Source organism: Agelaius phoeniceus, chromosome 13 (genome assembly GCF_051311805.1).
Source record: "Agelaius phoeniceus isolate bAgePho1 chromosome 13, bAgePho1.hap1, whole genome shotgun sequence".
NCBI classification, from domain to species: Eukaryota; Metazoa; Chordata; class Aves; order Passeriformes; family Icteridae; genus Agelaius; species Agelaius phoeniceus.
Window position 1 is genome coordinate 6,442,934 of NC_135277.1, and position 104,858 is coordinate 6,547,791.

General features: G+C 44.7%; 1 protein-coding gene across 3 annotated transcripts; it reads right to left on the minus strand.

Annotated features, from left to right (window-relative positions):
* Window positions 1-18,246: 18,246 nt before the first annotated feature.
* Window positions 18,247-84,181, minus strand: SV2B (synaptic vesicle glycoprotein 2B). Of its 3 annotated transcripts, none has more exons than XM_077185297.1 (13): window positions 83,916-84,181; window positions 48,548-49,391; window positions 38,345-38,525; window positions 37,583-37,734; window positions 35,634-35,767; window positions 34,802-34,891; window positions 32,575-32,685; window positions 31,412-31,500; window positions 30,528-30,692; window positions 27,995-28,128; window positions 27,032-27,232; window positions 24,319-24,478; window positions 18,247-23,287 (listed from the first exon to the last, which is right to left on the minus strand). In XM_077185297.1, the coding sequence occupies exons 2-13, from the start codon at window positions 49,029-49,031 to the stop codon at window positions 23,104-23,106; spliced, it is 2,085 nt and encodes a 694-aa protein (XP_077041412.1). In that variant the 5' UTR covers window positions 49,032-49,391; window positions 83,916-84,181; the 3' UTR covers window positions 18,247-23,103. The 3 variants fall into 3 exon arrangements, with proteins under 3 accessions (XP_077041412.1, XP_077041413.1, XP_077041411.1); XM_077185298.1 differs by having other exon boundaries at window positions 83,842-84,181; XM_077185296.1 differs by lacking the exon at window positions 83,916-84,181 and adding an exon at window positions 78,184-78,444.
* Window positions 84,182-104,858: the final 20,677 nt, after the last annotated feature.

Below are 104,858 nucleotides of genomic sequence, written 5' to 3' on the forward strand. Positions count from 1 at the left end.
CTATGAAGACAAAAATTTGGTCTTTCCTGCACTCAAAAATACTCAAACAAAGAAACTCTGAATTCAACCCTCTGCAGGAACTTTGGGATTTCCTCCCTTCCCAGCCTGGGAAAGCTCTTGCAGGCATGGTAGAGATTATCAGTAGTAGTTACAACAGTATTTATGCATTGTATTTTAAAACATTTTGCTTGAAGCATTCTGCAAAGAACCAATATTATGATAATAAGCAACAATTTAGAAATGATCATCAAAGTGGAAAACCAAGATAGATACAGCATAAAGAGCCAAAGGGCATCATTAGAAGGAGGGGGAGGCTTCCCTTTGGAATGCAGCCATGATGCAGAAAATGCCTATTCAGAGCTAACTTTCACCTGATCCTTCCTCCCTTGGAGAAAAATGTGCATTAGAATTTAATGCTGCAATTTCTGTGTTGGAATTCAGAAAGCAAACACAGCCATGAGCTTCTGCTTGTTCTGAGATCTGGTTAGCCCTGCTTTTCTCCTCTTAGTCCTTATTCATCTTTAACAGGTTGTAAAGGAAAACACAGCTCTCTTGACTGCACCAGGGGTCAATAATGTTTTCTGCTCTTGCTTAAGTGAAAGATCAGGATTTTCATGGACTTGGGCCACAGCTGTGCTGTGTATGACCACACAGTCCAATAGCAGTGCCACAGGCAGAGAAGAGGAATAGCTCCAAAGTATTATATTCACTATGCTTCTTATGGTACTGTGACTGTGCAGATTCTTACAGCAATCAACACTTTTCATTAAAGCCCATTTTTAAGAGAACATTCATTTTCACTGGAGGGAAAAATGTCAAAGACATATCTGTTTTCCTTAAAGTCTGGGCATATTATAAAAAATAGTTGGAGTCCTAAAGGAGAACATTTTAATTTTCAGCTGGAAAATACTGACCAAAGTGTGAAAATCTTAGCTTCATACAGAATAGGAAAAAAAAAATGTTTGGTGAAGTCTTTTCCTCTTCCTCTGGGTCATCTTTACCCGGTCACTGCTACAAGCTACATTCCTTTTCTTCTCTTCCTTGACTCCTCTAGGACATCCCTTCCCAATTCTGCTCTTTCCCTGGAATTTCCCATCTCTGCAGTTTTATATCCACTGTCCCGTGATGCAGCAGGAGCCTGGCAAAGCCCCAGAGGCTGCTGCTTTGGGGCAGCAGCTCTGTTGTGCTGTCAGCTGAGAGTCCTCCCATCAGTGCTGATCTCTAAGGCAGCTTTTATACCAGTTTGTAGTGAAGGTGTCCTTCACTCTGCTATTTACAGAGTGCAAAGATAAAACATTTAATATTCTCATCAAATTTCTCATTTCAAACTTCTCTAAGCTTCATCCACTTAAGCTGAACTGGGCATACGAAGTATTCAGCTTATGTGAAACTTCTGATAGAACATACTGGGGTTTTTTTAAAGAACATGGAAGATGGGACAACCATGACACTAATTATTATTATAAGAATGCTACTTAAGCATTCTTCCTGCTTAAATGTTTTTGTCTTGCATTCAAATTGATTTTTTTTAGTATTTTGACATTTATTTTAAAGTATTTTCCCCAGAACCACACACAAAACCATATGTATTGTAAATCTTCTTTTTGCTTCTAATATATTTTGAAATTTCTGAGTTCTGACAGATGTGGTTCTCCCCTTTTGATTCTCACAGAAGTTTTTCACCATTCTTGATGGGATGATTGATCACACCTCTTATTTTTCACATGAACCACTGTGTATGTATATGTAATGTGCATATATACATTCTACATGTTTATTTTGGGCAGCTGGCTGCCCTTAGCCAAGGGTTGGGTGGTGGCTGTGGCCTCATCTACTTGAGACAGCAGGAGCTCCTCAATTTTAGGTCCCTATTTACCTCTGCTGAACTGTGCCTAGTACTTCTGGTGATTGTGCTGGTCATTGAGTAAATGCTGCAGATAATTTCAAAATATCTTCTGGAGGCACCAAGACCGATCCTTTGTGAGGCAGCAAAGGCATCTGTGAGTGCATCAAGGACTCTTTCCTCCTGATCCAAGTGGCTGAGCACATCTCTACCTTTAAGAGCTCCATGTGGGAGGCAGCTGGGCTGGCAGGCAGAGCCAGCCCTGTCACAGGGGCTGGAGAAGGCTGACCAAGAAGCCACAGCTTCCACACTGTCAAAAGCAATGTTCCCATTTAGTCACTCGCACTCACTGTCTTTCAAGCCTCATTGAACTCCAGCAGGGGTAAAAAAGCCTCTGTGACGAATGTGATCCTCCTCTGCAGGACAGAGACGTTTAGAGGATGTCACTGCCATCACTCTGGCTGGGGGTAAGGCTGAAATAACTCCTGTCAAGCCCACGACGAGAACAGGACCGAGGAGTGCTGCGAACAACAGGCAGCCGTCAACACTCCCAAAGCTCTGCTCTGAAATGAGGCCACTGGGCTGCTTCTAAATCCTGCTAAGGGTGGGTGTGTGTGGTGCTGTGAGTGCAGGGCTCTGGGTAGCAGGGGCTGTCTGGAGCAGTGAGGGGCCCTGCAGCTGTGCTGCCCAGCTCCACTGCTCCTGCTCACAGCCACGGCCGCCTCGGCTCCGCTCGGTTTATGTGTGACATAATTTCCCCATAAAGGAGGGGCTGATTGTAAACCCAGATGGAAATGGATTTGCATGAAATGCACTTTAATTAATTAGCTAAATGTTTGCAAAGTGCTTTGAAGATGTAAAACTCCATACAAGTGTTCAAGGGTTCTAATAATAAAATAACAATAATTAATTTCCCCAGGAAGCGTGTGTACAGCATGTGCTCAGAATATTCCTATCCAAGAACATAAAAAAAAATAACCCCACTTTACCTCTGACATTTTATTGAGGACTGAGTACTGCAATAAAATAAATTAATTCATTTATTCATCCATGGAGACTTCAGTTTGGCTCTAGTTTAAAAAAGAAAATAGCAGCCATAATGCCCATTAGTCAATGTGACAGAAGTATAATTTACAGCAGTTAAGCAAGACAGGGCTGTTTAGTAAGGAGGCATCTGATAAGGGGACCAAGTATCTCTACTTTCAGTTTTCCCTAAAAGCAGTAGGGCCCTGCAATGAGGTGGCCTGCAGTGACTCAGAATCTGGATGTTGTTCTGAGTACATCAACTATGAAGAAGCAGCAGAAACCTGGGCTGTTACAGATGATTTTACACATTGCTCCTGGATGGGGTCTGGGAAATTCTGCTCCCTTCCCTTGGAAGAAGTGTTTATTTTGGTGCTTGCATTCCTTTGGATTTGATTTCTGCAAACATTTGGTCAGATTTCTGCATGCAAGAAATTAGTGAGATAAAAAAGCCATTGCAAAAGCTCATGCAAATATGCATTTACCAGAGGATTTGCATCTCCAGCCAAGGCTTCCAGCATTTCAAGGTCTTTACAGCAAACCTTCAGCTCAAGAGTCAACCTTCAACAACCTTCTGCTGCACCACCAGGATTGTACTCAGAGCATTAGGGATTTTAAAGCTGAGGAGGTAATGTGACAAATGAAAAAAAATTATGTGAATTAGCAGAAAACTGACTTTCCCCCTTGATATTAATTCATTTCTATGGCAAGGGTGCACTTTCAGAGTGCAATCAAATTCATGAAGAGGTTTTGATGGATATGGAGAGACAGGAAAACACCATTTATCACTTGGAAAAGCCTCACAAAGCACGAGAAGGGCCCCTTTATGGAGTCATAACTGCAGGAGATGTCATCTGTCAGGGAGCTGCACCATGGCCCTCCCTCCCCAAGTGGGGATGGGCAGATTGCAAGTGAGGCTTTAAACTTCCCTCCAGAGCCTGAGTTCAGGAGTTTGTTTTAGTGTATTTTAGAAATAAAATCAGAGAACAAAAGTGGAAGAGTTGGGCTGCTTTCTACAGAGGGACTCTGCCATCCAATTGAGAAAGGAATTGTGTGAGATTCACCTGATTCATCTGTCTCGGAGCAGAATTTTATGACAAAAACCATCTGGTTTGTTCCCTGTAGTTATTATTATACAACAAGAATCACTAAATGAGACACTCAAACAAAAACAAACCTGTGCTTTATCTCCATGCATTTAAGCAGATTGAGTGAGAGCAAATGATTTTAGATGTATCTCTAACCTCCTTACCAAAGCACAGGATATATTCATTCTCCACCAGAAGTAACAAGAAGCATTCAGAAGAATAGCTGAGGCCAGCTATTTTCCCCAAATAGTTAACTCTTTGCCAGAACCTGGAAGATTATTTGACAGTCATCAGCATGAATTTTCTTGAAGAGGATGCCTAGAGTAAGCAGAAAGACCTGAAGGTTTTGAGCATGCAAAACTGATGTAACTTTATCCTGACTCTGAATTCATCCTGCTTCTGGAGAGAAGCAATGGGGAACTTGTAATCTCCATACAATCTCAACACCCTGACTGAATAAAAAGAACACTACTGACCTGCTGCATTTGCCCATTATGTTATTGAAAAATTCCCACCTATGAACTAAGGGATTTAGCCCTTGGAAAACCTACTTGTGTTTGCAGAGCTGTTTCCTGACCTTTTCTCTAAGCCAACATAGTCATGAGCAGTAAGATCAAAGGCCTAATGAATGTCTGATGTGAAGAGAAAAGAAAAGGCTTCAGGCTCTTTCCCTTAGAGACTGATGAACACTCATTTCCAGTTAATTTAATAGGGTATATGCTGAAAAAGGGACTCCTGTATACAGTACATTGAACACAATCTCTTATATTTTCTCTGCTTAAGTGGATGCTCTGTTCTAGTGAGCCTCTGTCTTAGCAGACACTAAATATTATGTTTGTCAGATGAATGTACCTCTTCAGGAGCTCAGTTTGCAGGCACTGAGTGCACTTCAGAGGGCAGATGTTGATTCAGAATGCATACAGAAACCCTGTCTGATTTGGGACAAATGGGAGAGGTGACCTGAGCCTCCAGTGAGTTAAACCAGCCAAATTTAGCTGATTTTGGTGCAGCAGCAGTGACTGTGGTCCCTGATGATCTAAGCTGGATGCTCCAGACCAGCTGACTGTGGAGCAATTAAAGAAAGGGAAGAAGAAGCAACAGGTTTGAAGGCAGCAACACCAGCATCAGGCTTTAAGCTGACAACTGAAATTTAATAATGCATTTCATGACATGTGAGCATTTTGTAGCATAATTTCTCTTGCAGCAGCAAATAAAGAATCAAATGGTGATTGGAGCCATCAACTTTGTCATCTGTGTCCCTGCTTCTTCTGTCAGGTTCCTTTGTGAAGCTCAAGTTTGTGTCAATCTCTCCCTTAAATCCACTGAGCAGAGTCAGGGCCACAAAGCAGACTGTTCTCTGTTCTTTTTGGAGCCTAAATGAGGTTGGAAGAAAAATAGAATGTCCTGCATTGGAAGGGATCCACAAGGAGCATTGTTAATCTATTTCATTGTAGCTGGGGTGGTCAGGGCTGTAAAATGGTTCAGTGCTTAAATGCACTTTTATAACCCTGTGCAGGAGACAGAGTGATGCCAGAAAGCCTCTGCATTTACCACTGCAGAGGAGGAGGAAGGAGACAGGCTCCTAAAAGTGCAGTTTACCAGGGGAAGCTGCAGCAGCTGCATCTATGCTAACACCAAACTCTTCCCTCAAGTTCAGCCTAGGATTCGCCCTCCCTTTTTCCTGAAACTCAGACAATTCCACATTGGATCAAACACATGTGAGATGCTACCAGGCTGGTCTCTGACAGCTGGAACAGCTCCAAGGATACTACAGACTGCTTTAATCCTAGCAGATCTGAATTGCATGAGGAGGAACTGAGAGCTTGCCATCATTACCCTCTGCAAATCAGGACTGCAGATGTCCCTGCCTGTCCTGTTCACTGCTATCACTTCAATATTTACTTATCCTCCATTCTGTTTTCTTTTGATTTAGTCTCCAGTCATGAGCATATTCTTCCACCTTTCTTCTCCCTGGATCAGGGTAGAGTGTGGCCCCTGGCTTTCAGCAGGCACCCTACCCTGCAGGATACCTGCTGTGCCTCACAGGCACTGTCCCCGTTATCCAGCTGGGACAGAACTTTGCTTCCAGCCTGGAAAATGGAGGTGCCAGCAAAATGAGGAGCTGCAGTTCTTCTTCTCTCTAAATCCCATTCTTGGTCTCAGTGGTAATAAATCAGTGTTTAAAACATTTTAGCTTTTCATCATCCATTAGAGTAAACATCCGCTGCTCATCTGTTTTCCTTCTGCAGTATCATTGTCTTCACCATCGGAATTAATTGATTTCTTTGTGTTGGGTTGGGTTTCATAAGAAGACTAAATATTCCCAAGAGATGAAAACATGAACTGAGTTGTGTGTGTCTGTGTGTACAAAATACATTTCCATCTAGATAAGGTCAAAGTGAGAGTTCAATACAGAGCTACTGTTATAGTCCTGGAGACACAGGAAAACCACAAAATTGCCCTATGTGCAACATGGGAACAGGTTGCTCAGAGAAGCTGTGGCTGCCTGACCTTTGGAATTGTTCAAAGTCAGGCTGGATGTCCCTGCTTATGGCAGAAGGTTTGGACTAGATAATCACAGAATGTCCCCTCCAACCCAAACCAGTCTGGGATTATATGTGGCCTCTTAAATAGGTACAGAAATATCTATTTTATAAATAAAATAGAAATCCATGATGGAGATTAAATTGTTTGAGAGAGATCAGACAATAGACAACATAAACCTTAAGAAAATTGAGGAATTCTGGATGTCACTCATGCTCTCCCTTCTGAACCGTGTTATCATCTGAATGTGTAAGAAAACAAACTCTACAATAAAATAAGCTTCAATCATAAGTCAGTGAAGCTGAGGGGTCAGCAGGTCTCCCAGTTCCTCTCATAATCAAAACCCAAAAAGACAAGGAAAGTTCCATTTCTGTCCAGTAAAATGCCATTATTGTGTCTGACAATGACAGGTTTTGCATACACAGACACACCATGTACATGCACATGCATACAAAGCTGTTCCATAATAACAGGTTTCCTGGCTTGGTCTCAAAGCTGACATAAATGAGAAGACCAGGAGCTTCTCTCCTGCTGTTTTATGGACTGTGAATAAAATTGCACTTGTCCTGATGATCCTTCCATTTGGCCATCATTCCTAACCATCAGACAGAGTGCCCCTCACAAAGAAAGGACACGTCCATACCCAGGAGTCTGTCAGATAGAGTCAACACATCACTCTAAACATACCCACAGGGAACCAACACATATTTTTCTCCCTTGTTTAATTTAGAATAGTTTTTCTCTTTCCCTTCCATTTTCACCTGCTCCCTGGATGGAAATTGCACTGCTGGGAAGGCAGGGACACCAGCTGCTCTGTAGCTCTCCCCATTCATCTCTCTTAGGTCCTGAATCACTCAGGTGCTTTTGTGATGCTTTTTTGTGATAAGCACCTGCTTAAATCCATCCTTGTTCAGTGAAACATTTAAAACTCATTGTAAGCCTCACTGACACCAAGCAGAGTTAAACACAGTTAATGCCATACTTAAAATTCAGCCCAGTTGTGTAGTGCTCTGCCAAATCATTATTTGGCACTGGATAGCAATGCAGGCCTAAGTGACCTCCAAAAGGCTGTTCATTATAGCTGTTTATAGCAGTTAGAGGCAAATGCTTTAAGGTGCAGTTAAGGAAATGTACCCAGCTCCAGGTCTTTGTCACTCACAAGCAAAAGTTCAAGGAAGCTGAGAGGAGAAGGTTCATTTTGTTCTCCAAATGTGACATAAACTCTGAGGAATAAATGCACAGAAATGCTGCTTTTAAAATTTTGAGGTTAGCAATCACTCCCAGCTGCCATAAAAGCCAGAAAATTTCCATATGCTTCATTTTAGCTGCCTAAAGACTAAATTCACATGTTACAAAACCCGAAGGTGACTTAGGGAAGTTTGCTTGCAGCTGCCTACCTCCAATTCCCAGCACTCGAAGATTCATCATCTAATAAAATGATTTGAGGGGAAACCATTCAGTGTCTCAGTTATGTTCCTGACTTTTCATGACCAACTGAGAGAACTCATCACTAACACAAACAGGGCATGTGCACATCAGCACCAGCAGAAACAGCCCCCTGGAGGGTGTGCAGTGGGCTGGTGATGAGAATATTTATGCCAGGGAGCGAGGAGTCCAAAGCTGTACCTACAGCACCCATGTCCTCAAGAGCACAGGGGCACTGAAACTGCCTGACTCTGCTCTACAGAAAATCTGTCTGAGCCATCTGCTCCCCAAGAGTTTGTTGACCAGTGCACAACTGGAGTGGCAATGCCTAATGGGAGGTGTCTAATGGGCAGATGAAGAGAGCAAGCTGAACAGCTCAGTCTCTGACTATTAAAAACTGGCTTTGGTTGGGCTGCCTGGCTGAATTGCCAAAGGTTCAGCTATTAGAGGGCTCAAGATGCTTATCTAAAAATAGGTTTAGGGCTTTTTGTCAAATTTCAACACTTTGGTTCTTTTTAACCCGCTATAAAATCTGCCTGATCTTTGGATCTGCCTGGAGCTCTGTGAAGATCAAACTAAGGCAATGAGAGCCACAGAAAAACAATAGACTTAGTGGTGGGAAGTATTCAAGCCTATCTTTTATTTTCTCTTAGATGCAGCCCCTGGTAGTGATCTCACCAGAAGCATCCAGAAGTTCTTTCAAAGTGCAAGGAATCTCTCAGGTCAGGTGTTCATTGGAAGAAGCAAGACCTCAGCACAAGCCGTGCTGTCTGCAGGCAGAACCCCTCAGGTCCCACTTCTTCCTGCTCTTGAAGGGGTTCATGCCTTGCAAGAGCTCCAGGGGAGCACAGCTCCTCTGCCTAGCAGTACTCTCACCATGAGCTCAGCAGAGGTGACTCTGCACCCTTTCCCTTGTTCTAAATATCTGCTGAGATGTTTATATTTGGCTCTGCCCGTGTGTGAAACCTCTCCTCAGCCAGGACCCTGTGAAGAGCTTTGCTGCAAAGCATCGGTGGAGCTCCAAACTGGTGAGATGAGTGGTGAGACAGGAGGCACAACCTCCACAGGAGGGAAATCATGACAACACAGCTTGTGAAGAGCAGCAGACGCCACCCTGCTCACCCAGGGCTTGCCAAAGAGCTGGTTTGTTTGAGTTCCCTCCATTGCCTTTTTCCACGTACGTGATTGCTCATGCACACAAAGCCAGTGAGTGACTGCACAGATAAACACACACATGCTCAAACCCAACCACACTCTGCTCCTCCTGCCAGCTGGAAAAGGAGGGCTGGAGCGTTTCTTGTTTTCCCTGTTTCTTACCCCCACAGAAAAGTCTGGGATACCAAACAACAACCTGTACAGAGAAGATAGAGTGGTTTAAAATGGGCACAAATACCTGAAACAATCTCATTGCTTTGCCCAGGAGGAGCTGCTATTTCACTTGGATGCCTGCTGAAGCTGTGGATGTCTCCCTTAGTCTCAGCAGTGATTTTCGTTCCTTAATTAATCAATTACACATGTAACTGTGGTCCATTAGCAAGGCAGATGACTGTCTTCAGATGCTGATTACTGGTTTTGGAAGAGCCCAAAAATATTTCAGTAGGATGAATAAATTTCCTCTATGAGGTTTTAATGAGACCATTTAGCTTTTTTTCTTTTTTTAAAAAACAAAAACTGAAATGGGTGTAATAAACCAACTCCACCTACATGATGCACAGGGGAAAAACAACAGGCCCCAGTTTTAGACCCTGTCTGCACTTAATTGTACTTGGAAGAGTATATAATGGAGGACTAATGGTACCTATGTGTTTAGCTCACTTAGCAGTGCAGAGGGGATGATTTCCTATACACAGTGTAGCACTTTGATTGGCTGTTTTATAAGATAATGATCAGGACACATACATTAGTAATAGACTGCTGTGGCTAGTATGTCCTGAGTTATAAACCCCAGCTGGTCATGGTCATAATTATTAATAATAACAGTAATCTGCATTTCTAAATCATATCTGACCCCAGGAGCTACTGGAATCTGTTTATATAATATACACATTGCAGTAAGTCGAAGTTCATCTTTGTATAAATATGGGGTATTTTTTCAGTATGGGGACACATTTTCAAAGAAGCAAGAATTCAGTTCTTAGAGCAACTCAGTCACACAAAAATACAGCCAGGATTTCAGTACTTAATTTTCTGACATCTTCCCATAGTATGCACATTGTGTCTGTTCATTTCATTAATCCGTTATTGACAAGAAGAGCTCAGGACTTTGATTTTAAATCTCATCTGAGAGTCTGAAAGCCTCTCCTCTCCAGCAGCTGCTTGCCCCTGGGTCACTGCTACTATTATATGATGATTTATATTTACATATTCTGCTTGGAGGTTGCATTGTATTTGCTTGCTCCTGTTTTTCTTCCTGACACTGAGGATAAGACCAGCAAGGGCTCACAGCTGGCCCCATCCCCATTACCTTCAGCCTTTCCTAATGTTTCACTGATTATTTTCCAAAATGAGAGGCTTAAGCTGTGAAATTCCTGAAAAATTAGTTCTGAGCTCAAGCGCTAAAAATACACATTTCATGTAATGCTGGAAAGGAGACAGGGTGATCCCCACTCTGTGTTTGCCAAAGCATCTCTGAAATCCAAATAAATTAAACTTCTTATTCAATCAGTGTTGCCAAGTGGATGGGTACAAGCAGCTCCAGTAGTGAGCAAGTAAATTGGCTGTATTCTGGGATTTATTCTGGTAGGCTTTTTACTTGTAAGGAAGGCATCACAGTCTTTAATTCCTGCTGAGCCAGTGTCCTACATCCCCCCTGGACACATCTCCAGAACTCCTGGTGCTGTCCAAACCTTTGGAGTCAACTGGGCTTGGACTCCTCTTTCCTTTAAGGATATTTAGATTTGACTCAGGAGTCAGAAGTCAGGAATACATGGATAAAACATCCCTAAAGCTGGGATAAAGGCAGTAAGAAGCAATTTGCATTGTAAAGAAGTTTTATAAGTATGCAGCCTATTAATAACTGCCTCCACTTGTGACAAATGTCACTGGGCTGATTTGAGCTGCTTTGGAGGCAGCACAGATACAATTATCTATCGCCCTGGAAGATACTCTCCAGAAATTATTCACATTTGAAGGGTGTTGGGATGGTGATTTCTTTTGTTTTGTTTACCTGATGAGCAATTTCAACCCAAAGGTCCTGCTTTTTAAAGGCTTCAGACTCAGGGTCACTTCTGCAGGGCATTTACATCTCCCCAACCTATCAGCTCTGCTGTGCTTTGTGTTGCACAATCTTGAAAGCAAAACATGAAAAGAATTAGAAATCAGTGGAGAAGATCTGTGCATTTACATAGCCTCAGAGCTGTGATGGCCAAGGAAAAGGTTGCTGTGGCACCTGGGAAGACAGGAGTCTGTGAGCCTTCTTCAGAGAAAAGTTTTGCAACTACCTGGCCCTCATCATAGTTTGACACTTCTGAGCTATGTTCTACAGAAGAAGTGCTCTTACTGAACCCAAGGCATTTGGAGGAGAAAACAAACTCCCACACAGGCAGAAAAATGGCTGTAATTCACCTGGTGAAGTCACTCTCAGCAAAAAGCCCATGAAACAGATCCCATTACCCTGTCCTTTGCTGGGAACACGGGGAACAGAATTGGTCACATCTCTGGCTGTGACTGTATGTGGGAGCTGTCAGTCCTCCAGACTGCATGAATCATGAAAGCCAGGCAGCAAAGTCAACAGAGAACATTTCAGCTCCCTCCATCTGTCCCTGCAGATGCCCTGGAGAGCCCCATCTCCTGCCACCTCCCAGGGGCTGACTCTGCCACCCCCAGTCCTATCCTGCAGCAAGCTGGGGTCCTGCTGAAATCAATGAACGTGGTTCTTTGCAGGACTTGGCTTCCAAACAAGGTGCTGTGACAGGTGACCCCACACCCATCCCAGTCCAAGCAGGACTGGCTGCAGCCTTGGGCCAGGGGAATGGTTTTGTGCCCAGTGACAAAGGCACCAGTTCCTCACTGTCACCCAGCCCTCCACACCTCTCAGGCAGTTTAAGAGACAGTAATGGCACAGTCACCATCACCTTCACATTTTCTGTTTTGTTACCTCCAGTACAAATATCAATTACACTGTCTGACAAGGAGAAAATGGAATTGCAAAGTGTTAGGCTGCAGGTATTTAGTCCAATGATTGGGGCTGTCTTTAAAACACTGTAATGACACCATCCTGGATGGATAAGAGAGAGATGGGGTATTGTGTGCATTCCTACACTTTGAATTTAAATTAAAATTTGCTGTGATTTAAGATGTTATCTCCTTTGAAGGTCTATACTTTCCTTGGAGAGAATAATTATTCTCAGCTAATAATGTGAGTTGCTAGGCTAGTGATTAGTATATTTGCAACAGGGTAAATTTCCTTCTTATTGATGAAGACTCAGGTGTGTTATTTACTGTCTGATAATTTCAATCTGGAATTAATCTTTGGCTTGAAAGGACACCTATTCTTTAAAGCTCATCATCCCCTTGCCCTGCTTTTGCTTATGTCTTCAGTTTTGAAGGTACATTTTTCTTCATGATTTGCAGAAGTCATTACCAAATGCTTGGAAGTCCACCAGGCAGGTTACCTTGATAATTTCTTTTATGAATAGTAATAACAACAATGTCAATAAATAAAGCTAAATCATGCCCAGAGGAAAACAAAGTAGTCACTTGTGAGTTGTGCTTGCAAAGATTGGTAGTAAGAAGGTAGCAAGGACATAAAATAAGCAGGCAGCATTATCCCCCATGTCTCATTTTGAGACCAAATTAATCAGGCCACCACCCAAGGACTTTGCTCATAAATGTAATGTCACACAACACATTCTTGCTACAGAGTCAAAGGGGAACACAAGAACTAATAACTAGGGCTATGACCACTGAGTAGTTCAGGACAGAAAATTTTAGTGCTTTATTCCTCAGTCAGCACAAGGGCAGACATCAAACTAGACCAGGATCCCTATATGGCAAACAGAAAGATGGAGATTGTCCTCCACACTGGCTTTAATGCCTTGTGCACTTATTCAAGAGGCCAATTGAGAGCAGGGTCCTGCACTGAAATTCTCTGTGGGACAAACATTTCACCTTGTGCTCATTCCTTGTTGTGCAGGAGGAAGCCCTGGCTGAGGTGATCAGCTCAGCCCTCACTCATCCCTGCCATTATCTCACAGACTGGGGAACTCATTCCCAATGATTCTGTTGCTGATAAGGGAATTCCCAGGACTACAGTGGCTGAACATATTGAATTTACATAATCTTGCTTAAAAATCAGCATTTCATTTGCATCATATCACCAGATTCCAACTGCATCAAGCAAGGGAGGGGGCTTGGGGAAGTCATACCTGAAGAGAAAAAAGAAAACCAAGAGAGAAAAGGAGACAGAAGGTGATTCTCCCAGATTTTGCTGTGCTGTGAGACACTTCAGAGATCTAGTTCAGAAAGTCTCCTCCTCCTAAAGTGAGAAGGAACTGTCAGCTCTCCAGTGAGCCACACCACCACCCCAATTTTCATTCAGAGATCTTGCCACCCACCCCCACGAGCCTGGGGCTTGCACACACAGCAGAGATCTGGGCTGAGGCCTCTGCCTTTGCACCCTGAGCAGTGTGGTACTGGGAGAGGGCTGCATGGGGCTTTAAACAACCTACTCTAATGGGAGTTTAATGTGAGATAATGGGCAGAAAAGGGTTTGGGTTTGAATTTGGGGCATTTTTTTGGGCTGGATTTTAGCATTCCCCTGCTTAGTTTTCCCATCTAGATTTCCTCTTTATGAGATCCTGTCTCTAAAGCCTATCAAGGCAATATTTCACCCCCAACTGCAAGGTTGCAATAAGCATGTTCATGATTTAGGGATACACTTAACTTCAGCCTTGAACTCTTCTGTGGTTGATGTGGCCTTCACCCAGGGTTACATCTTTTTTTTTTCTCTTTAAGGAGATTTTCTTCCCACAAGTTTTATACTGAACCTTGCCCTGAGGAGACAGGGAAACTGGTTATTTGGGAGTAAATGTGTAACATGTACAAGAAAAAGCTGCTGTAACTGAGCTGGACAAAGGGCATTCTGCAATACCAGAGATAAATGTCAGCAAGGACACAGGACAATAATGGCACTCAACCCCAAAACCTCAGAAAATCTGCCTGAGAAGGTCTCTCAAGCCCCTAAAGTTGGGGTCATCCCACACAGAGCAAAGGATCTGTCCCAGAGACCAGCACAAAGGTGACACAATTCCTGTCCTCTTCCAGCTGGGATGCAAAAGGGACAGAGTAACTGAGCAGGGTCCCACAGCTGTGCCAAGCCAGGGCTGCTCAGAGCTCTGTGGCCTCTTTGGATATGGTCAGAAGAGGGCTGTAAATAGTTGTTCTGAAATATTTCTAGGCCTAAGGGCTCAGTACAAGGCTGGTTTCTTCAGAGCAGTTTGTTGTTCAGGGGTCTAAGGGAAGGAACAGGGTTCCTGGGAAGATTTCAAAGCTCTTATCCTAAATAAGAAAGGATGAAAGAGCTGAGTTTATCATTCAAAGATGTGTTTTGAAGGGCTGAGTACAATATTCTTTTCCCATTCTGAAGCAGACGATTTCAAGGCTAAGAAAGGGCTCCCTCTGGAGAAATCTTCCCAACTTCTTCTGAAACCCCAGGACAGGAGTGGATCCTGCTCCTGTGCTGCCCATGGCTCTCCAGTGCTGGACAGGCTGCAGCCCTGGGAGTCACATCCTCCCTGGAGTGTCCCTTTGCTTTGCAGGGTGACAAAAGCAAGGAGTGAAACCACTTGAGATCTGGCTTTGGTTTCCTTGCTGTCAGCTCTGTTTGTATTTAATGAGCAGCTCTTTTTTTTTTGTTGTTTTTTCTATAACAAAGGAAAAACTTTGCAGGGAATTCTAAACTTGTGGTTCTCAGAGAGAAAACATCAGCACCAAATCCATGGTGGACCTCAGCTGTGTCCAGGTGTGGTGGGAGTGAGCTCCCAAGGCTGGGGTAAAGCCCTGCTTAAGAGGATCACAAGCCTCAGGCTGGGCTCTGTGGGTTCTGGAGGCTGTGGGCAGGACAGCTGCAATGTTGATTTTAGTTGGTTAATTCACAGCAGGATCAGAATTCTGATCTGAGTCATCCATGTAGGGAAAGCATCAAGAGTTTGTAGCCTCAGGTTGTTTTGAGGTGATAAGCAAAGCACTTAGAAATACCTGTGTTGTCCCCTGCCTTAAATTCCTCATACAGAGATATGGGAGAAGGTTCACCAAACCACTCTGTGCTGAGAATTCTCCTTTAATTGCCCAAATTTTAACTGCAGAAGGTTCTGCCTCCTGGAGAAGGAGGAACTTAGGAGACAGTGTTGGTGACACCTTGTCATGATTAGCTGGGCTGGAGACCTTGTGGACAAAGCCCATCCCTGCAGCATCTCAGCAGGCTGCCCCAGGAGCCTCCACTGCTGCAGCCCTGCAGGGAAGGCACTGCCAGACCACAGCTTTTCTCCTCTACCTGCAGTCTCTCCACATTGTTACAGTGAATCTACATCTCCCCTTGAGAACACTCAGGATGTGCAGGCTGAGAAAGCCTGAAAACCATTGCACTGGCCCACTGAAGCAGAAATCCTTATTTTCTCCCCCATAATTACATTTGCTTTGCTTCAGCTTCGCACAACTTGCATTCCAAAGAGCTTTGGCATTAGTCAGAGCTGTTTGTTCCCTAAACTTTTGAGTCACTGCTTTTTTTTGGTTACCTCCTTTTCCCTGATTTCGCTGAGGGTCAGAGCCCTGTGAGCTGTATCTGATGGCAGCACCTTGTCTGTCTGATGGGGGTCCTGGGCACAGCCTCCAGCAGTCACTGGTGAGCAGAGACCAGTCAATGTCGTGGGCAACTGCTGCCATCTCCTGGTCTTTCAATCCCCCAAAAAGTTCGGGCCTCATCAGTAAGGTCAAGTGCAATAATTTAGTTTTACATATAAGTGCATATGTGTGCATACATGTGCATATATGTATATATACACACATATTTTTGTAGGTGAAAAAATAAGTGCCAACAATAAATTTAAATCTGACTTTTAGTATTTTCAAATAGTACTATGTGGGTTAGTACAGTAATAACTCCGTACACTTAAAATGTTAAAAATTGTATATAATCCCCTTACTGTTTGCATTGGCCATGGTAGCTGAAAGTTCTTCAGCTAATTCTCCTTGCTCACTGAGAATGGTGAAAAAAATATTTTGATAGTTTTTTTTCTGGTTTATAATCACCTGCTCACCAAAACCTTGTCTGAGAAGGACAGACTCACTCAGTACCAGCCCCAAAATCCGACCATGCTTTGTGCATTGTCAGGGTGCTCAGTCTCTGGATATTTCTGCCCCAAGCTGGCAAAAACAGGGCTCCATTTCCTATCCACAAGGACCTGGCCAAGTTTTGCCCTTCCTTTGTCTTCTCAACAAATGTGAACTCAGATTGCCAAGTTTGGTCTCTATTTTTAAAGTCCCCAAATTAGGATGTGAGATACAGGAGCACTGGTAAAATGATTTGCCATCTTACCACAACTTGAATCAAATCATATTTCTAATATGAAGTCACTTCACAATTCAGAAGCATCACTATTGCTGGATTAATTTTGTGGCTGCTAGGAATGCCATCATCCCCAGCCTTCTTCCTCCACCAGGTAACCTTCTGTGACAGCTTGGATGAACTTGCACATCCAGGGAATCTGGGTCATTTATTAGTAGCAACGAGAATCTGTGCCAGAGAATCCACATGATGATGGTCAGGGCAGGAACATCAATATGGAAAAGCAGGAACACAGATTTGCAAAGGTTTTCTTACCAACCAGTCCATCCTATGTGATCTCAGGCAGATGTGTCATGTAATTCTGCTTTTAAATTCCCTGTGCCCTACTTTAAAACTAGTCAGGGGTTTTTCTGCACTGTTTTTGTCAGCAACCCTCTCTGAACATTCAAATATGGGATTTTTCTGCTTACTGAGACTTCAGCCTTATGCAGAATGTCAACTAGCCTGGAGTAAGAACGACTCAAAAACACCTGCAAGGCTTTCAGTGCAAATCTCTGACCTTTATCTAAGAACTCACTTTGTAGAAAATGATTTCTGATGCTGTTTGCTGATGCAGGTTTTCCTACAGGCTGAACACACAGAAGGGCTTAGGGAGGGTTGACTCCACAGCTCTGCACTCTGCAGTTGGACAGGAGCATTGCAAAATTCACAGCTGGCAGCTCCCACCTGAAACCAGTCCTTTCCTGTTCCCACCTGAAACCAGCCCTTACTGATTCCACCTGAAACCAGCCCTTACTGATTCCACCTGAAACCAGCCCTTACTGATTCCCACCTGATTCCAGCCCTTACTGATTCCCACCTGAGACCAGCCCTTACTGATTCCCACCTGAGACCAGCCCTTACTGATTCCCACCTGGTGCCAGCCCTTACCAACCCCAGGCTGCTGCTGGGTCTGATTCACCCAGTGAAACCCCAGCCCAGACAGGTCCTATCAGCTGAACCCAAGCTGAGGGAAAATGCTGGTTTAGTCCCCTGACGATGGAAATACCTTCAGGGTTTCTTTATTACATTTCCAATCTCTCTGGCTCTTTATCTCCCATTTTAATATTACCTTTAGCATGTTGCAGTGGATGTGATGTGTAATCAATGATTTACCCAACAGCTTTTCAGCACTTGAATTTCTTAACAACAAGCCAGAGCTGACTCAAATCAAAACCCTTCAGTGGGCCTAGGACAAGGGAGATTACTGCATTTAATGTTTTACATAAAGAAACTCTTACATAAGCCCCACGGTCTGGCAGCCAGCCTCCACTGCTTGTGCCATGGGCTCTTTTCCTGTGCAGTTGCTGCTGTCTGTATCATTGCTCTGAAAGCATGGCCTGGGCAGTTAAATGTATACAAAGAGCTGCAAATAGAGAGAAAGAGCTCTCATCCCCAGAAATGCATCTGAGAAGGGAGTGTGCTGTGGTCAAAGGGTGTGCCAAGCCTCAAAAACATTGCTTCTTTGGGGAGGCATTCCTGTTACAAAGCAGAGTTTAGCTTTTTGGTCTTGCACAGCATTTGAAGATATTTTGTACTTCCTCCTACCAGAAAATGTCTCAGGGTAAAGATTTTCTTGTGTCCTGTGTTTGGTAGTCCATGGTATGAAAGGATTGTGATAGAAGGCAGACTTAATTGAGTTGGGATTGTATGAAAGGAGGAGGATGAACAAGTAGCAAACATCAAAGAAAGCCCCTGCAGTGTCAGGGTACAAAGTTACCCAGTAGAGCCCTTGTGAAAAGGCTCAAAGTGTTCATTAAACACAAACACTACAAGAGCCATTCTTTTTCTTCCAGCCTTTTAATGTGACAGAGAGAACAAAAACAAATCCATTGGAACAGCTGCAATTTCCAGTGACGACCAGACACAGATCAAATAAAAAAATAAAAGATGGTTTAAAATGAAGAAAAGGAACCAAGGGACTGGAATTGGCTATTTCACACACAGAGTTGACAGAATATCTAAATGAAACTTTCCATTAAAGCACGACACCAGGTGTTATTTACAGTGGAACTTGCAGTGTGTGTACATTTATACAGCACTAGCATCACATACAGCAAAGAAATTAATTTCATTTTGTTTCCTTCACAGTTCCCAGGCTTGATTCTTCCTAAAAGCAGCATTTGCTAATAATATAAGGGTGAGAAACTGAGGGAGAAACTTAATGCAAAATAAAATACATAGGGCTCAAATCTACATAAACCTAAAAATATCCTCTCAGGTTTTGTGACTCCTTTGGAAAGTCAAAGGACATGAGCAGGGAATATAAAAGGACTCCTTAAGAGCATCAGAGCATACTCTGCTGTTGGAGGTCTCAAAGCAGGAGCTGGAAGGGACCTGGAATCTGCAGAAAGCTCAGCTCCATGCAGTCCTGCTCTGTGCCCTTGTGTGAAGGCAGCCTTGGGGCTGGGCCACTCCCAGGCTCGGGGTCATCCCTCAGTGCCTCTCCAGCATCACTGAAGGACATCAGGATGCCTGAGCACTTCCCAGTGTGCAGAACTTCTGCCAGTGCATGTGGGTTTTCCAAGACTGACCCTCCTCATAGTCCAAAAGATCCAATGCACCACCATTTGTCAGTCCCAGAGCATTTCAAGGAATTTCAAAGAGTGATGTTGATATGGGCAAGGAGGGGCTCACCCCACCCAGCACAAGCTGCAGCCACCACCTCTAGGATGTAGCAGAGCCAAAGGCAGCAACAGGAGCTGTCCTGCACAAGTGGAGTAAATAAATCACAATACCACAACCTGTTAAATCAACAGGAGGCAGAACTCTTACTGTAACACCACTGGTCTTTAACAATAGTATCAACAGTGCTTGGTGTTCCTATAAAAGCCTGTGTTCGTGTGCTCAGAAATTCAGCAATGGACCTCTCCCACTTCAGTGCTGTAGAGCTGAAATCACAAAGCCACAGCAGGCCAGTTTGGGTTCCCTAAATTCACCTTCCCCATGCCACAATGTCCCTGGCTGAGTGGCTGTCCTGCTGTGCCACACGTGTGTGAGGAGATCCAGCTGTCCTCTAGAGGAGATCTTTGGGATTTAAGGCAAGTCCCCTGCCCTGGTCCTTCCTCTGTGTCCCTGTTGCAGTGAAGTTCACAAATCCATGGGGATGGTGCTGTGCAGAGACCAGCAGGGGAGCTGTGGTCAGCAGGTTTCTCTGTGGATGGTCCAGTGTATCCCAGACAGAGACAGAAACCAGGGCAGATGTGGGCAGGGGAGCTGAGGGAGGAGATGTGTTTGCTCTTGAACAGCATGGGCAATGCTGGTTTTACAGCAAAACCCAAGCTGAGCCATCAGAGAAGGTGCCTGAGGAGAAATCTTCCCTTGCTTGAGCTTCAAGGATCTGTGACTGAGGCTAAGCCTAGCAGGTGGCCAAGGCTTGAAACTGAGCCCAAAACAAACCCCAGCCAATGAAGAGGGGGCTGCACCCAGCTGCTGTTTTGCTCTGGAGAGCAGCAGTGTGACGCCTACACTGATTTACACCATGGCAAGGACAGCAAATACACACTTTGGGAATATTGACTAAGCCTGTCCCCACTGAGTTGAGATGCCAGCCCAGGTGTCACAAATGCAATGCCTGAGCTGGAGCTGCTGCCCTGGATCTCTGTGTCCCTGAAGAAGCAGGACTGTCCAGGACAAGCCATCTCCAGCTCAGCACAGGGCCTGGCCAGGGTCCCCCTGTTCCCTCTGCCTTTCAGATGAGAATAATGGCAATCCATTCAGATCAACCCTAGGTGTGTCTCAGCTGGGTATGGGAGCTCTCCTCAGCTTTTCCTTCCTTCCTTCTCTGCTCTCTTGTCCTTTATCTCAGGCTCTCACATGCCAGCTGTGCTGTGTGTTTGCTCTCTCCTGTTGGTCACAAACTCCCTGGTCAAGTCAGGGGTAGGAGCCTTGTCCCAACACATCCAATATCCCTTAGTCCTTAAGTGACTCACCCATGGATTTTAGGGGTGCAAAGAATTTCCAGGTGACATTGACAGTGAGATCCCATTACTCTTTACCTTGTCCCAGCTGGTCTGTGAGGTGAAGTTTAGCAGCCTGTGAAAGAGCCATTTTTTAAGGAAGAAAGGTTTCTAATATTGGATAATATTTCCTAATATTACCTTGCCATTTCTATCTCCTCATGATTTCAATTTCTTCCTTCTCTGGAAATTAACAGGGAAGTTTTGCAAAATAAATGATGTCATTAATGTCACTGCAAAATGTCAATGGAGGACACAAACAGGTTTGCTGTGAGCATTGGGTGACATGTAAATAGGAATGCTATGCAAAATAAATATTTAGACAAATAGGTTCTAGCTCCTCAGAGCTGCACAAATGAATAGTCCAGAAAACGAAACAAAATTTCTCCCCCTCTGTCCATTTGCAATGTGGTAATTGGCAAGCACAGCCCAACAAAGTGGATGAAGCCTAAAGGTCATGGTGACCTTTTGTGTTAAAATACATATTTAAACTGTTTCTCATCATGCAAAAGGACCAGATATTCTTAGAGAAAAAAACTCACATTCTAGTCTGTAATTCTGAACAGAAGCTGTGAACTGCTGCCAAAGGACATAATTACATTCACTCCTACCTTAGAGAAGGAACCTTGCTGTTTTGAAGACAAATAAAATAAATAATAATAAAAAAAAGCCTAAGCTACCCATAAAATCAAGAAATTATGCATAATAAGCTCAGCTATTATAGCAGCTTGTGATTTCATCAATTTCATAAACCTCAGAATAAAGGTCAAAAATCTCAAACAGCCCATTGTAGCCTAGATGATCCATGAGTGTTTATCCCTGATTGACACAATGATAAAAGTGATGCTCATTAGAGGCTTTTGCCTCATTGGCAAGGATTTGCTGCTCGTGATCTAACCCTGCTGTGTCCCTGTGCAGCCTGGGCTGGCCCTGGGGCCTAAGTGCAAGGGGCTGTGCCTGTGCAGCCAAAGGCAGGGGTGTGAGACATCACTCCTGCAGCATCCAAGCCTAGCTTTGCTTGGTTTTCTTAAAAAAAAAAAAAAAGTCACCAAAAAAACCAAAACCAAAAACTGACAAAGGAGATCCAAGAAAAGGTAAATGAGAAGATCACCAGGAAAAGTACAAAAGAACTTTTTTATGTCACAGAATATCCTGGTTTGACAAATGAGCTGCACTATGTGGTGGTTTCAGATCAATTCTGGTCTGTTGCTGAGTTGTTGAAAGGGTGTAATTAGTGTTATCTCATCCATTGTGAGCACTGGTGTGTTATTGAGCAGGGTGCTTTTCCTTCTGGTTTCCCAAGAAAACACACCCTAAAATACACAACTCACTTTGCCTCTAGGTGCAACAGGACTTAACTGGTATGATAAAAAGGGCACACGAATTTGAGAAATGTTCTCCACAGGATATCAAGCTAAACTGTGCCACTTAATGGGGAATTTAATGTTCTGTACAGTGAAAGCTTGCTGTGTGCATTCCCTGTGTAACAAGTTAAATGGCTTTAAGTAACTGTGCTTACAGTGTTTCAATGAGACCCAAGTATATTAGAAAATCAAGCATCATATTCTTCAAATAATATGGCTAAAATGCTGGTAAATTCACAGTTACCATTCTCTAGGTATTAGGCAAAAATCCCCTATTTACACTGGATAATATGTACACATTTGGTTTGTGGAATGCTCCAATATCATATCAATTTCTCCTCTGTGAAAGCTGTAAGGAAAAAACCCTCTTAATCATTATAGAAATATATATTCCCAGCCAATAATACATTTAAATATTTGGTATCTGGATGTAAAGAGCAAAGTGTCACTAAATTGGTCATGACTTCTGATAATCTTGAATTATTGGGATTTTAGTGTCACTCTTAAAATCCTCTTAAGGGTGCAGAAATTAAAAGTCCTAATTTTAATAGCTGATCACTTCAATGGGTGTATGTAAGTTTGCAAGTAGGTGTAAATACACATACATATATATATATATATATAATTATTTAGATATTTCTCTTCCACAGCAAGAAAGTGTCTAGTAATTCCCTGTGCCCAAGTGAAGACAGTAAAGGGCTTTGAAGCTCTGAGTCTTCTGAGATAGCTGAGCACCCACCCTCAAATCCTCGATGAATCAGGACTCTCACTCTTCCAGGTGGGTGGAGTGGTAATCCCAAAATCAAGACAGCTGGGGCCAGTGGCCACATCTGCAACTGTTAGCCCTATTGCTGGAGCTCACCTCGAGCAGGTTTGTCACCTGCCCTCCCTGGATGCTCTGTGTGTCTGAGCACAGCTGGATGGCTGGGCAGGGCAGGGTCTCCAGCTGGGCAGGGCAGGAGGGTCGGGTCTGTCCTCCTGTCTGTCCTCCACGCGGGCACAGAGCTGCTGTCTGCCTCTGGTGTCCTTGCAGGGGGATGGACAGGGACAGGGGCACAGGCAGGGTGGAACCCAAGCTCTGCAAGGGGTGTGTGGGGGCTGCATGCACCAGTCGTGGCTGTAATAAGGTCAGGAACGATGGTTTTGTTGAAATCCCTGCGGGTTGTTCTTTGTTCTTCTTCCCCTCTGCCGTCTCGCTTTGAGGTACCGACAGAACAGCGCAGGATGAATGTTTTGGGTTTTCCAGACATGGCTGGTTTTTGTTCTTCTTCTACATCTGCCCCCACCCCCCACAAGCCCCCACGGCCTCTGTTGCTCACATCAGGACCTGTTCTCGAGTCTCTGGCAGGCGCAGAGCCAGCAGGCCACCCCCAACCAGAGCAGAGGAGGCCAGAAGGATGGGAACCACCTTGGTTATCCCTACGAAGGAGGAGAAGATGGAGTTCCCCAGGATGGCACCAAACTTGCAAAGCCCATTGAGGATGCCAAAGGCTGTTGCCCTGTGGGGAGGAAAAGCAGAAAGCAATGGTTGGGAGGCGGGTTCTGGCACAGCTACACAAGGTTTTGGATGGGTAATTTTGTGAATGCTCCTATGTTGCCCAGGCTACGCTTGCAGCAAGTAAAACTGGGTGGAATAAATAAGTAGATAAATAGATGCAGCCGTTTTTTGTGTCTGTGTGAATGAGGAGAATGTCTGTGTTCACCCATTTCTTCTCATCTCACCTTCTTCCTAGAGTGACCCACTCTAGGGGCCTTGAGTGGCCCATTCTGTCAGCCTCTGCCCTCCCTAAAGACAGCAGGACAAAATCTGCTCTAGATCTCCTCAAAGCCCTTCCAAGGGCCGCCTGGACTGGATTGTCACCAGAGAAGCAACCACAGCTCTCCTCTAAATTCTGTTTCACCCAGCAGCTAAAAGCCTACTATTTTTAATGTACAGTCTCTCTCCTTCATTTCTGACTTGCCCCAAGAGTCTGAAAAAGGCAAAAAGGATCTTATAATGATGTAAGGAAAGACTTAATCTGCAGGACATTGTCCCGAAGTCTCCTGCTCTTCCCCATGTCCCAAATCACTCTGTGTACATGGCTTTCTCCAGGTTTTGGGTGGGAGGGCTGCCCCAGTGATGAGTCATGACAAGAGGATGGGGATGCAGTGTGAGAGGCCAAATTTCCATGCACATCCATGGAAATGACAGAGTGCTTCTTTCATTTGGAGGTTTAGAACTAGTTGATCTTTAAGGTCCCTTCCAACTCAAACCATTCTGTGATATCATGGTTCTATGATTCTTTGATTTATCAGCCCATAACTTCCATATATCCACACGATCCCTGAGTTCAACCTGCCACGCATGCAGAATTATGCTTGCAAATGTCTGTTCTGAGCCAGCATTACACAGCTCTGACGGACTGGTGAAAGTGAAATAAATAAAAGTATACAGCTCCCCCACCTAATGTCTCTAGGGCAGCTTTTTTTTTGCTGGGAACCAAGAGGACTAGGCAGAGGGTGTGGATTAAGGGAGACATGTTCTGAGCACCTTTTGTCGGTGGGGTAGAGCTCCACGGTGATGACATCCAGGGCGTTCCAGGCGGCGATGCTGGCCCCGCAGAAGAGGCACTGCCAGCCGATCATCGCCGACTCGCTGTTCCCGAAGAACAGGAAGAAGCAGCACACGGCTGAGATCAGCATCGAGCCGCCTGCAGGGGGGGAAACCAACAGAAAAACACTGCCACAGCTTGTTGCCTGGCTGTGCTCTTCCCCTGTCCACAGCTTGTGGAAATCACCCCGAGTTTTTAAGATTTTCTAAGCCTTCTGATGTTTGCGTTCTTGCAGCAAACTTTCTCGCACGCTTTCTGTAAATAGCTTATTGTTTTGCATTCTTTTATTCTCTTCAAATTTGATAGACTGTTGGTTTGTCCAGTGTCACTGGAGAGGTGGTACTTTCACCCTCCAATCCACTGTCACTTTTAGAAAACTATAAATGTTAAAGTCAGAAAATAAACTTCCCTTTTCTTCACCTTGAGAGTAGCCGTGTGTGCGCTCGTACTGTTTCGTGTCCTATAGCGACAACAGCTGAGCAAATACATTTGTTAAAGATGGCTTTCAAGTGATGGCATTTCATCCCAATAAGTATTAAATCTGTGAGGATCCAAAAACACCTTGATGCCACCTATCTGCCATTCTCTGATGCTGGAAGCCAGCCAGGAAAAGTTCTCAATGTCCACCTGATCTCGCTGATAGTTCTGCTCTACAAAGACTGTGAAGACAGGCTTTTCCAGGCAGGCTTCCAGCATCTCAGACTTCCAGATGGACCCAGGAAGAGCAGAGGCAAGTAAACATGAAAGTCAATGAGGAGCAAGCATCATTGTGAAGGTTTTTCAACTTGAGCTTCAAGTGATAAGCTTGTGCATTTCATATCGTATCACTTGACACATTTCTAGTCCCAATTAGGATAATTTACAGTCACTTGTATGAAGCACTTGAGGTCTCTTTTAATTATAAGAACATCATTAGATTTCATGGCACATTTGCACAGGAGCCATAATTTTATGAACATCACCGAGGGAGAAAGTGAGAGCATTCATGCTCAGTTAGGCACAGTTCAGATTCAGAAATATTAATAGCTACATCACTGCTTTCTACCCCATTGGGAATTTTCAACTGAAAGATAAAATTTGGGAAAAATTAAACTATTTTTCACCAGAATGTTCTGTTATCACTGAAAAATCTCCATTTATTACCAGGAAAGCAAACAATTTTCCCTGTTGTTTGGTGTTTTTGGAGTCAATTTAGCGCCATACAAAATAATTTGGATGCTGAAGTGTAACTAAAGTGCTTCAATTTGGACGTTTTGTTGCATCATGCAGTGGCCTGCCTATGAAAAGCTGCTGTGCAGGACTCCTTTTCCACTTCTCCTCCATGGTACAAGGCCAGACCACATCCCCACAGTGTGGTGTGGATATTCCCCCTGCTGCAAAAGCCCAGCCCAGCACTGGTGAGGGCACCAAGAGATCTGCTGTTTTGTACAAGATAAAGTTTGGCAGGACATGATAAAAATGAATTGAAGCCCCAGCAAGGCACATAACACAAAGGAGAAATTCAGTTTTCCTGTTAGGCTGACCAGAAATAATATGTTCCTCAGAGTGATACAGGTGGGATGCCAGAAGGCTCTTTCAATTGGAAATTCCATAGTGAAGCATTTCAGCATGTCATTGCTAATTTTTGTCCCGTTCTCTTCTTTTTGCAGGAGAAATAAGCATTTAGGGCTCCAGCTGTCATCTCAATTCCAGATGAAAATGCTGAAATGCTGACATGTTTGCAGGATGGACAATCTGATTCTCATTCAGCTTTCTCTGGTTTATTTCTCACAGACCCTCTGGTTTGTTTGTGCCTTTTTCAAATTCACCACATGAATGCTCATTTTCCCTCAGTGTAAATTCCTGAGACACTCATCTTGCTCTACTTTAACCTGTCTGAAGGTGAGGCTGAGCTAAACCTTCCCTCTGTTCTCAGAGGAGAGAGAAGAGCTCAAGAGAGTGATTCATCCCTTTCCCCTGAGCCACATCCCTGATTTTATTACCTTCCTGTGGCTGTCCCTCAGGGCATGATTCCCATATCATGGGATGAGAGCAAGCTCTGAACCCTGGAGGCTGCAGCACCAGCAATTCCCAAAGTATTCATGAAGCTGATAAGGTGATAACTTGATAACTTATTTTCATGATGCTAAAGTGGGCTCCTTTCTTGGCTGTGACATGGTCAGTTAATTTACCATATGGTCTCTGAAGCTGCTTGTGCAATCATTTGAAAATCAGATAAAAAACCAAAAGAGGAAACTCCTAGGCTGTCAAGCTGCCACATCAAATAACCTTTGTGAATATTCATTGCTACAAGCAACATGTTCATTTATTTATACAGAGGCTTTGGACTTCAGCAGCAACTCAACAGGACCAAGAGCTCCTTTTTTAGCTCTGACCCTGATTTGCTGAACACTGCAAAAACATGCAGGATTTGACACAAAAGGCAAAATAAATTTTAAAAAAATGTTACAGACACACAGAAAAGCAGGGTGAGGAGGCGGGGAGTTGGTCACTTGCTGCCATGGATCACCTGCCTGACCCTCTAGTCTTCATCCTTCTGCTCCTTTTGTTTTGGGGATGGCTCATTCCCAGTAGAGCCAGGCCAGTGTGCAGACACACTGAGCAGGGCTGAGCTCCACCCTGTCCTTCCCCATCACCACCATCCCCACTCACCAATCATCTTTATCCTCCCGACTTTGTCCATGAGCAGAGCAGAGATGATGTTGCCTGGCAGCACAGACAGGCTGCCCAGGAAGCTGACCAGGTAGATCAGGAAATCATTGTCCTCCTCAAAGTCGATGTGGCAGCCTTCCTTCTCCTTCATGAAGGTGCTGTTGATGAGCCTGCAGTTGATGAATTTGTGCTCGTAGAGATCTGTGAGGGAAAGAGGCAAAGGCTTGACCCTGCTTGGCTGAACTCCCATACAACAGCAAGGACCAAACCAAAGACCCCAGAGAAGTTTCTCATCCAATGGAAATGGCCAGGGAGCATTTATTTCAGTGGAAATTTATTAGAGTGGCAAACTCTAGCCGAGTCTTTGGCTTCTGGCAGATGCAAGCTCTTACACTCCTTTTATTTTTGGAGTCACCTGAACCAGCATCCCCATGCCACAAGGACAGGGCAATGCAGGCTTTGGTTCTCATAGCATTACCATTTGTTCTTTATTAGAGTAGAAGTTAACAGCTTTTTTTTTGTATAAATTAGTGACTTTTTAAAGTGAATTTTATTAGTGACTTTTGATATAAATTAGTGACTTATTTTACTGATGATGATCTTCAACTGCCAGTGGCTTGAAATTATATTTTAAGCCAGTTTTACTGAGTAGAGCTGTAAAGTGCTGAGAATTTTGCCATCACTTTAACCTGCCTGAGCAAAGAATTTTGCATTTCCCATACAGCACCCAGAGACACCAGAAGCCATGGGACCAAAATCTCTGATGGAGCCACCTGAGGTCACCTTCCAAATGCATCACACTCTTTTCCTCCAGCATCACTCTCATTATCCAGCACGCACTCAAACATGCAGATCCCTACCATCCTTTCTCCCAGAAAGCAGATAAAATAGTTCTAATAAAATAGTTTTCTGATAAAAAAGTTCCTAGTTACAGAGGTGACACCACAGCAGGAATCCCATTACCGGTGTTATAAAAGACAGTAGAGATGATGGTGCAGTTTTCAAAGAAGGTCTCACTGGATCTCACATCTTCAAAGTAGCAATCCTCAAATAATGAATCCTCAAATCTCACTTCCTTGAATTTCATGCCAATAAATCTGTGGGGCAGGAAACAGAACTTCACTCTGTGCTTTAAGATATTTTCTACACTGCATAGTGTGCAGTGGCTGTTTCAAGAGACAGAGCACTAATTCTAATTTCTAGTGTCATTTACAGAAAAGGTGTTGCTTGAATGTATAACTCACTCCAGCTCCTTCTGTGTTTTACTAGGAGGGAAGGGTCTGAAGAGTATTTTTTTTGAGAAGAGACATGGATCTTTTAGGATTTGTGCAGTTTTTCTATTCCTCGAAATAATCACATCTGAGAAAATGCACTTCTAAAGCTGAGGGGACACAAATCCTCTCTTGTTCAGTCCTAATCTGTCTGAAGATGACAGAATTTCACTCAATGCAGGGTATTTCCTTCATGAGCTGACCTTGCTGCCTTCCTTAGTCTCCCCCTTCCTCCATCATAAATAAAACCAGACATTATCAGGAGCCTATTGAGCCATTTGGTGAAAGGTTTCTGACAGTTGTTTAAACTCAAAGTGATTTTTAAAGTGAAAATGCAGCAGGGATTCTGCAGAGAATGGGGAGATAATCTGAGTTCTGCTTGTAACCATCTCTGTTTGAGGTTTCTTACTTACCATGTAATGAAAACAGATTTCACTAAAAATAATAAACTGTGTCAGGTGATTGATTTCTCCTCTGATGGGAAGTGTGACATGTCTGACCTGGCTGCCTGAAGGATGACACAATATTGATTTACCTGTGAGGTTTTGCAGGAACACTGAGATGATGTATTAGGTAATGCACAGACATGTTTAGAGGCTGTAAAGAGCTATTAAGAACAAGCATTATTGCTCCAGTTAAAGAGGCCATGACTGTCACCAGATGAAGAAAAGCCTTCTAACATATACTCTGCAGCTTAATTGAGTTGAGCACTTTTAACACAGCGTAACATGATGGTTGTTTACACCTTTAAATGAGCACTGCAGGGCTTCTTGACTGAGCCTAATAACAGAAATTATTAATGCACAAAATACCATGAGAAGATTATTCAAGTGTTTTGCTCCATGTAGAGGGTCTCACAGGTTACAGCAAAACTTAAGCTGTTCTGCATTTTCTCAGTGATGTATTTACTTGTAATGTATTTACTCCTAAAGGCTGTTCAAACCCATTTTCCCTCCTGCAGTTTGCTTTCTTAACATCCAACTTTAAAAGCCTCACAGAGCAACATCCTGGTGATCCATGGAGTTCTAGCTCACAGCCAAGGGCTGCAGAGCAAACACAGCTGTAAACCATTCTGAGATAATTTCTGGGCATTACTGCAATTTAGCTTGATGAGGTTTTGAGTATTGGAAATGGAGAGGGCCAAGGTGGGAGAATAGTGATTTACATCACAGTTTTATGTCTTCATCCAGCCAGGTGCTGAGTATCCTTAATTCTCAATGAGGTTAGTGAAAATTCTGCACCTCCTGTAGGCATAAGAAAAATGTCCCCAATCCCTAAATTTGACCAACATACACTTCTAACCACTTTCTTTTGGGGAACAGGAATTGTGGGGCTAGGTTTGCATCATCAAGCTCAGCTCCTTGTTGCAGGGAAGGTGTATGGAAGGACATGAGGACACATGTTGGGGTCCCTCACCAAATATATAAAATATATAGCAAGAAAATGATTTCTGAGGGGATTGGAACAACCTGGCTGAACAATGGGATGTGGTTTCAGCTGTGAAGATTAAAACAATGAGTGTTTTGTGTAACATTGAACATGGGGAGGAGCTCCTTCCAGCAAGGCAGCTGGAGCAGCATCCTGTTAGGTCTGCCTGGGGCAATGAGATCACAGAAATTACAGAGGGATATTTTTCCTTTCTATTGGGATTTCCTTTTTATTGGGATTTTATTGGGATTTTGAATAGTAGTAATGGAATGACCAGGATTTACACTGCTGTGGAACATAGAGTGGTTGGGGTCCAGGCTGGATGCAGAAGAAAAAACAAGGCCAGCCCAAATAGGAGGAAAAAGGGAAGGAAAGCAATGGAAGAAACAGCTTTTTATTTTGGAACTACAGCAGCAAGTTCATTCCCAGTGGCTGCCCAAGCCCAGTAGATGTCAGTGTGGGCTAAGGAAAAAGAAGTCACCTCTGCATGCAGGGCTGCCCAGCACGGCCAGGTGGGCACTTGCTGCCCTGATCCCAACACAGGGCTGCTGGAAGCAGGATGACCCACAGGCATCCCCTGGGTTCTGCAGAAGCCAGTGACAGAGGCAAAGTAGGTGGAAAAAAAAGGATTAAAATTAAATTTTGTCTCTCAAAAACTGCCTCTGGGACTTGAGAGATTTAGATTGAGTGTCCAAAAGAACAACAGAGAAGTTCAAGCTGATGGAAAATGGAAAAGAAAGAGCTGTCTAGAAATTTATTTCAGTTTGAAAACATCAAAGCAAATTCTGTTCACTTACTTGTCATTCCTGTATTCTCCATTTCTATGGATCTGGTTTTCCAGGGTGAAATTAAAGGTGAAATGGGACACTTCTTCCTCATCAAAGATCTTCACCCGGGATTCATATGCCTCGTCTTGGAAATAGCGGATCATGTCAGGGAACCAGACAATAAGGCCATAGTAACTGCAGCAGGGTTGGGAGACACATCAGGACACAAGATTCTTCCAAAGACCCACTTCACAGCTTGTAAACTTGTTAAACCCCAAATGTGATGCACGTCTGACACAAATCCTTGCTCAGTTCTGACACAGGACTGAGCAAAGTGGTTTTGTGCTCTAAGCACCCTGCTGATCTCAGAAGAATGTTGGTCCATTCTCCTTCACTTGAAGCAGGACAATTCATTTCAGTTCCCCTTGGCTGGGGAATACAGAAGTGTGCAAACTGTGTTACCCATTAAATTAGCAGAGAATAAACAAACTGGGCTGATTTCTGTAAGTGTGCAATTCAAGTGAGAGTTAAACAAAATTTACTGGTAGTTTAGATTTAGACTCCCCTGAGTGGTTTTGATCTAGACTAAGGAACAGCTGAGAGTCTGGTAGGGTTGTGTCTTTTTTTGTGTGTATGTGGACAAGATCAAATAAAAGATCTAAAGGTGAGAAAGTCAATCTATTACTGTGCTACCAACCACTTCTCAAGTCCTGATTTGTTCAAAGCACCTTGTACTTCATATAAAGCAGTCAGATTGATCAATATTTGTAGGAGAGCAAGGCTTAGTTCACAAAGACTCTTTAAAATAAGACCAGGATTAATTTTGTAATAGTTTATTTACATGTGTAAATAACTATTCAGACTCTGAATAATGCTTTAGTTTCCTGAAAAATATAAAGAAATATCTTCCTTACCTTAAGGCCATTGTAAACCAAACCACAGCCAGCATCAGTGTGTTCATCCTGTACTGGGCTGTTAAACAATATAGCACATTGTCCCAGACCTACAAATCCACAAGAAGGAATTAGCTGCCAGGACATCCCAGCAGACACTTGACAGCTTAATTTCTGAGTGCATCATAAACTTCATGTCAGAAAAATGGGTTCATTAGAGGAAGGTCAGATGTGTGGCTTATATTCAGTGTTTTTTCAAAATTATATTTATTGAGTAAATGGCTCAAAAAAATCACTTATTCAGCTCAGTGCCAGAGTACTTGATCTGAGCCCTCTGTAATGAGCTGGAGTGCACGATCAGGGCTGGGTATGAGGCAGTGTCTCTCTTAGGTTATATCACCAAATGTGGATATGAGATTGTTCTCAGACCCTCTGACAACTTTATCTTTTCAAATATATGTATGGTGTCAGGAGTGCTTTCAAACTGAGATCAAAAGCTCTCTGAAGAGCAAAAGCCCAAACACAGCTGGCACTTTAGGAGGTATAAGATGAAATCGGGTAGGGACGAAGCCAAGCAGGAGGCAAACCAAGATCTGCTCTTGACTCATTGCAGAAAATGCTATCAAGAACATGAGGGGATGCAACTCCTCAAGCTCTTATCTTGACACATAAGTATAGTGATAGTGTAGCACCTGCATTGCTATTAAGAAGAACTTTCCTTTATTTTCAGCTCATCCTTCAAGACTAGAAGTTTTACAAGGTTTCCACAGTCCTACATGGGCATTAGGTGAGCAGTATAGCAGGTGTGAAAGGTTAAATTAACCCAGGAGACAATACAATATTCTTAGAAACTTGGTCTCAGCAGGAACAAAGAGCAAGCACTTTCTGCCTCCACTGCAGGTGGCAATTCCCCTTAAGGCTTGGGGAGAGAAAATCAATATTTATCTGCTCAGGAGGAGAGCCAAGTGCTTGGGGCTGTGGCTGCTCCTGGAAGCTCTGCACTGCTGGATGGCAGTGATGCTCACAGGGGCATTTTGGGGCCTGGCTGGCACCATGGCACTCAGATTAGAGCTCTTTGCAAAAACCAGAACATTTTCTGAGGTGGGAGTCAGGGTTTCAAGATACAACGACCTGAAGCAAGGAGGCACTGGAGCACTGTGTGAAGTTTTTTTTCTTCTCTTTACCTGTCTTAAAGTAGTTGTGATTCTGACCAGCCACCGCTGGTACCAGGTCCCCGTTGAGCTCTGGATTTCAATAAATTCATCTACTTGCTTTGGAGTTTTGATATAGGAAACCTGGAGAAAAAAAAAAAAGAGGAAAAAAATTGGACTGCAGTCTCTAGAATTGATCTTGGGTGGATTTAAATTCCACTGTTTTCTGGGCAATGTTTCCACCTAATAACCCATATTATTTTTTCCTTGAAAGTTAGCATTAGCAATTGAGCTCATTGATTTAATTACAGCAAGAGACTATTAACAGAAATAAGCCTTGCTTCCTTCTTTTCATCTATCCCTTCATCCCCTCTCTCTCTCTTCCTTCTTCCATGAAATATTTTAAATACATCATGTCCACTTCAATCTTTCATTTGCTAGCTAATGTTCCTGTATACTACCTTATTTCTCTATCTTCAGATTCCCACTACAAATCAGGACTCACAAAGTATAGTAAAAATTATCTCCAAGATCAGCCACTTGTACCCAAATTCTCTCCTCAGGATTTCATTCTTCTAAGACAACCAGCAGGAACATTTGTCATTCAACATCTTTTAAATACCACTGACAGAACTTCTATGACAAATGAATGTGTAGATGGGAATCTTTGCAGCTGAAAATGTATCCTGCCATCAAGTGAGCCCACACAATGCAGCCAGTTTGCTTCACCAAAAGAATCTGAATTTTCACTGCTGAATACCTGAACTGGACTGCTCAGTAAAACTTACAAATGGATCCCAGTAAATATTTGCTTAGTAAATTTAATTAAAGGACATATTCAAGGCAAACAGAACTGTTTGTAAACACACGGAGGAGGCGAAAATCTGCTGAATAAATTTCTGAGTGTGAACGAGCGCCTTGGCTCAGCTCTGGAGTCTCCACATTCCTCTTCCTGGCACCGATTAAATGTCAGATCTGGGAGCTGTCCCGTACAGGCTGACTCACCACAAACTGACAGCTTCTGGCCTGTCAGAAAAGCACAAACCCTGACAGTTTGTGGCACACCAGGAGCAGTGATCAGCCTCCTGTGCCAGCGGGTGTCAGTACATCTCGGCTCAGCCTCGAGGTGCGACACCCAGCTCAGCTCCTCCACTGCAGTCATGGCTCTGTGGCACGGAGTAACCAGCACCAATGGGGGCTGTACAGCAGCTCCTTCATTCTCCTACTCAGCTCAGACTCTCATAGTGCCCTACTTTGTGAGATATATATATATATTTATATATATTTATAGTTGAGCTTCATTTCCCAGCTCAGCGTTACAGCAAAGCCGGTGGTGGATTTGAAGAAAACCACTTCTCACCTTTGCCATCAGGGCTGGCATTACTCAAATGGTTGGTAGCCTAAAAATAACACATGCTCATTAAGATCCTACATGAACCTGCATGCAGTTGTCATGCTCAGATATGAAATTTTATTTTCCTTGAAGGATCACTCCCAAGGGGCACAGTCTCCTGACAACCCTTCTGAACATGGAGTGTTGTTTTCCTTCTTGATCAAAAATACATGTTTCACCCACAAGTGTATCTCCTTTTTTTCCATCCTTTAAAAGCATGTGTGCTCTCATCTTTAAAAGAATAAATCAAGAATTCTTCCCTGGCTGGCTCACCAGGATTTTAACACTGAATTATAGTAATTTGCAGCTAACCCCAGCATAAACCTTTCCTCTGATTTTACTGTTAATGACTCTGCTGGTGTGACCTTTTTCACAACAAGCAGCAGGCCAATGAGTAATAGCCACTCATCCCACTTTCCCTTGGAGAGATTAAAGACTGGATATGAGGCAGGTGGAGTTTGGAAAGCTCATTAGAAAGTACGTGAAGTTTAATCAGACTTTGATTAGAAGCCAGAATGGAGAAAGGAGTGACTCAGGTCTCCCACATGGCTAATATGTCTCTTATTTTGTTTTAATCTCTTAGAGCAAGCTAATTAAACACGTGCATAATTGAGAAATCACTGGTCTAAAGGATGTAGAGTAACATCAGGAATGAAGAGTACTTTCTGCAATTGACAGACTTGACTAATTCTTGGAAAAACAGACTGGCATCTAAGTTTAAGCCCACAAAATGTTTCTCACAGTCCTTTTTCTGGTTGCTGGGGGAGAGATTACATTGAAAGAGTCCCGAGGAGAAATAAAGTCATGCTGTCTGCACTAAGGAGGGTATGCCCAGCTTTTCTTAAGCAATGCCTTTGCTCAACTCACCGTAAACACCCTCTCTGGCTCGCCCTTGGCCCTCATGTTGGTGTCATGGACTTGCTTGAGAATCATCCAAGCTTCATCATGTTTACCAATCTGAAAACACCAAAGAGAAGGAAAGCAAGTGTTCAAGCTCCCAGCTCTGTAATTTATCAAAGCACAGAGAGAAAGCAATTCTAGGGGTCCAGCATAGTAGAGAAGCACACAGACAGCCTTGGCTGCATGAAACCTGAAGAGCTGAAGGCATGGTTGATACTCACAGAGTGCAGCATCTCTGTGCTTAAGAAAGGAATTGTCTTAAAACTGCCTGAGGTAGAAAAGGGGTCAGGGATAGAGCTTTAAAAACAGATGAAAGGAGAGGAGATGGATGAGGAGAACTGGACTCTCATCCCAACTCTGCTAAACACTTGCAGGCTTGAACTATGTACTACTACATTTCCCATCTGTGAAGTGGAGATATAGAAACTTGCTTAAGATTTCTGAGCTTTAAGTATTTTACTCGGTGAAATGTACTTTACCCTTTGCTCTACCACCAGGATTCAGCAGTTCCATGCCCAAACTCTGTGAGATGTTTTCAAAGTGCCTTTGTTGGACAGATAAAATTACAGATAAAAATACCTTCCTTCTGTACCCCACCTGGCAGTGACACACTAATCATCAGTGACTGACCCCACAGTCTGCAACCTTTGGGGTTCAAGCACTCTGTGGAGCTGGTTTAGACACACAGGAGTGGCTTTGCCTCTGAGCTTGTGCTCTGTGTGTTTGATGGGACAAAGCCAGACAGTGACACATTAGGGAGCTGCCATCCTCTGCAGATGTCAGAGATTAATCACCTTACCTCCAGCAAAAACCGCGGGCTCTCAGGCATGAATTTCAGCGCCACCAGGGAGGCGATACAGGGCAGAGCACACACCAGCACAAAGACTCTCCAGCTGTGGAAGTGGTACTTGGTTCCCATACTGAACCCCCAGCCTGGAAACAGCAAGAGCCAACAAGTGAAAATACTGACCAGGAGCTGTGAGTTTTTCTCTGCTCAGAACTTTGCAGCTCTGTATGACATGAGGACAGGTTGAAGGTTTGCTATTCTTAGTACTGGAGGCTGGTGCTCAGTGGATAGCAGCAAGTTCATTACAGAAATTGGAGCATGCTCAGGCTCTGCCTTTTAAAAACCTTCTTTTATCTTTGAGTTTAGAAATCACCCAGTGATAGGAACAGCTCAGAGCAGCTATAGGCAAGTAAGGCTGGAAAATGGTGCAGGAATAAGGGCCATAATTGATCACTTCTCAGTGAAGGTTTACAAAGGTTAAATCTCTGATCTGAGAGGCACTTTAGAGACAGCTTCTTTCCATCTCCTACATCACATATGTATTTCACATTTCATGGAAGTGAGCAAGAAAAGCAAGTTTATTTTTTTCCCAGACCTACAAAACCTGAGCTGGGGTTCAAACTTAAAAACATCAAAATCCTCATCCTGCATTTGAGATACCCCTTCTCCTGCTTCTTTCCTGGTGTTTGACCAAGTTAGGTATTCCCCTGCTAAGAACTGGAAAGTAAAGCCTCATTCTCTTACATTGCTCCATTCACTCTCCCTAGGCTCAAATCTAATAAGGAGTGCTAAAATAATTTTTTTCTATAATAATTTTATTCACATAATAAGGAAATCATCAAACAATGGGTTTTGTAGAAGTCTCATCTGAGCCTGTCATGGTGTTCTAATGATTTCACAAAGTTCCAAAAGAGTAGGTGGAATACTGGAAATCAAAAAAGAAGCTACAAAAACACAATATCAAAAAGTCATCTGAAAAACAACTGTAATGTAAATATCTAAGGGTTTTTAAAAGCAAATGTTGTTGCAGGTAATAGAATTATTTCCACCTGAAATCACTACAGTAAGTTTACCTATTTTTTCCAGCAGCCTCTGTCATGTCAATCAAAAGCATGAATATTTCTTTATACTGCATGTGCTTTAAATGTGCTAAAAATGAAATGATGGATAGGTAAATGTTAGTGGTTTCCTTTGGGGGTTTTGTGAACTGTCCTACTTTCCTCAAACAGGATTTTGGAAACAGCTGGTGTCACTGAATACTGGGGGAATTAATCTTTTCCAGTAGATATTTGCTTCTGGTGTTTTCCTAAGTTATATACACAAGTTACAAGGAATTCCATGCGATATGCAGACTTTTGCTTTTCAGAGCAAAAGTAAATTTCAGTTTACAGCCCTCTACTTTTTCATTCCCACTTCCAGCTGAGGGCAGGGAACCCATTCCACTCCTGCATCCATTTAGGTGAAGTCAGAAGTGACTTCAGCCCATTACATGCTGGGCAGATTTGTCACAGGTACACAGCCCTGACAGTGTGGACACTTGGCTAAGGGCAAGCACACGTGCTGTGCTCACTGCTGTCATTCACAGCATCCAGCAATTCCCTGATTAAAGTTGGTTATTTTTGATAACTGGATCAATTTTTGCAATATAATCACAGTCAATTTTTTTCCCCGAATGAGCTGACATTTAGATTAAGAGCTCAGGCTCCAGCAGTGTAATTCAAGGGATGTATTTGAGACTTTAGATGGAAAGCAACCCCATCCAGTCCTATCTACAGCCTCAGTATCCATCAGTCAATCGTGCAATCAATCTATGAGACCTTCTGTGAGCACTTCAGGTATCTATTATTTTCACTGCTATTTGTGCTGGGATGTGTAAGAACTGTCATTATCTGTGCAAGGGTTTGGGGTGGTGTAGTGGTGCAGGAATGTGGTGGTGTAGAAATTCAAAAGCAACAAATTACCGTAATGTGGGATGATGCTCCAAGCCATTGCTGAAGCATAAATGCCACCAATCATCCAGAACATGCAGAGCCAGCTCAGGTGTTCCCCCCTCTTCTCACGAGACAGGAATTCAGAGAAATAGGCAAACACGATGGGGAGGGTGCCCCCGATACTGAGGAGAAAAAACAGCACATGAGAAAAATGAGAGTCAGCTTCAATGTGTTTGTGGTTAGGATTGCATGTTTAATGAGGGAAGGTCACACTCACAGATGGGCTGCTCAGAAGTGAGACTTGGAGGAAAAATGCAAATCTCTCTTTGGCTGGACTGGCTTTAGACGTGAAAAAATGTACAAGATCCTTCTCATGCTCTAAAAGCTGAATTTTCTGTAGTTTGTACAAACCCAGATTAATACCCTGCTCTTTGCTTAAACATCTCCTCTTGTTATTTCATAATCACTCATTTTAGGGAGGCAAAATACTGGCAGCCAGTGGGAACTGCTGAGGATCTCATTGGAGGCCTTGCAGGTGGGCATTTTCCAATCTCACCCACATTTCTGCACAATTTGGGCAGTACCAGAAGAACATCAATGACCAAACTTTCCCACCATTACAGCTCCACTGGTCAAGAGTGAGGTAACACAGCCACACGTCCCAAATGGCAATGCCATCCTGGCTGGGCACCAGGGGTGCATCTCCTGAGCACCTTTCCTTGTCCCACCCCACACAGCCCCACTGCCCAGCTGTGCTGGGGCTGCCCCAGGCCAGATTCACCAGGTACCCACCCCAGGCCTGAGATAAGGCGGCAGAAGAGGAAGAATCCGTATCCCTGGACGAAGGAGGAGAGGAACGCAAAGGCAGCATTGATTGCGAGTGATATGATGAGGCATTGCTTTCTTCCCAGTTTGTCAGCGAGGCCACCCAGCAAGACAGCCCCCACCATCATTCCTAAGTAGACTATCAAGCCTGGAAGGGAGAGAGAGACAGTCAGCTTGTTAACAGGGTGGAAATAGTACACAGTGTAGAAGCAAATTTGAAAGTGCTCCTGTGGCAGCTGATGTCATCCTGGCATTCTGTGCAATACAGATACTCCTAACCACCCCAAATCTCAGGCACCAGAAACTCTGTCCATCAGCAGGACAGTAATTTTCCCATCTCGTGCCTGAGAGCTTGCATCACTTGAGGCAATATGGACATACCCTCATTTGACCAGCCCCACATCTTTCCTTCCCAACCTTGCTGCGCACATATCCCCTGCACGTAAGCAATGGCCAGGCATAAGCAGCTTAGGATGCACGTGTCCCAGCTATGTGCCACCAACAATACAACAGAAGTCTGATGTCTTAACTCCTCTGACCCCCTGAGTGCAGTGGGATGGAGGATGTGTAGGGAGAGGCTCTGTCAGGCTGCTGTTTATGCTCGGAAAGCTGTGAGAGCAGAGAGGCTGATGAAGCATGGCTAAATCTCTTCGCAGTGTTTCATCTCTTTCACTCTCTGCTTTTCCCAGCTGTGTCTGAAAGGATCAGTCTGTTACCCAGACTCACCTCGTGGAGCTCAGCTACTTCCTTCCTTACTGAGCCAAGAGCTGGTGTCTAACTAAAGGACAGCTTACTCAAGAGTGCAGTCTTGATCGGAAAATTTCAGGAGAAGGGAGAATCTAAGGCTTGTCTGGACAGTTTGCTCTATAGAGTTGTCTCTCTAATATTGTTAAGAAAGATGGATTCTTCTTTTTAACCTGACTTCGCTAGATTTTCTGCTATGAGGTCCTCAAAGACAGTCTCAATGGCTCACTTAGTGCCAGGCTGAATAGGAGAGAATGGGTTTCCACCCTGGGCATTCTCCCTGTATCCTGCTCAGTTTGTGCTTGCCACTCTCCTGGAGAACATGGCAGTTGTCCTTTGCTCTTCTACTGTCACTGCTGCAAAAGATCCACAGATTTTATTGCCGTTTTTTAATGCAGGTACCAGAGTAAATAACACTAGTTCATAATGCTCAAAGGTTCAGGAATATATTTTTCCATTTATTTTATCTACTTTCCAGATGTAGCTCAGAAGAAATTGGTTGCAACCACAGCTTTTCCTGGGGAGCACAGAGGTACAAGAGGCTGCTCCCAAGAATACCTCCTGCATCATATCAAACCCCATTGACAGGATTGTAGCCTGTGTCTATAGGCTGCACAGTCCTGCTGTGGAGATCCTGGTGGGGCCTGACCACCACTGGATGTGATCCAGATGGGCTGAGTTATTTCAGAATGGAGAACATCTGCTGGCTGGGAAGCAGAACTTTCTGCTTTCCCTGCAGTGCAGGGAGTTCTTGAAGGAAAGGGATGATGCTTGAGGATGTTTGGAGACTGGGGACATATCAGGTTCAGGACCCAGCTGAGCTCCCTGCATCCCCGGCCTCAAGTGAAGGCATTGGATGCTGAGCAAGTAAATACACTGCCTTAACAGGAAACATTCCTATCACTGATTGAAGAAATCCAGCTAAAAGAAACATTTTTCAGGCATGGTTGACTCTTTGCAGGTTCTTTCCTCACCTTGAACCAAGTTTGGCGTCTCTTGAGAGCCAATGCCTTCCCCAGGTTCTGTTCTGTCAAATACACTTGGAAAACAAGGTGGCAATGTACGTTTTTGTAATTTATTAATGTTTAAACAAAACAATCAGTCTGGTGGCTGAAGGCAGCTCTGTGCCATCCAGCAAAGCTAGCTAAGGGCTAATGCAGTTATCTGGCAGCTGATCCTGTCTTCCTTTTGATTGCAAATGCCTGCACTTGATTTAAAATGCATTACTAAATTAAAAGCTATGCAGCAGAGACCCATTGCAGCAGTTGAAGGACACTTGCGTCACATTGATCAGATGGGGAAAGGTTTGGATTTCTTAAATCTCCCTATTCCACAGTGGGGTCACCTGTCTGTGAGTGATTCTTTTCAAACCACATGATGTCTGACAGGCAGGATTTGTGTGTCAAAGGCAAAAAATCTGTTCTTGTCTATTAAAAGCCTTTGTACCAGAACTGTGGAGCTGGATTTGGCCAACTGTACCTCCACCATGAGCACACAGCTCTGTGCTACCCATCCTTGCACTCCCTGCCCTACCCTCCTGATCCAAGCTGTCCTGGTGAGGAGATCTGAAGGTGTGTAAAGGTTTCAGGTACTGATCTCAAGAGAAGATGCAAACACATCTCAGAGTCTGGAATCTCTATTTCTATTAACTTTGACCTCCAGCTTGTTCAATGAAGTGCAAATTGCAAGGGTGAGCCAAAGCAAAAACAGTTCCAGTCTGAAAACTTCCTGAAGGAAGGATCTTAACTTAATGCAGTGCTGGATGGCTTAATGCTTTTACCCTGGCTCTTGAGCCACATTTAATGGAGCAACTCTGTGGCAGCCAGAGGAAGGAAGTGATGATAAGCCCTGTATCTACTCACTGGTGCATCACAGCCACCCATCTGACAGTGAGCCCTGCCAGCACTGCCAGACCCTGGTGAGGAACAAAAAATGATCTGCCAAACTTTTTTTTTTCTCTTTTCTTTTTTTTTTTGTTCCGGAGAAAATCCCTGGATGGCAGATGTTCATCCAAATCCTCTTAGTAATGGAAAATGTCCCAGGTCAGGAGGAGGTGGAGGAGATTGTACTGTCTTCTAGCTGGTGTTTTACTGCAGTCACTGGTGAGGGACAGCCTGTTGTCTGGCCAGAAGAGTGGGCTCAGTGTGGGATGAGGCAGTGCTTGAAACTCAACATCAAGTGGAGCTGCTTTTGTAAGCAAACCCCTGCAGACTCTGACTAAGGGGCCCAAACTTGGGATGGAAAGGAAGATTGGATCTCTGCAACACAGCATCCATCACACAGCGAGCAGATAAATCACAGCAGAGCTGTTAATGTCACAAACTCATTTAGAGGATGTTGTTTTAATTAGTTATTGTATATGATAAACCAATTGATATGTGATCCCCCAGAAATTTAAAACAATAAAAATCTGTAGTGAAGAAAATATCAGGGACAACCAGAGACTGTCTACTTGGCCAGGTTTTGAGGGCAGGGTCCTGGTTATGGAAATATGTGCTTCAGGGTTGAAACAAAATCAACAGAACACTTCCTTATCATGGAGAGGTCTTTTTTTGGTGAAGACTGCATGTTCTGGCCAATGTAATTAAAATTTTGGGGTAGCTGCTATAGAACACTCTGTCAGCTGATGGATCTCAGGACCCAGGGTGCAGAACAAAGTCTGCTTTGCAGATTGCTGTGCCCTGGATTGACAACAAGGCGGCAGGGACCCAGGGAGGAGTGGAATAGTTACTCAAACAGCCTCTTTGCAGGGAGACAATCTTCCAGAGAGCACAGTGATGGCTGCTACCTCTGAAAAAGATCCAGCTCATGTCAAGGAAACTAAAATCTTAACGAGAGTTGGACCAAGAAAACAGATCACAAAATGATATTTATTTTGGGCTAGTTCTGTCCATCAAATATTCTACAGTACAACACTACAATGGTCTGCACCAGAACCTTGACTTCTAAACTTTGCTTCAAATCACATGGACAGACTGTGCTAGGAGGGATCAACTTCCCAATTGACACATAAGGTGCTCAGATGAAATGTTAAGGGCAACTCTGAATAAGCCATTATTTGCAGGCTATTCCACAAGTCCTGGAGTATAAAGAATGCCTGTGGGAAAGTCTGCAACAGCCTCCCATAAAAGTGGTGGAAAACCAAAGAGCTGAAATTCTATGAATAAATTTTGGGTTATGACTCATCCATTGCTGAAGTTATAAGGAAAATATGTGACCACTGACTGGGCTTATTCCCACTAGAAAAGGGGTAACATATTTAGCATTTTCACACTAAGAAATTTATTAGCCTTTACTGAAGTTGTGTGCTCTATATTAGACAGAAATTTGAAGTTAAAAGCTGAAGTTCTAGGAATAAGGAAAGGAATATACTGCAGATACAGTATATGGCTCTGGGTGTGCCATAAACTGTATTTTTACTGCTTCAATATAGTTAGAAGTAGATTTCTAAGGGTTTCAGAAAAAAAACCCCAAAATTCCAATGTTTACCTATATCTGCATCACAAGTGTGAATTTTTCCTATTGTTAGTTAATGGGATTAAAGTCCTTAAAGAAGAGGCACATCTAAAAATAATCCCTTTAGGGACAGGACAAAGACTTGTGGAATAAATAGAAAATTTGAGCTTTTTGAGCCAAAGAGCTCACTGAGAAGAATTGCTTCCAGAGTCCTTGGGGCTGTCAGGAAGGTAAGGAAGCTGCCTGGGCCCAGGGTTGTCTCTGGTTTGCATGGAGCCAGTAACCACAGGGATGGGAAAGCTCCCACCTTACTTCCAATCCCAGGCCAATACCACTGCAGCCCTATGGTAAAAAAAAAAAGGGGCTCTTGAAGAGGGAAAACATTTGAACAACAGTAAATTATTAGGACCTTATATTTCTTGTAGTTCAAATTGTAATAAAAACAAAATTAAAATACTGTTACTGGTGTAGAATCTGTTAGGGATACACCTTATAGACACAAATAGAACTTTATGAGCCAGGTGGACAATTTGGGAGATGGATGTGGCAAGGCAGAGGATCCAATTGTAAGTAATTAAAAGAGAGAAATAAAGCAGTGATGGTGCTGACTCTTGTACCATAGTGATGGGAGGGTCTTGACACAGGATGAGCTGAAGGCTGGTGGTCTTTTCTTCCATTCCTCCTGCAATTTTCAATCTGCTCTTCCTTTTAGGCTTATTAATGCTTTCCCCATGGTCACCTTGACCTTTTAAGTGGAACTCAAAGGAAAGGCTCATCCCATTGCACTCTCCTTGTTGGTTAATACAAGCAGTGAGACGCCCTCCACAGCCCGCGCCTCTTGCAGTGAGAAGGGACTCTCTCTCCCATGGGAAAGGCAGCACTCCATTTTGGGAGGTCTGAGTGTGGATATTGGGCATGTCTGGCTGCTGGGATGGAGGGGGCTGTGCAGCTGGAGCCCGTGGGGCCGTGGCACAGCACGGGTGAGGGGAGGCACAGCCGGGCTCGGCGCTGCCAGCGGGGCGTGGGTGCTGTTCACACTCAGCTGGCTTCACATCTCCCCATGGGACTCGTCCAGCACCACAGCATTCATGGGACCATCTGCTTCTCCCCCACCCAACCCTTCTGCTAAAGCAAAGATTTCAACAGAGGAGGCCAAACAAATCCTTTTCTATCCAACAAAAACCTCCTCACGCTGGAATGCATCAGATGAAATTCCCACAGTGATTACAGATGAGGATGCAGCCATTCATCCCCATATCAGACCTACACAAAATGGGGGTTGTTCTCAAATGACAAAAACAGAAACACCTTTATTTTTTCCTTACTGCTCATGGTGATGATGCTCCTTGGGCTGAGCATTTCCAACAAAAGAGCAAATTTGCAGCCAGGAATCTGTGCCTGACATGGGCAGGTCTCATCAGGGCCTGGTGGCCGCTGAGTTGGGGCTCCATGGCCATGGAGGAGCAAAAGAGGCAGCAAATGACCATGGCAGAGCAAAGGGGCCATGGCTGGGCATGTCTGTGCTCAGCCAGAGGAAAACAAAATGAAGTGGAGAAAAGCCATCGAGCTCTGCAGAGGGGATTAGGATTTACTGTCATATCAGGTGAATTCAGGGCAATGAGAAGCTGCGAGCAGATTTTATCTCAGCTGATAATAAAACATCCTTTTCACACAACTAAAAGCAGGCATGTTGTACACATTCTATTTAACCTGACTCACACAGCCAAGCTTGAGTTGCTACATAAAAGCATAATTACTTATAGGATCTTTTTTACTAGTTTTTTTTTAATCTGGCATTGGGAGTTTAAGAGTCTGTGATATAATATTCTCCTTAAAAAAATTATCAATAAATCATAAAAAGGAGAAGGGAGCCTGAAAAAGCAATTTTATTTTCAGCCTTGGTGTAGCTGTTTTACAGTTATGGGCAAAGCCCTTAAAAATTTCCTTGTCTCAGTTAAGTGAACTGTGAAATGATGATAACACAACTGCAGCTCTGGGATCTGGGAGGGCTGATGCTTTAACTGTGCCTTGAGATTTTTATATGCAGGATGTGAAGAAGTTTAAAACATTACTATGTCATTATCTTTTATACTTGTGTACTTATTGCTCTTGCAAACATAATATTTAGTCCTCTAAGAAGTGATTTATAGCATGTGAAGATATATATTTATAAGATATTTCGCCAAATAATGATACTACATGCTTTTCAGCAAATATAAAAATACAAATTTTATTACTCTTTTGATTATCCTTCGCATATTAAAAAGAAAATGTTTCCAATGGTCTGTATCATACTGAGAAGGAATATTCTGTCTCAGTAAGTTTAAGAATTAAATTATTATTTTGTCTACTGCTGATAAAAGCTCAGCAAGGCTAATCTCTCAAATAAATATGTAAAAATAAAGTTGTTACATGTTACCAAACTTATTCTTAACAACTTATAATATAAGTTGATTAAATCAAACTGTTAAAATGTACATACTGTTGTTTCTTTTTTTTTTTGTTGGGTTTTATTTTTGTAATACCCCTGAAATCATCTTTACAATAGCATTTCTCATAAAGGAAAAGCTCCAAATACGTATTTTGTCCCACTCAGGCTATTTAGGGCTAAAATAGCTGTTAATTTGCATCTGATGGTGAGATGTTTATTTTCAGAATGAAATGTAAACGTTTTCTAAGATGTGTCATATCCATTTCACACATTTCATGAAACACCGTGGGCATCTGTTTATTTGCAATTTTTGCATAATTTGGCCATAGTTTGCTTGATATTTTCCCATGACTGCTTTCCAAGGGAGAAAAAATATGCAATATGCAGAGTGTTTAATGCAAAATGTCCTTTTAACAGAAGCTGAACTTCACTAAATTGGTCTTTAGGAGGCATCTGCTTTATCACTCTTATTTGTCCCTTCCTATTTCTGCTGGAGTTTCATTATCCACCTGACTTATTTCCTTGTTTTTTCCCTCCTGGCCTCTCTTGTTATGGCTGAGCCCTTGTGTGTTTAAATGTTAGCAGCTGTCTGGAAGTGACCTTAACTGCTCCTGGAAAAACCTGGTTATGTTTCCTTAGCAAAAACTGGGGAGATAATCAGTTCCTTGGGAATAAACACGAGCTTATCTGTGGATGTTTATTGGCACAGGGAGATAAGGCAAGGGGCAGTAGCTTATGTGTGGATAATATCCCTGCTTCCCTAAAACCATGGGATAACTTGGGGGAAAGCTGTGCCTGCTCTAATCACCCCTCTGTTCATCCTGGGCAGACACTCTTGTGCACAGGATGAATATTAGAAACTGAGGTGAAGGCTCTTTGATTGCCACCAAATCAATCTCCAAGTGTAGTTGAACCCTGATCAGTGTGCACTGCCATGGACCACTAAGGGAATGGATTCACAGAGGGACATGAGCTTGTTTTGGACACTGAGCTTTGTGGGAGATACATTTTTTCCTAGCTGCAGGTGGATGGGAGCTGAAGCTATCCTAAGATTTTAATGATTTTGTTCTTGTCTCCACCAATAGCACCTCCTCAGCCTTCCCCTTGAGAAGCTGATATCTGCTGTCCTTATGCCCCAGCTGCTGAGAAAAGAGATGAAACCTCCTTGCAGGGCCAGTATTTGGGACATGAGGCTGTGCTGGAGGCAGGGCTGCACCCACGCCTCGTGTCCCTGCACTGCCCTGCTCCCTGTCAAACCTCCAACACCCCCTTCCCTGCTGCTGCCACCCCTCATTTGGCAGAAAGGTCCCCTTCCCCTCTCCAATCCCAGAGATCTGCACTGTTCCCTTCCTACACCCTCCAGCAGCCCCCTACCCACCCCAGGTTCATCACATTCTCTTTTCTTGATGCCCTGGGTACTCATTACACACATCAGAGCACTGCTGGGCAATGTGAGGCTTTCCAAGCCATGCTTAATTCATTTTCACGAAGCCATCTCACAAACCTCAGACCCAGCAGCAGAGAAATGTCCAGCAGACAAGAAAAGGTGTTTAACAAATAAACTGGACTGAATGGACTGAAACAGAGACCTGCCCCATGTACACAACCAGTCAATAACAACTGCATGCTGCCATAACCACCCACTCTCCTCCCTGCCCCAAACTAAGATGAGCCAGCTTTTATTGTTTTAAGAAAAATCCTTTTTTTTTTCCTCTCATAATGAAGTCATGAAATAGTTTGAATACAAGCAGATTGACAGCAGATCCCCCAAACAAACAAGCTAAGGACAGGAGAAATTGTTCTGCAAAATCAGGTTCTCACAGGCTGTGTTTGAAAGTGGGCAGAAAAGGCAGCAAGAGGAGCTCTCTTCCCCTCATTAGCAGTCCCAGATTAGCTCTGGTAGTGCGCAGGAGGCTGGAGCTGGGATTGGATACGGACCCAAATGTCTCCTTGCTTATTCAGAGCTTATCAGAACACCCTGAACTTTCAGCCTTGCAAATACTGAGCTGGAAAAAGCAGAACAGGCTCTCTGGGGAGATTTCGTGTTCATTTTTACCTGTGGTTGGGCCAGAAATACTTCAAAGATAGATTTCCTTGTGACATTTGAAGTTTTCTCATTCAGGAGCCTGCCAGAACTTGAGCTATACAAAGGTAGATATTTATGGGGTCAGAGTTTCAGAAAATCTCAGCTTTCATAGAGTCACCAAAATAAATGACCTGCTTTTCAAAAAAGGTCTCATCACTAAAAAGACACCAAGCCTTGTGTCCCACAGGGAGCTGGTGCATTCCAAAGCCCCTTTGAAATCAAGATCTAATTGTGAGAGGTTTGCTTTTAGATATCTGACCGGAGATATTTCAAGCTAGAAATTTTAATGGGTTTGTGAAGCAAAAAAAGTTGTTAAATTCTTTAAGGCACAAAAATCAGTACAGACCTGGCTAACTATAGAAAGAAACATCCCAATCCTCAAGTTCAAAGGAAAAAGGGAGAAACAGAAAAGTGAATATGACCTCAGTACACCAAGAGGAGAGGTTTATATAGGGATAATTTTCTATTGCCTTTGTCACACGAAAATAATGTCAATAGAATGAAGACACCGGCTGGGGTCTAGTCCCAAATCTGCATTTTCCTTGCATCAGACAGAGCTTCTGGGCCAGCATGTATGACCCAGAGTCCCTGATGATTCCCTGCAATGCCAGTACATGTCCATCAAGACACACTCTCTCCCTCTCCAAGCAGTTATTCCAAGAACTATTTTATTTCCCTTCCAGATGCTCTGTCCTATTGCGTGGCTGGCTCTCACTACAGACCCTGCTGGATCCTGTCCTGATTCTTGGAGATCTGGGAGGCTTTGCTGTTTTGGCTGCTGGAATTTGGCTTGCCTATTGTTCAAGGGGAAAAATTGTTCATCCAAACCTTTCCACCCAGTCTCAGTCCCAATAAATAACTAAGCTTTGTATTTCGACCTCAGGGAGATGTCAGTAGTGATGCAAAAGGGATGTTGCCAGTAGCCTCAGCTTTAATCTTCATGCTGCACTTTAATTGCATTCCACAGACCTAAAAAGGAACCTCCATTGACTACATTTGACCCAGGACAAATGAGCAAACTGAGAAGTTAGCAGGCAGAAGGAACTGACTGCACAGTTGATTTGCCTGTTGGGACTCTGGCCTGAAGAAAAGGGAAACCTGTGGTTCCTAACAGCTTTGAATTTTGAGTCACTAGATCCACCTTTAACTTTTCACTTATTTATCCTTGAACACCCCTTGGAGTTTTGCCCTGTGGACCTGCAGACTGTGAGCTGCCTTGCCCAGGTCACACACACTGACCAGATTGGCGCTGGGGCCAGAGCACATTCTGGTACAATTCTGCTGCTCATCAGCTTGTGAACCCCTCCTGAGTCAGATCCACCCAGGCATGACTATGCATGACATACAACACAAGAAGAAAGTCGTCAGAAGATTCTGAAATCAGCTGGTCACTAGAAAAGGTGTCCAGCTACTCCTAGCTGCATTAGAAGAGCAGTTTGCCAGTGGCACTTACCCAGCATCCCTTTGTTGGAACTGGACAAGCACATATCCTTCTCAGCACTGGGAAGAACAAATCCAACCACAAACACCTCCACCCCATCTGCCATCAGTGCCAACCCTAAAACAAAGAAGAGAGTCCACTGGAAGCGTCCGTGCCCACACTCCTCAATGATGTTCTCATACTGGTGGGCGAGCTGCTCCTCATCCTCCATCCTCTCGGCCATGAGGTCAGCACGGTCTCTGTACTCATCATCCACGGCAGGGGCTCGCTTCTTCTGCTTCTCTTTAATGTCATCTGGGTGTGGGATCCCTTGGTACTCCCCCTCATAGACCTCATCATCCTCATCGTGGCCTTCTGTGACATCACTCTGGGCATCCTCGTCCTGCGCGGGCTCATCCCCGCCCCGGTAGTAGCCATCGTTGGGTGTGTCATAGCTGCCATCCTGGTACCTGTAGTCATCTGAGACCTGGTTTGTGTTTCTATATCCATCATCCATTCTGAACAGAGAGTTCTAAATGCTGCAGGTCGCTGTGTAGATATTCTAAAATGGGTTTGTGCAGTTCCTGGTGTCGGTTACTTGAACATATCTTCTCTCCGCTCTTTGGAACTGATGGGATGCACAGCTTCCCAGGCTTGGAAGGAGAATTATATATAAAGGTTCTCTCTGACAGAGCCTCAAACAGCTTTTGGTAATGCTTCACTTTTCAGCTGTCATTTGTGACTTGCTGGCTCCTGTGCCTTGGGTGAGAAAAGCTGCTGTCTGGGGAACAGCGAGGGAAGAGCAAATTGCACAGCTGGGGAGCTAGGAGGACTTGACAGGTTTTTCCTGATTCATTGTGGTGCTGAAGGTCATGTCCTGAGAAAGAGGAAACAATAGCAATGAGACAGCAGTAAGCTTGCAAGCACACACGCACTGAGTTTAATGCCCGACATTTGGAATACGTGCTTTTCCTTTGAAAAAATATGGCAACAGAGGAATGCTTTTGCATCATCAAAAACCAAAGCCTCAGAAAAAAACAGAGCATTAAAATGTACCAAGTTCAGTGGAAACCCAAAGTAGAATGTAAAGTACCATGTGGTCCCAATTTCTGTCTTTCCTGGAAGTCCTGCCTCCCATATGTGGTCCTGCTTTCCATGGAGAGCAGAGCAGCACTGGGCTGGGTTGCTGGAACAGAGCTCTAAGATTGCTAAATATGTTTCCATCCATCTCCTCAGAATACAGTCATCCCTGGTCCCTACAACTGGCTAGCATCATAATGAGACAAAATATGATCTTGGTTTTCTTTTTCATCCAGATCCCCACATTAATTTCATTTATTGGCTTCTTCTTTTCCCTAGTGTCTCTCCATCTGTATCCCAGATGCACAACTGGCATAAAGAGTCTGCCAAGTCACCAAAAGTCACACCAAGCTCTGTTCTCCCCATATCTAAACATCAACAGGGGATGATTTTCACAGAGAGCAAAAAAACAAAGCTAATACAGAATCACTGCTGTCTGCAGGGAAAAACAAGAAAAGTCAAGACACATCTAAACACACACTCCTTCTGGACACCTGATTTCCATTATTTTCCAGGCAGTTCCCAGCCAGCTGGCTCTGCAGTGTTCCCCTGCCTCTCCCAGCTGCAGACACAGAGTTTGGAAGGAGGAGCACATGGGAAAGGGAGTGGAGTCACGCCAGAGCAGCCAGCACAGCGTAGGCATGCACAGAACGTGGACTTTGCTTCAAGCTTTGAGCTACTTGCCTAAATAAAGTGCAAATGAGGTATGGATTGACATGGGCAGGCACAAGCCTGAGGATGTGTGGGTGTTGTTACCTACACAGTCAGTTGACCTATAGAGGCGCACGCAAACGCACACACTGTAAATAACAGTGCTATATGCAGCTGACATGACTTCAGAGGAGAAATTCAGTAGCTCTCTCTATAATAAAATGCTCAGAGGGGCATCACTCCTGCTGCAAATGCTGTGATTTTCTGGCAGCCCAAATGCTCAGGGTAAGGAAGGAGCCAAGGCCTGACTTCTCTGCATGGATTAATGGCCATACCTTGCCTGTGCTGTTCATGGAACTGCCCCAAGGAACTTCCTAAAAGCTTCCTCTGCCCTTCTGTTTATCTACCTGTATATCTGTGGCCCATAATTACAACACAGCCTCTGCAGAACCTGCCAGAACTTCTTCCTCTTCTCTGCTGTTTGTCACTACATTCAATGCGTTTCCTCTTCCCTTTCTTTATGCTGAATCACACTGTACATTTTGCATCAAGTGAAAAAGGCAACATGGCATTCTTCCAGGGCTCAAAAAGAGTGATCAATAAAGCAATAGAAAAAAAAATTTAAAAATTCCAAATGCATTCTGATCAGGTTATAATGATCAGGAGTCCACAGTGCAGGGAGGGGTAAAGAGAAGTATTTGCATAGGCACCAGAGCTGTTAATGTGCAGGGGAGTTAATACATCTGACAGCCATCAGAAGCACTTAAGTGAGTTCTACAGCTCTTGTTTCAGTGCTGGAGTGTTACCTTTAATGGTTAAAAAAGTCCAAAATTGCTTTTGAGTCTCAGAACTCTCTCCCAGTCCTGAAGTAACTTTCTTGATTACACAAAGATTTGTGTCATGACTGAACATCGTGTTCTCCAAGGCGGTAAAATGTAGTTCCACAGAGACATATTTTCTTTGAAAAGTAGGGGAAGGAGCCTTTTATTTAAAGAGAAAAAACAAAAGAACAATATGTGCAAAAGAACATTAGGTCTTGCTTTGGAAGTCTTTAAGAATCATCTGCTGACAGGTCATGCTTCAAAGCAGCCTCAAATGTTGGAGCAGGAAGCGCAGTGACCTCACTGTGTTTGTCCCTTTCTGGTTGCCACAGAACTAAATTCAAAACTCCTTTTAGGAAGCGAAGTAACAATAACCCTAATGATCAATAGCAGAACTGATCAGACTCTGAGTCTCCACAAACCTTATCTCTCTTTTCAAAAGGTAAAAGTATGTTCTTAAGTGCTGGAAATCTTTTTGTTCTCTGTTTAAAAGCTGCTGAGGCTTAAAGCTGGGCTCTTTGCCTCCCACAACAACAGGACCAAAGATCACAAACTCAGAAAAGACCTATTGAAGCATCCATGCTTTTTCACTGACACACAAAGTCTGGCATTTACCAGATGGAATCACATCTTGGGCAGCCTAAGAAATAATGACATGAGCTGATGAGTCTCACAGACCAGTGAGAGTCACCTGTATGGGGAAGAACAAGTATTTCAAAGAAAAGGTCATGGCAAAAAATAGGGATTGGTTTCCCATTCAGTTTGTAGGATGGATATTTTCTGGGATCACCCCAGGAGAAGGGGCAGTGCAGAGAAGCAGGCTGTAACTTCAGAATGCTACACTTTCTATATTTCACACCACTTGTTTTCTTTCTTTACCACATATGCACAGGCTGATTCACTCCAGACCTGATTCTTTAACACCCTTTCACTCAAGCTGAGCTGCACTCACTCATTAACAGCCCCATTTAGCATTTAGATGCGAAATCATGATGTGTCATGAAGATGGCAGGCTTGGGTTGCTATAATTACCCTTCACAGTGATGCATGAGGCTTGAGACAAATTTACACATCTCACCAAGCCTATTGTAGCAGGGTGGGTGTCAGTCTCTTCTCCCGGATAACAGCACAACAGGAAACGGCCTCAACTTGTGCCAGGGAAGTTTCAGACAGGATATAAGGAAAATTGCATCATCAAAAGAGTTACCAAGCATTGGAACTCTCTGCCCAGGGCAGTGGTGGAGTCACTGGAGGTATTTAGCAGACATGTAGATGTGGCACTTGGGGACATGGTTTAGTGCTGGGCTTGGCACTGTTGGCTCAATGGCTGGACTTAATGATCTTACAGTTCTTTTCCAATCTAAATTATTCTAATTGCAACCCTTGGCCCTTCTAAACTGCCAGATCCCTTTGAGACACACAAGTGAGGTTTAAAGACATGACAAATGTCAGGCTCCATAAGGCAGAGTCTGCAGGGGCAGGAAGGCAGAGGAAAGGAAAGCCTTATTCTGGTTCTGCCCAAAAGAGCCCATTAAAATGAGTGTTGGACACAGAAACCTGGGATACATCAAAATTCAGATTCTTTCCTCATTTCTTTAAAATACACTGTGCACCATGCAGATTTCTTATAGTCTTTAGCTCTTTAGTTAGCTCAGATGTTGCATACTTAGCCAGGAATTCAGTCATTGGAGCTCTGCAACTTAAAATAGGAACCTAAAGTCTTGGATATCCTCATAATAGAAATGGTATCTAGTCTAGGAAAAGAGATATTTTAAAAAAGCAGATGAACACCAGCATTTGCCTCTCCGAGGGGGCATATGGGTAAGTCTGGTGTGCTGAGGTGATAAACTGGGGGCTGGAGGGCAGCAGAGCTTGGAGGGCATGCAGAGAAGGGGGATTTTCTTGTGCCTGGTACTAAATGAAGAGAGCCCAGGGCTTGTCAGAGAGCTGAGCTCTATCAGAGGGCAGAAATCATGTCAAATTAGTGACCAGGGTAGATATGAGAAGGGCTTTCCATGAAATATTGCACCTTGGGGCATGATGGAGTTTCTGGAAAAGCAAAGAGAGTGAGGATGTTGCTTTGTGGGAGCATGAGCCGTGGGTGCACACATGTAAATGCAATATGAATGCACATCCATGGTGAGCATCCAGCAGGGACACAGGGAGCCAAGGCTGGGAGCTGCCTCCCAGGGCCTTTCTGCATGCTCAGAAGGGCAGAACACTCAAAACCAACAGCAGGAGGGAGAGGTTACTTGAGCACTAAGGAGAAGGAGCATGACAGGGATACCATAAAAATGCTTTCAAGGGATTTTTAGCATTCACCAGAATAATCCCTGTAAAACAGATGGCAGAGCAGTTTAATATTCTGCCTGAAGGACGACTCCTCCTGCAGAACATCCTCACCCCCAGAGCTGCTTTCTGCTGACAGCAATGGGAAGGTGCCCAGATCCTACAGTGACCATAAGGACATTCTGCAGTCACAGAGCTGACTGTAAAAAAAATCCTGAGAAGAAATTTTCCTCACTGAAAAGAGAAAGATGGTTATGTAGGTAGGATTCTGTGGAGTTCCAATCTCACATTCTTAGTGAGGCTGCAGTTAATGGATCTTCTTGTACACAAGGAGGGACAGATTTTTGAGGTGCCTAAGAAATCACAGCTCCCAGGGCAGCAGCATCCTGGATTTCAGCAGAGACAGCAACATTATCAGACAGGCTGAGCCCTGTGGCAATGAGTGATCACTGAGCTGCTGGAGTAAGTGCTGCAGGTTGAGCATCCTTTGCTTTTTGGCATCTCTGTGTCCCTCCAGACCCCACATCAGGACAGCACAGATTTCCCCTGGTGGGAATTACAGATCCCTCACAGCTGTGGTTATATGAATATATTCATGTATGGGCAACTTGTGTCCCCAAAACCTTAAACCTTAAATACACCAGAATTTGGGGGGATGAGGTCTCTGTGCTTCCAGCTTCACAGCTGAGAAGTTGTCAGGAAAAGTGGTCCCATGTCTTTGCCAGGTTTTCAATGAAGTCTTGCAGTCTAGCATTTTAATTTTTTTTTAAACTAAGAAAGATGCTATTTTACCTCAGGATAACTTTGAAAATTCCCCTCTTTCCAACTAGTATAAATAATAATAATAAATTTTTTAAATCTAAAAAATTAGACAGCAACCCTATAATTTATAACAAAACTGCTTTCAGATCAGGTGCATTATAAATTCTTCATCTTACACTGTAGAAAGTTGCCCTTTTCAATGGCATAAAATAATAAGAGGTGCATGGAGATTTTTTTCAAACTGAAAAAAAAAATTTCATTAAAGAAATGCCATCCTGTCAACTGCTTGATCCATTTTTTATTAGAAACATTCATTGAAATTGTTTGTTTTTTTTTTTCTCCTAAATAATTCAGGTTTGGAAAAATGGCATGTTTTTGCCAACAAAAATTGTAACAGGAACTTTTATTATGCTCTCATGGATGTAAAATTATCTCAGGTGCACCTTTAAGAAGACAATATAGAGAAATATGATATAGGAAAAGTAATCCTGCTATTTATATGCATATGACTAAAAGTATATGACCTCTGTGAAGAAGAAAAGGGTTTTTCTTCTACAAGGTTCTGATTATTGTTGGGAATTTTGTTGGTTTTGGTTTTTTTTTTGGGGGGGTAACATTAGAATTGGTGCTGCAGCCACACAGTTCAACATCCAGAAGAGAGCTGAGCAATATCATCATTCTCCTGGACAGATGGCAAGGCTGGGATCTTGGCAAGGATCCTGCAGAGGGAAAAGCAGCAGGATCTGAAGAGAATTTATATGTGAGGGAAGGTAGAAACAGGAAATGAGGGGGGTTTTGAATAAAGAAAGGTAAAAACCAAGTGAAATTGGAAGTCAAGGAGCAGGAATGGGGGTTAATGGTACAAACTATGCTCAGAATAAAGGGGGAAATGGCCAGGGAAAGATGGAAGCCCTGACATATTACTGATCCACAAACTGTGGGAAAAAAAAAGCGTTGTAATAACAGTAGCTCTTGCCTTCATATCCAAGGATTATAAATGCATCTGGTGCCATCTCTCTTAGAGATCAGCCCTAAGCCTTATTAATTCTTGCTCGACTTTTTGCATCTCTCCTTCATTGCCAAAATAACAGGAGAAAAGTCTTAGAGCACAGGACTCTGAAAGACTTTTGGAAGAAGTTGGATGTGGAAGACATCACTCAGTCAAAACAACCCAACCCAACCCAACCCAAACCACACCAATGGTGGTGGAATATTATTTTAGGGGATGATTGTATCAAAATAGATCACATCTCTCGCAGGTCTTCAGCAGTCATTTTCCTTCCTTTGCCTTTCCATCAAGTACCCTTGTCAATGGTGGTGAAGAGCAATCCCTGGGGAATTTCCAGGAGGACGTTCTCAGCTCTGAGCACTGGCCAGTGAATCAGTGGGATTTAATCAGCTGATGACCTGGTCTCTTTTTTTGAAATACAGAACAGCCCTTGGGATGCAAGGGTTAATAACTGCAACTGTTTTCCTCACCCTAAACACAATCAAAGTCCTAAAGCTATCTACCCTAATAACTGCATGGACCAGAATTCCATCCCTGAACACAATACTACTCCTAACTCTACCCTCCCTCGGATCCTAGACAGGATTCTAGACAGGTAGAGGAGCACTGAATGTATCACTAGGAAAAATGTTCCATTCAGATTCCTCTCCAGTCTCACAAGATTGGAAGTAAAATTTATCTGCAATTAATGTCCAAAAGAAACCATAGTCCTCAAGCATTCCTGAAGGAGAACTATATCACAGACCCAGGTAGAAAAGCCATTGCAGCTGGAGCAATATCAGATCCAATATAATTTCTGAGGCCTCTTTTCTGCTGTTGTTCCAGAGGGACAAGATAATCAAGGAGGGTATATGGGTTTAGACATAATCAAGGAGGGTATATGAGTTTAGTTTTCTCACTCAGTGACATGGTAGCCAGAAGTAAAAAGGAGCTGCTTTGCCATCAAAGACAACAAAATTACACAGAAGGGCATGCCAATATATGTTTTTCAGGTGTAAAATTATGTGTTAATGGCTACAACAATTAACTGTGGCTGCAAACCCAGGAGGCTAACTGGGTCTGGGCAGCAAGAGATTTAAAAATCAAAGTCTGTAGCAGAGCCTACCTCTTAAAAGAATTTGCTTTGAACTGTAGAAAAAGAGCTGTCTTTTGTTGTAGCTTCAGAGGAGAACACTGTATTAAGTGAAAACTAAGGAGAAAACTAGTTTCTCCTGAAACTTTTTTTATTGTTAAGAAATTATTTGATAGATATGTAACACAGCTTCAAAAACTCTCCATGGAGCTTGTTAAGCAAGCTATCTGTGCCACATATTCTGTAAAGAAGAGCAAAATATTTGAAAGTCATTGAATTGAAATCACCAGGTTCAAAGAACTGACTTTCAGCAGGACAGATGGCACCTACTGATTGCTCCCCTTCAGCACAGGTAGGACAGGTAGGGTAAAAGTCCTCTGTATAAAAAATATTGATTTGCTCAAAGATGCTGCCAGGGTCTCTGGGACAGGATTCATTTATTCACTGCTCCCACACTGTAGGTTGGAAAAGATTGGTGCAGGTGCAGTCCTGGTATATCAGGAAATGCAGGGAAACCAGAGCTGGAGTATTTAGTGAGTTACCAGCAGCCCTGATTAATTATTTAGAGAAAGCATTTGAGTTCAAAATTCTCTGCTACAGAGTTCATTGAAGTTCTCCTACAGTTTCTGGATAATCTCTATTGATCTGTGGTGGGTTTTACACATTCCCAGGCAGGTGCACACTGTGTATGTTTGTTCCACCAGGAGAAAATACTTATTGCATTATCTGATCCTACAGTCCTGCATTACACAATGTTCTGTGAGGAGAAACTATTGTCTTTGAAGCTGAATCATTTACAGTAGCCCTTGGATTTGGAAGCAGAGATGGAAGGGATATAAACACAAATAGTTCAGTAGTTTGATTGAACTGATTTATGCTGAGTAAGAATCTGGCTGCACTGCTCCAGTGCCTTTACATTTTTTCAGTCTCACCCATCCCACTGGGGGAGATTTCTGCTTTCCAGCACATTGCACACTAAAATGCCATTGCCTTTTGTGGTGGTGGTGGTAGTGACTCACAGCAAAGTGGCTGTAGGCAGAATTCAGCTTGTAATCCACTATGTTATGTTATGAACCAAGGGACAGAAAGTCCCCCAGACTGTTAGAAGGAGATTATACCCTCAAGTCTGATACTGTGCTGGTGCAGATGCTTTAAAGGTCATCTCTAAGACAGTGTGTGCTACAGCAAGCTGGCACAGCAGACATGCAGCAGATGAAACAAGGAACAAGCATCAGTCAAGCAGAATAAACAGCTTTTCTGAAGTTAGGGGCACAGACTAGCAAGATGGGTGTTCATGAGATAGATACAGAGAGGAGTGTTTAACAGTAGGAGTTGGAAAGCAGCAGCTTAGCAGCACATATCTATATAAGGAGGGACAGACTACACATTAGGAACCCAGAGAAAGGCCATAAAAGGTCAATTTGACAAGCTGAATATGGATAATGAGTTGAGACAGATGGTGTAAGAGTATGGGAGCTAATAAATAATGAACAGACTCGCTTCAAGGAGCAAACACGGCAGAGAGCTTAGTCAGAAGGGAGGTGGTGAAGGGGAAAAGAACAAAACCAGGGAGGATGGAGGAGAATCACAGCAGGAGGGCTGGTGGCAGAGGAGTGTCTGCTTTTATGTGCCAGAGTTTTGTGGAAATGCTAATTTACCCAAAGAAAACTAAGAAATGCATATGCCTGAGGTGGAATTTGGCCATTTTACTGAGTTTAACAATTTTTTAGTGGAGAAATTACTCACGGTCTCTAAACTTCCTCTAGATATCTATTTCCTCTTCTCCTCTCCCATTACCACAGCACCCAAGTAGCCTACAGTGCTCCCAAGTCCCATCAAAGGTTGGGAAAAACTCTCAGGTTTTTTTTGCACATCATGACTTGAGGCAGAGAGAGACTAAAGCAGTGTCTGAGCATGGAAATGGAAATGGAAATGGAAATGGAAATGGAAATGGAAATGGAAATGCTGTGTGCTATCCCCCATATTCCAGGACACTGTGGACAAGCAAGGTAAGGGTTTATTCCCATCTTCAAACCCAGCTATCCTCCAAATGATGACCAACATAAAAGTGAGTTTTTCTGCCCCACAAACATTTTCCTTCATGTGGATCTGAGGCACAAACCACAGCCTGGACACCAAGTAATACTTAGAGGTGTCCCAATGTAGATGCAAATAAAGGAGCTTTCCCAAAGTCACCTGGGGGAGCCATGTCAGAGCCAAACAAACAGCACCTGTTTCTATTTCCTTGTCTTTTGAAATATCATAATGAGCTAGAATCTTTGAGGGTTTACTGCTTATTAATAAACCAGCCTCTCTATCAGCATTGCACCTGGCAGTGTAAACCAATAGGAAATTGGATGTTTATTCAGAAACAGCAGTGCCCTGGTGCCCTTTCATGAATTTGAGCATTTCTACGTGTGTTTGCCCTTGGACAGCTTATTAGGTTTAACCTGACTGGGCTTGGGGGCCCTGACAAGCTCCCAGAGAGGACTGTAAGCAATAACCTTGGAAGGAAACTGCTTGCAATTCAGCAGATTCTGCCTGTGTCAGACAGCAAACATCCCTGATTAACTATAAACTGCTTAGCTCATTGGCAAAGATGTGCCTCTGGCTACAAAGGGGATTTTTATTTCATCACACTTGCAACCTGAGTTATTAAATAATGAGCTGCTTAATTAACTAATTCATTAATACATGGCTGTGATGAATAGATTTGCTTCAGTGACAGAGCCATGAAAGCAGAAAAACCCTGAGTGATTTCTAAGAACTGCTTTCTTTCAGGAGGGATTTTATTTGAGCAAGTATCCTTATTAAATACCCCTTTCCTTCTTTTTCCTGCCTCTACCTAACAGAGCAGCCTTGAGGTCTGCTGTGTCTGTTTGCTCCCAGGCTCTTGTCCTTTCCTCCTTTCTGCTTTGCTCCCCCTTTTCCTTTGGATCCATGCAGATTTTCAGAGTGTTGTGCCACAAAATTACTCTTTGTCCAGGGCCAGGGTGCCTCATCCTCCCCAGTATCAGATGGGAGGTGACTTTGGTGTTTCGGGTTCTGATAAAACCCCACCAGTTATTGCCCATGATCACCTTCCCATTGCTGGGGGACCAACCAACCTCCCCAGTCCTGGAGACAAAATAATTTACTGCACCTCAGGGCAGCCTTTGCAGGGTTGTCATCTCCTGTTTTCTGTGGTATTGGAGTGTGTTGAGAAAGAGCTGTAGCAGAGACATTTCCCCAGCAGCTCTTTCCCAGCCCAGGATGCTCAGGCAGCTGCTCACCAGCCCCAGTGAAGTGTACAAATGCAGTGGCCATGCCAAAATTCTCTCCTGCTCCCAGAAATCCCCTGCAGCCTGTCACAAACACAGCCAGCCTTATGCTTCCATCCTGCCCTTTAATAGGTTTGATCCCTGGGTTTCCCTTTGGGGCTGCCCAATGATCAAGGCTAAAGGGGCTCAGTTGTTTTGAGATCAGATAAAAAGGGTGGTTCTCAGACCAAATCCAGCTTCTTTCCTTCCTGCATAAGACCTCCAAAACAATTGTATTGTGGCCTCAAGGGCTTTCAAAATTGCAAATATACTGTTCATTATGCACCTTGCCTGTGGAGAAATACAACTGCAAGCAGAAGCAGATTCAAAGAGCCTCCTTTCATGGTTAAGTGGCAGGGAAAATACTGGAGCATTGCCTTTTGCTCCTTTCATGTCCATGGCATTTTGATTAGTGATTAGTTTAACCTTTTTTTTTTTTTTTAATATGAGACACTACTGAGGAGACCTGAACCTTGTAGCAGCCATGATCATTCAGCAGATTCGATTTTGTGCCCCACATGTATCACTGCAGCACAAACAAAACACACCCACAGAGTGATGTCTTCTTCTGTAAGGAGGCAATTTGCAAAGCCTGTCTGAGCTGTGCCTTGAATATCTCAGATTCTCAGATCTTTGAAGAACCTGCTTTTGAAACCAGCATCTTGAAGAAAGTCACAAAAAATTGCCATAGGGCCTGAAATATGTTGGTATTGACTTACCAGCAACCTTACACATAGCAACTCTATATTTATACTTATGTTTTTATGCTCATGAAGGATTTTGACTCAAAAGAGCACCCAGCAGTATTTTTGCACCTGCAGAAGAGGGGAATTGATAATTTGAGCACGTGTAATGGGCCCTTTAACATTTTGGAAAGTTGGATTGCCTGGCAGTGGTTTTTCCTAAGCCTCCCTCATTCCTTTTTGTTCCTGCAGGAGCCTTTAGGACGGGTCTTTGCAAGAGGAGCTCATTTACACAGAGCCTTAAGCTTGGCCAATATTCTGACAACCCAAAGTCTTGTGGCTTTCAGCTGTGCCATGGGGCATTTGCTGTCTCACAGCCTTCTGAAATGATGTTTGTGCCTCTGTGCAATAGAGAAGGAAAGGAGGAAAAAACTGAAAAAAGAATATACTGCAGGAGCTAAAGAATGAGAGAAAGCAACAGCAGAGCATGAGATATAGGAAAGGAGGCAGGACAAGGCAGGGGATGGTGAAGGTTGGAAAGGTAGGGAGAGAAAAAGTCATAACAGTATCAGTCTCAGAAACTAAAGCTGCCTGGAGCCAGTAAAAAGAAGAAAAACAAACAAAAAAAAAACCCTGTTAGGCTCAGCACTTCATAGCAGTGAGAAGGTTCTGCATGTGCTTCCCAAACACACAAATAAATTCCTGCATTCAGGTTGGACATTAACGATGAAAAAGCTTCATCTCCCCAAATTAACAGCCACAATACATCATCAGGCTGTAGCACTACAGCCTGTGTGTGTGCAGAGAGAAAATCCTCAGCATCACCTGCCGAGGCAGAAGAAGGATTGAGCTGTTATTTATTGCTCACTGTGACTCATGCCTGTGGGTAGGGGCGCGACAGTACAGATGGGAGTTAAAATCAGACTGCCAGCAGGGGGATTCATGCCAGGAGAGTTGAATTCAGGCAACTTCTGCTTATGTTCTACCTGGAATTTCTCTGTAAAATATGAAAAGAGTAAAAGAAATTTGAAAAACTCATGCCTATGCAGGTATTTGTTAGGACTCAGACAGGTTTGATTAGAGGAGACGTGGCTTAGTGACTTGGGCAACATCAAGAACTCTGTTCAGTTTTCTCTAATGCCACAAATGGCTCAATCAACTTAAGGCAAGGCATTTAGTTACCCTTAGGTTTAGTTCATTGTCTGCAAAATAGCTGTAATAACTCTTTTTCTCTACTTGTCAGAGAAAACACAGGCATAACTACAAAAACAATCTTGTACCACTGGTGAAGAGCTCAAAATTTCACCTTTCTCGACTTCAGATTATCCTTGCCAAGACCACTGTGATGTTGAAATTATGCTCCCAGAGTTTCCTGTGAATGACCTTCAATGTGCTGTTTCTGATCAGAACCAAGAATATTTGCAGCATGTTTCATGGCTCTCCTTCTGCTCCTCTCATTTCAGCCCTAGCCAGAGAAGACTCTAAGAGCCATCAGACTCCCTAAAAATGAGAAGGCAACTGAGAGAGATCCTGAAGCTCGAGCATCCCCTGCAAAGGAGACACTCTGGCTTTCAGAAGTGGGGGCAGGTATTTTTTGCCCTGTCCCCACTGTCCCTGGTCCCAGTGTGCTCCTTCCTGCAGATACTGAAGTGAGGGGCATCCCTCAATCTGCTCCCAAAACCCAGACTCTTTGACCCAGCTCAAGGAGCTGTACAGCAGAAATGCCAGCTCTGGACTCCCTGGAAGTGGGTTTAGTGGAGGAATATGGCTTTCAGCAAAATTTAAGCAGCAAGGGCCATCATCATCTTCCTTCCTGCTGGGAGGCTGGGACTGGCCTCATGTACACCTTGGCTGGTTTCCACTTGCCCCAAGCCTGCTTGCAAAGCCCTGTTTGGTAAAAATCCAGGCAGCTTTTCCCTCAGCCCTCTCCACACCTCAGCTGGAGCACAGCTCTTGGTGTCAGCAGGAGAACTGAGGGTCTGAGGTGGGCAGCTGCATTTGGCCCCATCTGAGCATTTCATCAGTCCCTGTGTCATTACCCAGCTTCCAGCCCACATCCCAACAGGCTGAGCCCAAAGCTTGCCAAGCTCCTCAGGGATGGTTTGGCTGCCTGTCCTTTTGAGTGGCGTTTTGACAGTCCAGAGCTCCAGGAGAGCTGGCCATGCTCTGTGTGCTGCAGAGCCAGGCACAACAGGCCTCAAAGAGCTGCTCTTGAACAGCATGTCAGGGACTGGCTGCCAGGATCTGGGCTCCAAGTGTCCCCCTATTGCCAGCCCTCCCCAGCAGTGCTCCTCCAGCTGGCCTCTGATGGGCAGATCCATGGCACCAGGGGGCATGTGTGTTACAGACATAGTTTATGAAAAATCTTTTTACTAAGACTTTTTCTTTTCAGAAGCTTCAGCTTCTCCATGTTTTGTTGCTTGAGAATGTAATTTGAAGAATTGTTTATTTAACATGACAGCCACTTGTGTTGAAGCTGTGAGCAGTCACAAGATTTTATCATGATTTTTTTTCTCTAGCTTTTCGATTAAATCTTTTTTTTTATTCTTTTAGTGGAGCTTTAATATATAACTTTCTTTTGATATAACGTTATATTAAAAGAAAGTTATATATTAAAGCATATATTAAACATATATTATAATATATGTTATATAATATATAATATACTATATACTATATACTATTATATATAATATTATATATATTATATTATATTATATTATATTATATTATATTATATTATATTATATTATATTATATTATATTATATAATTTTATATAATATTATATAAGAATATATAATATATAATATATATATTATATATAATTCTATAATATTATTATATAATAATATATTATATAATATATATACTATTATATATAATATAGATTATAAAATATATAATGTATAATATAAAATATATAATATTGTATGTAATATTTGAATGTAAATGAGATGGAGTCTCATAAGAGGAGACAAAGGGATATTAAAGAAATTTGAAAGACAAGAGATTAAAGTCTTGCACAAGGAAATTCCTATTTACACGCTAACCTGTGCAGCTCCTGGGAATAAAAGGCAAGGTCTTAGGAGCATTAAAAAGCAGGGATTGGATGCATTTGAAGGAAAGAAGATCAGTTTCATCTGAGTTTCTTTTTTTTTTTTTTACAACATTTTTTTTCTACTTGGAGAAATAAGTTCTTCAAGACATGAGGCAAACATCAAGAGAACTTCAGTCTGGTCAAGGCTGATCTGTAAGTATCCACCAAGAAGTTTTCTTGGCCATATTTGTAAGTACCCACCAAGAAATTTTCTTGGCCATATTTGTAATTATCCACCAAGAAGTTTTCTTGGCCATATTTGCTGGTGCCAGCTGTCAGGGAGGGCAACCCAAGCTAGATATTTCCCTGGGCTCTCAGTCCTGGGTAGCAGTAACAGGAATGTTTTTCCCTTCACCTGCTACACTGGGACTACTGACACAGAAATGACACCAGGAGATAAAGTGATATCTCAGCAAATGGCTTCTGCTCCTCATGGGGAACAGAGAATTACAGTCCATCACACCTGGAGGAAAGACAAAATAAATCCAAGGCTTTGGCTAGAAGCAGAAATCCTGGATGATATATGGGAGAAGTGGAGTGTGAGAGCAGGTGTCCTCCAGATGACAAGCCTGGGGGAATTAGCTGGCAAACTTCAAGGGGATAACAAATACTTCAAGGCAGATAATGTTAGTGCCTCTTCAGGGGAAAAAGGATAGGATATCCCAGGTGAAGAAAGTGGCAAGGAGGTGATGATCAGAAGTTATTTATCAAAGTGTAACCTCACACTTCCCTGTCAGGGAGCCAGGGAATGGCTGACAGACTGCCAGGTGAGGCATTTGATCCCTCATGGTTTTTAAAAAAAAATTATTTTATTATTATCTCATAAAATTTGGTGTCTAAAAGGTCTGTCTGTCCTCTACAGAGTGTAGGTGACAGCTTTACCTGCTTCCTAAGTGTCCCCTGCCCAGCTGTCCTCATCTAGGCTCTCCTTCCAAGATTCTGCAGAGGTCTCTGTCCAACAGCAGATGCACGGTGCCTAAATTTGTGAAGTATGAATTTGGGGTACCAGAGTTTGATGCAGACATGAGAGGATTGCAGAGGTTTGCTGTCTGCAAGCAATGTACCATGAAAATTTACTGTGGGCAGGATTTTCTCTGGGAAATAACTCCCCTACTTGTTTTGAAACTACTCTCCTACCTTGCTGAAAACAAAGGAAATGTCTCTCCCCGAGGGTTCCCAATCTGTTGCTGTCTCTGAATGCTGCAAATTGTGGGGAACTCCCCTGTGGTCAGAGCTGGGTGGCAGCACAGTGAGTTGCAAACACAGCAGGGTTTTGTGAGCCCAGGTTCATCCCAGACATTTACCTGTACAACCCCAAGGCTGCCTCAGTGCTGCTCCTACCAACCAGCAGCCACCTCTGCTCTGCTCCTTTAGGGCACCCACCTCTCCCAGCCAGACTAAAGCCAGTCTGACCCTCCTGGTACAGGCAGGGAAGTTTTGCCTGACTTTTCTCTCTACCTCTCCCATTTGTTGCACTTGGCAGGAGGGAAGCACTTGTCACAGACATATTTTCTGAAAACCCCTTTCATTAGGATCTTTTCTCCTGAGAAGCTGGGAAGCTTCAGCTTCTCCATGTTTTGCTACTTTGGAATGTGATTTGGACAATTGTTTACCCAGCATGTGAAATAGTTCTTACTTGATGACCAATGACAGCCACCTGTGTCGAGGCTGTGAGCAGTCACAGGATTTTATTATCATTCCATTCCTTTCTTTTGCTAGCCTTCTGATGTCTCCTTTCTCTTTTCTTTTAGTATAGTCTTAGTATATAATTTTCATATAATATAATAATAATATAGTATAATAATATAGTATAATAATAATATAGTATAATAATATACTATAATATAAATATTAATAATTAATAAATATAATAATATATTATTAATTAATATATTATATTATTATTATACTATATTATTGATATAATATACTATACTATACTATAATATAATATATAATTAATATAGTATAATATAATATAATATAAGAGAATAGAATAGAATATAATATATAATAAATAGAATATAATAGAATATAATAATTATAATATAATTAATATAATATAATATAATATAATATAATATAATATAATATAATATAATATGTATCATAAAATAATAAATCAGCCTTCTGAAACACAGAGTCAAAATTCTCATCTCTCCCCTGAGACCCCTGCAAACAGCACCACAAGCACTGGCTGTGGTCTCTGCAGCAAGGGGTTCCCCTGCAGCATGACATCATGCACAGAGCTCCCTTGGCTCAGGGACAGGGCTGATTTCTTCTGGTAGAGTAACCCTGGCTGCCAAGTGAAGGCAGAGCTGCTGATCTTTCTGCACAGCACCCTCAGCACCTGCCCCCAGCCACAGAGAGCTCCTTCCCAGGCTGGCTCCCACTCTAACCTGACAAATCACCCACTGTGCTGCCACAGATGGCTCAGCACTGCTGACTTTCTCTGCTAAACGTGGCCATGGTTTCCAGCTCTCCTGCCCTCCCTGCTCCTTTCTAGCTCAGTCATTCTGTGGGATTTATCTTTTTTTACACATTACATGTACTTTTTAGGAATTTACCAGTGACTTTGGCTCATGCTGCTGGTCTGTTTGCCCCTGAGCAGTGTCTATATTCAAAGGGTGCTAAAAATCACCTGTGCTTTGCTGTAGGAGACCATGTGAAGAGAAGGTTGGAGAATCTGAATCAGCCCCCTGAGCTGTTTGACTCTGAGAGGGGTAAGATCAGAGGATATTTAATTAGGTTCCTAATTACAGCAGGTATTAACTGCAATAAAATCACCCGTGTTGGGATCCCAGAGCAATGTGAGCTGGAGATTTCAGAGATATGCAGTGCATAGATACACACAATTATTCCTTTGGCTTGAGCCCAACTGCACTATCAGTGAGTGAAGATTTAACTCTAATGTGTCATTTGTTCTTTCCATGATAAAAGCAATGTAAAGAAATCACACATGAACACAGATGGGCTGAAATACCATCAAGACCCACTGTATTTCAATCCTAAAGTAAAATCAAAATAATAAAAAAGTGGGGTCACTATTGGAAAGCCCATATGGTACTTGAAGAAAAACCACCTTACCTCTCTTTTCTGCATCCCTTCCAAAAATACAGCCCTGCTGAGAGGAACAGACATTGTTTCCTCCACATGATTCTGACTAAGAACCCAGAAAATGGGGAATCTATTAGAAATCAGGGGAATAACTTTGAAGGTTAAAAAAATCAATCTGTTTTGTAGTCCTTGCTTGTTTGTTTCATCAGGCTGATAACGTAGGAAAAAGCATCAAAAAATAGCCTGGTTTTCTATGAAAAAAGAGCTGCTAATAATGCTCTTTTTTTACCTAAGTAATGCTTTTCTTGAAAATTTGGCTGGTTTTCCCTGATTCAGAGTTCTGTAGTGGCTTCAGTAATTATTAGTGTAAATGGACAAAGGCAAACATTTGCTTCTCAAACATTTTTAATTTGTCCGGAACAGATCCCTTTTCTTCTGAGAATTAAATTTTTGGATGAACATTCTTTGACCAGAGGGAAGGAACAGGTTCTTCAAAGAGAGATGAGGAATTTCTCTTTTCCATGAACCCATTGGCTTCTCTGGATGGCACAAAGGGACTCCCCAGCTGGACCCAGCTCTGTTGGGACATTTGCAGTGGATGTGAAAGCCTGAAATTCAAACTGATGCTGAAGTTTAGACAAAGCTTCCTGACAGCAACATTTCTGGGGCTGAAGGACAGCATCTTGAGGGGACAGACAGAAACCTCATCAGCAGGGCTGCTGAAAATCAAATTGCTGGCAGTAACCTGTAACTGTGAGCCTGCACTGGCTGTACCACTGAGCCAGAAGTTTTAAGAGACTTTTCTTTAACCCTTCTATGAATTAAAGATGGAAAAGACACCACAGCATGGCAGGATGGGGGAAATGCTGCTGTTGGCTTCCAACTTGCACAGGGTGTGAGGAGCAGCTTGTTCTCTACATCAGCCCAGTGGCAGGTAGATTAAACATCAGGTGGTACCTGGCTGCTGAAAAGAGCATCCAAATGTCACCCAGCATTAAGGGGATAAGGCCAAGGCTGCCAGGAGATGTTAAATCCAGGTAACTTCATCTGTCTGTGTGTTTCTCTTGAGTCATTGTTGCTTTTGCAGTGCAGGAGCCCTTCACTGCAGGCAGAGCAAAGTGCTGCAAGCCTCAGGGAGGGCTGAGGCTGATGAAATATAGATGGGAGCCTGGCAGGCTCCTTGGGCTGGGTAAATACATGCACAGTAATTGACTCCATCTTCAAGCAAGAAATGCTCTGCATAAGCGTGCAGAACAGGCTTGTTTGGTAGAGTGTGATATGCACATTTGATCCAGCAATCACTGAGGAAAAAAGAAAGAAAACCCCTCCTCTGTGATGAGCAACTGAGTAGTAACTAACAGGCAACTCCATTTTCAACCTTTCTCCCTTTTTACTCCACCTATTTTCCATCATCCACTCAGAAGATGCTAGCTCTGATGTCCTATAGAAGAAGAATCTGATGAAAGCAGATGCAGCATGGGCACAAAATCCCAATCCAAAACACTCCCAAAGAAAACATCTGCCTGCCTGGAACCAGCAGGAAATGGAGCTGCTGGTGCACAGATCATGCCATGGCCACTGCCATAATGAACATCTGGTTACAGCTCTCTTCCAGCTGCAGGGACAGGAATTCTCTCTGGGATGCCCTGAGTTCATGCAAACCTGTGAAATTACTAAAGGCTTTGATTGAGGGTCCTGCCTGTCCTTTCTATATCAGCTGGATCCTGGGAGATCTCTGCCTTGATGTGTTTTATCCACACATGGCTGGTCAGAACAAGCCACTGCTTCTGCAACCACAGTAAATGAATTATTTCTAGGCACCTCTTGTGTTTAACTGGATCTCCCTCACTTGGAGCAAGCAAGATTTCCCCTTCCTAGTGAGAAGATGAAACCTCAATGACCATGCCTGTCAAGGGCAAGGCACAAGTCCAGACCTGAGCAAGCAGGGCCAGATGGATGTGAAATGCAGCCGTGCAGGAAGATTCTGCACTGAAATCTCATGTAGATTGAACCTCATGATGGAGTCTCCCAGTGGAAACAGCAGAAGCATCTCCTGCTCAAACAGGAATTTGCAACATTTCAAAACAGATATTGAAAATTAATTTTTGCTAATTATTTCAGCAGGGATGAAATTCATCCCAAACCCACTCAGCTCCAAGCTGCATCTGTGGACAAATTAGTAATGCCTAGTATCCTATGTCTGCCCACTAATTAACTCAGCAGCCACTGCCAGAGTTAATCAGGGAAGCAGCTCCATTATCCCCAGTATCCCCACAGGGCAGGGATCCACCAGCTGCCACCTCCCACGTGCTGCAGGGAGGGCAAGGAGCTGCTGCTTTTGCTGCTGTGGAAGGCCCCTGCAGCTCTCTGGGTGTCTGTGGATATCCCTGGGTGTCTGTGGGATATCCCTGGGTGTCTGTGGGATATCCCTGGGTGTCCCTGGGTGGATGTCCCCAAGCCCTGCACCACCATTCCTGCAGCCAAAGAGTTTTTCCCATCCAGGGAAGATCCCTCCACAGAGAGTTCTTCCCATACACTTTACACTGATGGAAAGGAGGGATTAAAGGAAGAAACTGAATCAGAGCTACACTTATTAATTGGAAAAAGACAAAGGTTGTCTCCTATAATTGAGGTGCCACAGGCTCTGCTGGAGCCCTGAGCCCCCATCCCTCCCTGGGGCTGCTGCCTTCCCAGAGCACCTCAAGGGGAAAATCCTCTCATTCAGAAAGATGTGCAGGAGATCAAAACCCCTTGGAAGGGTTTGTTTTGAGCTGACCTGTTTGCCTGGGGGGCTTAATTCCAATTTAGGGGGTTGGCAGGTGTCACAGACACATTTTATGAAAAATCCTTTCCTTAGGATTTTTTCTCCTGAGAAGCTGAGAGGCCTCAGGAACAAAATGTAACCAATGGTTATCTGCTGCTGTGGAATGCAACAGGTGCATCTGGGATTGGGCTCATGTGGTTGTTCCTAATTAATGGCCAATCACAGCCCAGCTGGCTCGGACACCCTGTCTGAGACACAAACCTTTGTTATTCATTCCTTCTTTTTCTATTCTTAGCCAGCCTTCTGATGAAATCCTTTCTTCTATTCTTTTAGTATAGTTTTAATATAATATATATCATAAAATAATAAATCAAGCCTTCTGAAACATGGAGTCAGATCCTCATCTCTTCCCTCATCCTTGGACCCCTGTGAACATGGTCACAGGCAGGCTGAGCATTCCTTCCCATCTGAGGGAAAAGTTGTGTAGCACGGACTTCATTTGCTTCCTTACTTGCTGTGCATTTCTGCTGAGCCACATGGGCTCAGATGCTGTGAGCCTGCCAAAAATCATGGTATTCTTTCATAGCACATAGGAGGGAAAAACCCCTCAACAGCAGTTAATTGAATAATTACAATGAGGTCCTGCATTTTTCAGTACACTGTTGGGAGATGGAAATTCTGGATGTTTTTTTAATCAAACGGCTTATCTAAATCCAGTAGGAATTCAAAACCGTTTCAGAATTTGATTTTTAAATGTCAAAAAAAAAGATTTTCTTTTGGAAATCTTCCAGCTGGAATATTTCCCAGTGCAAAAAACTTTTCTTATAATTATGAAAAAATAATTGAAATTGAAGAGCTGCACTAGATGCTCTGAAAGAATGGAAAAGATGCCAAAATCATAGCAAACGACTTTCACTATGAACACACATCCCATTTTAATAGAAGTCTTGATTTTTAATGTGATTTCAATTATGTTATGGACCACCTCCTTAGGGCTATAGATTAATCCAGATTTTCTCAGATGAGAACACATCCATCAGCCCTGCTGTGACTATGTTCTTCTAATCAAATGCAATTAACAACTGTCATGAAACACTAAAAAAAAAAATACCACTTACAAACTGCTTAATGACTCCCATAAACTGAACTGATTCATGTAATTTTTGAAATCAAGTTTCAACTAGGTCCAAAGAATAATGAAAACACAGATTCTGCTGTGGACATATCACCTAAGTCTGAGCAAGGAAGATAAACAGCTCTTTTTTCCTTGTCATTTGGGAAAAAAAAGCTCCTAAATGCCTTGTTTTGTGTAGCAAATGTTGGCCAGTTCACTCAGGCTGTGAGTAAGCAAAGCTTTGCTGGCATGTTTACTCACAGGCATTTCTAGACTTCTCTCCCATCGGATGCAACCATCAAACTCTCGAAATTTTTCATAAAATGATGACAAAATTTGACCTAATTTATAGATAAAACAAGCAGAAATCAATTCTCAGTGATGATTATGTATTAAAATAAATGCAGTCCAGTGCAAGGGCTAAATTCTCCTCGCAGGAAGGATGGAAATCCTCTCTCCTTCCTCTGTCTGAACATCTTCATGACCCAGAGGGACCAGCAGCCCTTTACCCATCCTGCCCTGTTCCTCCAGGCTGGATGTCCTCCCTGCCAGGGTGGCCTGGTGCTTTCAGGACAGATTATCCCACATCTCTGCAGATTACAGCAGCATTTTAATCAATTTGATATTTTTTCTCTCTTTATACTCACACTAACGAGATCAGAGACATTTCCTCAAGTTTTTCTTTGATCACAGGATAGATTTGCATGCCTGTTCTGGACACTCAGACAATGAGGGTAGTTTTCCTGCTGAAATGTGTCTTTTCTGACAGCATAAAGTGACAAAATGTCTCAGGCCAAGCTGTGCTGCTGTGACAGTCCCTGCAGTCACAGCCCACAGATCAACCCTCTCAACCTCTCACACTTTTGGCCCCTACCTCTAATCCCAGCTCTCCTCTTGCCTCTGCCTTTATCCTATAACTCATCACAAACCCCTCCCCTCTCTCTGCCTGCACTGCCACCATCCCCTGGTCTGTCCCAGGGTTTTGGGAGCTGAGCCTGGAGCTGCTGTGTGCTCACACAGACCTCAGGTGTTGGCTCCCATCACAACCAGCCTTGGAGCACCTGCAACAGCCTCTGAATGCCACCAGGTCTCTGACAGCTCAGCCTGACCCCCATCTGCAATCCCCACCTCCCTGAGCACTCCCACACCTTGGCTCTGGAAATGAGGAGCCCAAACCCACGTCCTGGTGGTGCCTTTTCATTGAAACCCACAGAGCTCTTTTGGGTCTGTTTGTATGGGATGGCCAGATGTATTGAAACAGAGACTAATTTCACCAGCACAAACTTGTCCTCACATAACTTCATTTTCATCCAGACAGAAGCTTTTCAAGCAGCAGCAAGGAAACCCTTTCAATATTTAATCAGCTGCATGGCCTGGAACAGCAGGGACCAGCAGCAGCTGCCTGGCACAGAGCGGGCAAAGGGGGATGAGGGCTCTCATCCTCACCAAGCCTCTCTCCATCCTGAGAAATTGCCTCCTCTACAAATGTGCTCTGGAGAAAGCCAAATGTAAGCCCTGTTTCAGCCTTCTGCTCTGGCTGTGACAGCTTTCAAACAGCATGGATTTGAAGCACCTTATTTTTCATTCCTCCCTTCCAAACTCCCTGACGCTTCCCAGGTGTAAATCTTCCTTCCTTTCCTACTGATGGCTGGGAAATTGCTCTGCTCAGCACCCTGTAATTGTGAGTCAGCAGGACTTGAGCTCTCTCCCGTTTCTTTCTGGTTTTAAAGCAGACAGGGTGTAAACTTTGGCTACAGACAAGGCTTTGCAGAATTTGCAGGGTGTGGGGGGGGGGTAAAATGAGGCTTTTCCTAATCTTTCCTCATTCCCTTAGTGCCTGTCCTGTGTGTGTCAGGGGGATTACAGGAGTTGAAAGGACATCATCGGTCATGGGTTGGCTGAGCAGCATTCAGCACAGACTCTCTTGGTAGCCACCATGCTTTAGGAGGACAGCTTGGAAATAAAGCCTTAAGGAGAGACCCCAAAGTGACCTGCTGTAGTCATGCCTGATTTCCAAAATCATCTCACAGCACCAAATGCTTTCTGGCCAGAAATGGCCTATGAATGTTTCCAAGAGCTCCTGATCTCTGCAAGATCCCCAGTGCCCAGCAAGGCTCTGGTTTGTCCCTCCCCTGCTGCTGGGCACCCTGGGCTGGAGGTGTCTGTGCTGCCCAGCAGCATTCCCTGATGCTTTGCACTGTCTTAGCTTTTAGGAACAAAGGATCCTCTTTTGCTAGAACTATAAAATAGATACTAATAACCAACCCTAAACACCCTTACCTAAAAGAAGAAAAAAACCCACCAAAAGCATATGGTGATAAATACTTTTTATCACCATATAAAGCATTATATGCTTTATAGAAATCAATTTTATAAATTTATTCATAAAATAAATACATTTATTATTTATTTATTATTAAATAGTAAATTAGTGATAAATAGTAAGTACAAGATTAATTAAAATTACTCTTAATTCCCATCCTCTAGCTCTGAGAATGTAAAAAGGCATTCCCCATCTTCCCAAGGGTGTCCCAACATCAGGGCATCACCAGAGTCCCCAGGGGCCAGTGTCTGGCAGTGGTGACAGCAGGATTTGTCATGCATGTGCTGGCCCCACTGGAGAGGAGCTCCCTGCTCCTTCCATGCTGGTCACAGCCTGCCTTGGCTCACCAGGGAGCCTCAGCCTGCACCAAGCCCAGCAATTCTGGGGCTGAATTGCAAGAGAAAAGACTCCTCATCTCCTCTCAATGCCAGCCAGTCTGACTTTTTCAACACCACCTACACATCAGGAGAAGAAACCAATGGGATTTCTCAGTCTGGGTCTAGGAATAAATCATTTAACACCTCATTTACACATGCTTATAATTAATGCACACTAGATTGCTGCAATGAAACAGTCCTGATAAAATATCTGAAATCCACTGGGCTGCAAGTGCATTGGTTTGGGGGTGTAGAAGGACAAATGAACCCCCCAAGAAATGGCTGATCCCACTGGCTCCCAATCTCTCTTTCAGTGGAAGCAGATGAGAGGAATTTGGGTCAGATTTCCTCCTTTGTAGTGTGCTGAAAGCATTTGAGAACCAGTTGCCATTTTGTAAAAAGCCCACACCTCTTATGGCCACAAATCTTCTCCTGCTTCCCCTCTATCAGGTGAGAGAGAGCCCTGGATTTGTGTACAGAGCAGAATTATCACTTTTTGTTTTACTGCATCATGAGGTGCCATATCTCTCATAGTAGCCCATCTATCTCTTATTCTGGTATAAAGTCCAGAGAAATTTTACTTATTTCACTGGATTTACAGCCCTGAGAATGACATCAGGATCCACCCACCTAGGATAGTTTATAAACCTAAAAGAACTTTTATCCATCAGCAGGAACTTTTATCCATCTGTGCAACACACCCTCTGTGCCAAGTACAGCTGGAGAAGAATTCTGCAGGCTTCCATTCTCATCCCCCAAACCCTCAATCATCCCCCTGGAGGCATCAAATCTAATCTGCCTCTAACCTGATTCCCCAGATGTGCTGCTTCCCCAGGGAGTGTGACTCAGAGGAGCTGCAGAACAAGGTGTAACTGGGCTGGATGGAGGGCCATGACTGCTTAGAGAACTGCAGCATAAGTGAGGTTCCTCAAAAAATTCACCACCACCTCCTCTACAGCGTCTCCTCTGAGTGTCGAGGCAGAGAGGAGACACCAGGAGAGCCCTGCATGCCTGAGAAGGGCTTGGATATGAGTTCAGGAGGTCAGGAACCTGTAAGCTGCAATAATTACAGCAGGTAATCTGCAGCAGCCTGACCACCTGCCACAGAGGGCAAGAGAAGTGTCCCTTGGAGGAGGCAGGGTTTTCCCTGCTGCCAGGAGGGATGTGGTGGGAGCAATCCCTGAGACACCACTTGTGTCCTTCAGTTTATGTGGGATCTCAGCACATCGTTCCCGATGTCCAGAGATGCCAGGAGAACCCTTGGGGGTCTCGGAAATCCTGGAATGTTGCCAAGAGTGTTTGGTGGCTTGATTTTGATCCATCCACAGAAGTGACAGCAGTTTGAGGACATGAGAATCACTTTAGAGTGAAGGGTGTAAAAGGGACACATTTAGAGGGTGAGATATAAACTTTAAGGTTTTTGGTACAGGGGGGTTATGGAGACAAGATGGAGGGATCAGGGCGTGTCTCGTCCTTCTTCTTTCTTCTTCTTGTCCTCCATCTCCTGTGGTGATGTTGGCACTTGGGGATTGGTTTATGGTGAAGGTGCACTTGCCAACATGGGTGAAAAGTATTGGAAAATAAAGGTAAATATCATGTACGTAGATTTTAGTATAAAAAGACATGACCGCCCCGTGGGTGATCAGAGTGCCCTGTGGCTGCCTTGCAGGTCAGACCTCTGTTGGGCAGACAGAAAATTCTGTAGATAAGAAACAATAAACAATCTGAAGAGCGAAAAGCTGAAGAGTCCAGACTCGTCCTTTGAAACGCGTCCACCCAAGAACCACCCTGCCCGTGTCAGGGCACAGACAGACAGACAGACACGACAAGTTTACCTGCAGAGAGCAGGAGGGCTCTGGAGCCTGTCATGTGCACAAGCAGATTGGCTCCCACAGCCCTTTCCCCACGGTGAAAAACATCCTGCAGGGATCTGTTCACCTGTCCCATTTTACAGAGCACCCCACAGGGATTTTCTCCAGGCCAGGACTGAGCAGGTGTCCAGGCTGCAGTGCTGCTCAGAGGACACCATGCCTAGGAGGCCAAGGAGGCAGCTGCTGTGCTGGGAACCAGGGCTTGGACAAATCCACCCATCACCCAGCTGGGAGCTGCTGAATTCCACCTTCCTGCAAGCCCATCTTCCACAAGAGCTGCTGTGAAGCCCAGCAAAACACCAAGTTTGGCTGGAAACACTGAATCAGTGATAACTGAGCCCTCACAGTCCTGCAGCAGCTCCTGGAGGAGCCTGCCCAGCATCACACCTGACACAAACCTCATGCCAAGAGGCATCTTGGAGCTGTACCTGGCTTCTCTGGGGCAATTCTGATGTTACCTGGGTCTGGGATTTGAGAAGTCAGCAGCCCTACTGACTGTCTCCTGCACATCACAACTTTGTAGATCTTGATTGCATCCCTCTCTATCTGCAGTTGTATCTCCAGGTTTGGCACATGAAGGTGAGCAGAAAACATCTCTGAAGACCTGTAGCCCCTCCAACTTTAATGAGGGAGGTTAGAATACTGACAGTGCTCTCACATTTCAACTCCTCCAAGCAAGAGAAGCTGTAATTTCTTCTCCCTCCTTGGCATTAGGGCAGTCAAGAACATGCCCAGGTGAGTTCTCACCTTAGATATTGGAGACTCTCTGACACCTATTTGTAAAGATTCCCTGGGACAGTACTAGAAAAGGATAAGAATTGTCCTCAAAGTGGCCTGAGCTCCCCAGCTCCCTTTCTCTGACTAAAATCTCATTCATAAGAGGTTCTTCCCTCAGTTTTAACCCAGACTCCTCTTTCAAATTCAGCACAGGCAAGGGAATCTGCCAGGCCACCTCAGTCAATCCCACCTTCCTTCTCCCCCAGCACCAGTGGGTTTCCTCTGCCATAACCCTGCTCACTAAGTCGTGACTGCAGGGGGAGAGCACACAGGCTGAGCAGATGGGCTGTGAGGGAGGAAGGCCTCACTTCAAGCACAAATAGCTGGTGGGAATTTAGCAGATGTGGTAAGAAAAATCTGGAGAGACAAGCATGAGGTGACAGGATTCCAATTTCAATCAAATAATGTGGAAGTCTCCCTTGGCAAGGAAAGGTTTTATCTTCCATCTTCTTGATTGCCTTGTCTTGAAGAAATGATGACTGATGCCAAGTGCCAGCACAGGAATGATCTGGAGTATTCTTCATTTAAGATCCCATATGACTCCCTGCCCTCACCAAATGGCTTTTTTTTCCACAAGGGAAATCCATCCTCTATAACCCAAATGTCCATAAGAAAAGACTAAAACTCAATTAAAGTCATAAAATTCATTAATTCTGTACCACATTCCATCCTGTTTATGTCCAGAGACAGAACTTTAAGATCAGACCTTCACTTCCCCATTATCAAATCAGGATGGCTCAGGAAATTTGGAACATTATAAACATCTCTACATCCAGCATATTGTAATATTCATTTGGCGTTAGAATTTCATCTTGGCAGAAGCACCAAAGTTATCACAGATGGGTATGAGGTTTTTTTCTTTATAAATATTACAGAGCCATTAATTAAACAGGGGAAATGAACTGTGCCAGGCAGCACTGCAGAGGGACAGGAAAGCACAGTCACCATTGGCCAGCACCTCAGACTGGATGTGGGATGAGTGCTCACAACACCAAACTGACAGCAGAGATACTCTGGCATCAACATTACTGCAGGTTTTAGAAGATATTTCAACAGGAAAATAATTTACAGACATTACTGGTGTTCAGAAGCAACGTTCCAGGTAACATGAAGGATTTTCAACCTTTTGAAACAAACCATGGTATTTTGGTTAAAGGACACGAAAGCTGTCCTCTCTAAGATGATTTCCTCACATTATCAACACCCAAAGACAACAAATTGGGCAATTCCTGCACCTGCACTCTTTCCTTCTTGCCCTGTGCTGGGATGTGGTCATGCAAAGCCCCCTCCAGTTCCCTGTGTTCTCTTCACCCTCTGCTAACCACACAGATTTAGTCAAAAGATTGTCCCCCTGCACACACTTGAAACAAAGCTCAAAGTCAAAACCTGCTGCTGAGGAGAGGAGGACCTTTTTCTTTAAATATAAGTGGTGCTGAAATGTCTAGGTTGCTCTAAAATAATCACAAACCCCAAAGTGACTTACTCTCATTGCCACAGCATCTAACATCAAAGAGAAGGAAATGTGTGAGTTTTTAGCAAGTGGAGGTTTCTGCATGAATACATCATGAGAGGAATATTTTTATAAACAAATCATCTGTGAAATGTTCTCCAGAACTAGTTCTAATTCTGCTTGTCATAAATAAATCTAGAAAAAATGTTTTGGTATCCCCAAATCCTGCATCAATTTTTGTGTGAAACACAGGTCTGTCAAGAAGGTCATATCTTTGAACCTGTTAGAAAACTTGCCAAAGCTCTCCCACTACATTTCTCCTTTTTTTTTTTTTTTTTTTGTTATGTACAGACCTTTGCAGATTCAATACAGCCAGATTGCAAAGGCTGCTCTTAGGTTTATTATTCCCTGATCCTCTTTAAACAAGGGCCCTAAATTCATCCCTGGTATAAGAGCTCTGCTGTCACTCAACTAAGATGCAGGACACCTATTTTGAGAATCCTGTGAGACACTGACTTGCAAACCTCTCCTTTGGAATAATCCCATGTCCAGGACATCAGACAGCTCATGGTCCCAACAGAGTGTCCAGTGAGACCCTCTTCCTTCCAAACATCTTTATCTGCACCTCTCTCTACATCAGCTGCTGGCAGAACTTAGGGGACTGGCTTCAGTGAAAAATGCAGTTAGACTTTAGGATGGAGATAGTTCATCAGCCAGGAGAGTTGAGAGGCTTTATGTGTCAACTCAAGGGCAGGAATTTATGAATTGCTTCCCACAACTCCTGCAATAACAAGCACAGGGCAGAAAAAGCAGCATTCAGCTAGGAGCTCACATAGGACTACATGGAAAATATCAGACCAAGCTGGAAATCAGGAGGGAAAAAAGATACAGGGTGGGCAATGGATCTGCCTGTGAGCGAGAGCTGGACTGCCCAGGCTCACACATTGATCTGCTTGATTCCCAGCCTCTCACTTAACAGTAATTAATTTGCATTGATGAGCACTGACCCCTGGAAAAGCTTGCCTACAAACCAAATAAACTCCACTGGTATTTTTTCCTGTCTCTTTCCAGCTCCCTCCTTTTGCTTTTCCACCCCTTTAAACCCCATTTCTTTTGCATCTGCACTGATTGCCCAGACCAGGACCAAAGAGAGAAAAGCATCATCGCTTACCAGAACTAGGAAATATCTCAGCACATCCATTCACCAGCCATTTCCCCTCTGCCTAGCCCGCAGAGCTGCTCCTGGAAGGTTTGCCCCTCTCTGCTGGGATGCCACAAGCCGGAGATTAGAAGCAAATGCTCTGCAAGCCAAGCCGATCATCCCGCTGCCAGCACACCCAGGTACTGAGGCAGGAGCGATGGAAAAGTCCCTCAGCCAGCAGAAAACACCAGCGCAGGCACACACACACCCCCAGCACTGAGGAGCAATGGCAGAGAGGGAGGGAGGGAGGAGGAGAGCAGATGGGAGGGGGTGGCTTGGGGAAACCAGGCAGCGGGCGATGCTAACGTGACAGATGTGTTGACTTTTAAGTTAAACAGGAAATTGAGGATGTTCGACGACGCAGGAGGAAAGACATTAGCTCACATTAAAGGCAAAGACTTTCCATGGTCTTTCCCTTCTTTGCTTTCTCTCTTTCACCCAGGCTTTCTCCTGTGATTTCTAGCTCTGCCTTTCCAGGCAGAAACAAGCCACGGTTGATGCTGACTCTGCCTGTGTGTCTGGGCAAGGCAGGAGCTGACACAGAATTCCCCATCCTAGCAGCGAGTTGGGAGACTGTTCTTTTAGTCCCTCTTCAACTCAGGCTCCCCTGACATTATTTAAACAACATCCTCTAGATGATATGAGTAAAAGAGAGAATGCTGAACAGGAGAACAAGGCTTTTAATTTGTCCCAGTTCTGGGTAGGGGAAAACACAGGGTCAAAATCCTGATTTAGCTTATGTAGAATAAGCAGCAGAAAGTGGAAAAAATTGATTTAAATGCAGGGGAAATAAAGTGTCTTGGTGCACTCAACTTCCCCATGAATAAACCTGATTTTTCCACAGTCCAGACAAGGGTGACCAGGCTGAGTCTGGGGGATAAGAGCTGGACTGTGAGGGTCCACAGGTCCAGGGGAATGTAACTCCAGGGCAAGGCAGCAGGTCTAGGCAGCAGTGAAATGTGAAGAGAATTGGGGAAATCAAAGCCCACTGATCTCTTAGTTACAGCCTGGAAAACCGAGTGTAGGAAGGCAAAGCACACTGGGTTAGAGCTAGACCTCAGCCACCAGAGGTTAGGGCAGGAAGAGAATGGCCCCACCACAAACCCATGGACAGAAGATCAGCTAGGACACAAGGACTCTGTTCCTGTTTCATGAGCTGGCCCTCCCTGCTGGCTTTTTCCACTGCCTTTGGCACAAGGAGGAAGAGCTCCCTTGTCATCCCTGCGGAGCTGGGTGTCAGCCACAGCCCAGCCTGCACAGCTGAACCTTTTTCCTTCATCTCCCCACCAAAACTTTGTCCCTAGACCCACATGTAGAGGGTCAAGAATATCTCTTCTGTGGCATGAATGGGCCCCCAGGGTGAGATTAGTGACAGGACTCCTTTTTTTTCTAGCAGCTGTGCATTAGGTAAAGAACAGAAATCTGCTATGGGCACTTGCTCCATAAAGGAGTGAAACACTCAGGTTTTGGTGCAATCTAGCCTGCCTCCCTGTTTGCATGCCATTCTTCCCCACCCCCTCACTGTCCCTGAGCTGTGCTGTTGGCCTCCCTTCAACATTTTAATGGAGTATTGACAGTGATCCATTCCCACTCCAAACAGATGAACCTGACTTGCATCCCCAGATTCCCATTTGCTGAGCCAGCCCAAGCAGGAGAGTTTGGAGCATCTCCTTGGATGGATCAGCTGCACTTTCCAAAAGCATTCCTTTTTCTGGTTAGAGGAACAGCTTGGAAAAGTCTAGCAAGGATATTACACTTTGGAAAACTGCTGCCTCGGGTCTCTTGTCCCTCCTCCTGCCTGCTGCCACGCTCCCCATCTCAGCAATTATTTATAAAGCTCCGTGTTCTTTCCTAATTGGGATGTTCCCCTTCCCCTTGCACGTCACTCCTGTGTCACTCTGTATCTGGGCCCCTGGTGACCTCTTGGAGTGCTTGGCAAGGCTGGCAGCAGCCAAATGAGTCATCAGCAACCTGCTGGCATCTCCCTCCCTCCCTCCATCCAGCCATGGCCCCCCTGGCTCCCACCGAGCCTGGCTGCAGCCGGGGAGGCCTGGTGGAGTTTAAAGCTGTCTAATCCCCTGGATAATTCATGAAAAGAGGATTACCCATTCTGTGCACAGCCCTTAACCTAAATAGAAACCAGCCTTCCCCTTGCATTACAGCTCCTGTGGCATGGAAGTGTTTTCCCTGCACTGCTTCCCCATCCCATCCAACCTAGGGGTTAACTCTGCTCTTGCTCAAATCTGGGACAACCTGGTTCTAACCCATGGAGCTACAGTGACACAAAACTGGGTTTTGTAAAGCAGAGGTGAGACTGTGTTCTGTGAACAGCAGCAGGATCAGTGCAGACTCATCCCCAGAAGCACATTCTCTCCCTAATAAAAGGCAAACTCCTTTGTGGGGTCCTGCCCCAGGACCTGGGCTCTGGCTCACCAGGAGCTGGGCTATCCCTGCTGCCACAGGGTACAGCCAGGGAGGTGGTGAAAAGGGAATACTTAACCTGTTACCTTTCCTGCATGCAGAGATGGAGGGATAGACTGATGCAGGAGGGATTCCTGATGGATTCAGCAGCTTCCTGGGAGACCACAGCAAGCCTCACCTCTCCCCTCATTTCCTCTCTCCTTATTTTCCTGAGCGTGTCTCCTCACCTTCCTCTTGTTTTCCTCCTCTCCTCACCCCCAGATGGTGAAATGAGTTCTGACCCAGCCACCACAGGCTCCCCTTTCCTACAATGCCTTTTTTTTTTCTTTTTTTGGCAGTTAAAGTCCTTATGGGACTTTAGTCACCGTAACATGAAAGCATTCATTAGCACAGGAGTAATTCCATAATCTCTTCAGAAGAGAACAATTTCAGAGGTTCAGCTGGAAAATCAATTTGCCAGCTTGACGATGCAGGAAGAGGATTTTTCAAGGCTGGCTTTGGCTTCCCCAGCAGGACTTTTATCAACCCTGGGGCTTGGTGGCCAGGAAGAGGCCACCCACAGCAGCTCTGAGGGGACGTGGCAGGACCTGGGGCTGTCATTTGGCTCAGGCAAGGAAGGGAGCTGTGGCAACTGCAGGAGGAGCCTCAGAACCAGACCTGTCTCACCAGGTTTTGCCCAATGTTGTGCTGTACTGGTGGGACAGCACCACCATGGGTCATGGGGAATTTTCCTGCCTTTTTCATCTCTCATACTTCATTTCACCAAAGCAGTGCTCCCAGCTCAGAGCATGAAAGGGATGCATCTCAAGCATCCTGCCTTTTCCCTGCAGTTACAGGCTGAACTAGACTCTTGCACCTCCTGTACCAAGTACCTGCCCATGTGCTCTTCCTCTCCTCATGGAATTTTTCACACTTTGACTGTGCTGACAGAAGCTGGGGCCCTCACCCTGCCTGCAGGCACACAGCAGCCAGATTGGCAGAAGTCATCTGCAGGTGCAAGGCTGACTTTAGGGAAGCATCCAGCTCTGTGCTTGCAGGCTGGGGGCTGCCTCAGAACCTGAGTGGGCTTCCACCTCCAGCTCAGCTCAGATCCTTCAATCAGAAGTTGTCAGGTACCAGAGATTTTCATTTAAAGATGTTCCAGAACACAAATAGGTGCAAAAAGCTGCTTCATGGGACAGACCTCTCAGAATTTGGCAAGCTGAAGTGGAAGGCTGTCTCCTGTCAGCTGCTTTTTGGTTCTGGCTTTGATGTTCCCAAAGGGTTCCCCAGCACCCACACTACACAACTGCAAAGTTGTGTTAGGAAAACCCAAGGTGTCCTTGCAGATCTGATCTCCAGCTGAGTCCATCTGACAGTGGTGGACATGCTTTTGACAGCAGGGCCACGAGGAGGAGGAGAAGCAATAGGAGTTATTTAGGACCTCTTGGAACTCTTGAGACCCAGGGCCCCAGTGTGGGTGCTGCTACCTGTGGCAGCTCTCTTACAGTGAAGGGAGAATTCCCCTGCTCCTTCTGATGGAAGAAGGCTTTTCTATTGTGATTCAGAAGAAGCCATGGATGCTGCCTCTGCTCCCTCTCCTTCCTCCAGGCTGTCCTCTAGGAGTCTGACCTACTGCATGAACTGTTAGGGTCCTGTGTCATTTTGGGCAGAGGCACCAAGGTGTATTCCCAAATGAGCAGCAGAGGTTGGGCTCAGTGCCTGGGATGATCAGTGCAGAACTGTTGTATGCTCAGTATCTGGCTAAGTAAACCAGAGAATTAACCCTTATCCTCTCCCTTCCCCCAAGTGATAACACCAGGGACACAGAGGAGACATGAAACAGCAGTTTTTATGCCATGCCAGACACTTGACTTTCTCTCAGCCTAACAGAAGCTTCTACTCTGACTCCTCATGGCAGGAGTCCCCCATAAGCTCTAGTGGGTGCTTACAAGTTTCCAACCTGACCACAGTCAGGGATCCCCCTCAGCACACACAGAGCACTGCATGCTCCTCCCCTGAACATTATCACCATCAGGCTGTTACTCTTTTCCTTTTTTTCTCGAGATGAGGTCATCCCTGACAAGTAATATCCTTGCAGGGCCACTTTTTGCCCATTATTTTAATGGGATCTTGGTGTCACAGATCATATTGCTGCAGTTTGATGCATGTAATAAAATTTTCCCTTGAACAAACACTTGTCCTCCAAAAGAAAAATAATCCCTGCAGAGATTGTGCTACAGGATGTGCTGTGGGCATGCACACATGCACGGGAACTTGTCACCACAGCACCTGCATCCCACCACAGCCACTGTGCAGAGAGACAGCCCTACTTTCTCTTTGTGGCTCCATTTAACCCTTCCTAGGAGGAGAGACTAACTGCAGTTTTATTCTTTAGCTGCAGTTAGACTCTGGTGGAGAGGAGGGTGCAGGGAGGATGGTGGCAGTGGGTGCAGGACAGCTCGGGGTGTGCACACAGGCACGGCACACTCACAGCCCGGGGTGCCACCACCACCAGCACAGCCCTGCATGGCTCCATGGGGACAGCACAGCCCCTGTGCCCGAGCAAACAGCTCCCGCCTGTCCCTGCCAGCCCATCCCGGACAGGGCACACACCAGGAGCACTCCGGTGCTCAAGTTCAAACTCCACAGCGCAGCAGCTCCGGGCAGAGAGCGAAGGCAGCAAAGCGGGGCTGGTTTAGATCGTCCCCAACTGCCCCGACCCTTCAACCCCATCGCACTGACCCAGCCCCTGCGGCTCCCTCCGATCCATCCCAACTCAGCCCCTGCAGTTCCCTCCGATCCATCCCAACTCAGCCCCTGCAGCTCCCACCGATCCATCCCAACTCAGCCCCTGCGGCTCCCTCCGATCCATCCCAACTCAGCCCCTGCGGCTCCCTCCGATCCATCCCAACTCAGCCCCGGCGGCTCCCTCCGATCCATCCCAGCTCAGCCCCTGCGGCTCCCTCCGATCCATCCCAACTCAGCCCTTGCGGCTCCCTCCGATCCATCCCAGCTCAGCCCCTGCGGCTCCCACCGATCCATCCCAGCTCAGCCCCTGCGGCTCCCTCCGATCCATCCCAACTCAGCCCCTGCAGCTCCCACCGATCCATCCCAACTCAGCCCCTGCGGCTCCCACCGATCCATCCCAACTCAGCCCCTGCAGCTCCCACCGATCCATCCCAACTCAGCCACCCACTCCGCGCCCTTGCGCATCTTCTTTTTCACCTTTTGTTTTAGTTTCTTTTCCCTGCCCCGGCTGTCCCCGTGTTCCGGGGGCACAGGGAGCGGCCGGTCCTCACCTGGTGCGGCCCCGGGGCAGTGCGGGCGGTGCGGGGTGCGGGGTGCGGCGCAGCGCGGCTCTGCGCTCGCATCTCCTCTAGCACTGATGCAGTCCTGCCAGGAGCCGCATGCCAATGATGCGGACCCGGGGATCCCAGCCCAGGAGCCCCAGCGATGGGAGGGAGCCCAGCGTGTCCTACCCGCTTCCCTGCGGTCCCCAGCCCGGCTGCGGAGCGAGAGGAGGCAGCGGAGAGAGCGAGGAGCTGCGCAGCAGGCAGGGAGAGAGAGGCAATGCTTGTGTAATTTCATCACGGTAATAAAATCCAACCCAGAGTCTAAGTGTTGCAGCTCTCTAGCAGAGTTCTTCATTACACGAGGGCTTTTTCTTTTGTTGTTTTTTTGTTGGTTTTTTTTTTTTTTTTTTTTTTTTGGGTGTAATTGCTGACATGCAGGAATGTTTCTAGCTGGAAGCAGAGGGGAATCCCAGCATGACTGAGCATCCTTCATCTCTCCACTTCATATATTATTAGACCATTGCTATATTTGAGACCCCTCTCCACAGGATGGCTAGGGTAGGGGCATGTTTCAGACAAAATCCTGGGAAAAGCCTGTTCTGTTTAAAATTCCCTTGTGTTTATAATTTGCGAGCTCATTGCCAGAAGAGTAGCAGGAAATATCCAACTGTCCATGCAATTTGGTGCTGGAAAGAGACCATGTGGACACAGCAGAACTGAACACAGTTTGCCCTGGAAATCCATCCCCGCCATTCTGTGTTATTAAAAGAGATAAGCAGTAACATGAGGAGGTGTCTTACTGAGGAGCAAAGCATGCAACTCCTAAGAAAGCCTTCTCAGTGCACATGGGGGGCATGTCCACACCCAGCAACATCTCTCCATGCAGAGGTGCCCAAATTAGTCCAGATAATGAGAGCAATATTTTCACTGACAGATTTTTATTGCTGCTTCTCCTAACCTAAAACTGAAAGGCAGCATGGATCCACAGGCTTTTCAGAAACAAAACAGGGGCGGATTTACAGGGCAGCATGAATTCCTTGTGCTTGAGCAGAGAAGTGGAAGTGAAACCCCAGCCAGCCACCCTGCCTCTGTCAGCAGGTGACATCTGGAAAGCCACTTTCCCACTCTGTGCCTCAGTTTCCCCACCTGTAAGCCAGCACTGGCACTACTGGCCCCTCCAGGCGGTACAGCCACTAGAGATTGTCACTCCTTTGCCTGTTTCCAGGGCTCCTCCAGACACATATTCCACCTTTCCTCCCTGGCCTCTATGTTACTGCACCCCCTCAGCCCACCTGATCTGAATCTCCAGCTCAGCTGTGCTTGTACTAATTGACAGCATTCCAAATGGGGCCTGTAAATTCTCTGTTTATCTGATGGCTTGCTGATACAGTTCCTGTGACTGCACTGGTGGCATCGCTGCCATACGGAAAAAGCAGTAGGTGATTAATTCAGACCTTTTTTTTTCTTTTTACACCCACTCATAAAAATTGGAACTTGAATCTGAGGTTCAGCTTTATTCTGCCTTGCACAGTACATTAGCTTAATTGCATTTTGTGTTTGGTACAGCACACCAATCACTTTGATGTGGGAGCACTTCAGAAGTCAAATTATTACCAGAACTCCTGCACATTACAGGCCAAGTATCAAGGCCTTGGCAAAGCTAAAAAGAGCCAGTCTATCACCATGCCACTGAGCACTGCTTGCTTGCCTGTCACTGCTTCTGTGAGTCCTCCAGCTCATTAATAGCTCAAATTCCTCTAATCCCAGGAGCTCTGTTTGCAGGTGTCCGATCCATGCTCAGGAAGCACAGCACCCTTCATGCTGTGCTCTCCTGGAAAGGGCTTGGGACAGTCCCAGCCCCATCCCAGGGGCTGTTGGAGGGAGACTGCTCTGCCTCATGTCCCCTTCCACTTGCAGGAGGGTTTGGAAGAGAGGAGAGACTTGACAAGGACACTGGGGGCTTGTCTCCATTCCCTTGCATCTTCCTACTGTTTCCCATGCAGCAGAGATCTAATTCAGGTAAACTTGTATTAAACCTCACTGCAGAATGAACAGAGAGGGAGGCAATAAAGCTGGGAGGCGTTCTTTGCTAATGCATTGTGGTTATCAGAGTTTCTAATTACCTCTGCACCCTCCTGTGCTCTCTCTGTTAATCACTGCTGCCTGTATCCAGGTACCTCAGCCAGACTGAGCCATTTTCCCTGGTGCCATATGGTGGAGCAGGGACCCCCGTGGGCTGCCTGACATCCAAGGCAGCAGGATGGGGAGGCCTCACATCTTTCTGTTCCAAAGAGCACATTAATGAAATCTGCAGCAGTCCGACTGTCTCAGAGCCATTGCAAGGAGCAAATGGAAAACAAAGCAGAGCTGCAATGAAGAAGTGCCTGGCATGGAGATGGATAGAATTATATAAGCTCTTATATCCCAGGGAAACAGGGGACTGTGCAAAGGCTGATCATGAAGGTGTATTAACCAACACAACTACACAGGCAAAGAGAGCTTGATCTAACCCCACAAACTCACTAAACACAGTGGAAAGCTCACAGATCTACTGTGAAGCAGGGTGGGATGGGAGATCTGGCCAATCCATGTGAATAGAGCAGAGCCCCACAGTCAAAATCAAGCCATTTTCCTCTTTTATGCCACCTCAGCAGTTTCTCTTTTGCCTCCTTGCATGAAGCAGACACCAGGGACCCTTGCACTGAGGTGCAGAGCTGGCCAAAGCAGGGTACCCTCCTTCAGCAGTGCTCAGATGCTGTGGGGAAGGTGTACAAAGCAAAACAAGGAGCCAAGTGGTGAAGAAGCAGCCTCTGGGATGGCTCACAGGCTTTGGAGTGAAAGGAAGGTAATTAGAGGGAAAGCAGGGCTCTAAAAATACACAAACAATGCATATTTCATGGCTCTGCCAGAGCCAGGCTTACATGCCTGGCACTTACTGTGAGAGGCACTCGGTACCACGGGGTGCTGTGTGACCAGGGGAGGGTCAGCTCAGGGCTTTTAGGGTGGCTTTAGGGCTCCCTCCACACAGAGACACTCACATAGGTGTGGGGGGCACACACAGCACTCACACACACACTGTGTCCCCCTGAGCCGTGGGGGCACAGAGGTGATATGGGGACCTCCCAGCTGACCTGTCCTTGGAGGTGTCCATATCCTAGCAGGAACCAGGAGGGACCAGCTTTAAAGTCTGCCAGGGGTTAAACAAGTCCGAGGGGTGAGGATTTGAGGCGGGCAGTGACAGCAGGAGCTGGGTGGTGCCTCCTCTCAAGGTGTGCAGTGGCAGCAGGAGCTGGGTGGTGCCTCCTCTCAAGGTGTGCAGTGGCAGCAGGAGCTGGGTGGTGCCTCCTCTCAAGGTGTGCAGTGACAGCAGGAGATGGGTGGTGCCTCCTCTCAAGGTGTGCAGTGACAGCAGGAGCTGGGTGGTGCCTCCTCTCAAGGTGTGCAGTGACAGCAGGCTGGTGGTGCCTCCTCTCAAGGTGTGCAGTGGCAGCAGGAGCTGGGTGGTGCCGCCTCTCAAGGTGTGCAGTGACAGCAGGCTGGTGGTGCTGCCTCTCAAGGTGTGCAGTGACAGCAGGAGCTGGGTGGTGCCGCCTCTCAAGGTGTGCAGTGACAGCAGGCTGGTGGTGGCTCCTCTCAAGGTGTGCAGTGACAGAAGGAGCTGGGTGGTGGCTCCTCTCAAGGTGTGCAGTGACAGCAGGCTGGTGGTGCCTCCTCTCAAGGTGTGCAGTGACAGCAGGCTGGTGGTGGCTGCTGCTCCCCGCTGGTGACAGCTGGCCAGCCAGAAACAGCCCTTACCTCCCCTCCCTCCACTGCTTCTGCTAATGAAAATTGCTTACAAAAGCCAGAATCTGGACTTAACAGAAGGGAAAGTCCCCAGCAATATTTGGTTGCACCTTCAGTTACACCTGATAAGCAGGATTAGTAATGCAGATAACAAATACAATGTAAAGAGCTATACAGGTATTAAGTGTGATTATTGGTATTGCTGCCTGATTGCTGGCAGATATAGATAAAATGCATATGGAGTCAATCTGGATATCAAAACAATAGCTCTCAGTCCTCTGTGCTGTGGGTTTGCTGTGAAGGGATTGTGTTGGCAAGACCCAGAAACAAATTAGGAGGAGAGAGCACAGGGCAAAGGGCCAAAGCCACATTGCCAGAAAGAGACATTGCTGCTGCCTGGTCTGGGGAAGAAGTCAGCTTGAAGTGGGGAAAAAAGAGTTTTACACTGGATACACTGCAATGTGAAATCTGCAGAGGTCAGGGTTTGGGTCTGTGACAGGTCTCAATGCCCCCAGTTGAGATGGGGTGTGTGGACATTCACACACAGCCCCCACTGGCTGGGCCCTGCTGCTCAGTGCTGCTCAGGAGCCCCTGGCTGGCTGCTCTCACTCCTGCAGCACCAGCCTTGTCACCCACCTCGTCACCAATGAGCTGCATAAAAGGAGAGATCAATTACTGTAGGTAGGAGAAATGGGGGGAAATACCTCAATGCATTCTGTATTTTCCTCCAAAATCCCTACTGAATGTAGGGAAATAGGGGGGAAAACAATGCATTCCATATTTTCCTCCAAAATTCTGAGCTTTTCTAATTAAGGCTCTGTTTCCATAAAGCATAATAATACTTTTTTTCCTTAAATTAGCCTGTTACTTTCTGATTGACAGGAGCTCCTGATTATCATGGCAACCCAAAGAGCTGCACATCTCCTGGAAGACCAGGAAATCCCAGCACCGACTGTGCTTCTGAATGCTGCCCCCATTGCCTTCTCAAAGAGGTGGTTCAGGCTGCAAAACACAACCTGCATTTGTGCCCTCCAAGCCAAAGGGGCTTCTGAACCATCTAAAACCCACATGACATCACTGATGCAGAGATTTCAGGGCAAAAGTGCAGTCACTGTGTCAATATCAACTTACCTGAGCTGGAAAGCTGAGCTGGAGAGGCTGCACCACACCAGAAAAATAAGAAATTTACATTGTGGTAAATACTTCGCTGAAAGCTATTTGTGTCATAAAAATTTCAGTTTTCCAAAGAGTTCTTACAAAAAAAAGAGTTCTTAAAAGGTGCCACTGGTGCCTGCTGTGACAGGCCAGGGGATGTGATGTCAGATGCCAGCCGTCAGCAGCACCGTGGCCTGTGAGCAGTTCAATGTCTCTCATCCAGCAGAAACCATTCTGTGAAACAGTCCTGAGTGAGAAAGCAGTGGGACTTTGGCAGGTCTAGGTGTGAGAGCAAAGCTAATGAGCACAGCAGGACCCCCAGCACTGGACTAAATACACAACCTAAGAGCTGCATCCTCCAGGTTCACCCTACACATTTTTTTTTTTTGTCCCCCTTTCCCCCTCTCTTTCTCTAATGATTCTCTTCTAGGTTGAAAATCCCATGTACTAGCACAGTGAACCATTAAAGAGCAGCTCACACATCCTTTTTCTTCCCCTGTTTTCATCTTTCAAAATGAAGGAATATATTGTCAGGCTAACTCTGACTTTGCAGGGCTCTAATGAGTTAGTCAGAGTTTATTTATGTGGAAAGGATGAATGGTTCCCTACATGTTAATAGCACAATCATCAGCAAACCCCTCAGCATTAATATTTAATGTCCTTTGTTATGTACATGCCTGGCTGTTATTCAGAGAGGGGGCTGAGTCAGGAGAGCAGAAACTGCTGGGAATTGAATAAGCACTATTTGTGGGGTTTCTCTGAGTGGAAAATGGAAAGTAGAAAAGATGTTGTTTTTATGTGTGGCAGCCCAATTGTCAGGAAACTGCATTTCTGGATAGTGTATAATTCATGCAGGGAACTGCTGCAATGGAACTCTGTGGCTTTTTGCATTACCCGATTTCTTTAATTTCTAGGTATTAATTGTTAGGTTTATTAACCTTGCACATCCACAGCACAGTCTATCTCCCATTTTTATCTAGATCTCCTGCAAGTCAGACAACAAAGTAAAATAAAGATGTGAATCCTACACGATTAGCACTTCTCTTTTATATACACAGACAAATATATTAAGTCTGTATATAATATTAAACAAATATTAATCTTAAATCTGTTCTTCCTCTGTACCCACTGTGATAGAGCTGCCAGTTACAGATGGTTCCATCCTGCTCCCCTCTACAGAACAGATATCAGCAGGGTTTTTCCAGATAGCAGAGCTATGCCTGTTCTTCAATTTAAATTGCCCATAAATGCTCCACTAGCAAAACCTTTCCATATTTCCATGAATACTCTGTAACTATAGCAAATGGCCTAAGCCTGGTGCACAATACTCAGATGATCTGAGTGATTTTTCAGAACACTCTGATAGATGTGGGCATTTAAGGGATAAGAAAATGTGCTATATTGCATTACAGAGAAATTAAATACCAAGCTGTAATTTCAGATGCAAAGGCTCAGGTTTCAGCTTTTTTCTTACTCGTCTGGAAGAGCCTTTATTCTTGAAGCTGTGAATTTCTGGGGAATTTCCTTAAGGGAAGCAGAGGGGCCTCTCCCTCCTTCAATAAAAGGCAGAGAAAAAGAGAAGCTTTGTTATTTTCAAACAAAGTCACCTTAGCTGTTCACTGTCTTTGCTTCTCATCCTATGCACAAGGCTGCTGGAAGCTGCATCACAATTTAGGGAGTTTATTGTGTGCAGGACAGGAGGCACCACAGCCAGGCTGCTTTCCAGCAATGCATCTGCAGGGGGAAAGGGATGGGGAGATGTTTCCATAGAATGCAACTGGAAATCGTGTGGGGAAAGAAAGAACGAATCGCTGACGATCCTGGAAACATCTCAGGTATTTGCACCACTGGGTTGTAACCTTGCGGTATCATCGACCACCGCCGAGGCTCGGTGTGAAGTGGTCATTGGGCAGAAACCGGGTGTAAAAATGGAGAGAAAGGGGAACATTGCCCTGAGCAGAAGTGAAGAGGAGGAGGAAGAGGAGGAGGAGGAGGAGAGGAAGCGGAGAGAAGCATCGCTCTGAAAGCGCAGGGACAGAGCGAGGAGCCAGCGCCTGCGAACGGCCGCGCTGCAGTGCGGAGCCGCCTGCGGCAGGGGGCGCCAGGGAGCTGGACGGACGCACGGACGGACAAAAGGACAGACAGACGGACGGATGGACGGACGGACGGACGGAGAGACGGACGGATGGACGGACAGACAGACGGATGGACGGACAGACGGACGGATGGATGGTCAGACGGACGGCCCCTGCCGTGGCCAGGGGGCATCCAGAACTCCACAAAGACCTCGAGAAATTCGGCAGCCTCCTAACTACTCCCGTCTACCAGCAAAAAAGTTAAACAGAATGCGGAGAGTAAATAAAGTCACAAAATCTGCAGAGCCCTTGGTGTAAAGAGATGAGATGGCAGCTGGATGATGTGCTGGCAGCATCACACTACTGAGGCAGCAGATAGGCACAAGTGGTTGTTTTTCATTCTAGCAGGTATTTTATCCTGTATTTATGTCAGTAGTTCTGTCCTAGCACCCAGGTGTCACAGTCCCCTGGGCTCACCCCTGAGGAGCTGCATTTGCCTTCACAGAGCTGCCTAGAGATCATCTGCAAGTGTGGGCCAGCAGATGAGCTACTTCAAAGAAGAAAATGGAGATTTGCTTTCCTGCTTTCAGCCTGTTTTGATATAATATCCATGCTCTATAATATCAATGTTACATGCAAACATAATGATGACACATCTGTATACATGTCTGCATTCCTGTTACCTGCAGGTCCTTCAGGAAGTCAGAGGTGCAATTCTGCATTTGCTGATCTCCAAAGCCCCACAATTTACTGACCTTTTCCCAGTTTTTTCCCCCTCTCCTCGGGATCCAGCTGAATGCCAGTTGCACATGCAAGTGTGCCTCCTAACAGGAATTTCCCTAGAGGGGATTAGGTAGGGCCCCCTTTTATACATCCCCCAGGGCAAAACAACAAGGAAACCCTCAAGCTTTTGTCCTTGCAATGTGTGTGATATTTGAGTTCATGAAGAAAACACACCCTTTGGGAGGTGCATGACTCGTGCTTATGTCCTCTGCAGCTACAAGTAAAAGCACAGTGTCAGAGGGTCTCACAGGCTGTGTGACAGGTCAGCATGTGACCTCAAACACCACTGGCAAGACACAGGGGGTGCTATCCTCAGCAGGGATGGGCACACAGGCTTGCTTGATGCTAATAAAGATGCTTTTGTGTTGTTCCAGCTGGAAGCAGGAGGGACTGGATGCCCCACGAGAAAACTGGCTCTCATGTGATTTCCAGATTGTTTTTTTCATATCCCATAATCTGAAATCACATTAGAGACAGAGCCCAGTCCTGCTCTGAGCTCCTGGGGCACCCAGTGGCTCGCTGCTCCTGGCCCAAGCTCACATAGATGGCTTCTCTAAACACAGCTGTGCAGCACCACTGTGGGACAGCAGCCAAATATCTGTGTTCAGTGGAAAACACAGAGCTGGAATTGTTGAGCAACATGCAGAAACCTAAACTGAGTAGCTAGGAGATGCCTGAGTACCACCTGAGTGTGGTGGGATTGCCAGGGCACTGCAGATTTAATTTCTGGCCTTCTTTTGAGCTTCAAGCAATCCAGTGCATGAATGCTCAGAGAGGTGGGAATGGTGCTGCAGAGCAGAGCAGGGACACAGAGGAGATGGGTGGCACTGTCTGTCCACCACAGGCAGTGCTCAGTGCTCCTGCTGCTGCTCCACGTGCACAGCAAATGGAAACTCAACTTCTTTTCCCTTTTCACTCCCTCTGCACACATCTTAGCACCAGTTACCTCCCTGGATCTGCTCCTCTTGCTGGAGCAGCTGCCTGCTGAGAGCTGAGACTCTTCAATGCCACACAGCCCCAGCCCTCCCCAGAAGGAAGCATCTCATCCTCATCTCCAGCAGGGACGAGGTGCCAGCCAGTCAGCAGCCTCATTTGTCTGAGTCCAGCCTTGTCCCTGCTTTGTTTGCTTCTTCTCATGGCAACAGACAAGCTTCAGAGGTTTTTCACCCACTCATTTTACCTGATAACAGCCTTGAACCAGCATCTGTTTGCCTGCAGGCACAACTTCTCGCTGCTAGTTGGGACCTATTTCTTATGAATTGTTGCTAAATGATATCACTTTGGAATGAGCTCCCAACAAGCTGTGTCTGTGCTACCTAAACTCCAAAACTCCTGAAACTCGCTACTGCTGGTGTCCAAAGGGTACAACAACCAGAGATGTCAAACACACGGGATTCAGCCTTCATTTTGCTCAAATGGCACTAGGAAAAATGGCTCTTTCTTGTTTGAAAAAGCCTCTTCCTGGAGGCACAGAATGCAGGTGCAGGGGGCTGCTCTCTGCTCACCCAGGCATACCTGAGGCTGCCTTTTTCCTGCCCATGGGAAAGCTCCTGTTCTGCTCCCTGCTGTGGCTGGGAGTGCTCCTGCACCAGTGATGGTACATGCCTGGCACTGCTGGGCTGTGAGCTGAAGGAACAGCAAAATGACAACCAAGGTCAGCAGATGAGCATTATCTGGCTCACCCCAGCCAGCACTGGTATTTGGGGTGCTCTCTCAGTGCTGCTGCACGCTGCTCACCCTGCCCTGCTGCTCTGCTGCTGCAGGCACTGAGAGGTGATGCACGGTGGAGACTTGCACTCAGCTCCTTCCTCAGCTTCCAGGTCTTCATTTGACTAAGAAATGTGGCTATTTCAAAACCTTTCACAGAGCTGGTTCAAGCACAGGGACCCCTGTGACCTCCAGTGTGGAGTTGGTTCTTGCAGAGCCTTTTTAGATTTCAGCTTCTCTGGCTGGTGGTCAGATGCTAAAAGGGACAAAAGTGTAGCTCAAACACAAAAGTGGCAAAAATGGCCCAGTGAATAACAGAGTTAAAGTGGGGCTGGGTCAGAGCTGTAGCTTGGTCACCACCCAGACAGGGCTGAGCTGCAGGTGTGGAGCTGCCTGTCCCTGTCAGGGGGGATGCTTCCCGCAGAAATGTCACAGGGATGCTGCCAGGGGACCTCAACCTGCCTGGGGGGAGCAGGATTTAGTAGGAGAAACATCAAGTGTGATTGTTTTGAGATAGTGCAATTTTTAAAAATTGGCACAGAGACCAGTTGGACACCACAGACACTCTTTGAGCATCACTGAGTGTCCAAGGCCAGGTTGGAGGGAGCTTTGAACAACCTGATCTAGTGAAAGATCATGATGGGGGGTTGGACTAAGATGATCTTTGGGGTCCCTTCCAACCCAAGCCATTCTATCATTCTGTGATCTGTGCTCAGTCTGGATGTTCAGCCCAGCTACAAAGCACCAAGGGTCCCAGCTCTGGTCACAGCTGCCTATCTCCTATTTTCAGCATCACATTTTAACTCTTGGTTGCACTGGCAGGCTGTCATTCCCTCACACTGGTGTTATTGTAAAGGAGTGATCAATACCATTTTTAAACACTCCTCTGACATGTTTTGGACCTGACCATGTTGGGTGTGGGACCAAAGACAAACACAGCCACACACTCAGACACACACTCCAATGTGCAGACACCCTCCACAGCCTCATGTTTCTTGCTGGCTGATGAACAAGGGACCAAATGATCTGAGGGAATGTAACTTAGCACCAGGACCCAGTGCAGCACAAAATCCCACTTGGTGCCAAGGACTTGTGATTTATGCTTTTGTTTCTGCAACAACAGAGAGAGGCATAAAATTTATTTTTTTTTTTAAAAAAAGGAGCTTTGCTGGATTTTCCATCCCCTGCCGAGACACAAAGCCGAATGGGGGCCAGTATTCCCAGCAACACCCACGGTTAAGCACCAGTGCTGTTGCCAACTCCTGCAATCTTATCACAAGCACCACAGAGTTTGCTTTCCTTTCTTAAAGCCCCAACTCCTGGAGTCATGGGATTAAGCAGGCAACTCAGCTTTTGATTTTAATAGCAGCTTTTATCCCTCACTGTTAAGAAGAAAAGCTTTTGACTGGGACAGGTTCAAACCTACAGAAACAATAAATAAGAGTATCTGCTTAAAATCTGGTATTTTTTTTAAAGCCAATTTTATTTGGAGAAAGAGTTTTGAACATTTTGGAGGGCAGAACTTGTCAGCAGCTAAAGGAGACCCTTAAAGAGCTAAAAAAATTAGTCTCAGCTGAGAAGATGCTGCAGGGGGAAAGTAGACTTGGGTTTTCAATTCTTTGTCCTGTCAGAAAGATCAGCAAAGGGAGAACACGTGGGTTCAGTAGCTAAGGCAAAGCACATTTTCTGTAAAGAAGCCAACATTAAATTTCAAAATGTGAAGACTGAGCCTCCCTAGAAAGGGAATTAAGCCCAGTAGATAAGCTTTTGTCCCAAGGTGAGACTGATGGATGATACTGATCTATCAGTGCTCTAGAAGAAGGAGAGAGGGATCACCATCTTCCCTTTTGCAGCACTTGCTCCATGTGTTGCAGTCCTACAAAACTGTCAGAGGGATGGACAGATGTCCCCAGTGGTTGCAGCCCCCAGACCCACATGGGTGATCTGCTCTGGCTCTTCTGCTTCTATTGCAACTTATTTGGATCTGGAGCTGCATGAAATTTTGTCCTATCAAATGCCAAAAGCAACTTCAGTGTGAAACAAATAGTTAAGATCAATAATTACTCAGATGCCCTCAGAATGGGGCCATTCACTCTTTTGCTGCAATTTTTAACACTTTTAAGTTGAAAAAGCTTATATGATCCTTGAACACATCTATAGCTTTAAGTGCAAAGTGGGATGCTTTAATATACCACGGTGAAAATTGTTCCCATAAATGATGAGAAATGTTTAAATCAATAAAACATTTGTTTAGATGTCCATATGGAGAAAAGATACAGTCTGTTGCTCTTCATATTGGATTGATCCCACTGTGTTAAATTACAGCTGGCTACAGCCCTTCATCCTTTACTGCACAGCTTGACAAGCATGTAAAATATTCACACTGAGCGCAAAAATTTTGAGTGTCTGATCTCTGCATTGTCCTTGTCACTTCCTCCCAGCCAGGGCCAAATTAAAGGCTGTTTAGTACAGGGGGAAGCTTTGCTGCAGATCTCCCACAAACCTTTAGCCAATATCCTCCTGGCTGGCCTGTGGGAGAGAGCAGCTGGGCAGCAGATGCAGGCAGCCTTCCACATGTGATGATGGCCTGTCTGCCACAGCCCTTGAATTTGGGCTCTTGATCATAAATACATAAATGCAACAGAAACCTGGGCTTAAAAGAGTTGTTGCTGTCTGAAGGTGCCTGGTCTGTGCTTCTGAGAGGGTGACAGCAGTGGCAGTGGATGGTGGCAGAAGCAGCCAAGGCACTAAAGGGGGTCTGGGAGCTCTGGGTGCTGTTTCCACCCAACCTGGGTGATGCAGCTGGCATCTGCCTGCCTGTAGCTCTCCTCAAAACACAGCACAGTGTGGGGTGCTCCCTGTGAGGACCACAGAGAGAGGCCAGGAAGGTCAGTGACAGCAGCTTTTAAAGCCATTTGAAATTCAGCAGCCAAAGGACCTGTGAATCAGAGTGATAGTTCTGGGTACAAATGGATCTTGAAATTGAAGATGTGTATGTGAAAGCACCTGCCTGCACATCCCATTGCCCTGTGAAAGCAGGCAGGCCTGTCACTCTGCAGAGTGACACTCTGTCAGTGCACACTCTGTCAGCAGAGACATGGTGTGACCAGCCAGGTCCTGAAAGCCCCATCCAGCAGTGGTGGAAGGAGGACAGCCATTGATCTCCACTCCACTTGAGCCTCTCTCCTACCAACAATGGGCTGGAGAGCAATAAGGAGGAAGCAGGGCTGGCACCCTAATCCCTGCCTTGAGGCACAGTGCTGATCCTGGCCTGACTGGCAAGGCTCAGAGGAGAGCTCAGGCTGGGCTCAACCACAGGAAAACTGTACAGCCACAGCTCTGGCTGTGCAGCCCCAAAAGGCAGCACATCACAGGTTCTACTCAGGAACTTGGACCAAGTTTCACCAAACCCCTTCTCAGTCCAATTTTGGGATCCCAGTGAGTGCTACTGTGCATCCTGAAAACTCCACTCTTTTCAGGGTCTTGCTTTTCCCTTGGGAAATGGGGATCTGTGCCTGGTCACTGCTGAGGCATCCCTGTTAGAGCAGGGAGAGAAGCAGGCAAAGGAAGCAGAGTTGATGTCCTGCCTGGAGCCGGCAGAGGCCACTGCTGTAAGCTCAAAAATAACTCCAGGCTGAGAGATCTCTGATGTGGCCTTCACTCCTAGGCATGCTCCTCACTCCAGAGTGTGTTTTTCTCCTCTCTGTGGTGTCATGTCTTGGCTCCAGGATCCCCAGGCATGTTGCAAAGCTCTGTGTCAGAGCCATGCTTTCTGCTCTCTGCAAAGGGGTGATGTCAGTGTCTGAGTCCCTCCCTTCCTCGCCCCCTAACTCACCATCGTCACCAGACAGACCATCAGAAACCACTGCTAGGAAATGCAGCTCCCCAAGGAGCTACTGCTTGCCAAACCAGATATCTTTAAGGCAGTGTGATAGAAAGGCTTTTTTAATTTATTTTTTGTTTCTTTTTTTAATTTTTTTTTTAATGAGAAAGAAAGCAAAATAAAATCTGGAGCCTCTCAGACATGGTAACCTCAAAACCGTGGCCACTTTCCACCAGGGCATGGTCTGCTCTCCTTCCTGAGCACCTGGCACCTGCCCTTCCAGCTGGGATGATGTTGCTCTGTTGCTCTGGGCTGACCCTTTTCAAAGCTTTCAATGTGTGTGTTTACTCTAGGTTATATAAAAATGATACAAATTGGGTTGAACAATGAAATCCATAAAAGTGTGGCTGCCTTTCTGCAGTTCCACTGCTCAGGTCTGTTTGTACATACCCAGTGATGATGGAGCAAAATGTGAGGTGCCTTTGATGCTTGAAATGGCTTGGATCTGGGAAAAGAAAGCTGAGCTGTGCCTTTAGTGAAATGAACAGAGAGGTGACTATAAATGCCAGTAACTACTCTTAAACAAGGCAGCAATGTGGAAAAATAAGTAGGGCACCATCAGTAAAGTCAACAGTTCTTTCTAAAATAGCTTAATTTCTTTAAAGAGCTTTCAATAAATTTTAGAATGGTTTAAGAAGTAGGTTTGTTGGGTTTTTTTATGAGACAGAGGGCCTTTTTCATTAGAGGATGAAAGAGAGTGTTAATTTTTCAGAAATCTGGCATTTTTTCAATGTGTGCCTTTCAGATTTATGAAGACAAACTTGCTCCTTGTGCCTGTGTTTTATCATCTTGTTACTCCCAGTACCAGGGGGAACAGTGTGCTCTCTCATAGTGTACTTGGGTGGAAATGTTGTGCCCCAGACTGTCTTGGTCATAATGAAATGTGGCTGAGCACATTCAGCTCTGTTCCAGCTGATGTTACACCTCTTTTTGCTCTCCAAGTGGAAATGTAGTCATCACAGGGTGTGTATGTGTGGGGGAGATGCCTCTCCAAGGGGCCCTTTGGGATCCAGACATGGAATCAGCAGTGTTGCCTAACAAAGGAGCTGTTAGATGTGGGTGTAGATTCAGCCCAGCCTGGAGTAGTCTCAGTTTTGTGACCAAACTTGTAGGACACATAGAGCCACAGTCTAAATGAGGATAAGGTTTGTGATTTCTGTCAATTTACCAATCTGTTCAGTAATTCTGGCCTCTTTGACTAGCTATTCCCACATTTGTGAATGCAAGTATTAATTAACTGCTGTTAATACAGATGGGTCACAGATCATTTCCCACCTATGACTCTGCATAGTCTCATTCCCAGTTTGACAATTCAAAGTGAGACTTCACAACCTGCTGCCAAGGTGCTGCCAAGCACAGAAGCTAACCATCCTCAATTATCACTTTCTCTTTTATCCCTAAATAGACAGGACATGTGCAGCAGCACAGGCATTATCTGCTCAATTGTTTTGTGTAAGCAGCTCATTTCTGGAAAGGATCTCTAGCTCGTTTATCCCCAGCATGCTGTGTTGCAAATAAGTCCAAACTTTCAGTCCCCTGCCACAGGAAATTAGGTCTAGAGAGAACTATCAACACTTTTCTCCTTGTGAATATTTGTGTATTTGCAGTCTCTGTTTTTCCAGTTTGAATCAAGAAGTAGTGTGGGTGTATTGGGTGAAGAATTAACATTATTCAATGATGCTACACCCTCTGTACTGTGCCTGAAATGCTCAGCCAACCTTAAAATGCTACTCCTAACCCATAAAATGGAAGTGGATCTGGCTTTTGCTTCTGTTCCATCAAAGCACCAGAGGTGATAATCCTTCTGCCTCTGCACACTCAACCAGAGTTTATTGTGAGGACCCCTCTGACCTGCACTGCTAAAAGATGGCACAAATGTGGGGTGTAAGCTTGGTTTAGAGAATCTTCTAGGGCAAGTGGCAAGGAGAGACAATGGCTGGTTGGACAAGAGTCCAGGGGTCAAGAAGTAATTGATGGGAAAAGTGCAGAAGATGTTGGGATCCTTATGACAGCAGGAGAAAAAAAGCAACAGCAGCATGATCTGCTCTAAAAGCTTTAGGAATTAGTGCTTCAGGAGGCAGCAAACCCCCTGGGGGCTAACAACACTTCTTTTTTAATTCCTTGCACTTGTTTCAACCATTGAGTTAAGCAGCTGATGCAGAGCTAGAGTGGAAATTGCCCAGGGAAGGCATGTGGTGTGCACGTGTGTGGAGGTAATGGCTTCATCGTGACTGGCCCTGGGGGGCTGAGAGCCAAACCAGAGCCCAGTAATGGCTGCAAAGGAAATAAAGTGCTGCCCTCCATCTAGTGAGTGTGGGTCACACAAATGGCTGTCAAAGAAAAGGGTTTCAGGCAGGAGAGTCAGACACAGCTCTGCAAGGCGTTAGATGGCAGAAATCTCCAAGGGGAAAAAAGAATGGACTCTTCATTGCTTGAGATACTTCAAGTTCGACTGATAAAACACTAAATATAAATGCTGGGGAACTAACTCAATTAGAAGAGGTAGTGTGAGAGTGTGGGAAAGCCTGATATGTGATCTAATGGATGTCAACTTGTGTGATCCTACAAAGCCATAGTAGTGAGACACATTATGTGCCTCTCCCTGTCAAACACAACCAGCTCCCTTCCTCACTCAGCCTCTCAGCACACTCTCCATTTGCCATACTGCACAAACCATACCTATAATAAACCACCAATAAAACAACCAGCACCCTTTCTAGATAAGGGAAGGTGATTGCCTACATCTTCATTTTCACTTTTATAATAACCATCCCAGTGCTCTGTTTCATGCACAGCAAAGCATTCTGCACAAAGAATGAAACCCTCCATAGTCCATTAAGCTTCTGCCTCTCCTCTCTTCTAGGCTCCTGATAAATTATATCAGGGTGAGTAGTTAATGTTTGCTGCTGGTAGGAAAACCCCTCAGGGGCCTGCAGGGCATTGAGTTTCCAGGCTCTTGCTGCCAGTGCTAGAAGAGATGGGTGCTGAAAGCAGCATGCTCAGGTCTGAGGAGCAGGGAATACCACCACAGGTTATTCTCCAGCCTGGTGCTGACTGCTGTCAGTAGCTGAGAGGATGCAATGGCTACAGATGAGCAGAGGGGATCACCTCGATTCATCTGAAAGCAAGGAGGGATGGGAAAAAACTGGCATCCTGCAAAGATAGATATCAGCTAAGGCCCTGATATTTTGAAGCAATTGTTCTTCCATCATTAGCTGTAACATCTTGCACAATTAAATTGTGTGTGAGAATAAACATATTTAAACAAACATTTGCAGAAGTGATTATCAGATGGCATATACAGTCACAGTTAATGAGCAGGCAAAATCTGCCCAGGAATTCTTAGCTTTAAAATTGTTTTAAAGCTACCGATTTTTTTTTTCCAAATAGCTTCATATATGCACAGCAAGATGTCTTCATACACAGCTGTAAACTTCTGACCCCAGGCTATTTTCTTTGCCCAGTGATTTTAGCATAAGCTGCAATATTTGCTTTATTCTTCTGCCCACTACAACAGCTGAAAGAGTAAGTCAGTTCCTTTTTTTTATTTTAGAGATGCTCGGAAAAGGAACCGAATGTGATTACAGGAGTAACCTGATGGGGCCTTACATTGGCACAGAGGGATGAGCCTCCTGTTTCATTTTCGAAATGAGACACTTTGTGTGGCAGGAGTGTCTGTGGTTTTAATAATTACACAGTTGTAAAGGAATTGCAAATAGTTTTATTGATATTTGGATTAGTGGGTAAATCGGATTAATGATAGAGGCAGAGATCTGTTTGTCTATGTTCATGTAGATTCTCGACAATTTTTCATGAGCCAATCAAATAAACTGTTCCCAATTTTTAAAAAGTTTAATTTCACTATCTTCAATGAGAAACAGTCATGTTAACACTGTTCCAAGACAATGCTTTGCAGGACAAAGTTTGCCATGGGCACCTTTATTCCCAACTTGGTGGAATAAATAGAGGCTATTTTCAGGGATGTTAACTTGATTCTCTGCCCATGTAACACTAATCCCTCAGATGTGGTTTGGAGTTGAATATATACATGCACCAATGCTTTGGTTTGCGACAAACATGAGAAAATGGATGCCAACATTTGAAAACTTAGTGCAAAAGAGAGAGTCAAAATCAAAGCAAAGGCTTTTGAAGAACATAGTTATGGATGAGAACCAAATCTTATGTCTATCTGTGTAGCATCAAAGGGTAGTTTTTTTATATTTAAGACCTTAATTATGTGAGGCATTTAATCTCCTGTTTTGTTAAGCGATCTTGCTTGATGAGGTGCCTCTCAACTTTCTGATCTGTTACTGTAAGCACACAAGTGACTTTCTGCTAACCCAGGCAGGCAGTGGGAGGAGGGAGAAGTTAATAAAAAGGGAAACACAGCTTTTGCTGAAGTTCTCAGATGTCATGGCCATTTAATCGGTCACAAATGAATTCACTGGGCTGGCAGGTTACCCAAGCAGCCACAGCCCACCCTGCTACCCAGGGCAGGTATGCCATGCTTCAGCTTTACTAAGCAAACTCAGATATGTCTGAGGATGGCTTAACTGCTCTGTGTTGATAAAAAAAATATAAAATAATTGTGAAGACAAAGACCTCATTAGCTGAAGTTGTCTGGTAACTGTAATGACATCCTGGACACCTGTCAATGAAGAGCTGCAGGGATGGAGGAGGCTGTTTGATCCTAATCTCTTTCTTGCCAGTCTGGATCAGCTCTGTCTCTGTTTGATCTAGCAGAGGTTTAAATGACCAGTGCAGTGGCCTGTTCTGCAGCCTGCAAGGCTGGAGATAAGTCTGCAGAAATACCCAGCTGACCTTGGAATGAGCTGTGCTTGGATTTGCTTACAGGTGGTGATCAAAAATACCGTGTGACGGCTGCTTGGTGGGAAAGAGATCCCTTCCACACAAAAGCACATCAGTGCTGCAAAACACAGCTTGCTCAGCCTGGGATGCCAGAGATGCCATACCCCATGCTTGACATGGGCTTCTTAGCTCCTGAGAAATAACTGAGAGGCAATCTAGTGTTACAGAGTGAGGGGAGACCCTGACAGGCCAGAATGCCAGCCCTGCAGTGTGTCCATCCCACAGGCTTGCTGCTGCAAATAGCCAGCCAAGCCCATGCTGTCTCAGCAGCCCGAGCCATTGCAACTGGAGGCAGAGAGGGGAATGGAGAAATGATCTTTTTATGCTGGGTCTCCTGGTCTGTGGAATGTGGAGAGATGAGTATCTGTGAGCCTGGTTTCTCCTTGAGAACCTCCTTTGGCACTAAGGACTACCACCCTACCAAAGCCATGTGCACATTCAGAATTAACTCTTCAGGGCTTTCCGTGCAGAACCGTATTCCATCACTACACACATGCACAGCCTCCAGTGAATGTCCAAAATCTCTGTTGTCCTTCCTGGCATTAGGATTTGTGCCAGCATACCTTTGATTTCCTAGAACCCACACAGCATTTCTATACAGCACGTGACAAAGCAGCTTCCTCTTCCCCTCTTGAGAGATGAGGTTATTTCAAACTACTGCTACAAGAGATCTGCACTTGTTGACAGGCCAACTGTTTGTGCTGCTGAACAGAGATGCCCAATGTCCTTTTGTGTTTTTCTGTGACTTGAAAGTGTGTTAAGCTGAAGAAAACCACGGTGCATTTTTGCTGACCCTTGTGCACATCAGCAGTTCTGGTGCAGAAGTACAAGAACCATCTGGTGGGTGCATGTCAGCTTGCAGAGCTGGGCTGGCAATGGGTACAGAACTTGTGTGTGAGAAAATGAGGCTTCATGAGACGAGCTGAGGCACTGGAAATCTCTATAAAAGGAGTCTATTTTGTTCTCAAGATATGAAACCAACCACAACAGTCTGCTACAGGTACATATTGTAACCCACAGGTGTTGGCAAAACGGTGGGCGGCTGATGATGGAAATTCAGAGCAGTTTTTAAAGCAGCTCATGTTCAACCCATAGGTTTTGTTCATGTGCCTGAAGTGGATGATGGCAGTGGATGATGGTCCATGGTGGCAGTTTCCACCCTGCAGTTGGATCTCTGTGAATCACACACAATCCCTCTTTGCCTTCCCGAGAAAGGCATCTCTCTTGGTACTTATTTTTCATTTGGCAGGTTTGTGAAGATCCATAGGAAAAGTTTGGGCGGGTATTTCATGCAAGGATATGAATGGGGAAAAGTGCTTGCATGTTGGGATAAGCTGGAAATATTTGCCATCACCCATGGTTCCCAACATCTGGAAGACTCTCCTCTCTCACATTCTGTAGTTTGGGAGATCTCATCCAGTCCATATACAGCTGCAGAGAAAATCTGGATAGTACCAGTCAAGGATGGAGCACTCAGAGAAAAAGATACTGTTGCACATCCACACTGTACATTCAATTTCATCCTGTTTCACCCTTCATAATATTTACAAGACTCAAGCAAATATTGTCAAGCGACCTAGATGTTGACAGTTTCTCTTGCTGCCTCACACAAAAAAAAACAAATACACCCATCAGCTCTGGCATGGATTCAAGAGAAGCCAGGGGTGCCACATGCATTCACATCCGGGCCACATGTGGTGGTGGCAATAAATAATTGTTTGCAAATGCATGTGTTGCTTTCTTGATTAGTTGCTTTACTGTGGGATCTGCTGTATTGATTAATTTTAATCTACTTTGTATGCTATTTAGATCTGAAATTGAGTAGAGTGTAGGGAATGAGAAAACTGGTCTAATTTTTTGGGAGTATACTGCATTTGATTAATTTTATAGCTTGTGTTGATAAAAGCTTTTATCCTAGTCTGCTATCAACTTAACTCTCTGTGTTTGTAATTTTTCACTCCTGGGGTTCCACATAATTCAGTTTCATAAACTGATTTCATGGATGTTTTCTGATACTCCAATAAATTCTTTTGGCATAGATTTGCCTATCCCTTGCTCTGCACGTACCTGGGCAACGTTTGCTGAAGGCAGAAATAGAACTGTATTAAATTAAAAAGTGTATTGAAAAGAACAGGATGGCCAGAGCAGATGGTTGTAAACAGTGTGTTTTGACAAAGCAAGAAGTATGAAGCCCAAGTGAAAGAGAAAACAGTCCCAGGAGGATTAAAGACAGTTTTTGCAGCCTGCAAGTCCCCTTTCATCCCTCCTTCTGCTCTACCATTCATTTTTACATTTTAATTGGGATATCTATATAGTACACAGGAATGGGTTAACTTCTCCTGAAGGCTGCTTTCAGCCACAGTCCATAATTTTGCAGCAAAGATTGTACCTCTTACAGGACTTTAGAGATTACAATGAGTAGAGTTTCAAGAAGGAAAATTATATTAAAATCTTTTACAGGTGTAGCTGCTGTTATTCTCAGCTACCAGGCACTGGCTTCAAACAAGCAGGGACACAAAGAAAACACCACACACTAATGCTCAGTGTCTCAGTTTTGTAGCTGCTTGGATATGATGAAAACAAATCTTTAATAGCTGCTGCTTCCATCATTGCACTGCACTCTGTTTTCTATTCAGTTGCAAGGACAGCTCATTTCCAGCAAACAGGAACAATGTGCTCATATTGCTAATTCAT

Coding starts and splice junctions, on each gene's coding strand:
- SV2B (XM_077185297.1), bottom strand. CDS start 49,031: ATGGATGATGGATATAGAAACACAAACCAGGTCTCAGATGACTACAGG. Junction 38,526..48,547: donor TTCCAACAAAGGGATGCTGG/GTAAGTGCCACT, acceptor TCTCCCTTCCAG/GCTTGATAGTCTACTTAGGA. Junction 32,686..34,801: donor AGCCAGAGAGGGTGTTTACG/GTGAGTTGAGCA, acceptor TTTTTTCTCCAG/GTTTCCTATATCAAAACTCC.